The following is a 144,179-nucleotide window of genomic DNA, read 5'->3' on the forward strand; positions in this document are numbered from 1 at the left end:
TTGGTTGAAAGAATTATTTTGTGGCATAGGATTTGATGAATTTTGATACTACCCCTGAGATTGGGGAGTAGTGTTTCCTTGATTTGGATTACGCCATGACAGATTGGGATGATCTCTCCAACCAGGATTATATGTAGAAGAATATGGATTATAGGCTGGTCTAGATAATGCAACATTCATTTGCTCCTATGGGATCTCAGGTGAATGTCCCATCATAGGGCAAGCGTCAGCAAAATGGTTTAGATTAATACAGATGGAGCAAATTTCCTTGGGTACGGCAGTTTGTGGATTGGCAACAGGAGCAAAGCCAGATGATAAAATTTGATCGAACCTACGGTTCAAGGCTTCTATTTGAGCGGCTAACTCACTAAATTTATCTACCTCATAAAGTTTTTCAACCTTATGTATTTTAGGTGAAGACCTAGACCTAGAGGAAGAAGCGTGTTGTACTAAGTTCTCACTTAGGGTCTCAAACAGTTCCTAAGCGTCAGTCGGACTCTTTCGCAGAAAAGCTCCATTGCTAGAAGCATCAACCATATTTCTATAAAAATCAGTAAGACTATCATAGAAGATCTGTATTAAGTGCCATTTAGCAATATCATGGTGTGGACACTTTCTCAGAAGATCGTTATATATCTCCCATACATCATGGAGTTGTTCCCTCAGGATTTGGGAAAATGCCATGATTTCTCTTCTCATTTGCGTGGTTTTACCCACAGTGTAGTACTTCTTCAAGAACTCCTGTTGCAACATGTCCCATGTAGATATGGAATTTTTTGGAAGGGACTGCAACCAAGTTCTTGTTTTTTTCTTGAGGGAGAATTGGAAAAGTCGCATTCTAAATGAATCATTGGTAAGAGTATTCAACTTGGTAGTGGAACACAATTCCAATAACACATCCAGATGCTTATAGGGATCCTCTGTTGCATACCCATGGAAGGTAGGAAGCATTTGAATCATAGCAGAGGCTTGATCTCAAAATGGGTTGCATCAGCATCCGGAAAAACAAAGCATGAAGGAGAAGTGTATGTGGTAGGAATAAAATGGTCCCTCAATTGTGGTTGTGGAGGGACAGGTGGAACCTATTCTCCATACCCATTACCATTATTACCCGGCGCATTACGTTGTTCAGCCATATTATCAGAAGAACTTCCTATTGAATTTAGATGTTTTTTAAGCTTTCTTAATTGTCTAAGAGTTCTCTCTATTTCAAGATCATGCACTAAAGGTGTTGTCCAATTATGACAAGTTAACATGCTCTGGTTCCACTAATCCTAACAGTAGCAAAAATTAAATATTCCAAGCAATAGAAAACAATAAGAACTCACAAAAAGGTTAAATAAACCAAAGTTTTTTCTCCCTTAAGCGTCTTTGTCCTCATTGCTAACTTGTACCTGAAAAGAAAAAGAAGTAAGGTGAGATATCAGATAGTTCGAAGACTGGTAAACCAAAATAACTAATTAAAAACTAAAATAAAAACTAATCTCCTTGGCAACGATGCCAAAAATTGTTGTGTAACTTTACTCACAATAGAACGATTCTTTGCAGAATAGTGCTATAAAAATAGATGTCAAACCCAGAAGGAGAAGAGATTTATATTTCAGTTTTTAACTTTGTTCTATGGTTTACAGGTAACTTGCTTAGAAAGTTTATTGGTTGTCATGGTTTAACAAACTAGAATTAAAAGTAAAATATCAAATAAAAGCAAAGTAAATAAATTGAGTGATCAGAGAGAGAGGAATCTTAGGGCTCTGACTTTACCACAACCATATACTACAGTTAATTATACTAACTTTGGGAATTTAATAATGATATTTTCCAAAGGAATTAAACTTAATAACATTCATTCAATTTAGGTTTTAAAGAAAGATATTTTACAAAATTAGCTAATTATACCCTATCTGCGGTTAGCAGAGATTATCTGCCTACCTACTTTAACTACTTTAACTATGTTAACTATGTTGTAAACAATCCATCTTTCCTAAGCATAGACTATGAAAATATTCTTTTGCCAAACATGTTGGAATACCATTATATGACCTCTATTCTTATGTCCAGCAAGGCTCAGCCAGATACCGTACAATAAGGTAGGTTGAGAATAGAAAATAGACTATTACATCTAAGACAAGGTAGTAACAGTTTATAATCTATTAAAGCATGAAAACCACTTGAGTTGTCTCAAGTGCTCATAGTCATATAATCAATAAAATACATATATTAAAATTAATCCCAGAGTTAAAAACAATCAAACCATAGTATTTAGGTTGGGTTACATCAGTGCCCTAATAGAGGAATTAGTTACTCATGACAAGGTTGGATATCATCTATTTTGAGTTTATCTCCTTCGTCACGGACATCACTTCTCTTCCATTAAAACAATCAAACCATAGTATTTAGGTTAGGTTACCTTAGTGAAACCAAGATACAACAAGTCATGATGCATGATAAAAAGACAAAAGCCCCATGAAATAGGTGTCCAAATCATTAGAACACTAAGTAGAAATTAATTAACCTAATTAATTAATTTCCCTAGAAATCAAAGTTGTCCTATATGTGAATGTCCATTCCATGATGATAGCAAATATCACATCAATTTCACAAAGTGAGCAAGATATAATCATGTGGAATTTAATTAACATAAAAATAATTAAATTACTAATTGTCAATAGTTGTTCAAAAATTCTCAAAATAATGTATGCGGAAGTCCATTCCATAGTGATTGCAAATTCACATCAATTTCACATAATGAGCAAGATGTAATCAAGTGGAATTTAATTAATATAAAGTAATTAAATTACTAATTTTCAAAAATTGCTAAAAAACAATCAAACCATAGTATTTAGGTTAGGTTACATTAGTGAAACCAAGATACAACAAGTCATGATGCATGATAAAAAGGCAAAATCCCCATGAAATAGGTGTCCAAATCATTAAAACACTGAGTATAAATTAATTAACCTAATTAATTGAATTCACTATAAATCAAAGTTGTCCAAAAATTCTCAAAATAATATATGTGAATATCCATTCCATGGTGATTGCAAATATCACATCAATTTCACAAAGTGAACAAGATATAATCATGTGGAATTTAATTAACATAAAAATAATTAAATTACTAATTGTCAATAGTTGTTCAAAAATTCTCAAAATAATGTATGTGGAAGTCCATTCCATAGTGATTACAAATATCACATTAATTTCACAAAGTGAGCAAGATATAATCAAGTGGAATATAATTAATATAAAGTAATTAAATTACTAATTTCCAAAAATTGCTAAAAAAATCCCAAAATAATATATAGTAAGGGTTATACCAAGATCATCACATATTTCATGTCAAAATTAAGTTACATACAAGCTATAATATATTATTAATTTCTCAAATTAATAAATAAACATGCATATAACTTATATTTCACTACAAAAATGATTAAGCCACTTAGATAATAAACATAATACAACCCCTACCTTACTAGAGAAATGTATCTCTAGAATCCAAGCAAGCTCCAAATAATCTACGCTTCAAAGATAATGTAGAGGAGGTTGAGGGGATTCAAAAGCATTTCCCAAGGCAAGGCCAGATGTGAGTGGAAGGCCCTCAAAAATCAAAGTCAAGGCCTAAGCATGAAACTTCTCTAATGGTGACTAGGATTTGTGGTGAGGAAGATAATTAATGATATAATGTGATTAAGTGTGAGTGGAGGAAATAGGAATCCTCCACTCATTATGTGATCCTACACCATGGTCAATACACACATCTACGGTCAACTACATAAAAACCCCTCTTTAACGCCAAAATCCCAATGTGGCCTAAAAATATTTACATAAGGGTCCCTCCTCTAAATATCTTGCAAACTTAATTGCAAGATGGTCTTTAAGACAAAAATAATCACTTTAAGTAATTTCACAAAAACCCCCCAAAAGAAATAAAAATTCCAAAGAAGTGTGCATCCACACCCCTAAGGAAGAAGGTGCACTAATGGCATGCATTTCCAAGAAAGTTAAAATACACATGTCAGTGAAATCATATATTATGAGTGCATGCTAAAGTGGAAGCAAAACCGAACACGAAAAGTGAGGCTACGCGAAAGAAAACACTAACCGAAAAAGACATAATTAAATAAATAAATAAAATAATAATAATAAAAACAAAGTGTGGAAAAAGGTGAGGTGATGACACGGCCCTCACGAAACAACACAAGACATCCACAAGGAAGAGTGTCGGGATCATTTCCAAGCATTCAAAATGACACGAATGGCTAAAACCCGAATTTTGCAAAGAAACTTTAACGAAAAAAAAAAATATTCCGAAAAAGTGGAGAAAAGGAAAGGAAGTAAAATGACTGGGTCATTACATGGAATTTTAGTATATAAAGTTCTAAAATTGTTTTAGAGACTTGTGTATTTTGTATTTCATTTCAACCGTTTAGGTAGTTGAGGTGATCCCTTGGTTCACTTTGAAACATAGACGCTAGGTGGCATGAACTACTTTAGTTGTTTTCGCACTATAGATTACAAGTTTATAACTTTAAGAATCTGTACCTTGTTGCGTTGTATCGAATATTCTTATGTTGTTTGATTGCATAAATATTGTGGTTCATGCTAGAAATGCTTAAGATAGCTTTGGATGCTCCTTTAGTTTCATTTTTGACATAGACGCTTGGTGGCATGAACCACAAGGATAAATTTATATTAACTTGTAAATTTTTTTTTTTTTTAAAAAAAAAAAACTTAGTTTTTACGCATATCCATTTCCTACGAGTAATGTAAGTTACTCACCCCTACTGAATGCAATTTGTTTTAGGTAAGAAGACATTGTTTTAGGATGCATTACATCCCTAGAGCATTTTGGTTGCTTGGAATATTTTATAGTACTTCATTCATGCACTTGTTAGAATGAAATGCCTTACTTTTGGTTTTGTATGTCAAAACATATATACTTTGTTTTAGATATGTAATGTGCACATAAGTGCACCTTTTGGGATATATTTGACATGTATGTAATGAGGCTAAGGGCCAAGTTCATTTTATTTGTCTTCTAAGTACTTTTCTTTTCAAGTGATTTTATTGAAAAATGGAAAAAGTGGAAGCTTTAGCATGTCTTCTTTTGCATGGGGTGTGGGAAGTGTGCTAAAGCAAATTAATTAGGTCTCTTTAGTTATGCATGAAGTGTGGCCAATGGCCAAACTATAATGACCCGGTCATTTTCTTTCCTTTCCTTTTTTCTCAAATTTTTACGGATATTTTTTTGCCGTTGATCTTTTCCTTTCTGAGTTCAGTTCTTGTCACTTAGTGTCATCTCGGGTGCTCTGGAGTGCTTTTCGAGACTCTTTTCTTTGAATTGATAACTTCTTTTGAGGACCGCGTCATTTCCACATTTTCATTTTTTCGACACAATTCACTTTTCGTCCTTTTCCCTATTTTGTCTTTTCCCCGTTTGTCACTTTGTTAGTATAACCTCACTTTTTGTGTTCAGAGTTGGTTTTTAAATTCACGTATCTTTATTCTAAGAGGTTTCCATGAAATACGTATCTTTACTTTTGCAGTAAAGTACTCTGGTTGCTCCCGATGTCCAAAGGGGTATGGATGCATAGTTTTTCAGAATCTTTTTCCTTTCTTGGGGTGTTTTTCATAAATATCTTCTGAAGATATTTTATTTTAGAGATTTTTAAGAAAATATTTTTAAAAGATATTTTCATTCTGGATCATTAGTGCAGTTTTCACTTTTTGAAGGGGCCATTCTGCAATAAAGGAAAGTTATTGCAAAAATGACTCATTTTGAGACTGGATACTTGTACGGGATTCATTTTCACTTTTTGTCGAGTCATACACTCTTAGAATTACCTTCTGGTCGTTTTCCCCCAATTGCAGGGTTTTTGGCCCGATTGCCACTGAACTTGTTTGGAGCATATCTCTCTACTCGGGACTCGATTTTTGACACCGTTTATTTTGTTATTCATATTTTCTCATTTCAATTCTTCTTCATTCACAGAGTTTTCCATTTGAGTGCGTCTGCGTGAATTCCACTTTTACGGACCTGGCGAGGCCCTTTTAGGGCACTTTTAGGGTTTTACTATAAATAGAATGCTTTAAAATGAAAAATAATTTTTTCACCTTCTTCCTCCCTCTCTTTGCTAGATTCCATGGCAGCCAAGGGGCTGCCACCTTCTCTTTCTTCTTTTGAGCTTCTTCCCTTTGTTAAAAAGTCGAAGTGCCTTTGTGTTTTATGTTTGTCTTGACTATGCGCATCTTTTCCCCTTATTAAAATCCATTTTTGGCCATTTTTTGAGTTCAGGTTTGAGGTCAAGTTAGGATTTTGGTATGTCCTCTTTGGAGTTTATCGTTCACTGTGTTGTCCCTAAAAAAACCCCGAAGTTTCGTCGGATTCGGAGCGGTTTCATTTTGGTGGATTTTGAGATTTTCATCTCAAATTGAGGTAAGGGGTGTTATAGGTTATTATTTTTGTTGTCTTGCATGCTATTAATGCTTATACAACTTGTATACATGCTTTTGTTCATAATCTAGAATTTAATTTAATTATTTTCTATGTTTAAAATTTAATTATCATGATAATATTCAACTTATAATTAAATTATGGCATGCTAGTAAATTAGGCTTTGGTATGTTTTTTAACATATATTAAATTGTGATTATTTGAATAAAGATTGCATCTTCTATTTAATATTTTTTTTTTTGTGAAAGTTTAAATATTATGGTTGTACCTTGCATGGAATTAACTTGTGATAGGCTATTAAATTAAGTCTTGGCATACTTTTTAACATACTTTAATTTTGGAGTATTTGGATGAGTATTAAAATCTAGAGATTTTAATTAAAAGAATTAATTAAAATACATTTAAGGGTTCCATTGGCTTAATTGAGTCTTAAACTTGATATTTGAAATGACTAGGACTTGTTTACTAGCATATATATTAATTTGGGATCATTTGAAGTTGCTTTAGAAGTTAAAGATTTAATTATCATGATTTAATTAAATTCTACTTTATTGTTCGATTGACCTAATTAAGATTTTGAGTGGATGTATGTAATGACCATGCAATGGTGTTTAACATGTATTAATTAGGGGTCATTTGATTGAGATTTGAAACTTAAAGAAATTAATTAGTTTATTCAATTAATTTCCGTTTCTATAACGTTAACGATTTAATCATGTGTTTGACATTGGTTATATGTTTAAATCATAATTTTGGATTTGTATTAAATTCACGAATTTATGTTTATAATGTTGAAATATATTGCCATAGAGTATAACGAATCGCACACTGAAGATTCGATATGTGTCATGCAATTGTAGTTGTGGACTTAATGCATGTATTGTACGTGTTTCCAAATTTGATTGTGCGTGGTAGATAGTTGATTATCTTGTATATACATGTTGATATATATGTTGTTGCATAACTTGTTGATTTTTAATTATCTTGTATATACATGTTGATATATATGTTGTTTCATAACTTGTTGATTTTGGAAACTTGAGGATGTCGTTGTTTGACTATGATTAGGACATGGTTCTAGTACGGGGGATTGTCCCTCTATAGTCTAGTGCGCACATAGGGAGGTTACCCATAAGCTAGTAACCCTAAAGTAACTATAGTGTCGGTCTGATCCGACTTGATGTCCAAGTATCCACCTTGTTTGATTTCACTTTTCATTTCAAGTTGATAACTAGATGATATCGTAACTTGTTGTTCCTTAATTGATTTCTCATTTTGAGTTTCAATATGTTAACTTTGAGAAATCATGCTTTATGCGTTGTATTGGAAGTTCCAATGTTGGTTAAATTGCATCGATATTGTGATTTATGTTTTGATGTTCAGATGTAGCATAGGAACGATCCTATAGATTCATTTAGAACATAAATGTTACGTTGCATGATCCACTTTAGTTGTTTTCGTGTTTTAGATTTCAAGTTGAGGACTTTGAGAATCTATACCTTGTTGCTTTGTATAACATGCTTCCATGTTGTTAAATTGCATGAATTATGTGATTTATGCTTGAAATGATCTAAGGTAGCTTAGGATTCTCCCCGAGTCTCATTTTGACACAGACGTTAGGTGCCATGAGCCTCTTTGACTTGTTTCAACTTAAGGTGATAATTTTGTAAAATGCTAGGTCAATGCATGCTCATTTCCTACGAGTAGCTTTATGTTACTCACCCCGAAGTTACTGGGGATTTTTTTTTAGGTATGAAGACTTGGTTTATGATGCTCATCATACTTTGGATGACTTGTAGCTTTTAAGTTTCTATTTCATGCAAATGTCGGCATTAAATGTCATTTTGTAGTCTTATATGTCTAAACTTTTATCTTTGATTCCATATATATAATGTGCACATAAGTACACCTTTTACGATGTATTTGACTTGTGCGAGATGAGGCCGGAGGCCCATGACATTTATATTGCATCTTATGTAATTCTTGATTTCCATGAAATGTTATGAAAATATTGAAAAAATGACAAGTCATTGCTTCACCATGTTTGCATCGGGTGTGGGAATTCCATTTTTATTCTTTCATTGGGTATCATTAATCATGTTTGAAGTTTGGCCAAGGGTCAAACGGTAATTTGAAGTCATTTGTTAATTTTGGTTTTCAAATTTCCCATTTCTTGTTTATTTTTATCATTTTTGGCCGTCGGGGGGTCGGATTTTGAGTCGGGGCTTCTTGGGAGCCACGGACCATTCCTTCATGCTTAGAATCATTTATTACACTTGCGTGCATATTCGTTTCAACCTAGAAATGCATTAAGGATCAAATGCGTACTTGGTGTAAAGTTAAATTTTTTGAGTTTTTAAGCCCTTACTGATCTAGGGGCATTTTGGCCATTTAACAGTTTGTTTTTTCATTTTCTCCCATGTGCCTGGGTAGAAAATTTGATTTTAGGAGGGGTTTATTCTTTGTCTTTTTCCAAAAAAATTCATTTGATAGCCTGTTGATATCAGATGTGGATTGTCACTGTAGCAACTTTTTGGGCCCACTTGACCTCTTTTAATCTAGGGGCATTTTATATATTTCACAGTGAGTTTTTTTCATTTTCTTTCACTAGGTCGGGTAGAAAACTCAATTTTAGGGGCGGCTTCTTCTTTATATTTTTCTAGAAAAAGTCGTTTCGGACCTCGTTTCGGCTCTTAGTTCTGGCTGAGCCTTTTTTTCCCCCTAGAATATCAAGATGCTCGTGGGGTGCTCGTCTCGACGTCGTTACGTTGATTCTTGTTTTCGCTCGTTCTCCTTCGTCCGGACTCAAAATCGAGTGAAATTTTATTTGAATTTGCCTAATTTTTCATTGTCTTTTCAATGCTGTGCTCAGTTGTACCTTGATCTTCTTAGAAAATTACCATTTTACCCTTTTAGCCTTACGTGTTCGTTTTTCTTCGTCATGCCATTTCTCCTTCGTCCGAACTTCGAATCATGTGATTCTTTATTCCATGTTGATTAGTTTTTCGTTGTCTTTCCAGTAGCGTGCTTGGTGGCACTTGAATTCATATTTTTAGAATATTACTATTTTACCCCTGGGGGCTTATTTGTCATATTTTTGAACTTTTGCTTCCGCATCAGTTCTCATTGAGTTCCACGACCTCATGGAAGGTCACTTTGACTTCTTAGAGTCTTTTTTTCTGTTTTCACTTTCGCATTCGGATCCGTTATCGGATCAATCTTCAGTTCATCATAGGACGCACTGGCTTGAAAAACTAGGGCCATCATAGGTGGTATCAGAGCTCCTAGGTTTGAATACCTTGGATGACGGGTTTTGGGTGCATATCACATTTTTGTTGCTATGTTATACATGTGTATATGCTAATTGTTAACATATTTCGGTATTATAACATATTTATGTGTTTTTTGATAACACGTTTGGTATTATGACATGTCTCTATGCTTATATTCTTATGTGTATAAAATTATCCTTGTTTGACATGCACGCTTATTTGCTTAAGTGCTTAACTATTTTAAACAACTTTCTTTGATTGCTTTAGCATGACTGTATGTTGCATACCTTGTCTTACTTTGTGTTTGGTACATTCACAGTATGAGTTGCATTCGATCATAATAACTCGTGTTATTATTGATCTCATTTCCTTTCAACACATATAATGTCACAGTCTTAACTCGTAGAGAGTCTTCTTGTTAGGGCTCAGGTGAGCATAAGGTTGTAGTATCCGTCTGGCGAGATGAGATATAGGCTACGGAGGCACCGTTTCATCTCATTTTCTTTTTGACTTTTTCTGATGTGATCATGGTGGTGTTGAGGTGTCGATGTCATCTCTTAGGACTTTGTAGTGGTCTTGACATCATGATGTCATTGAGGTCTTAGTTTAGTGTCATGGGATGATGAGTCAGGACTGACTCGAATCCTTCCCTAGGGACTTTGGAAGTTACCTTGTGAGCCTCAGGGAGAGGTTCTCGTGTCTTGCCTTCTTTGGGCGATGGTTTTGAGATTTAGGTGGGTGTGTTGACCTAGGATCCTTCTTGTGTTACCTTGGTTAGCTCCTACAAGCTACGGTTGGGATGTGAGTGGTTTCGTGTAATTAATTGCGTTGGTGCAATTAATTACTCTCCCTTGTCATTGGAGACTTGGGGCATTATGTTAAAGTTCTGGTAAAATCCTATAGAGTTCCTATCGAACTTGTTGGCATCTTGGTTTGGGGATTTTCCTATTGATATCTTGTAACGGTTAGCCTTGGGGCTGTCTATTTCGTTGTTGCCTTGTTTCGTGTGGTGTTAGGATTCCATCAGGGTATGAACTGGTCTTGGGAAAGACTTGCTGACCCTTGTTTAATAGACCCTAGTGGTTGTTTGGGGGATGGTTTCTTTCCTCGTCATGGGAGATTGGACTCATCCAGGTTTTGTGTTACGTTTTCTACATGGTGTCTTTTGATAGGCATTCCATTCATTTCTTTAGATTTTACAAACTTGCCATTTGTATGATCTCTTTTACATATTTATGAGCCCCATTATTTTCAGGCAAGCCTTAGAAACATGTTTAGTATTTATGACTATGTAGTAGTTATATGAGGATGTATATGATACGTTGCTTATACAATATTTGCTTACCATGTTTATGCCATTGGTGGTGTATAGCGTGTCGCTATTTGTTTGACCCCTATGTGATAGGTGGTTTATTTGGTTTACCTTATGTGTACGGTGTGCTTAGAAGTAAGGTATTCTTTGGTTATATCATTTCATTTTGTGAGTGTACTATGTGAGTATTTGGATTATACTGTTTCATCTTTCCTGCACTTATGTTGAGTTTTGTGACCTTGGTTATCGAGATTGTCATGAGTGAGCTACATTATAAACTTGCATTTTAAGGTTTTAATTGTCCACTATAGGGATTTTGACCCAGCGTTTTGTCTTCTATATGTAGCCTTATGGTAGGTCTACTTTAGATTTGTGCTAGGGTTTTTGGTTTTGTGGGTCCAATCCATTGGCTTGAGGGCACAGACTTGTCAGGCTATGGGTTTGTGACTGGTGTTATTGTTGTAGCATTTTCAGATGTAGGGGTCATTATTAGTCCAGCATTAGGGATTTAAGGCCTTTAGTGTAACGGTACCAATGACATTGTTGTTAGAGTTTTGGGATTAGCTACTCCAACTCTCACAGATGCTTAGTTCCCGTAGTGCTTTTGGTAATGATTATTTTTGACATTTATGTCATTTGTATCAAAAAGCTTCTTTCTAGGTTGATCTATTGGGGGCATGTTATGAACTAGTAGTACCTTATACTGTCATGCTACTTTATTGACGAGTAAGTGTGGATGGGTTCTGGTCATTGTTCATACTGCCATATCATTCTTAGCCATCTATCATGATTTGACTTCTCGTTGTCTTGGGGATTGTCTCGGTGAATGACTTTGAGTTGATATGCTGATTCATTCGGGAAGTGTCACCCAGTTCTTAGTTTTTGGGTTCTTTTGGATGATCTTCAGGCTTTTAGAGTTATCTTTTAGCACCTTATGGTTTGTCCTTTAGTTTGATCTTGTACAGTTTTCTTTTGTCTGTTCCTGATTTCGGGGACGAAATCCCTTTAAGGAGGGTAGGTTGTAATGACCCGGTCATTTTTCTTCCTTTCTTTTTCCTCAAATTTTCACGAATATTTTTTTTTTGTTCATCTTTCCCTTTTTGAGTTCAATTCTCGTCACTTAGTGTCGTCTCGGGTGCTCTGGAATCATTTTCGAGACTCTTTTCTTTGGAATGACAACTTCCTTTGAGGATCGCGTCATTTCTACATTTTCATTTTTTTGACACTATTCATTTTTCTTCCTTTTTCCTATTTTGTCTTTTTCCCGTTTGTCACTTGGTTAGCATAACCTCACTTTTTGTGTTCGGAGTTGGTTTTTGACATCACATATCCTCATTCTAAGTGGTTTCTACGAAATACGTATCTTTACTTTTGCAGTAAAGTATTCTGGTTACTTCCGGTGTCCATAGGGGCATGGATGCATTGTTTTTTTAGAATCTTTTTCTTTTCTTAGGGTGTTTTTCATAAATATCTTTTGAAGATATTTTATTTCAACGGTTTTTAAGAAAATATTTTTGGAATATATTTTCATTCTGGATCATTAATGCAATTTTCACTTTTTGGAGGGGTATTGTGCAATTAAGGAAAGTTATTACAAAAATGCCTCATTTTGAGCCTGGATCCTTGTACAGGATTCATTTTCACTTTTCGTCGAGTTGTGTACTCTGAGAATTGCCTTCTAGTCGCATTTCTCCAGTTGTAGGGTTTTTGGCCCCGGTTGCCACCAAACTTGTTCAGGGCATATATCTCTGCTCGAGACTCGATTTTCGACGCCGTTTCTTCCATTGTTTATCTTTTCTCATTTTGGTTCTTTTTTGTTCATGGACTTTTGCATTTGAGTGCGTCTGCGCGAATTTTACTTTTCCAGACCCGGCAGGGCCCTTTCGAGGTACTTTTAGGGTTTTACTATAAATACAATGCCTTAAAGTGAAAAATCACTTTTTCACCTTCTCTCTCTTCTTTTGAGCTTCTTTCCTTTGTTAAACAGTTGAAGTGCCTTTGTGTTTTATATTTGTCTTGACTATGCACATCTTTCCCCCTTATTAAAATCCATTTTTGGCCATTTTTTGAGTTCGGGTTTGAGGTCAAGTTAGAATTTTGGTATATCCTCTTTGGAATTTATTGTTCACCGTGTTGTCCCCGACAAAACCCCGAAGTTTCGTCTGATTCGGAGCGGTTTCATTTTGGTTGCTTTTGAGATTTTCATCTCAAATTGAGGTAGGGGGTGTTATAGGTTATTATTATTTTTATCTTGCATGCTATTGATACTTATACAACTTATATGCAAGCTTTTGTTCATAATCTATAATTTAATTTAATTATTTTTTATGTTTAAAATTTAATTCTCATGATGATATTCAACTTAGAATTAAATTGTGGCATGCTAGTAAATTAGGCTTTGGTATGTTTGTTAACATATATTAAATTGGGATTATTTAAATAATGATTGCATCTTTTATTTAATAATTTTCTTTTGTGAAAGTTTAATTATTATGGTCGTACCTTGCATGGAATTAACTTGTGAAAGGCTATTAAATTAAGTCTTTGCATGCTCTTTAACATACTTTAATTTTGGAGTATTTGGATGAGTATTAAAATCTAGAGATTTTAATTGAAAGAATTAATTAAAATCGATTTAAGGGTTCCATTAGCTTAATTGAGTTTTAAACTTGATATTTGAAATGACTAGGACTTGTTTACTAGCATATATATTAATTTGGGACCATCTGAAGTTTCTTTAGAAGTTAAAGATTTAATTATCATGATTTAATTAAATTCTACTTTGTTGTTCCATTGACCTAATTAAGATTTTGAATGAATGTAAGTAATGACCATGCAATGTTGTTTAATATGTGTTAATTATGGATCATTTGATTGAGATTTGAAAGTTAAAGAAATTAATTAGTTTATTTAATTAATTTTCGTTTCTATAGCGTTAATGATTTAATCATATGTTTAACATTGGTTATATGTTTAAATAATGATTTTGAATTTGTATTAGATTCATGAGTTTATGTTTTCAATGTTGAAATACATTGTCATAGTAGTTGTGGACTTAGTGCATGTATTGTATGTGTTTCCAAATTCGATTGTGCATAGTAGATAGTTGATTATCTTATATATACATATTGATATATACGTTGTTGCATAATTTGTTGATTTTAGAAACTTAGGGATGTCGTTGTTTGACTACTGCTAGGACATGGTTCTAGTAGGGGGATTGTCCCTTTATAGTCTAGTGTGCATATAGGGAGGTTACCCATAGGCAAGTAACCCTAAAGTAACTATGGTGTCGGTCTGATCCGGCATGATGTCCAAGTATCCACTTTGTTTGATTTCACTTTTCATTTCAAGTTGATAAGTAGATGATATTGTAACTTGTTGTTCCTTAATTGATTTCCCATTTTGAGTTTCAAGATGTTAACTTTGAGAAATCATGCTTTATGCATTGTATTGGAAGTTCCATTGTTGGTTAAATTGCATCGATATTGTGATTTGTGTTTTGATGTTCAAATGTAACTTAGGAACGATCCTATAGATTCATTTAGAACATAGACGTTAGGTGGCATGATCCACTTTAGTTGTTTTCATGTTTTAGATTTCAAGTTGAGGAGTTTAAGAATTTATATCTTGTTGCTTGTATAACATGCTTCTATGTTGTTAAATTGCATGAATTATGTGTTTTATGCTAGAAATGATCTAAGGTAGCTTAGGATACTCCCTGAGTCTCATCTTGACATAGACGTTAGGTGGCATGAGCCCCTTTGACTTGTTTCACCTTAAGGTAATAATTTTGTAAAATGCTAGGTCAATGCATGCTCATTTCCTACGAGTAGCTTTATGTTACTCACCCCGAAGTTACTGGGGATTTTTTTTTAGGTATGAAGACTTGGTTTATGATGCTCATCATACTTTGGATGACTTGTAGCTTTTAAGTTTCTATTTCATGCAAATGTCGGCATTAAATGTCATTTTGTAGTCTTATATGTCTAAACTTTTATCTTTGATTCCATATATATAATGTGTACATAAGTACACCTTTTATGATGTATTTGACTTGTGTGAGATGAGGCCGGAGGCCAATGACATTTATATTGCATCTTATGTAATTCTTGATTTCTATGAAATGTTATGAAAATATTAAAAAAAGGACAAGTCATTACTTCACCATGTTTGCATCGGGTGTGGGAATTCTATTTTTATTCTTTCATTGGGTCTCATTAATCATGTTTGAAATGTGGCCAAGGGTCAAACGGTAATTTGAAATCATTTGTTAATTTTGGTTTTCAAATTTCTCATTTCTTGTTCATTTTTATCATTTTTAGCCGTCGGGGGGTCGAATTTTGAGTTGGGGCTTCTCGGGAGCCGCGGACCATTCCTGCATGCTTAGAATCATTTATTACACTTGCGTGCACATTTGTGTCAACCAAGAAATGCATTAAGGGTCAAATGCATACTTGGTGCAAAGTTGTAATTTTTCAGTTTTTAAGCCCTTACTGATCTAGGGACATTTTGTTCATTTCACAGTGTGTTTTTTTCGACACAGCCATGTAGATAATTTGATTTTGGGATGGGTTTCTTCTTCGTGTTTTTCCAGAAAAATTCGTTTGATTGCCCGTTTTTTATCTCAAATGTGGACAGTCACTGTATCATCTTTTTGGGCCCTATTGACCTCTTATAATCTAGGGGCATTTTAGGTATTCCACAGTGAGTTTTTTGTGTTTTCTTCCATGTAGTCGGGTAGAAAACTCAATTTTAGGGGGGGTTTTTTCTTTGTATTTTTCCAGAAAAAGTCATTCCGGACCTCGTTTCGGCTCTCAGTTCTGGCTGAGCCTTTTTTTTTCCCCTAGCATGTCAGGATGCTCGTGGGGTGCTCTTGGGATGCTCGTTTCGACGTCGTGACATCGATTCTTGTTTTCGCTTGTTCTCCTTAACTAATTTTTTTGAACTTGACTAATTTTTCATTATATTTCCAACAGTGTGCTCTGTTGCACCCGGATCCTCCTAGAAAATTACCAGTTTACCCTTTTAGCCTTAAGTGCTTATTTTTCTTTGTCATGTCATTTCTCCTTTGTCCGAACTCCGAATCATGTGATTCTTAAGTCCATTTTGATTATTTTTTCATTGTATTTCCAGCGATGTGCTCAGTGACACCTGAATTCATAATTTTAGAAAATTATCATTTTGCCCCTGGGGGCTTATTTGTCATATTTTTGAACTTTTGCTTCCGCATCAGTTCTCATTGAGTTCCATGACCTCATGGAAGGTCATTTTGACTTCTTAGAGTCTTTTTTTCTATTTTCGCTTCCGTATTCAGATTCTTTATTGGGTCAATCTTCGGTTCATCACAGGACGCACTGGCTTGAAAAACTAGGGCCGTCACACAAATAGTATTTTGAACCCATTTAATAATTTTTAGTTTCAAGTTTTCTTTTAGAGGTCCATTTTTAGGCAAATATGAGGTTTGGATAGGTCATATTTTGTATCAGGTGTATTTTGAGGTCGTGGACCATCCTAGCGCATCTTAATATTTGTATAACGTTTGTGTGCACGTTCATTTTGGCACACAACACCTCATTTCATGAAATGAGCATCATTTGGACTCATTTTCCATTTCTTTTGCAAAAATCTGATCTAAGGGAATTTTGGGGCTTTTACTTTGAAAAATAAATTTTGGTCTTGATATGGTCACATAGAAAATGTGATTTTAAGGGGGTTTTTTCTTTGTGTTTTTACAAAAAAAAAAAAAAAAAAAAAAAAAAAAAAAAAAAAATTCATTTTGATGCCGAAAATAGCTCACAGATCTTTAAAATCTGGTGCGCGCACTTTTTCAAGTTTTTTTAAAAAAAGTTCTGATCTAAGGGGCATTTTGGGTATTGAACTTGAAAAATAAAAACTTCTCTTGACATGGTCATGTTGAAAACATTTTTCCAAAAAATGTCATTTAAGCCTTCAAAATAGCATTTCAATTATGAAAACCTATGCAAACCCTGTGGCCTACCAGGGGTCTAATTTTATGAAACTTTGAAGTTTCATATCTTCTTCGTCCGGACTCCGAATCAAGTGTTTTTTGAGTCTAAGTTTATTAATTTTTACTTGTCTATCTAATGGTATACACGGTTGCATCCAATTCTATTTTAAAAGACCATTTTACCCCTTGTCAAGTACCCTTGCCGCACTCATTTGAAACCCAAAAGTCTAATTTTATGAAACTTTGGAGTTTCATATCTTTTTCATCCTAACTCTGAATCAAGCAATTTTTTTTTTGTCTAAGTTTATTATTTTTTCGCCGTTTATCCAATGGTATGCATGGTTTCATCCGAATTTGTTTGGAAAGACCATTATACCCTTGTCAAGTACCCTTGCCAATTGAAATCTTTCGCTTCCGCACTTTGTCTCTTTGAGTTCCGTAGCTTCATGGGAAGTTACTTTTGTGTCTTAGGGATGACGAACATCCCTAGAGTCCTTGGTTTTGTCTTTCGTTTCTGCATTCTTGGTGAAATGACTATTTTACCCTAGGACCCTTGTCTTGTAGGCCTTTGAAACCTTTGCTTCCATCTTGCTTTCGTTGAGTCTAGAGACTCCTCGAAAGGTCATTTTGTTGTCTTAGGGATGACATACATCTCAAAAGACCATGTTCTTTCTTTTATTTCTGCATTTTAGATCCGTTTCGGGTCAACTTACTAGTCATCATAGGACGCACCGGGTTTGAAAAACCAAGGCCATCACACATAGTGTTAGAGGTAGAAAGTTTAGAGAGAGAAAGAAGGAAGAGAAAGAAAGAGAAAAGGAACAAGGAGGTTTGGGTTTTAATCTAAAATCCTAAGGCAAGTTCTTTTCTAACTCTTTTTCTTTGATTCGTATTTGATACATGCTTAGATTAATTCAAGGATTTTTAAATTGGATTATTAAACCTTAAACCTGTTATACATATTGAAATCTAAACTTATAGTTCTTGTATATATGTAATGGGTTTGTATGATTTTTGCATGTTTTAATAACTTGATACATGGTTTGTGTTTTAAATTGATGAATGATTGTTTAAACACTTTAAAAACAATATGGTGACAGTTTGGGACATAGTTGGTAAGCTTTGAACCTTCAACAATGGAGGTTTGAAGAGCAAAGTTCGTTGGAGGCGAAAAAGATTAACAGCCGTAGGTACTGCCTAAATCGGTCGATCGAAATGGAGTTTCGGATGACCAAAGTGGCTCAGAAGCATAGGGCAAGCATGGTATTTCAGACAACTGGACTAGGTATTTCAGTCAAAAGAAATAGCTAAACCGTATGACCGGTTTGTTGTTCCGGATGACCGATTCAACACTGGGAATGGGTTCTTGGGAATTTGCATACTGGATGTGTTTTTATGCTTTGGAATCTATTATTACCTGATTTAAATGGTTAAAATAGATCCATGGAGGATTTTGAATGCATGATTTGAATTAATATGCTAGGGACTTGAACGATATGGAATGTTAAGTAACTTACATGTTGTTAATTGAGAATATAATTGCTTAATTTAATCTAGCAATATTAAGGATGTGTATATGATTTTAAATCATATGTTGTTAGTATCATATGATCATGTATATAACTGATTTTGATTATGCTTAAATTATGGACTGTTTTGATGTATGATTATTTGTATTACATCAATTATGGATTTGTATGGATTTATACACCATTTTTAGGATATGGGGGTATATTAGGGACGGATTAACTAAAAGAAATTAAGTCCTACCAATTTCGTGTCAGGCCATGGAACCAGTTGGATGACATGCCATTAAAATAATATGATTGGATAGTTTTCTTTTTATTAGATATGATAGACATTATATATGTGTAGATATGTGTCATAAGCTTGAGTCTCAAGATCATGGTTAGGGTGTGTATATTGCTTAGGATGGATAATTGGATATAATTGATAGATTTGTGCCCTGGTAGGTATAGGTACTCATGCCCACTTTTTGTGCAATTTGCATGTTGCCTACTATTCAGGTTGAGGTAGACCTATAGACCAATGAGCGTCCTATAGTGTGTATCGATATATATATGGACTATTAGTTATTGTTGAATTAACTAGGATGTATACATGTATCAAGTCTCTGTATAGGATGTAATAGTTTAGAACTTGTTTGTGAGCTGGACCCACCATTATTTTACAGGTGTTCCTCAGCTCTAGACTTAGAGATTGTTCGTGCTGAGCAAAGACAGTCTATTCACTATTCGATTACGTAGGATTTCTTCTTTATGTTTTAGTATTTGAATTTATTTTAGTTTCAGTTGGGTTTTGGATTAGGGGTCTACATGATGGATTCTTGAGTTATAATATAGATGTTTACTAGTATTAAAGGATTTTGATTATTGGAGGATTTATAATTGGATTAAGAAATAGAGGTCAATTATTTAGTTATCTTTTCATCTTCTTTATTTATTCTTATTTCTTTTTGTACTCAATGCTGGTTTATTACTTAATTTTTGATATTCCCTTGGGTTTAAGCTTGGGCCTGATCAACCCATGTCTCTGAGTCGATGGGTATCACAAATAATCACACATAAGATAAAATATAATCACATAGAGAATTAGTATAAAGAATTTAACAATAAAATCATAGGAAAACCCAAGATTCATTATATACACAAGACCGTAGCACTAATCACAAGATATAATTCCCCAAAAAGATGAAAGACAAAGGTTTAGATTACAAGCTTTGGGCTCATCCAAGCCCCAAGGGAAGTCTAGCCCATCATGGATAAGGTGGATGTGGTCATGGAACCCTTAAGGGCAATCTCCAAACATGGCTTCATCTTCTTCCTCTTCTTCTTTGTTGAATTCTAGAAAGAGTGTGTGTAGATCTAGAAGTGTTCTTCCTTGTTCCTTCACTCTCTTCTTTTCCCAAAACCCTAATCTCTAACTTTTCTAGAAATAGAACTAATGAAAATATAAAAGTTATAATGTAAAATGAAAAGCTACAATGAAAGCTACTTTACAAAATGGTTCATTCCCCCTTTTATATAAGACCTTTAGAGCCTAAAATAGGTCAGAAATAAGCCCCAAAATGATTCAATCCCATAGCCATTTGGTAGGTGAAGATCGAGCAAAACCGGGAATAAAATAGCTTGCAGCTAGCAATTTACGATCAATTGCAAGGATTTACGATCGATCATGAAATCCTACGATCAATCGTGCTAATGTAGCCTTTCTATCTTGACAATTGGCTACCTTATCCACTAAGCCGGCGCTGTGACGACCCTAGTTTTTAGGCCAGCGCGTCCTGTGATGAACCGAAGATTGACTCGATAACGGATCCGAATGCGGAAGCGAAAACAGAAAACAAGACTCTAAAAAGTCAAAGTGACCTTCCATGAGGTCGTGGAACTCAATGAGAATTGATGCGGAAGCAGTAGATCGAAAATATGACGAATAAGCCCCCAGGGGCAAAATGGTCTTTTTACATGGAAATGACGTCCCTAGAATGTATATCATTCCCAAAACACATCCGTGACTTCCCATGAAGTTACGGAACTCAAAAGAAAGTAGCGGAAGCGAATTATAAGAAAACCGGACAAAAATAGCCTCAAGGGCAAAATGGTCATTTCTGAAAATATGGATTCAGGTGCCACCGAGCACACCGCTGGAAAGACAATGAAAAATTAATTAAGATGGACTCAATAATTGCATGATTCGGAGTCCGGACGGAAGAGAAAAGTCAAAAGAAAGTTTTGACGTCGTCGAGGCTGTGAATAATAACCTGTGCAAAAATGCTGAAGTCGTGTGCCGTTTTGAGGTACTAATCGACGTTTTCTAGAAAAACACAAAGAAGAAATCCCCCTTAAAATAATTTTCCCAAGCTGACCATGTCAAAAGAAAATTTTATTTTTGACGTGAAATCCCCAAAATGCCCTTAAAATAGACTTTTTCAAATAGTGCCGGTGCGCACAGGAAATCAGATTTTACACGGGGTTTTCGGATCCGAAATGACATTTTCTAGAAAAATGTTGTGAAGAAACCCCCCCTAAAATCACGTTTTCTATGTGACCATGTCAAGACTGGAATTTTATTTTCAAAGAAAATTCCCGAAATGCCCCTAAATCAGAACTGGACAAGAGGGCAAAAGTTGCTACAGTGACTGTCCTGATCTGAGAGCAGAAATGGGCTAGAAGATGAATTTTTCTGGAAAAATATGAAAAAGAAACCCCTCCCGAAATCGAGATTTCTACAAGACTAGCAAGAGAATTCCAAAAAAACTCACTGTAAATTGCCCAAAATGCCCCTCCATGAAATTTGGTCATTGAAGGCCAAAAATCCGCTAAATGCAAAATTGAATGCTGAACTTTGCGATGGATTTTTGGTACCAAGACGACATAAAACACAAAGGTACTTCAACTCTTTAACAAAGGGAAGAAGTTTAATTGAGAGAAGAAGGGTGGCAGCCCCCTTGGGTAGCCATGGATGCTTCTGGTTGTGCTTGAAGAGAGGAGGAGATAGCTTTTTAATTTTATAACCTCCTATTTATATAAAATCTAAAAAAGTGCCCAGAAAAGGCCTCGCCCGGTCCGGAAAATTGGAATTTGAGAAAACGTGCTCAAACGACAAAACTTTATGAACAAAAAAGATTCAAAATGAGAAAATATGAAAAATGGAAGAAACGGCGTAACAAACCGAGTCCCGAGCAGAGAGATATGCCCCGAACAAGTTCGGCGGCAACCGAGTCCCGAGCAGAGAGATATGCCCCGAACAAGTTCGGCGGCAACCGAGTCCAGAAACTCTGAAACTGGAGAAAAATGACCAGAAATAAATTCTAAGAGTACACAACTCGACGAAATGTGAAAATGAATCTCGTAAGAGGATCCAGGCTCCAGACGAGGCATTTTGCAATAACTTTCATTAATTACACAATGGCCCCTACAAAAAAGGTTAACTGCGAAACTGCCCTAGAATGAAAATATCTTCCAAAAGATATTTTCTTAGATGCCCCTAAAATAAAATATCTTCAAAAGATATTTACGAACAACACCCCAAGAAAAGAAAAAGATTCTGAAGAATTGTGCATTCATGCTCTAATGGACACCGGGAGCAACCAGAGTACTTTCTTGCAAAAGTAAAAATACGTATTTCGAGCAAACCACTTAGGATGAAGGTACGTGAAGTCAAAAACTAACTCCGAGCACGAAAAGTGAGGTTGTGCCAAAAACTGACAAACGAAGATAAGACAGAATAGGGAAAAGGACGAAATAGTGCATAGTGTCCGAAAAGTGAAAATACGGAAATGACTCGGTCCTCAAAGGAAGTTCTCAATCCAATTGAAAGAGTCTCGGAAACCATTTTCGGGCACTCGAGATGACACTATGTGACAAGAAATAGAACTAAGAAAAGAAAATTTAAACGGAAAAAATTTATCCGTAAAATTTCAGAAAAAAGGGAAAGGAAGGAAAATGACCTGGTCGTTACAACCTACCCTCCTTAAAGGAATTTCGTCCCCGAAATTCAGAACACACCGGAAGAGAACAGAGCAAGGACCGAACAAAAGGTCAAACGAAGGACAGCTCATAAAGCAGTAAAGGACAACACCAAAAGTTTCCAGATCAACTGAAGAACGCGAAACATGAACTGAGACAACACCTCATAGGAATTGGCACGTTAACTCAATGTCAACCACCGAGAGAATCCCAGGACAACGAAATGTTGAAACACGATAAAAGGAAACAGTGACAAGGCAGTACGAACAGCGACCAGAACCCGCCAACACTTACTCGTCAGCACGGTAGTATGACAGTATAAGGCACTAGTTCATAACATGCCCCGAACTAGGTCAACTCTGAAAAACTTATCGATACGGATGACATTAATGTCGAAAATGATCATTACCTAAAGCACTACGGAAACCAGGCATCTGCGAGAGTTGGGGTAGGTAATCCCAAAACTTTGACAATAATGTCATAGGCACTGCTACGCTTAAGGCCTTAGATCTAGAAGCCATGAAGGAAAAGAAAATGAAACGGTGCCTCCCTGGCCCACGTCTCACTACTGCAGATAGGGACTGCGATTCTACACTCACATGAGCCTTACTCGCATCAACAAAACAAACAAGAAGGTCTCGAAACAGCCAACCAAGAAAATAGACAAGCAGGTTCCCGACATGGGTCCTTACAGAATGAATTTCTCCTATCCAATGAAAAAACTCATGAAACAAGAATGCATCCAAGGGATATGACAGATCCTAAGAGACAATGTCAAAACCAGACATAAAAGTAAACAGCTAGCATACATCATAGCAATGGACTATCTACTCAAGGTGCCACATAATCAAACAGATATGTTATCAAATCAAAACATGTTATCAAGAAACACGTAAGTACATGATACGATAACACATGCGAATGAAAAACGTAAGGTATGCTGACATATGTCGCATATAGTCATGCTGACACAAGCACGCAGACCTGATAGAAACCCATATCATGTTATTAAGAGCATATATACACATAAAGCATGCTTAACAAATAATAGATGTTTCAAAACACCTAAGCATGTGAACATGTTATCATACAAGAAATGTTATCAAGATACAAATGACATATCAAAGTAAAACAACATGAGCATAATATGCACCCAAAACCGTTCGTCCAAGGTATTCGAACCCAGACGCTCTGATACCACCTGTGACGACCATGGTTTTTAGGCCAGCGCGTCCTGTGATGAACCTAAGATTGACCCGATAACGGATCCGAATGCGGAAGCGAAAATAGAAAACAAGACTCTAAGAAGTCAAAGTGACCTTCCATGAGGTCGTAGAACTCAATGAGAACTGATGCGGAAGCAGCAGATCGAAAATATGACGAATAAGCCCCTAGGGGCAAAATGGTTTTTTTACATGGAAATGAAGTCCCTAGAATGTATATCATTCCCAAAACATATCCGTGACTTCCCATAAAGTCATGGAACACAAAAGAAAGTAGCGGAAGCGAATTATAAGAAAACCAGACAAAAATAGCCTCAAGGGCAAAATGGTCATTTCTAAAAATATGGATTCAGGTGCCACCGAGCACACCGCTGGAAATACAACGAAAAACTAATTAAGATGGACTCACGAATCACATGATTCGGAGTCCGAACGGAAGAGAAAAGTCAAAACAAAGTTTTGACGTCGCCGATGCCGTGAATAGTAGCCTGGGCAAAAATGCTGAAGTCGTGTGCCGTTTTGAGGTGCTAAACGACGTTTTCTGGAAAAACACAAAGACGAAATCCCCCTTAAAATAATTTTCCCAAGCTGACCATGTCAAAAGAAAATTTTATTTTTGACGTGAAATCCCCAAAAATGCCCTTACAATAGACTTTTTCAAATAGTGCCGGTGCGCACAGGAAATCAGATTTGACACGAGGTTTTCGGGTCCGAGATGACATTTTCTGGAAAAATGTTGTGAAGAAACCCCCCTTAAAATCACATTTTCTATGTGACCATGTCAAGACCGGAATTTATTTTTCAAAGAAAATTCCCGAAATGCCCCTAAATCAGAACTAGACAAGAGGGCAAAAGTTGCTACAGTGACTATCCTGATCTGAGAGCGGAAATGGGCTATAAGATGAATTTTTCTGGAAAAGCACGAAAAAGAAACCCCTCCTAAAATCGAGTTTTCTACATGACTCGCGAGAGAATTCCAAAAAAACTCACTATAAAATACTCAAAATGCACCTCCATGAAATCTGGTCATTGAAGGCCAAAAAGCTGCTAAATGCAAAATTGAATGCTGAACTTTGCGATGGATTTCTGGTACCAAGACAACATAAAACACAAAGGTACTTCAACTTTTTAACAAAGGGAAGAAGGTTTAATTGATAGAAGAAGGGTGGTAGCCCCCTTGGGCTGCCATGGATGCTTCTAGTTGTGCTTGAAGAGTGGAGGAGATAGCTTTTTAATTTTATAACCTTCTATTTATAGAAAATCTCAAAAAGTGCCCCGAAAGGGCCCCGTTGAGTCCGGAAAAGTGGAATTTGAGAAAACACGCTCAAATGGCAAAACTCAGTGAACAGAAAAGATTTAAAATGAGAAAATATGAACAACGGAAGAAACGGCGTAAAAAACCGAGTCCCGAGCAGAGAGATATGCCCCGAACAAGTTCGGCAGCAACCGGGTCCAAAAACTCTGAAACAGGAGAAAAATGACCAGAAAGAAATTCTAAGAGTACATGACTCGACAAAATGTGAAAATGAATCCTGTAAGAGGATACAGACTCCAAACGAAGCATTTTGCAATAACTTTCGTTAATTGCACAATGGCCCCTACAAAAAGGGTTAACTATGAAACTGCCCCAGAATGAAAATATCTTCCAAAAGATATTTTCTTAGATGCCCCTAAAATAAAATATCTTCAAAATATATTTACAAAAAACACCCCAAGAAAAGAAAAAGATTCTGAAGAATTGTGCATTCATGCTCCAATGGACACCGGGAGCAACCAGAGTACTTTCTTGCAAAAGTAAAGATACGTATTTCGAGCAAACCACTCAAGATGAAGGCACGTGAAGTCAAAAACTAACTTTGAGCATGAAAAGTGAGGTTGTGCCCAAAACTGACAAACGAAGATAAGACATAATAGGGAAAAGGATAAAATAGTGTATAGTATCCGAAAAGTGAAAATGCGGAAATGACTCGGTCCTCAAAGGAAGTTGTCAATCCAATTGAAAGAGTCTCGGAAACCATTTCTGGGCACTCAAAAGGACACTATGTGACAAGAAACAGAACTCAGAAAAGAAAATTTAAATAGAAAAAAATTTATCCGTCAAATTTCAGAAAAAAGGGAAAGGAACGAAAATGACCGGGTCGTTACAGGCGCTAACTAGGATTGCGATCGTTCATAAATTCCTTGTGATTGATCGAGATTATGACGTGGCAGTTGGATCGGTTGTCGAAAATTACGATTGAATGTAGGGAATTCACGATCGATCGTGAGCCCCTATACGGCAAATTTCTGAACTTTTTTTGGAATTTTCTGGATTTTTCTCGGTGCATTTGCTTGACTCCAAAAGGCTTTAATGAACTATTTTTAGCCCGTTTGAACATTATTGACCTGAAATTGACAAAAACGCAAATTAAAACTAAAACAGGAAAATAAAGATAGATGCAAGGTCTAAAATACCCTAGATTAGGGCTGAAATGTGCAATATTTCAGCACTTATCATGCTCCATATCCCACCAAAAGTTCTCCAACTCTTTGGCACTGCAGGTGCTTCTAAAAGACTTAGGTTCAGGAACTTTGATCTTCGAGGCCGATAGCTCACCAGAAACCTTCTGGTTGTGAAGTACTCTCTTCACAAAAGAAACTCTGTCCTCCACTTCGCTTAAATTCACCTTAAAGACTTCTATCAAAGACAGCACATCATCTAAAATTTTGGAGAGCTTTGAGTTTGCCTCAATCATGAAATCATTAAAGTCTACCCTGATCTACTTCATCTCTACAATGGTTCTCTCTGCCTTAATAGATAAAGCAACCACGCCATCTGATTGAGGAAGGCCGACGAATTCCTCTAATCCGGTGACTCTTTCCCTTAATAGTTCTGAAGTCGTACCTCCAGCCATGAACCCTCAACTGGGCTCTGATACCAATTTTCATAGGGGTTAATTTTTCACACCAAAATCCTCACCCTATGATGGCACTAAGCCATAAATAACACACCTTCAATTTCTGACTTAGTCAGCCACTTAACACATGCACAACATGCAAATATAAGGCACAAGGGACACACAGGATTTACAGAGGCTAAAGCCTCCAACCTTCACTATTATTTCACAAAATAGTACAAGGATCCTCAATGTCTGACACGAGCTCACTAAGTGTATGTCACTTTATCTTGTGACAGACCTCTTCATTACAATATATATAGACCCCTCTACAAAATTGCCTATAACTGTAATAAAGGTAGTGGAGACAGTTCTTCCACTATAGGATATAGCTAGCACACTCCAGCTCTACCACATTGCAAGGAAGTTACATAGGACGCTAAGATCTTCAACATATGTCCCGTATCTTAAGAAATAGGTGGAACTGCTCTCAACTTCTGTGTACTGGCAAGCCCAAACTTTGCCACGTTGCATAGGTGGTTGCAACCCACTTCTCCCACTAAATTATGTTCGCATAAGTAGTCGGAAGTGGCTAGCATCTAATATGAACCATGCCACGCCCATACACCATCTGAGTATTCCAACTGAGTTAGGGTTTGCCTTTATCAAGCCATGCTCACAAATCTGACGCCCCTTTATTTGTAATGCTAGCCTTAACCAAGCCTAGCCCGTGCCTTGGTCTATTGGGATATAGCACTGAGCCATACCCACACCTTGAGTCGGTCTTAGTCACAACCTTTCCCATAGGCAAGTTAAAGCTCGCTGCTTCAAGTACGTGTGTACTGGTGGGCGTGGCGCACAGTGCCCACAACATGCCCACAAGCATGCGTGTCATGCACACTTTGCCCATCCTTGGCATCCCTCATAACTGTGCGCACACACACCTTTAAGCACATGCACCATGCACAGTCTACCCTTAGCATCCCCCACAAGCGCGCGCGCGCACACCCTTAAGCACACTTGCCATACACCCTCTAGTAATGTTAAAGGGCATATTATAACTCTAATAATAGTCTACATGTCCTATATCGAGGAAGCATAATGGGTAAATTAAATTTTCTAAACCTCCATATTGTAATCCGTTTTCACCAGTAAACTTCGAAGACTTTAAAGAAGCTCCCATAATTTTCCCATGACCAAACTCTAAACTTCTTTTTTTTGACATATTTACACAGATGCCAGTGCCGCATGTAATGTACGCCTGACAGGCATTTGTGCCCTATGCAGGCTGTTAAGGGCTTGTCAGGATGCCTCCTGACTTAAGCCATGTGTGGGGCGAAGTCTCAACCCCGTAACAGTAGTCTACTTTAAGTTGTTTATCTCGTGGCGTTCTTGATTTCTACCTTGATATTTTGTACAATACATGTTGAATTGCGGATAAATGTCTAAGTGATGAGTATAGTCTTTGAAATTACACTGTTTAGCAACCATGTGATTTACATGCTGGATTTGTTCATTTGTGCAATCTTTATATATTAATTTCTCTATCTTTACTTGATAAGCATGTTACTTACTTCTGTACTTTCAATTCTCTATATTCCATATCAATGACTTGGATTACAAGTGTTAAATCTTTTGCAGATTATAGTTAAATACAAGACCACAGCTAATCGCTAGAGGATGCCCAACCCTTTTATCTCTAAGCAATCTTCTTTATTTTTCTCGTCGGCAGCTACTCCAGCTCCACCTCCCCATCCACATATCCCTACATATGGTATCATTCAGTATATGGTGGTTGAGAAGTATGCCATACTTTCGATGGAGCACAAGACTCGCTTTCATGAGCGTGACTTCTCCAGACACGGCACCACAGAATGGTCTTACAGCAAGATATACAGACAGAACTTGAGCCTAATCTTTGGTCTTGTGGCAAATTTGTTATACCCCCGTTTAGTCCGCATATTCTATCAGAACCTCCGGCCAAATCCAACTAACATAGCACAGATGATTACATCCACTGATGGGTACCCCATCCTTATCTCTGTTGAGACTCTTTCCCAGGCCTTCAGCTGCCCTCACCTACAGCCTCTGGGGATGGATTACCCCATTCTGGAGAGGCCTATCGATATTTACATGATTCAGGGTTTATGTGGAGGTTAATTTGGTGACATCAGATTCATCACTTGTGCCTCCCGCTGAGATTTGCCCCGCTAGATGTGGTTCTTTGATCATGTCCTTCACAGGAATGTCCACATGGCCAGGCACAAGATTGAGTAGCGAGGCAATTTTTTAGCAACTTTTTATGCCATCCACATGGGACAGTAGTTCTCAATGCCCACTATTATCTAGGGGGTGATGCACAAGTTGTGGGAGGAGTACATCTCCAAGGAGAATCCTTAGCGCCCCAAGAATCTGTCATATGCCCATTTAATTACACAGCTTCTTAGGGATCAGCGTTATCCCCTCAACCCTCCTAAGGAGATTAATAAGGGCTTCTACAACTATGAGTGGAAGGAATGGTCTAAATGTTATAAGGCGCTGCTTAAGACAGCCCCACCGGAGATTCCTACAGCTCATCCACCTCTTGCTTCTGTAGTTTATCCACCTCCAGCCCCTGCTACTCCGTATGAGCCTCAGTTTCAACATTATCCCCACTTGCCTGCACAGGATGAGCCCGTTATTCCAGATCTTGAGGCTCCATTTATTATGACTCAGGCTCATTACCAGTCCCTCCGAGATGACATTACCAGTTTCCGTACGGAGGTACGCAGTGATATTACTTCTATGCAAGAGGATATTACCAGTATCTTTACACGGGCAAGTAAGGATGTTACAGCTTTGGGCGTTGAGATAAGGGCGTTGATGTCTGATTTCCTCCGCCAGTTCCAAAATTCTCATCCCTCTCATCCATCATCTTTTGTACCGTGACACTGATGACCATTTCTCTCTCTTTTTATTTATGTTTCTTTATATCTCTCTTTATATATTAGTGGTTGATACATTCATTCTATATGTGGCCAGTCTATTGGCCTTATATTTGGTGGTGTAGTATGACTATTATCACTTTGTGGTTGTTAGATATTTTTCATTCATGTATATATTTAATGCTATCAATTATCAGGTACATTGTTGTTATTGCCTTTTGTGAGACATTTCTCTCTTATCTAAGGACTTTTTCTATCTCTATCTCTTTCTGATATGTCACTTGCATGCACCTCCCACCTCCTATTTACTATTTCTGATGCAGCATATACCAGTGGGATCTTTTCAGGACCATAGTTGATCCCAAGTTTAGGGGGGTACTTCTACTACCTTTTTGGATCCTTACGTTCCTGATTCTTCTTCGCCACTGCTATGCTAGTATACTCTTTCCTTCTCTTACGTTGTTCTCATTGCATATTAAGGACAATGTGCAATTTAATTTTGGGGGTAAGGTGACTTTATGGCATTCTTTGCAAACTCTGAATCTTAAGTATGCAAGTGAGATTTGAGATCAATTTTTGGCCATGCTTTTGATCTTTTGAAGCATAGTTGCCTTGAAATGGCTAGTTTTAAGAGTTTAATACTTCTTATATGCTTATTGATGTTATTTAGGGCTAAATTTTAAATTTTTGATATCATGCTTGCATTTGTGGTCTACATCATCTTATTTGTTAAAAATACTTTGATGATTGATTCTAGAGTGCTACATTTGCACAGGTGCAAACTAGCATTTAAATTGTGAGGTACATGCTTAGATGATTATTGTTTTGGTTATATCCCATTTGAGCTAGTAGACTTTGAAGAGTCATCATTCTTGACAAAATGACCTTGCATGCTAAATTACAATCCTTTTTCTAAGTAACCGGAATTCTTGCCTCATTAAGCATTGAATTCTTTCATCAAAAGGTGAAGGACCCAAAATATAATAATAATAATAATAATAATAATGATGAGCTCTCTCACCAAAAGAGGTGAAGAGTTGGGAAATGAGAAGTGAAAGTTATATTAATTTGTAGCCTAGTTGATTTGAGCTATTAAGTCCTTAGGGGTGTCTTAACAACTAATGCTCTAAAGTCATCTGGTTTAGGAGCCATTGACCCAATGTTCGTTACACAAGTCTTCTAGAGAGCTTAAGAGATCATTACATTGCACCATACTCTCCATCTTTGATCCCATAAAAACAAAACAAAAAAAAAAAAACTTTTTGAATAAAAGGTTCATTTATAGTCTTGATGATTGGTATTTGAAATGTGTGCTACTTTAAGGCCGGATTATGATCTTTACATTGACTATACTAAGATAGCAACATATTTTGATGATGGTTAAATAAAAAGGATGCTAGAATTAATTATAATTTGTATGATTGACTTGTTTGATGTGTGGGGACCATATTTGCTTGCATGATGTTGAAATATTGAGAAAATCTTAGAAATGGCTGAAAATTGCATACTTGAGGTAGTTTTCTCTCGATACTTGTTTGAAATGTGTTTTAATGCTTCTTAAGTGAGAAAGGGCCTTCGATGTTTGTGGGTATCATTTCTGGAAACCCTCACGAGACTTCATTCATCCTCTAGGGGTAACCTAGGGGTGTAAAAGGCTTGTTGCATATGCTAAATGCAACCATGATCCCTACGAAAATAATATTATCTTCTTCTTTTTTTATTGCTTTATTGATTCTAGTTGTATAGTCATTTCTTTTTATTTCATTCTTTCTCATTGCTAAGGGACTAGCAATATTTAAGTTTAGGGGTGTGATAAGTGCTGAAATATGCAGATTTCAGCTCTAATCTTAGGTATAATAGAACCTTATTCTATCTTTATTTTTCCACTTTAGTCTTATTTTGATTTTATTTCCATTTTCAGGTCCATAAGGTTGAAAAGCTAAATCTGATGTCTTAAAGCCTTGGGAAAGTCAACCAAAGTCTTGGGAGAAATCCGAAGCAAAAATAAAGCTGAGCTAAAAAAATTAAGATCTCTGGTCGATCGAGCAAGATCCTTGCTAAATCGAGCTCTAATCAATCGAGCCTTTGTCCTTATCCGAAATAAATATCTTCAGCAACCTCGTTCGATTGAGCTAAGGCTTCGATCGATTGAGCGGGATTGATAGCTACGAAAAATCAGAATTTAAGCCTTCATTCAAGGGGGCTTTTAGAGGCAAAAGAGAATTCTAGATCTACTTTCTCTCTCTAGGGTTTCTCTCAAGGAAGAAGAAGAAGAAAAGGATGAACCTAAGCTTGGAGGTGGATTATGAGACCACCATGATGACATCTACCTTCTCCATAAGTGGTTAGTTCTTCACTTAGGGCTTGGATAAGCCCTAAGCTTATGTAATTAAACCTTTTGTCTTTTAATGTTGGGGATTATAAATTGTAATTAGTGCTTGGTCTTGTGAATTTAAACTTGGTTGTACCAAGGTTTATACTGTTACTTCTTCCAATTGATTCTCTATTTTGATTACATGTTGTCTTATGTGTAATTAGTTAAGGGTTAATCTCTACATTAAGTACTCTTTGTAATTATGCTTAGTGATGGTCATACATGGTTTCTATTGGATACAATTGCTCTTAGTTTGATGAATTATACTTAGTCTTGTTGGGTTGTGACACACCTTAGAGTAATTGTATTTAGGTAGACAATTCATGCTTGATTTTGATAGTTCATGCTTATTCATTGCAATTTGTATTATCTTCTTGAATATCGACGTGTACTTGTAGCTATATTTCTATTACAATGTATTTTCCCATTAATTGAAGGCATTTGGTATGATTGTGTGAGTTTAGTGGTGTAATCCATGCCCTAAGCATCTCTCCTTATTACCTTAATCCAAATTTACTTTACCTTTATTTCATTTGCATGATCTACATAGTAAAATCATCATTAGTATAATCAAATCAATCACTATCTTGTCAATCTCACGCTCATTGATGTTAAGTTATACTCCAAGCCAATAATCCCAATGGACGATCCCTTCTCACTATACTAACGTATAGTTGTTTAATGATTTTATAAATGTAAAAATTGATGTCCCATTTGCCACATATAAACATCTATTAGAAGAGAAATACTAATAATAATAATATAGTAGTTAAAAAAAACTAAAAAAAAAAAAATCTAAATAAAGAATAAAATGTATAATTTAATTTAATAAATACATAAAAATAATTCTATATGAAAATATACCAATAAAATCCTAAACTAAAAATTCTATGTGCAAAATTATTTTTATAATGTTATTTGTTTCAATAAATAATATTTTTTTATATAATAAATAATAATACAAAATTATTCTTATGCGCATGTATTTTTTATCCTTTACAATTTTTTACTTTACAATTATCCACGTGTATAGGTTGTCAAACTCAGATTTGATGTGATATAGATTTAGGAAACTCCCTTTTTTTTAATAATTTAAATATATATTTATTGGGCGAAAAGAATAGATTTTCTTGACATTTGAGAGAAGAGAGGAGCTATTAAGACAATTTAATATTGATTTCATTTTCTGCTAAAACATTTTGTTGTTAATTTTCTACCTACTGCCAAGTAGATCCTAATATAATTTTCTTAACTTTCATCCTCACTCCAAGGAATAAATTTGGATTCCTCCCAAAGATGGTATATCCCTCCTTGTCCCATATTGAAATGAAAACTTTGCTTGGAGAGATTTATTTAAAAAGAGCACAGAGAATAGTCTACTTACAACATCATAATAATCTGACAACACTAGAGCACAAAATTAACAAAAACTAATACCAAATTCAAGCGATGCTACTGAGTAGTGTTTGTTTATTCCATTTTTTTCTGCTTCTGCTGCTGCTACTGCTGCTGATAAGGGAGTTGGGAGAAATTAGGACCTGTGAGAAGTTTCCTCGGGGAGGCGGCCTCAAGAAGAGGTTTTCCAGTTCCTATGAGTGAACTTCTTCTTACCCCATGGTTTGCAAACACCAAGCGAAAGGTCCAAGCTAGAACATTTGGTGCAAAGACCCTATAAAGTAGGAATACATCGTACCAACTCGGGAACTTCACATATGCATCTCCTCGGCAGGCGCCAGATACAATCAACCTTGCAAACTCCTCCACAGGAGCACTAAATGTTTGTACCTTAAACCACAAGGTTTAAGAAAGTATAAGCAAATTGAACGTGACTATGCAAAAACTAAAAATGGCTCTGTGCCATAAGAATTAAGCTAGTTACAATATGACAATTGTACCTTTAGAACATAGCTGGCTAGCTGCATGTGTCAGAATGCTTATTCATACGTTGAAATCATAGCAAAAAGTTACTATTTTATATATTTGAAAAGTGGTGTTCTAGAGATTCTAATCTAATTCACATGTGTTTGTATTTGTGCATGCATATATGCATGCGTATATTTATATGTGGATGAGTGTGTATTAAATAATACGTTTCATTTTTTAGTAAACCTAATTGGAAAGACTTTTCGGTGTTTATGACTGAGAACTAACATTTGTTGCATGATAAATTATTTGTTTAGACAGCATAACATATATCTAGTTTATAATTACGTGGAAGCATATGAGTAATCACAAGAACTTACTTCACTTTCTTCCTTCCACTGCATCTCTGAACCTTCTTCTAGCATGAATTTGCCCCTAATCATTTCACTTCCAATCCAACCATGTGTTGCAACTGTTATTGCAACCTCATCTTTCACTTCAAACCTTAGTGTCTCATAAAAGTTTATTAGAGCTGCCTTTGCTGCCTAGTCAGATCAAGTAAAGCCGGAAAAACCGTTACAAGTCTAGAGATAAAAGGCTTCAAAGAATTCAAGCCAAGCAATAATGAAAAGGAAGAAATAAGTGAACAATTACACGACGGAAGAACTATCATCATGACGAATCTTGTTGTTTCAATGCTAATGCAAAGTAAGAAAGATTAGCCTTAGATGAACATAAGAAAATTCAAGTGAAAGAGATAACTGAATAGAAAAGCTTAGAAAGGAAAAATATATTATTATTTAGGATCACTTGAAATGCAAACAATTTCTCCACCCATATGGTTCACAATTACTACAATCAAAACATGTAATTTCAAATGTACTAAAATCATTCTTATATAGTTATTAATTAATTAATTTGTTAAAGAAATGTATTGATTTGTGTCTTGAACTTCAAGGTTACTCACCCCTTATATGGCAAGCTTGCCAGAACCCCTCAAGCCTTGGGGAGGCAAATCCTAGGTTGTTATGTTAGTTGCATCATTCCCACAGGATCATAACTTTAGTCACAGACAATATAATAGGCAATTGGAATGCAATTTGGAGGAATAACGACAAAATTGATGCAAATAAATGGATTCAATGGTTAGATGGGTTCAATAGACCTTTTACAAATTTCTAGACAAAATAAATAGATAAAAGTACTAACTACAATTATTATTATTTTTTTAAAAAAAAATTTTGAAATGGTTTCCTGCTATACTGGTTCCAGAACTAGAATATCCATGTACTTGTAGCCAAACAGGCCAAATTTGGTGTCTTTTATATATAAAGACTGCAACTTCCCTAAACACAAACCAAAGCTTAGTGTCACGTCCAACACTGAGAGGTTATGCCACGCGGCCACATAGACAAATGAAGCCGTGACCTGAGTCAGATTTTGTTATTATATATATATATATATATATATATATATATAAAACTTAATTACAGTACTTAATTTAGATCTATTATGACCCACCACCATCCTCTTTCTTAACGATGTAGGACATCACAATCACCATATTTTGGGACTTAGCATCTTCGCTGACTTGATCCTCATGGACTTATGTGCCATTGACTCTGGTATCATCTCCCTCCTGTATATATATTATCTGCTTTGTACACTCGTCATACTTGCAATTTTCAAGCATGATTAGAACAAAATTTTCCTATGTGGCAAGTTGTTATTGGCGTTGTATCTTCTGAGAAGATTTGTGCTCTTGGATAAGGGTACATGGGACATGTTAAATCCTCTCTCTCCAAACCCCTCTTCTTTTACCTATTGACATGGTATGGGTAATTTATTCTTTTATTAATTAATTCTTTCTCTATATCTATATTTTTATATTGTTAAAATTAAATTAATGCCATGTTTATTATGTCTTTTGGGTTTTCTCATATATCTATCAATGTATATATATCAAGTATGTGCATGTATGTCAAGTGTGTGGCTGAGAATTTCCTTGGAAATATTTTTATATTTTGGGAAGTCCAATGGTTTTCGGGAGAATAGAATAATTTAGTCAAATAGTGTTGGTCCTAGTTAGTACCAATTGGTGTTTGCCTATTTAATGTCAAAACCTGATGTAACAGAGTTGTCAAGGGCTTATATAATCACCATTGTTGTGCAAAGTGGCTAATATCATCACACAGGGGTAGTATAGTCTTTTACCATCTTGTGACACAATTTCACAATGGTTTAAGATATTATATTGTATTTATTCAGCATCTTCAGGCTATTTTGTGTTAACTGAGGTTTAATATATAAAAATTAGCTATAGGGTTTTTTTAGGGGTACTATAGTCTTTTCACAGTTACATTATATGTTTATACAAATGTTCAGATAGCTGCATTGCATTGAACAACTGTGATTTAGCCTGAATTATGATTTATACAGTCTCAGTAACTGTTTGAAGCTGAGAATGACAAGTGGCTATTACAAAGGCATTTTGGTCTTTCTACTTAAAGCTCAGGTATGTGACACGTTGCTATGGTCCTAAAGTGAGAGTGTATACATTACATTGCATTTCTTAATCAGTAAGTCTTTGATAAGAATGCTATTACAACCTTTACATTGTGAGCTGTAATTTCTAGCACTACTAAAGGACAAAACAACAGAGTTGGTAAGGGTATAATGGTCTATTCACATGAAGAATGTTAGAACATTCTCTGGCCAATGATTGGCTACAGGTGCCATATGTATATCCTTCTTGTAGTAGGACTTGAATTGTATATTTGAGTATATATATACTATTATAGCATTTTAGCTGAATTAAACCTTTTCAGAAACCCTAATATTGACCTGTATTGAACCTTACTTGAGAGCTTCACATGAACCAACATTTCTAAGGTCCTTAATGATGATCTGAACCTCAAATCTTCATAGAAATGTCACTGAATTGATCCTTATTGTTGTGTTCATCATAGAGTGCATTTGCTATCAAGTTTTGATAGTGCAAGGACTGGTTTGAAGGTTCACTTTGAGCTTGAGGTTGCTGTGGTGCTAAGTCAAGGTTAAGATAGGTATATTTGAGCTATTTACATTTGTTGGGTACTTTTTCTTGAGCTACACTTTGCTGCAAATGATTTTCACCTCTCAGACATGTGATTTTAGTTGTTTTATGGTTTAGCTTTGTAATTCATATATAGATTTGTTATAACTTGCTATATAATGTCTAATCTACATGCTAGAAAGTTTATATTGATGAATTAAGGCTGTTGAAGTTGGTTTTTGGACATACATTTGGTCACCTTTGGTTTTGACCTACCAAAACCCTAGTTCTTCATTTTGTAACTGTTGTTAAGGCCTTATTGAGGATATATTGTGATACACATGTTGTACTTATCTTGTTTATCATCTAAGCATGGTTGTAATGGTGATATAAGGCTGTGGGATTGATCTCATTATTTTTAGGACACGAAATTCTAGATTTACCCCTCAAACCTTAGATTCTACATAAAGGGTTATAGAGGCTACATATTGGTATTTTGAGCTGCACAACCACTCTTATCTTTTGTGTATGCTTGAATATTGTTAATAGTCATTCTTTTATATGTATCTGGTGAGCTATAAGAGCTTATAGGGTCCAAGCAAAGGTACTTAGGATAGGGGTGGTGCCTATGTCATTGTGTTGAGCTAGTGTGTGTGCAGAGCCTATGAAAACTAGTGTTTCAACTTGTATAAGGGTGTGTGAAGAGTGTGAGACAGCTGAGTGTGTAACTACTTGCATAGAATGAGTTTATATTGCCTGAGGCCAAGAACCAAGGTTTTTCCCTATTGGGATGGTTCTCCTTGTATACCTTGTGTTCATTGTATTTTCTTATCAACATTGATCTTGCTGAGCTAAGAAAGGTTTTAAAATTGACCAATTCACCCCTCCCCCCCCCCCCCCCCCCACCTCTTGGTCCAACAATTGGTATCAAAGCTTTGGTATGCATTATAAGGTTCTAACAAGCTTGTAGTTGATCTTTGCAATGGAAGAAGGTCAAGTCACCAACAAGGCACCAGGTTTTGATGGTTCCAACTATGATTCTTGGAAAACTAGGATGGAAGCCTTTCTAATGTCTCAATCCTATGATGTTGGGAATGCCATTGTATTTGGCATTAGTGTTCTCAATCCAATTAATCCTTCTGTAGATGACAGAGTTGTATTGGCCAATGATGGAAGGGCAAAACATATACTGTTTTGTGCTCTCAAGCAACAAGAGTTCACAAGGATTAAAAATTATAAGACAACTAAAGAAATGTGGGATTCTCTTAAGGCTGCTCAAGAAGGGAAAAATATAATCAAAGAGAACAAGATACAACTTCTAAAGGTTCAATATGAATGCTGTAAGATGGAGGAAAGGGAAGCTATAACAGATTACTTATTCAGAATTAATGAGATAGTCAACAACATAAAGGCTCTTGGTGAAGACATCAAAGATTCTGAAGTGTGTAATAAGATTCTAAGGTCTTGAACCTCTAGATTCAATGCTAAAGTCACCATTCTTGAAGATAAAGATTTTTCACTGATGAAGATTGATGATCTTCAAGCCTTTCTCACAGCCTATGAGATAAGAATTGGTGTCCCTACTCAACATAGAAGAGAAGATACTCTTAAGGCCAAAGAAATGATTGAAGAAGCTGAACCAAAGAAGCTGAACCAAAGTCTGAAGAAGATGGAGTAGCTTACTTAGCTAAGAAGTTCTGAAAATTTAGGTTCAAAAAGAGGACACAACCACAAAAACCTAACCTGTTATGGTTATGGTAAATCTGGCCACTATGTAGCCAACTGTCCTAATTCAAATGGGTAAAATCAGAAGAAGAATGAAGGATTCAACAACAAGGGAAGATTTGGAAGAAAAGCTCTTATCTATGATTAGGATGTTGCTCCTGAAGAAGATAAACCATAAAAAGGCCAAGAAGATGAATGTTTGTTCATGGCCATTCTTGAAACCTCTCAAGTTCAAGGTGAAGTGGAAAAAGATAATGATTCTAAAGTTGAGGAAATTCTTGAAGAATGTGGAAGACTTGCTGTGAAGTGTGATAAGCAAAAGTCTCACATCAAGAAGCTTAACTCAGAGCTGTTGAGGTCTAAACAATTGCTTACAAAGCATTTCAGGCTAAAACTGTTAACATTGTATTTAATCTCTTTGACTATGTTTAGTCTTTTGAAGCCTAAATCTAACAAGGTGTGGACCACCAAAAGGTATAGAGAGGAGATTTCACAGGCTCTTGAAGAGAGATCACTAAAAATGATAGATATTTGGAAGTATACCACAAAGCAAATTGGCAAAATAGGCATTGGATGCATCTGTGATACTGCAGCCAAGACAAAACAAACTCACTCTATGTTTGTAAAGGCCAAAACTGGTTAAGTGTATGCAAAGTCCTCCATTATCAAACCAACAAGGTCTAAGTATGACATACTTGACAATGTATATCACACTATAAGGTTCAACAAAAGTGACTTTATTACTACAACCATGAGAAACTTCAAGATTACTAATATACATGAAGAAAGCAGCCTTACTTCAAGCTCAGAAAGTCAAAAACAAAGGTTCCTTTGTGAAGACTAAGATGATGTGGTTACCTAAGAAGTTGAATTCAACGAGTATGTTGGTTAACACACCATTTAAGTCTTATAATGCTAATGATAGATGGTATGTTGATAGTGGTTGTTCAAGGCACATGACTGGTGATGGCTCAAAGTTTCTGTCTCTGAAGAAATTTGATAGTGGTAATGTAGTCTTTGGAAACACTCAAAAGGCTAAGATTGTAGGCATTGGCACTGTGAGCAAGTCTGGAGAACTACCTGAGATCACTGAAGTTTTATTTATTTAATGACTCAAACACAATCTACTTAGTGTGAGTCAATTATGTGACAGTGGAAAGAAGGTGTGTTTTGATAAGGATAAATGTAATATGGTTGACCTTAATTCAGATAATATTCTTTTCTTAGCCCTAAGATCCTCTGGAAATGTCTATACAATCACCGAAGAAGCTTAAACACTCAATGCAACTTGACAACCTTTGATGAAGATATTATGTGGCACAAGAGATTAAGGCATGTTCATTCAAGAAACGTCTCAAAGATTTGATTCATATGAATCTTTGTGGCCCTATAAGAGCTACAAGTATTAGTGGAAGCAAGTATTTCATGATTCTCATTGATGATTTTAGTAGAATGGCATGGATTTACTTCTTGAAAGAGTTACTTCTTGAAAGAGAAATCCGAGGCTATTACACACTTCATCAAGTTTGTGAATCTTGTTAAAAATGAAAGAGGATGCATTGTAAGAGACTTAGGTCATGAGTTTACTGTGAAGGATTTTGAAAGCTATTGTGATGTCAAGGGTATCAAGAAAGAATTCTCAGTTGTGGCTACACCTCAACAAAATAGTGTTGTGGAAAGAAAAAATAGAATAGTTCAAGAAATGGGGAGAACAATGCTATTTGAAAAAGGACTTGCAAAGGGTTTTTGGGCTAAAACTATGAACACATCTATCTACATTATCAATAGGGTCCTTCTTAGACCTAATTTAACCAAAGTTCCTTTTGAACTTTGGTGTAGAAGACCTGCAACAGTCAATTACTTCAAAGTATTTGGTAATAAGTGTTACATTCTAAATCACATTGATAACCTTGGAAAGTTTGATTCAAAGGCAGATGAAGCTATCTTTTTAGGATATTCAACTAAGAATAAGGCTTACAGGTGCTATAATCTAAGATCCTCAAAGGTGGTTGAGTCAATCCATGCGATGAAACTCCTTAAGCTAATACCTTTAAAAAAGCTTGTTATATACCAGGATCAAGTGAAGTAGTTCCTCACTTTTAGAGTTTGTTATTCAGAAAGAAACCATTTATCCAACTCTGCAAAAGCAAGTTCAAGTTGAAAAAATCATTGGCTCACCAAAAAAACTGGGGTTCAAACAAGGGCTAAGAAGAAGCGGAGTGAGTTGCAGGCTGAAGATACTAAAGAAAAATGCCATTTTATAATGTTGTCTTCTATTGACTAAATCCTACTCTAAAGCCAAGAATAATAAAGACTGGATAGTAGCCATGCAGGAAGAGCTTGATCAAATCCACAAAAATGACACTTGGAAGCTTGTTGCAAGACCTGCAAACAAAAATGTTAATAGTTTTAAGTGGATTTTCATAAACAAGATGAATGAAAAGGGCTCTATTATAAAAAACAAGGCAAGGTTAGTGTGCAAAGGGTATGTCAACAAACTGGTATTGACTTATGATGAGACATTTGCTCCTGTGGCAAGAATGAAATCCATCAGAATGCTCATATCCTTTATTTATCACAAACAAGTCAAAGTTTATCAAATGGATGTGAAGTCTGCCTTCTTGAATGGTGAACTTAATGAAAAAGTTTACTTAGAACAACTTGAAGGTTTTGAAGATCCACAACTCTCCTCTCATGTGTTCAAACTATGCAAGGCCTTGTATGGTTTTAAACAAGCCCCTAGAACTTGGTTTGAAAAACTACAAAGCTTTTTGGTTATACAAGGCTTTCATAGAGGCAAGGTGGATAATACTTTATATGTCAAAACTCATCAAGATCAATTCCTCATTCTTCAAATTTATGTTGATGATATCATGTTCTATGGCTCAAACACATCATTAACCTCAAAATTTGCCAATCTTATGAAGATAAGGTTTGAAATGTCTCTTTTAGCGACTCACAGATACTTCTTAGGGCTTCAAATTCATCAAACATCCACATGAATCTTCATTTCTCAAGAGAAATATGCTACTGAGCTACTCAAGAAATTCCACATGGCTGAAAGTAAGGTTGTTTCTACACCTTTGTGCCCTAATACCAACATCACCCTTGAGTGTACAATAGAAGTTGTCCCTTCAACATTTGAAGCTGATATTATGTATTCTAGAAGTATGCTACTTAGCTACTCATGATGATTAATTTTCTAGGAATGACCAAACAAATAAAACATCTTCTTGGTATGAGATTAAACCTGAAAATGAATTAAAATCTATGATGCAAAGTCTAGCTAAAGGAGTCAAAGACTTGACCAAAATATTCAATGCTTTTGCACTCATGTCCATAAATGCACAATGCAATGCGTGTTTTAGTTTATCTCATCCTACTAAAGCATGTCATGTCTATTTTACCTCTGAACCTTTAGATACTTAAGTGTATGCCTTTAATACCTATAGGAGACCGACGACTAATACCTTTAGCCAAACTTACCATCCTGATACTAGAAACCATCCTAACTTTTTATAACAACAAAATTTGCCTCCACAAAACGTAGGTGGCCAACCCGATTTCCAAGGTAATTCTAATAGGAAACCTTAATCTCAAGGTTTGCTCGTTCCTCAAGGTCAGTTCCCACTGAACAACCAGTTGAGTAACAATCATGATCTAGTGCTTAATCCCATTAGCAATTATGTTCCTCCTGTCCCACAAAACCAACATATTTCCAACTATGAGGATACTCTAATGATGTTTGCCCTTAATCTCAACCAATCAAATAAGTAATCCAATCAGAGAACTCAAAAGCTAGAAAGTCATTTTGACCTTTTGAATCAGAGCCAACTGCAATTCTAACAATCAATGCAAAATTAGTTGAGTCAACTTACTTCTATTATGTCTGAAAGACAAAGAGGTACCTTGCCTAGCCAACCTGAAATCAACCCTAAATCCAAAGGGGTTTATCACATAAAAACTTCCTCTTCCACTAACTAATCAAATGGCCATGTGAACTCTATCATCATGTTTAGGTCAGGGAAATAACTAATAATAAGGTTGAGCTACCCACCTAACATGAGCCTGGACCATCAGAGTCTCGTCCATCCATCCCTCCAAAAGTAAAAAAGGATAAAGGTCCTCAAATTGATGATACAACTCATCAGTCCTATGTTCCACCTGCACCTTTCCCTTCCCGACTAGTCAACAATAAACAGGATTCGTAATACAATGATATATCAAAAAAATTTCAAAATCTTCAAATTAATATTCCATTTATCAATGCCATTAAGAAAATTCCTTCTTATGAGAAGTTTATCAAAGACTTAGTCAAGAGGAAAACCAACATCCTTGAGGAAGCCTTCATAGCCCAACATTGTTACTCATTCCTACAAAATCAAGCTGTGGTCAAACATAAAGACCTTGGTAGTCCGACTATCACTTATACGTTTGGCAAAAAAATTGCTGACCAAGCATTATTGGATTTAAGTGCTAGTGTGAAGATGTTACCTCATTCTGTGTACCGAGAGTTAGGATTGAACAATTTGAGGAAAACCAATGTTAGAATCCAATTAGCTGATCGATCAGTTATGATTCAAAGGGGTATCATTGAGGATGTAATTGTCAAAGTGGCCAATTTTTATTATTCAGTCGACTTCATTGTTCTAGACACCCAACCTACTCAAGGTAAACAGATTCCCATCATTTTACGTCAACCATTCTTAGCTACCACCAATGCATTGATCAACTACAGAAATGGGAACATGACCTTAACCAGTAGAAATATGAAAGTGGAAGTTAATTTGTTTAGTTTGATGAAACAACCCCCCAACTCAGATTCTATTGAAGAAGTTTATCTCGTTGAGTCGTTGACCGCTAAAACCTTTGAGCAATCCTACCCTGAGGATCCACTTCAATAGTGTTTAACACATTTTGGTGCTGATTTTGATGAGGACAATTATATTGGTGAGGTCAATTCCTTATTAGATTCCACTCCAATCTTTGACACAGCCAAGTATCAACACAACATTAAATCATTATCTTCACCAAATGACCCTAAATATGAAAAAGCGAAAGAGCCCCTTAAGGTCAAATTAAAGCCTCTACCTGACACTTTAAAATACCCTTACCTAGGTGAATCTGATACTTTTCTTATGGTCATAGCATCTGACCTAGCCAACCACCAAGAGACCCAGCTGCTTGAGGTTCTTAGGGTAAATAAAGAAGCCATAGGTTGGTCTATTGATGATATCAAACACATTAGTCCTTTAGTGGTACAACATTGTATTCATTTAGAAAGCGATGTTAAAACCTATAGGTAACCCTAGAGGAGACTAAATCCTAACTTAAAGGAAGTTGTCCATACTGAAGTTATAAAACTCCTTGATGCTAGTATCATATATCCAATCTTTAATAGCCAGTGGGTAAGTCTAATTCAAGTAGTCTATAAGGCCTTATTTGGTTTGTGTTTTGTAGTGTTTTGTTTTGTTCCCAAAGTGCTACAGTAGCACTATTGAGGCCCAAAACATGTTTGGCATAGGCTAAAAGTAGGAACACTTTGGGACTAAGGCCTTTTGTATTGCTTTCAACAGTGTTAGAACACTTTTAAAATATGGGCCAAAAGTAAGAACAGAAAAATGGTGTTCTGGCTTGTTCCAAAACTTGACCGGCCCAATTTTTACTATAGCGGGGGCAACATGTTTTACATTGTAGGGGGACAAAATTTTTTTTTAGGGTAAATCATTTCAGCTTCCCAATCGCCTCCATCTCTATTTCCGAAAATACAACTCTAAACTTGCCCTAATTTCCAAAAATACAACTCTAAACTTGCCCACTCTCTCTCTCTACAGCTGTAAACTACAAAATTGACAAGTATCAGAAGTTCAAAACCTGCCTCCATCTCTATTCTCGTTCTCAACTTTGAACTTACCCACTCTCTCTCTCTCTACAACTGCAAACTACAAAATCTATAAGAATCAGAAGTTTAAAATATTAGCCCCAATCTCTATTCTCGTTCTCAATTCTGAAATTGCCTCCTCTCTTTTTGTAACTACAAACTACAAAATCTACAAAAATCTGAAGTTCAAAACCTATATATTTCAGATCTATGAAGTTGAAAACTGATATTGGCATATCATTTTAGATTGTTCAAAATATCATAACCCATATCTTTCAGTTTCCATCGCCCGCTATTCCAGTTCGCCGTTCGCAAGCTTCAGCCACTATCTCTCAACACTCAAGCTTGCCCCCCTTTTTCTGCAACTGCTAACTTGTGTGTATGGGTTTTTTTTTAATTTTTTTTTTTTAAAATTAACTAATCAAGCTCTATAATTCTTGTTTTGCAAACTAAATCGTATTTGGCCTCTCTCGCTCTCTCTGCAACTGGAAACTACAAAATCTACAAGAATCAGAAGTTCAAAACCCATATATTTCAGCTTATATATCAAAACCCATATGGGCATATCATTTTAGATTGTTCAAAAAATTAAAACCCATATCTTTAAAATTAGGGTTATTTTCAGAAGGTAAAAAATGCTACCAAACATGTTCTACCATATTTTTGTTCCAAATGTTCAAAAATTCTCACCCCAAATTTTCGTCGCCAAACATGTTTTGTTCTCATTTTAGAACACCATATTACAAAATATTTATTCTATTCTAGACTAAAACAAAACACAACGCATTCCAAACGGGCTCTAAGAAGTCCAGCATCACTGTTGTTCCCAATGATCGCAATGAGTTAGTTCCTACACGTGTCCAAACAAGATGGCGAGTTTGCATTGACTATTGAAAGCTCAATAATGTCACTAAGAAGGATCATTTTCCTCTACCATTTATTGACCAAATGTTAGAGACATTAGCTGGTCAATCATTCTATTGCTTCTTAGATGGTTACTCTAGCTATAATCAAATCCCTGTCCACCCTTATGACCAACACAAGACCACTTTCACCTGCTCATTTGGTACATTTGTTTATCGTTGTATGCCATTTGGCTTATGCAATGCACCCACTACATTCAAGTGGTGCATGATGAGTATGTTTAGTGACATAATTGATAAGTTTCTAGAAATTTTCATGGATGACTTCTCTGTCTTTGGCTCATCATTTGAGCAATGTTTGCACCATCTTATTCTCGTGCTTTAGCGTTGTTGTAATACTAACCTAGTTCTTAATTTGGAAAAAATGTTATTTCATGGTCCTAAAAAGAATTGTCCTAGGTTATACCATCTCTAGTGCTGGAATCGAGGTTGATAAAGCAAAAGTTGATCTCATCTCCAATTTTCCCATTTCCAAAATTGTCCACAACATTAAAGCTTTCCTAGGTCATGTTGGTTTCTATAGGCACTTCATCAAAGACTTCAGTAAGATAGCATGACCTTTAACCCATCTTCTAGCTAAGAATGCCCATTTGGGTTTACAAATGCTTATCACTCGGCTTTTAAGCAATTAAAGTCCTCCGTCATTACTACACCCATAATCTGACCACCTAATTGGAACCTACCTTTCGATATCATGTGTAATGCGTCATATTATGCAGTCGAGGCTGTTTTAGAGCAAAGAGTTGATAAAGCACTCCATGTCATTTACTATGCTAGTAAGACCCTGAATGATGCCTAACTCAACTACTCGACCACTGAGAAAGAATTGTTCATGGTAGTGTTCTCCTTTAACAAATTTTACTCTTATTTGACAGGATCTAAGGTCATCATTTATACCAATCATGCTGCGTTGAGGCATCTTCTCTCCAAGAAAGATGCCAAACCTAGGTTGATATGCAGGATCTTACTCCTTTAGGAATTTGACCTTCAGATCCGTGATAAGAAAGGCTCTGTGAATGTAGTCACTGATCATTTGTCTCATCTTGTTGTTGATTTGATTAGCAACTCTCTTCCCATTTCTGATTCTTCCCCTAATGAGCGACTTTTTACGGTATCTCATGCACCATAGTATGCCGATATTGTCAATTACATTGTCACAAATCAAACCCCTTCTACTTGGTCAAAGCAAGAGAGAGACAAATTCCTAGCTAAGGTTAAGGAATATTTTTGGGAGGACCCCTACCTATTTAAGTATTGTCAAGATCAAATCATCTGTAGGTGTATCCCCGAGGTAGACAAGAGTCCATCATTTCATTCTATTATGATCAGGCCTTTGGTGGCTATTTTAGCTCTAAACGGACCGCTGTAAAAATCTTACAATCAGGCTTTTATTGGCCAACCTTTTTTAAGGATACCCATACCAACTGTATAGCATGTCCTAGATGCCAACTCTTAGGTAAGATTACCAAAAGGAATGAGTGGCCCCAACAATCCATACTAATGGTTGAAATTTTTGATGTTTAGGGTATTGACTTCATGGGACCCTTTCCCTCTTCATATAGGTATACCTACATCCTTCTAGCAGTTGATTTATGTGTCCAAATGGGTAGAAACCTTAGCCACCAAGACAGCAAACCATAGGGTTGTGGTGAAATTCTTGAAAGACTTAATTTTGTCTCGCTTCAGTACACCTAGAGCCATAATCAGTGATAATGGTTCACATTTCTGCAACAAAGTCTTTGCTAACCTAATGTCAAAATACGGGATCATCCATAAGGTTGCCCTACCTTACCATCCACAAACCAATGGTCAGGCTGAGATATCAAATAAGGAGATTAAGCATATCTTAGAGAAAACGCTTAAACCCACAAGAAAAGATTGGAGTCTTCGCCTCTATGATGCTTTTTGGGCATATCGTACTGCTTATAAGACCCCTATAGGAATGTATCCATACAGATTGGTCTATGGAAAAGCCTATCACTTTCCTGTTGAACTTCAACTTCATACTTATTAGGCCATCAAGACCATGAACTTTGACTATGATACAACCGGTAAGCGTAGGACACTTCAACGTAATGAGTTGGAAGAAATCAGAAATGATGCCTATAAGAGTTCGAGGATTTATAAAGCTAAGTCTAAATTGGAACATGATAAACAAATTTTAAGAAATGAGTTTTTCCAAGGACAAAAGGTTGTTTTATTTAACTCCCATCTTGTATTGTTTCCTAGGAAGTTGAGGTCACAATGGCCTGGTCCATATTATGTACACCATGTTGCTAGTCATGGTGCTATTGAGGTACAATATCCAAAAACTGGAAAGCTGTTTAAATTCAATGCTCATTGTTTAAAGCCTTTTCTTGAGCTTGAGGCTTACGTAATTGAGGACATTTTCCTCGTCGATCCGATCTATTCGGATTAATCTCTTTTAGGGGCACTTCCCTCATTGCGTCTAGCTAAAGACGTTAAACTTAGCGCTCCTAGGAGGCAACCTAGCCGGTTGTGTCTATTCAGTTACTTTGGATTAATTTTCGAGTCTTAGTCATTATATCTTACTCCTACTCATTAGCTCCGTAACTGTTTCGTATTTGACTATGGTTATATTTTGTTTGGGGGTATAATATTTGTTTGATATGGTTTTCGATTGTTTTCCATAATATCTTTGCAGAAATTGTACTTCCACACCAAAACAATTAAAGTAATATGTTCCAATGATTCCCTATATGTCTCCACCTATACTTGTCCATTTAGTTTCCTTATTCTTTGGTGCCAACACTGGGGACAGTGTTGTCTTTTGTTTGGGGGTGGGGGAAATGATTTTGTTTCCATGGAAATTATAAATTGAATTACATGTCATGTCAAATTTGGGTGAATTATTGTTCACGTATGATTGGGAATTGGTATTTTTGGGTAGTTTGAATCTTTAATCCATGTTTTGATATATGTGGTCCACATCATTATCCAATTTGACTGTTGTTAGTGATTATTAGTCTCTAGTTTACTTCATTTCTCACATATGCACACTAGTATCTTTTTGTGGGGTATAGGCCTAACCTTATGTTATATTTAACATGTGTTGGATATAAGTTAGTAAACCTTCAAAAGTGGATGTCCTTGGCATGATGATAGGGAAATATGCATGATTAGTTAATGCCTTTCACGAAGTAACTGGGCCTCTTGCCTAAGTAAGAAGTGTTCACGTCAAAAAGTGGATGGTTAGGAAAAAATGAATGTGTTGGTAATGCTAGTTTAGGTTCAAAGCCTAGTTGACTCAAGTTAATAAGCTCTTTGGGGTGTCTTTAAACCTAATACCCTAAAACCGTCTGGTTGGGAGTTATTAGCCTAAAGCTCGCTACATGGGTCATCTAGAAAGCTTAAGAGACTTAAACATTGCACAGCTTGCCATCTTTGGGGGAAAAAAATGATGAAAAATTCGCATGCATAAGTGTAGTCGTGAATTCATGCCTTGGGTACTCTAACTCGGAAGGGAATATTAATTAGTTGAACCTATTGTGATGTATAATATAAGGATAAAAGGGTAAAACGTATAATTGGATGCTAGTTCACTTTAAAAGGAAGCTAGGGATTGATTGCTATTAGGAATATATTGAATTGAACTTTGTGTGGGGACCATAGTATTAGTTCATGTAATTGGAGGTTTGGGATTGCTTGGGAATATTAATCTTTCTTATACTAGATATAATAGCTAACTTGTTGATAATGCGTATGCAATCATTTCTGATTCCATAGAAATAATTGAGCTAAGTGCAATGATTGCACAATTTTGGATGTTTGTGGGTATCATCTCTGGAAACCCTTACGAGGCTATAGCTCATCCACTAAGGTAACCCAGGGGTTTAAGGCCTTATTACATATGGTAAATGCAATCGAAAGTTGCCTACGAAAGTGACATCTCTTTAGTTAAGAGTCAGTTTAAGTAGCAATTTTGTAAACTTATCTCTTTTTGCCTTTAATTGCTAAAGGACTAGCAAAAGCTTGTTTGGGGGTAATTTGATAAGTGCACAAAACATGCTATTTTATACTCAATTATAAATGATTAATTAATATTTTTTATTAGATAAATGTTCTTATCCATGCTTTTCATGTTTTATAGAGGCTAATTTCGGAATGAGAAGAAAAGAGGCAAAAATGAAAAAAATGTGAACACCAGAAGCCTTGTAGTCAAATTCAAAATTCAAAATTGGCGTTCCATCAAATAAGCAAATATCAAGCCAAATTGGAAAGCATAGCAAGTCATAAATATCAAGTCAAGAAGTAGCAAGATTTTAGGATTTTTATATATTTTTTATTTTATTTTATTTTCACTCCAGTAATTAGAACCATTCTAAACTCTATAAATAGAGACTCTCGAAAGGGAAGAAGAGGTACAGAGTTAATGAGAGAGAGAATAGACTTAGAGTTTTATTGTTTTGTATATTTCTTGTAATTCTTTCTTTTATTCAATGAAAAACTTTTTTATTTCTCTGTTTTGTTTTCTTATTAGTATGTTAGCTTAAACACCCCTTTATCAAGGGAGTGATGAAGCCACTATGGCTAAAATATATGCAAACTTAGTTTATTTCTTGTATGAAATTTTCTCTTGAGAACATTGATTTTTTTCTTTTATTCAATTTAGAGGGAGGATTCTTCGTGTTTGCTAAGTAATGGTAATACGAAGAATGCCTACTTCTATTTGCAATTTCTTTTAGCAAAGCTAAAACAGATTAAATAAAAAAAAATGTTCTCTCATATAAACAACCGTTATTTAATATCATATTTTTCTTCATCTTTCCAAGTTGTAATTGGACTGGTGAAGTGATTGTTAACACTAAAATTGGCGAGCTTCGCCGATTTAGAAATTTGTGTATACGGGCGTACCAGAACCAATAGCGTGGTTCGAGTGTAAAAAGATTAGGTCAAACTGAGTATCTTTTGCAAGAAAGTTATGGATCAAACAATTGTATAAGAGAGAGAACATTAAACTCTCAAGTAGGTTCAAACTACCTTGATAAACAAGACTTTCAATGGGAAAGTGAGTTGCAATGATCATAAAAACAGAATAAGAAAAGAAAGAGAAAGAAAGAAGAGAAATAGAAACTGATAATAGAAAGATTGTTAAAGAGAGAAAGTTGAATGAGATAAGAAGAGCTTAGGAAAGCATAATTATATTAAGCTAGGATTTTGAGGGTGCTGGACCCTTTACAAAGAATGCTTCTACAATTATTTATGGAAAAATAAAGAGTCCTAAAATGAATTACTTCCAAAATATAAGCTACTAGATTACAATTGATTACCAAATTTATTCCATGTATAAGCTTTCTTCTCTACAAATTCACCGTAGTTGAAAAATATAATGATATATCTCCTCTTTTATCTCCCATAAGATAAGGATAATTAAGGATAATAACATTTCTACTTGATGCAAAACTCTTCTCTCTCCATACAATAAATCCTTAATTATTCCCTTTAACAATTCCAAGTATCCCTTCATAACCCAAATAATGTATGGTTTGAGCACAATACAATTACCTTATCATATCATCACTTATGTAGCTGCCACATCATCATTCAAGTACATGCCACCTCACTGCCACATAATTTGCCAAAATGGGTGTCAACAATGCCCCCCGATTTTAAATGTCTTATTGGCTGTTGGCCACCCAAGCTGAAAAATATTTGAAATTTAAAATATATCGGAAAAAAATTTGAACAATGGCTGAGCTAATCACTTGGAATAAAATGTCAAAATAATGAGCTCCAAAACTTTGTTTATTCTGGATCACCCCAAAAATGATCTTTATTTCATACCGGCCAGATCTGCCAATCTTTGTTCTTCTTAGCTTCTCATAAAGTCAGCTGATATCGGCTGCCTATAAACCCATGAAGGACTTGCCCCCCCCCCCCCCCCCATGTGTTTTCTAACTCCACTAGCAATGTGTGATCACGATCGATTGGAATTAAGTTATTATGAAGCGTCATTTTAGCCGACCTGCATTAGTTGTACTAGATGAGTGAAATTATGCCAAGAAGGAGTTTTCATAGCTGATTTCCTTTCAGCTAATTTTACCTCAGCCAATTTTCTCAACTAAGCTCTAAATAACCTTTTCAAATTAACATCAGCTAATCTTTTTTTCCTTTTCTTGAAATTGGGCTAAAGACAAAGAGCTAAAACAATTCTTTCAGCTGATGATTGTCTTTGCCGATTATTAGATGTCACAATCGGCGAAGAATTCTAGTACATAGGCCACTTCATTTTCTCTTTGTCGATTTGTACCTTTCAATTCAAGGCAGCAACCATGTTGAAATAAACTAAGTTTGGTTTTCCTCAGCTACTCTATCTTTTCACCTTGATTGGATGACGGTATACTTTTAATGACCTTTGGCTATTTCTTTGCACTACCAAGATCAAAAAAATTTCTAGGAAGAAGGTTGATCACATTTTTGTTTGTTTTCATTTTTGGCTATTTTTTAGGAAACTTTAAAGCGCTATCATCGACAAACCTCTTATTAGTATCAGCCGCTCTCTTTTCAGCCGATACGGGAGATGGCTAATTGTCACCTGTGATTGATTTTGGTTTTATAGAACAAAATCAAGCGTGAAACATTTTTTCCATTTGTCCCCAGGCATAGATAGAATTTGGAGGTAGATTAGCAAACCATGAGTAGGCTAACCCAGCTAAGGAGGATGGAAACAACATTAATTTCCACCAGGGATCGGCACTGGCCTCCCCACACTGAATTGTAAAATGATCAATGTGCTCAACAGTTGATTTGTTTCCTTTACCACTATAAGTGGTAATAAAGTTTAGGACTTTCTATCTTCGAGGGAATTCTTCCGAGTTGATATACTTGTTGAATTAATTGACCATTGGAGGCTTATTTTCTGCTAATTCCCACTCATTAAATTGGCAAGGCTGGTTGATTTCTATATGTGGCTGATTTACTGCCGAGCGCGATTGATGATAATCATGTAAGCCATATATCTGATTAGTCATTGGTTGCCCCCCATGTATCAAAAGTGGCTGATATACAGGAGCAACCAGCTAATTTACCACCTGTTGATAATCGGCTGTTAGAACTTGTCGATAATTGGCAGTTGGTGATTGATAAAATTTTGGCAAACTTTGCTGCCGATTTTTGGGTAAAATTTCATCCCGATATCGGGAAGGCTGGCCAATTTCAGTACTAGGCTAATAGCTTGTCCAACTTTGTTGTTGACAAGTCATCTGTTGTGACTGATTTACCACCTACCGATAATCGGCTGCTGGAACTTGCTGATAATCTGATACTGGTGGTTTTGCTGGTGACCAATAATAATCATGCCAATCATACGACTGATATTCTCTGTTGTTGAGAGTCGCAAAATCAATGTATCTTGTATGGTAATCCTGCAAGTTAGTCACTTTAGTACGTGACTTCCCATATATTGGTTGATTAAGCATTTCATAGAGTACATCTCCCATTGTTATAAATGGCACACCAAAAGCTGGTTCATCTTCATCTTCAAAATCATTTTCTACTGGCGGCTGATCTATGGCCGTTAGCGGTTGGTAATATTCTGCCTAATTGTCTTGTTGATTGGCCATCGGCTGCCTCCCTAGTGCCGGAGATTGTGATACAGGGGTGACATGCTGATTTACCACCTGCCAAAAATCGGTTGCTTGTGACTGGTTTGCCACTTGCTAATAATCGACTGCTGGTCGCTGATAATTGTCTGGCCAACCATATGCTAATCAGAATACTGGTACATTGGCTGAGAAGCCGATCACAGATTATTAAAATCATCATTCATCCTGTTGAATCATTGTAATTCATCTCGACTTGGGGTCCACCGGGCGTGGTAAGAATGTTGACCCTAAAATCGGCAAGCTTTGCCGATTCAGAAATTTGGTCCCGCTAGGCATGCCAAAAAACCAGCAATGTGGTTCAAAAGGGTATAGTCAACCTTAGTCTCTTTGAAAAATTTAATTATCAGGCGATTGAAGAAGAAAAAGAACATTAAACTCCTCTATAAGTTCAATTTGCCTTAGTAAAAGGACTTTAGTAATGAATGAATTGTAACAAATATGAGAATAGAATAAGAAAGGATGGAAAGAGAGATGTAGAATAGAGAAATATAGGGAGAAAGAAGAGAAAGAGAGACTGAGAATAAAAAGATTGCTAAAGAGAGAAAGTTGAATGAGATGAGAAGGGCTTAAGAAGACATAATTATATTAATCTAGGATTCTGAGAGTGCTGGACCCTTTACAAAGAATGATTTTATAATTATTTATAAAAAAATAAAGAGTCCTAAAATGAATTACTTCCTAAATATAGGCTACTGGATTACAATTTATTACCAAATTTATTCCATAAATAAGCTTTCTTTTCCATAAATTCACCGTAGTTGAAAAATATGATGATATATCTCCTCCTTTATCTCCCATAAGATAAGAATAATTGAGGATAATAACACTTCTACTTGATCCAAAAATCTTATCTCTTCACATAATAAATCCTTAATTATCCCCTTGAACAATTCCAATTATCCCTTCATAACCAAATCACGTATGCTTTAAGCACAATACAATTATCCTATAATATCATCACTTATGTAGCTGCCACATCATCATTCAACTACATGCCCCCTCACTGCCATGTAATTTGCCAAAATCGGTGTTGATTTGCTTGAGAAAAAAAAAATCATATAAGAAATATAAACGTTTATTTATATTGATTCATGGTGGTGGATTCTTTCCCTTGAGATTTTTTTTTTCATTATTTGATTACAACCCTTCAATTCTAGTGTAAGTTTCATTATTCAAAATCAAATTTTTTTCAAAAATTCTTTCTCCATTCCTTTTAATTGATGTTTTGAATTTATGTTTGGAATCTAAAATAAGAGTGGTTCGACCCTGCTTATTACTATATCATTTTTAGTTTAGTCTTTGCAGGTTATATTATTTTTGTACAAAGTGTAGAAGAACAACGACAATATCCACAATTCTACATTTGTCATCTAAACTCATGGAGGTTGTAAATCAAATGAAAACATATAGAAAAAATATTTCTTATTGAAGAATTGTTGAAAATTTTCAAATTAATTTACTAGGAAAATATAACCCCATGGTTGCTATAATTGAAGAAACTAAAGCACTTGCCAACTTGAGTATTGGAAGAATTGATGGGTAAATGTAAAAACATTTGAGCAAAGGTTAAATAGGCACTCCGAAAAATCAATAGAAAGTGCCTTTCTATTCAAACTCAATGATAGTTCCAAAAATCAAGAAAAATACTCATCAAGTTTGATTAATCCAAAGGTGAATCTTCAAGAGGTGGAAGACATGGAAGAGGAAAAAGAAGAAATTCAAGAGAAAAAAGAGGAAATAGTTTTGAGAGAGGTGGAAATATAGAGTCCACTCAACAAAAATGTCGAATTTGTAAAAGAAATAGTCATGTTGACAAAGATATTGATTTTGAGGAAAACCACAATGTTTCAATTGCTAGAAATTTGGGTGTCGAAAGAGAAAGAATATATGAAAACATATATATTATTGAGTCAATAATAAAATAATACATTGGGATTTATATAGGGGAAGCTACAAGAGTAGGTGAGTGCAGAATAAGTAAATTATATATATGATAATGCTATATATGGTAATGAGTGTGACAAATAATAATACACGTGTGACACATGTGAGTGTGACAACTAATAATATATAAAAATTTAGTAAACCCTAAAATACAATGTAAGCTAATTGTACACGTGTGAGTGTGACAGCTAATAATACACATGTGACAACTCATACTATACTGCACAACACTTCTCCTCAAGCTGGAGAGTAAATGTCAATAACTCCCACCTTGCTACATATGAAATCAATAGAGTGCTTGGGAAGTGCTTTATTAAAGAAGATGTCTGCCAGTTGCTGACTACCAGAAGGAACTAAAGGTGTAACAATCTTATTCAAGTCAACTTTAGATCAAAGCAATCTGCTTTAATATGTTTAGTCCTCTCACGATCGACTAGATTGCTAGCAATATGAATAACTGCCTGATTGTCACAATGAAGAGGAATTGGGTACTGGGCTGATATCCTAAGTTCCTGTAAAAGAGTCATTAACCAAGTAAATTCACAGGTAGTGTGCACCACGGCACGTTACTCTGCTTTAGCACTGGAACGAGCCACAACTGACTATTTATTGCTCCTCCAAGTCACTAGATTTCCTCCTATAAAGGTGCATTAACACGTGGTGGATTGTCGATCAGAAGGAGAACCGGTCTGTAGAAAGATCTAGGCTGAATTGTTATGAAATTAGTTAGGGAGGATTTTTAGGAATTATTCATAGTTAGATAGGTGACTTTTTAAATTTTACATAAGTAGTTCCTATATTATTGGAATTATGACCTGTATAGATCTTTTCCTTGGATAGAATTTGTAATACACTTCTATATATATAGGCCTGTAAACTAATATTTGATATGAAAAGAGAATATCAGGATTTATTCTTTTTCACCTCTGTGTTCATGGTATCAAAGTCGCCCTCACCAGGATGGTAAATTAATCCATTGTTCTGCTGATTACCCAATAAAATTAGCAAACATTTCGTTTATACCAGAATTATAAAAGACTTGTTCTTCTATTTCTCTTTATCGTTTCTGGATGAATTCTTTGTTAAATCCGTGATGTTTGGAATCTCCATTGGGGAATTTTCGGTTGATTCTTCAAATACTCAGAAATCCCAGATCACTTCATCCTGTTCAGGTGACAACCTAATCCTCCAAATTACCACTCATCGGCTTAATGGACATAGTTTTCTACAGTAGTCTCAATCCATAAAGTTGTTCGTCTGAGGGTGGGGGAAGATTGGTTAGTTAATTGGTGCAAAGCAAGCCCCAAAGGAAGATGATTCAGCATATGCCGTTTGGGATGCAAAAATCCATGATTATGTCATGGCTAGTGAACTCCATGGAATCAGAGATTGGGCGGACATTTATATATCTCTCCATTGCCAAAGAATTATGGGATGCATTGAGTGAGACATACGCAAACTTAGGCAATTCTGCAACAGTCTATGAAATTAAAACAAGGATCCAAGAAACAAGACAAGGAGATTAGACTGTTACAAATTATTATGACATATTACAAGGTTTGTGGCAAGAAATTGACCTTTTTTATGATTTTGAATGGAAATGTGCAGGTGATAATGCCCAGTTCAAGAAAATAGTTAAGGAGGACCGTGTATTTGAATTTGTGGTTGGACTCAATGCTGAGTTAATGTGATAGGACGTATTATAGGAAAAAAGCCACAGGTTGGTGATGATAGGAAAGAAAACCTCTAGCACTCATAGTGAGAACTCTGCACTCAATGTAACAGCCACTACAATGGTAGCAGCTGCAGTTAATCCAAAACCAATAAATCACCCACAACTGAAGACTGAAGAGAAAACCAATATCTGGTGTGATTTCTGTAACAAACCAAGGCACACACAAGAATGCAGGCTACTACTAAAACCGAGACATCTCCATTCAATAAGGAGCAACTTGATTATCTCTCCAAACTGCTAAACCAAACTAAGGTTTCAAGTGTCTCCTCGGGTCTCTTGCCCAAAAAAGTAGCTCTTTAAGTTCTCTTAGTAGTTCTTTAAATTCGGCACCTTGGATCATTGATTTTGGTGCATCTGATCATATGACTAGCTTATTACATTTGTTTAGTACATATTTTCCATGTTTTGGTCACTTAAAAATTCATATTGCCAATGGTAGTTTGTCTCTAGTTGCAGGAAAAGGTTCTATAGTTGTCTCATAAAACCTTGTTTTAAAATCTATTCTCCATGTGCCTAACCTTTCATGTAATCTTTTATCAGTTAGTAAATTCATACCAAGGATTCTAACTGTGTTGTCAAATTTCTTGATTCTCACTATAAATTTCAAGATCTATATTCGGGGAAGATGATTGGTAGTGCTAGGATGGTTGATGGACTCTATTATTTTGATAATGAAATCTTCAAGAGTGGACAAGCTCAAGCTGCAAGTAGTAGTGATATTTACATTTCTGTTAAAAGTTAAATAATGTTATGGCACTATATGTTAGGTCATTACAGCTTTTTTTACTTAAAACATTTGTTTCCATCCTTGTTCAAAAATTTAAATCCTTTGTTATTTCAATGTGAATCGTGTTAATTATCAAAGCATCATCGTGTTTCTTATCCTTCTCATTTACATCAAGCATTTAAACCATTTTATTTAATTCATAGTGATGTGTAGGGGCCTTCTTGAGTTACTAATGTGACTAGAACTAGGTGGTTCATCACTTTGATTGATGACCATACTAAAGTGTGTTGGGTTATCTTTTGAGAGAAAAATCTGAGGCTGCGAGAGTGTTTAAAGAGTTCTATGCCATGATTGAAAACCAGTTTTAAACCCGAATTCAAATATTTAGAACCGACAATGGAAAAGAATTCTTTAACTCTATTCTTGGTGATTTCTTTTAAAGAAAAGGGTATTTTCCATCAGTCCACTTACTTTGATACCCCACAACAAAATAGGATAGATGAGAGAAAAAACCGCCATTTACTTGAGGTTGCTAAGGCAATAATGTTCACTATGGGGATTCCTAAATATCTATGGGCTAAGGTTGTTCTTACAACTTAATACTTGATCAACAGAATACCAACTAGGGTATTGAAATTTGAAACGCCCCTAAATAACTTGTTGTCAGTTTTTCCCCATATTAAGATCTTTACCTCATTACCTCTTAAAATGTTTGGATGCACTGCTTTTGAACATGTTCATACACAGGACCATTCAAAACTTGATCATAGGGCTGAAAAGTGTGTGTTTGTTGGGTATCCTCCTAAACAGATATAAATGTTATAACCTCACCTCTAAAAAATTATTTGTGAGTATGGATATGACCTTTTTTTAGACTCAACCCTATTTCACCAAAAATACTCTTCAGGGGAAGAGTAATGAGAGGGAAGACCATTTTTGGGAAGTGTTGGGCTCTTTACCATTGCCGAGTGTTTCACCAAACTATACCTTACCTACTGAACCCACAATTTTAACCTCTCTGAAGCCTATTGAGTCAAACATTATATACTATACTTCAGGGGGAGAACCACTTCAAATCCAACCTCAATCTAAGCTCCGTGTTTACTTTCGAAGAAGGAAGGATCAAAATAAAGAGCATCAACCTATTACATGCCAAGAAAAATCTCCGGATAAAGGCAACTTGAATGAAATAGGTATTTCTGTCTCTAATCAATCTTTAATTCCTGAAACCAGTAATGAAGAGAGCCTTTCTCATGACCTTGATTTTCTTGTTGCACTTAGGAAGGGTACTCACTCTTGTACCATGCATCCTATTGCTATTTATGTGTCCTACCATAGATTGTCTCCAAATTATAGAGCTTTTACCACTAATCTCTCTAGTGTTTCAATTCTTAGAACTATATAGGAGGCCTTGAATTATACTGAGTGGAAGGCAGCAATTATAGAAGAGATGAGGGCTCTTGATAAGAAAAAACTTGGGATATTGTTGAGTTGCCAAGGGAGAAGAAGACCGTTGGCTGCAAATGGGTATTCATGGTCAAATATAAGGCAGATGGTAAAATTGAGAGATATAATGCGAGACTCGTAGCTAAAGGAAACATATGGAATAGATTACCAGGAAACCTTTGCTCGGTGGCAAAGGTAAATTCCATATGGGTGTGTTGTCTCTTGCTGTAAGCTTGAGTTGGCCATTGCAGCAGTTAGATGTAAAGAATGTGTTGTTAAAAGGAGAGCTAGAGGAAGAAGTGTTTATGAATCTACCACTAGGAATTGAAAATGATTGTGGAGTTGGAAAGGTGTGTAAATTGAAGAAATTGCTATACGGTTTGAAACAATCACATAGAGTATGGTTTAATCGATTCACTAAAGCTATTAAGGGTCTTGTGTAATAACCCGGTCATTTTCTTCCTTTCCTTTTTCCTCAAATTTTGCGGATAAATTTTTTTCGTTGTCTTTTCTATTCTGTGTTTGGTTTTTCATCACTTGGTGTCGTCTCGAGTGCTCAGAAATAGTTTCTGAGACTCTTTCATTTGGATTGACAACTTCCTTTAAGGACCGAGTCATTTCCATATTTTTCGTTTTTCAATACTATTCACTTTTCGTCCTTTTCCCTATTTTGTCTTCTCCCCGTTTGTCACTTTTTGGCATAACCTCACTTTTGGTGCTCGAAGTTGGTTTTTAACTTCACATATCTTCATTCTAAGTGGTGTCCACGAAATACGTATCTTTACTTTTACAGTAAAGTACTCTGGTTGCTCCTGGTGTCCATAGAGGCATGGATGCATAGTTTTTTAGAATCTTTTTCTTTTCTTCGAGTGTTTTTTGTAAATACCTTTTGAAGATATTTTATTTCAGGAATATTTAACAAAATATTTTTGGAAGATATTTTCATTCTGGGTTATTAGTGTAATTTTCACTTTTTGGATGGGCCATTGTGCAATTAATGAAAGTTATTGCAAAAATGCCTCGTTTTGAGCCTGGATCCTCGTATGGGATTTATTTTCACTTTCCATCGAATCGTGTACTCTTAGAATTGTCTTTTGGTCATTTTTCCCCAGTTTCAAGGTTTTTGGCCCAAGTTGTCGCCGAACTTATTTGGGGCACATCTCTCTGCTCAGGTCTCAGTTTTCGACGCCATTGCTTCCATTGTTCATATTTTCTCATTTTGGATGTTTTTTGTTCAATGAGTTTTGCCGTTTGAGCGCGTCTGCTTAAATTTCACTTTTCCGAACCCGTCGAGGCCCTTCCGGAGTACTTTTAGGGTTTTCCTATAAATAGGAGGTTATAAAATTAAAAATTAATCTTTCCCTGCCTTCATGCACGACCAGCTGCTGCCATGGTAACCCAAGGGGGATTGCCACCCTTCTTCTCTAAATTAAGCCTCCTTCCCTTTATTAAAAAGTCGTAGTGCCTTCGTGTTTTATACTTGTCTTGACTACGCACATCTTCCCCCCTTATTAGAATCCATTTTTGGCCATTTTTTGAGTTCGGGTTTTAGGTCAACTTTGGATTTTGGTATGTCCTCTTTGGAGTTTAATGTTCACTGTGTTGTCCCCGACATAACCTAGGAGTATCGTCAGATTCAGAGCACTTTTCTTTCGGTGGGGATTTGAGATTTTCATCTCAAATGGAGGTAAGGGGTGTTATAGTTTCATATATTTGTTGTCTTGCATGCTATTGATGCTTATACAACTTGTATGCATGGTTTTCTTCATAATCTAGAATTTAATTTAATTATTTTCTTTGAGTAAGATTTAATTCTTATAATGATATTCAACTTAGAATTAAATTATAACATGCTAGAAATTTAGGCCTTGGTATGGTGGTTGATATATATTAAATTGGGATTATTTAAATAAGAATTGCAACTTTTATTTAATATTTATCTTCTGTGAAAGTTTAATTTACATAGTTGTATCAAGTATGAAATAAACTTGTAATATGATATTAAAGTAGGCCTTGGTGAGTTCTCGAACATATGTTAATTTGAGAGCATTTGGAGTTGTTTAAAAATCTAGAGGAAATTAATTAATTAGCTTAATTAATTTTATTTTAAGTGTTTTAATCACTTAATTAGTTATTTGATGTTATATATGTGATGACCATGATATGTTCTTCAACATATATAAATTTGAGGTTATTTGGAATTAATTTGGAATCTAGATAATTTAATTATTTTTATTTAATTAAATTCTATCCAATTGCTCCATCGATTTAATTGTGTTTTGGAAGTTGTTTTTATGTATAAATCATGGACTTGGACTTGTTGTATATTCACTTGATTACATTTTGAGCATTGGATAACATAGTTGTTATATTTATATTCATAAGAATATGTTTTCCTTATTGAATATATCATTGTCTTGGGTAATAAGTTGCACATTTTGTATTTGACATCTTTTATGCCATAATAGTTATGGACTTAGAACATATATTGTATGTGTTTCCAATTTTGGTTGTGCGTGGTAGATAGTTGATTATCTTGTATATACATGTTGATATATACGTTGTTGCACAACTTGTCGATTTTAGAAACTTAGGGATGTCGTTGTTTGATTAAGGATAGGACATGGTTCTAGTATGGGGGATTGTCCCTCTACTAGTCTAGTGCACACATAAGGAGGTTACCCGTGGGCTAGTATCCCTAAAGTAACTATAGTGTTGGTCTGATCTGGCATGACGTCCAAGTATCCACCTAGTTTGATTTAGCATTTCATTTCAAGTTGATAACTAGATGATATTGTAACTTATTGTTCCTTATTTGATTTTCTATTTTGAGTTTCAAGATGTTAACTTGAGATATCATGTTTTATACGTGGTATTGGAAGTTCCAATGTTGGTTAAATTGCATCGATATCGTGACTTGTGTTTTATTGTTCTAATGTAGGTTAGGATGATTCTTTAGACTCATTTGGAACATAAACACTAGGTGGCATGACCCACTTTAATTGTTTTCGTATCTTAGATTGCAAATTGATACTATTGAGAACCTATATCTTGTCGCGTTGTATAGCATGCTTCTATATGGTTAAATTGCATGAATGATGTGATTTATGCTAGAAATGATCTAAGGTAGCTTAGGATGATCCCTGAGTCTCATTTTGACATAAAAGTTAGGTGGCATGTGCCCCTTGACATGTTTCACCTTAAGGTGATAATTTTATAAAATGCTAGGTCGATGCATGCTCATTTCCTATTAGTAGCTTTATGCTACTCACCCTGAAATTACTGGGGATTTGTTTCAGGTATGAAGGCTTACTTCGTGATGCTCGTCATTCCTTGGATGACTTATAGCTTTTAAGTTTCCATTTCATGCAAATGTTAGTATGAAATGTCATTTTGTAGCCTTATATGTTAAAACTTGTATCCTTGATTCCAAATATGTAATGTGTACCTAAGTACACTTTTTGGATGCTTATTTTGTATGTATGACATGAGGCCAAGGACCATTAATTCTAAGGTTTAAAAATATGTTTTTTTAAAAAACTTAAGATTTTAGTACTTGGTACTATTCATTGTCTTTTTTTTGAAAAATGTGTCGACCGATCCAAAAATTTCGAGGGTTTTGTGGGTGTATTTTAAGATTGTACTTCAATTTAGACAATTAAAAAACCTCCCAAAGCCCCATTTCCTTTCCTTTGGCAACAGCTTGGAAAGATTTTAAACTTCTTGACCCGATTTTCTTGGGGGTATTTTGGACATTTTATAGTGCATTTTCTTTGTTTCTGTTCACGTTTTCGGGTAGCAAACTTGATTTTGGGGTGGGTTTCTTCTTCGTGTTTTTCCAGAAAAATTCATTTGATGGCCCGTTTTTGCTCTCAGTCGCGGACAGATCCTATTGAAGCTTTTTGACCCTCTTGACCTCTTCTGATCTAGGGACAATTTGGGTATTTCACAGTGAGTTTTTTGTGTTTTCATCCACGTTGTTGGGTAAGAAACTTTATTTTGGGGGGGGGGGGGGGAGAAGGGGGGGCTTCTTCTTCGTGTTTTTTCTAAAAAATTCATTTTGGACCTCGTTTCGGCTCTCAGTTCTAGCTGGAACTTTTCTTCCCCTAGCATGTCATGGTGCTTGTCGGGGTGCTCGTCTCGACGTCGTGACATCGACTTTTATTTTCGCTCGTTCTCTTTCGTCCGGACTCCAAATCGAGTGAACTTTTTTTTGAACTTGATTAATTTTACACTGTCTTTCTAACGGTGTACTTGGTTGTACCTAAATCTTCCTAGATAATTACCAGTTTACCCTTTTAGCCTTAAGGGCTCATTTTTTTTGATTATGCCATATCTCCTTCATCTTCTCATTGAGTTCCAGACCTCATGGAAGGTCATCAAAGTGTCATAGAGGCAAGTTGTGCCTTGGGAGACCGTTGTCTTGTTTCTTGCTTCCGCATCTGGATCTGCTATCAGGTCAATCTCCGATTCGTCATAAGATGCACTGACTTGAAAAACCAGGGTCGTCACATCATGGATATCATTAAAGTTAGGCTGATCACACACTGTTCTACAAACAGTCAAGTGATGGTAAGATAGCCATACTTATTATTTAGGTATATAACATAATCTTGACCGGAGATAATAAAAGAGAATTAGAGAATTTAAAGTCTTTTCTTGCAAAGGAATTTAAGATAAAAGATCTTGGAGCTTTGAAATACTTCCTAGGAATGGAATTGATCCAAGAGAGGGATATTCGTCTTTCAAAAGAAGTATGTGTTGGATTTACTTATGGAGACATGTTTACTTGGTTGTAAACCAGTGGAAACACCTATGGAGCCCAATTTAAAGTTGTAGGCAGCAAGTGCAGAAAAAGTGGTAAACCGAGAGCAATTCCAAAGGCTAGTTGGAAAACTCATTTATCTTTCACACACTCGGCTAGATATTGTCTTTGTTATGCACTCACCTGGAGAAGAACACTTTGAGGCAGTCTATCAGATTCTCAAATACCTAAAGGGATCACCTGTAATAGGTTTGTTTGTTGAAAACCACGACCATCTAAGGATTGAAGACTATACCGATGCTAATTGGGTAGGTAGTGTGACGGATAGAAGGTCTACTTTAGGTTACTGTACTTATGTTGGAGGAAACTTGGTTACTTGGAGAGTAAGAAGCAAACAGTTGTAGCAAGGAGTAGTGCAGAAGCTAAGTTCAGAGTAGTTGCTCATAGAAATTGTGAACTTTTGTGGCTAAAAAGATTACTTGAAGATCTTAAAAGCTCAAGTCCGATGCCTATAAAGTTTTACTATGATAATAAAGTTGCAATCAACATAGCTCATAATCCTGTCCAACATTATAGGACTAAGCATGTGGAAGTTGATCAACATTTTATTAAGGAAAAATTGGAAAAAACAGTGATAGGTATGCCCTATATTCCTACAGGAGAACAAGTAGTAAATATCCTCACTAAAGGATTACCGAAGGGGAAATTTGACTATCTGACATGCAAGCTGGGAATGCAAGATATATTTTGAGCCAGCTTGAGTGGGAGTGTGGAAGGATTACGGCTGAATTGTTAGGAAATTAGTTAGGGAGAATTTTTAGGAATTAGTTAGATAGTTGACTTTTTAAAATTTTACATAAGTAGTTCCTATAATATAGGAATTATGATCTGTATATATCTTTTTCTTAGATAGAACTTATAATACACTTCTATATATATAGGCCTGTAAACTAACATAAGTGATATGAAAAGAGAATATAAATATTTATTCTTTTTCACCTTTGTGTTCATAGTCCAATCTGCATTTGTGTATCCCTCAATCCGAAAATGTCCAAAAGATCAATAAAGTATACCATGTCTGAAATGACCTGGTCATTTTTCTTCCTTTTCTTTTTCTTAGATTTTAACGGATATTTTTTTTTCCGTTGTCTTTTCCTTTTTGGGTTCGGTTTTTCATTACTTGATGTCATCTCGAGTGCTCTGGAATGATTTCCGAGACTCTTTTCCTTGGATTGACAACTTCCTTTGGGGATTATGTCATTTCCATATTTTATTTTTTCGAACACTATTCACATTTTGTCTTTTTCTCATTTATCCTTTTTCCTTGCACAACCTCACTTTTTGTGCTTGGATTTGATTCCGGTTTTACATGCACTCATGATATATGGTTTCCATGATAGTGGTGTTTTTACTTTTCTAGAAAAGCATGTTGATTGCTTACTTCTTTCATAAAGGGGCATTAATGCATACTTTAGTGTAATTATTCTTAACTTGTTGGGCTTTAGTGTAATTAAATAAAGTAATTATTTTTCATCTTGGGGACCATTTTGTAATTAAATTTGGAAGATATTTTCAAAAAGGACCTTTTTGTAATTTTTGAAAAGTGTGACAAGTGTCACACTCTCATTGGTCCACTTGTTGACATTTGTGTGGAAACACTTTAATGCATTGGATGATGACATTTGGAGAGTGAGGATTCACCCACTTGTTGGCCTAGGATTGGTGCAATTGTTGGCTTGGATAATTGACAAGTGTAGGTGTGGGATTAAGCCTAGGAAGGAGCCATGGATTGGTGACAAGTGTGGTTCACAATTTAGTCTTGCAAATATCTTTGGGCCACTTTGGAATTATGGTTTTAAAGGAGGGTTTTTGTGCAATTGACCATAGATGTGTGTGTTGACCATGGTGTAAGAGCACATAGTGAGTGGAGGATTTCTATTTCCTCCACTCACACTTAACCACATTATTTCATTCTCTTCCTTATAAGAAAACCCTAGCCTCCATGGATGGAGCTTGAAGCCTTAGGCATTGACCTTGATCTTTGAGGCCCTTCCACTTACTTTAGACCATAAAGCTTGGAATACTTTTTGTTCCCCTCATCCTCCTCTTCAAAACCCTTGAAGTATCTAGCCTAACTCCTAGTTTTGCTTTGGTATCTTGAGATTCAATTCTCTAGTGAGGTATTGATCTATTGTTTTGAAGTATTTTTATGTCATTATTAAGTGTTTTACATGCATGGAAGAGAAGGATTTGTATTTTGCCCTTAAACTATTTTAACTTAAAATTAATCTTGTCAAATTAAATATATAATATGAAAATATACTCAATTAGCTTTCATTTAGTTTTGGTTTCATGTAATTTGGATTTAAAATGAATTAGTCATGAATTTTTGAAGTTGCAAGCTAGTTGCTGGAAATTTGAAGCTTTTCCTTTTCGGTCCAGAAATAAATTTTTATATGGAGCTATGATGCTTCAATTGCCTTGAAATTTTTACTGGAACTTCCCCCATGGGTTTTACACTACTCAGAATTTTTTCACAATTTTAGAGCATTTTTAAAATTTTTTAAAAATCCGAAACTATCTGCTGTCCATGTTTTTATTGCAGCTGGAAAACATATTTTTAGATGATTTATTTCACTAACCTTTTGACATTGGATCATGGCTTAAATTTCCAGTTTTACACTATCATATGTTTACTTGCAAAATAAATTAGGTTTGCCCAATTTGGATTTCAAATGAATTTTTCATGAATTTTCAAAGTTGGAAGCTACAGGCTGAAAATGTGTTTTCTAGACAGAATTTGTTTCAAAGTTGTGGGTCAAAACTGTTTCAAGTGGGAAAATATTTTGTTAAACTAAATTAATATTATCAAATTAAAGTGTTTAAGCTTTCATTGGGCTTTGGATTCATTCAATTTGGGTTAGAATTGAATTTTTTATGAATTTTACAAGTTGAAGGTAGCAAGCTGAAAAATCTGTTTTGCGGACCGAAAATTTGGGGCGATTTCATTTCAGTGGTAATTAGGATTTTCATTCCAATTGAGGTAGGGAATGTTTTATGATTATTTGTGTGTTGTATTGTGTGTTTGCCATGATTATACAACATATATGCATACCTTGTATCAAATCTAGAAAGTTAGTAATTTTTATTTCTTTGTATAAGATTTAAAATTTTTGATAATGTAGAACTTTGATTTGAATTGTAACATGCTAAGAAATTATACTCAGATATGTTGGTTAACATATATTAAATTTGGATCATTTGATTAAGAATTACAACTTTTATTTAATATTTATATTTAGTGAAAGTTTAATTCACATGGTTGTATCAAGCATTAAATCAAGTTGTAATGTGGTATTTAAATAGGCCTTGGCATGTTCCTAACATAGATTAAATTGAGGGCATTTGGAATTGTTTAACAATCTAGAGGAAATTAATTAATTAGCTTGATTAATTTTGTTTTAAGTATTTTAATCACTTAACTTGTCATTTGATGTTATATATATGATGACCATGACATGTCTTTCAATATATATTAAATTGAGATTATTTAGATTAACTTGGAATTTAGAGAATTTAACTATTTATGTTTAATTAAATTCTACTTTATTACTCCATGGATTTAATTCCATTTTGTAGTTGTTTCTATATTTAAATCATGGATTTAGATTTGATGTATGTTCACTTGATTACTTTTGAGCATTGGATAACATAGTTGTTACTTTTATATTCATGAGAATATGTTTTTCCTTATTGAATATATTGTTGCTATGTGTAAAGAATTGCACACTTTGTATTTGATATCTTACATGTCATAGTAGTTGTGAATTTTGAGCATATATTGTATAAGTTTCTAAAATTTGGATTGTGCTTGGTAAATGGTTGATATCTTGTATATACATGTTGATATATATACGTTGTTGCACAAGTTGTTGATTTTGGAAACTTGGGGATGTCGTTGTTTGGCTACGGTTAGGACTTGGTTCTAGTACGGGGGATTGTCGCTCTATATAGTCTAGTGCGCACATAGGGAGGTTACCCATGGGTTAGTAACCCTAAAGTAACTATGTTGTCGGTCTGATCCGGCGTGACGTCCGAGTATCCACTTTGTTTGATTTCGTATTTCATTTCAAGTTGATAACTAGATGATATCGTAACTTGTTGTTCCTTATTTGATTTCCTATTTTGAGCTTAAGATGTAGTTTTGTGAAAGCATGCTTCATGCATTGTATTGGAAGTTCTATTGTTGGCTAAATTGCATCGATATTATAATTTATGTTTTAATGTTCAAATGTAGTTTAGGAATGACCTTATAGATTCATTTTGAATATAGACATTAGGTGGCATGACCCACACTTGTTGTTTTCGTATTTTGGATTTCACGTTGAAGACTTTGAGAATCTATATCTTGTTGCCTTGTATAACATGTTTCCATGTTGTTTGAATTGCATGAACAATGTGATTATGATAGAAATGATCTAGGTAGCTTAGGATGCTCCCTGGGTCTCATCTTGACATAGACGTTAGGTGGCATGAGCCCCTTTAACATGTTTCACCATAAGGTGATAAAATTGTAAAATGCTAGGTCGATGCATGCTCATCTCCTACGAGTAGCTTTATATTACTCACCCCTACGATACTGGGGCATATTTTAGGTACAGGACTCAGGATTTGAAGATTCCATTGCTCCTTGGATGGCTTACAGTTTCTAAGTTTCTATTTTATGCAAGTGTTAGCATAAGATGCCTCTTTATAGCCCTATTTGTTTAAACTTGTATTCGTTGATTCGTATATGTAAAGTATACGTAAGTGCACTCTTTTCAATGTATTTAACATGTATGAGATGAGGCCAGAGGCCAATGACATGTATCTCGTTTTCTATGCACTTTTGTTTTCAAAGTTTATTATGAAAATACTGGAAAATGTCAAGTTATTGCTTCATAACTTTCGCATCGGGTGTTGGAATTTCATATCTTTTCTACCCGGACTCAGAATCAGACGATTCTTGAGTCTAATTTTGTTCATTTTTCGTTGTCCTTCCAATGGTGTGCACGGTGGCACCCTTTTCAGTGAGAAATGACCATTTTGCCCTTAGTTCATCTCTTTTCGGGTTAGGTATTCTTGCTTCATTTGCTTGGCTCATTTGAGTTCCGTGGCTTAATGGAGAGTCATTTTGGGGCCTTAGGGATGACGTACATCTCTTGAGGTCATTTGGCTTCTTTCGCTTCCGTATTTCGAGTCCGTTATCAGTTCAACTTCCGGTTCATCACTAACGCACTGGGTTGAGAAATTCCGGGTCGTTATAATGTATCGAAGCACCCTTGAGATATTTCAAGCTGCGTATAACTACATCCATGTGCGGTACCTAAGGACTAGTTATGAACTGGCTCAAAATACTGACTATATAAGAGATTTATGAACGAGTGATTGTGAGGTAAATAAGTTTACCTATAAGTCTCCAATACATCTCAGGATTATCGAGTGGGTCACCATCATCCACCTTAAGTTTTGCATTAGTCTTAATGGGTGTAGATAGATGTTTAAAACCAAGAAATCTAGTATCTTGTAAGAGATCAAGAGTATATTTCCACTAAGAGAGACTAATAACTCGCTTTAACCGAGCCACCTCAATTCTAAGAAAATACCCAAGTTTGCCTAAATCCTTAGTAAAGACGCTAGAACTTAAATGACAGATTAAAACTTGTATTCCATATCTATCATTGTTGGTAATAATGATGTCATCTACATACACCACAAGAATCATAATACCACATTTAATTTTCTTTAAAAAAAAAATGAATAAAATAGTGATCAACCTGGCCTCTGGTAATACCATGAGCTACCACTACTTTAATGAATTTATCAAGCCATGTATGAGGGGACTATTTAAGGCCATAGATACATCTATATACACTTTCTCAATAAGATCACTATGTAGAAAGGAATTTTTAACATCAAGTTGATGAAGTGGCTAGTCTAGATTAGATACATTAGAGATTATCACATGAACAAAAATTAGTTTGGCTATAAGAGAGAACATCTCAATATAATCAAGGCTACAAGTCATGAGTGTAGCCTTTAGTAATAAGGAGATCTTTAAGATGGTCAACAATACCATATTGCAACATATCAGTTTTAAAAATGGAAGTGGTCATTCAATCTCTATTTTCCTTAATCCTTGATGTGATGGATAAACTATTGATTAGAGATTTGGTCATGTATTGGCTACGAGTATTCCTTTCCTTAGGCATTCTACTCTGGATTGTATGATGTTGAATGGTAGCTGGAATTTGCTATTGTTTCAGGAGGTTGTGATGATCCAGTTTAGATAATTTGTTGTGAATATCCCTATCCAACCCAGTGAGAATAATTTTTTGTGGGATGGTGGTACCTTTTCTTTTAAAAGGGCATGGCAGGGTTGTAGGCTTGTTTGTGACGAGGTAGAATGGTATCCTATGGGAAAGGCCAAACCTAGTTGGTCTGTGACTTTAGTTTTTGTGATGCATGATAGATTACCTTCTGTGGTCAATTTGTAGAGCAGCAATGTTAACTTGGTTGATAGATGTTCACATTGTCTTAAGAAGGTTCTTTTGCTCAAGCCTTTTGGACATGGATTGTTGAAGTTCTTCATTAGGATTCTGAGCAATTTTCTAGAGTGAATGATATTTGGGACCTATTCAATTGGTTTAGACAACTGCATCAGAATACAAAGGTTTTAAAGAGCCACTTTGTTGCTAGTCTTTGGGGGTATTCAGCAGGAAAGAAACTCCAGGCTGCATGGCAGCTCCAAGAAAGCTCCTGATACTATGCTTTCGAAAATTCTTGATGTCCAAAATGCTTCACTTTAAGACATTCTCATATAGATATTCCTTTCTATTTTTTGTTTTATACTGGAAGTAGATCTTTTCATTAATTTTATGTAATTTCTTTGTTGGTCACTTCCATATCTTAGGGTATGCCCTCTATGCACCTGTACTTTCAGTTCTCTATCTTTAATACAGCCTTATTTATATAAAATATAAATAAATACCATCGAGCTTCTATTTAACAGTGAAAACCCCACAACAACCTGAGTATTAGCAGGCTTAGGAACAAGGTCCCAAATATAATTCAATTTTAAAGCATTTACTTCTTCTTCCATAGCTTTCCTCCACCGTGGATGAGAAAGTGCCTTCCTATATGACTTATGAAGAGAAATAGAGGATAACAACAAATAAAATCTTGAAAAAAGGACAACAATTTATTATATGATGCAAAATTGAGGATAGGCTGATTTGGTTCAAGACCTTTTACCTTTCTAAACAATAATAGGTTGATCAAGATCAAAATCCGGAGAGAAGGAATATTAGGTTGATAAAGATTAAAATCCGGACAGAGTCCTCCAAATGACTGCCTTATTCGAAATAATAAGGAACATCCTTAAAAAAGTTATATCTACACACACAAATTGTTTACGAAGAGTTGGACTATAACATTTATATCCTTTCTGAGTGCGAGAATAACCTAAGAAAATACATTTATGGGCATGCAAACCAAGTTTGTTTCGTCCCAGACTCATATTATGAACAAAGCAAACACACCCAAACACCTTTGGAGAAATGGAAAAAGGGTCTTTATTAGGAAACAACATTTGGAAGGCTGATTTTCCTTAAAAGACCCTAGAAGACATGCGCTTTAAAAGATAAGCAACAACCAGAACCACATTTGCCCAAAAATATTTTGGAACATGCATTTGAATTGTTAAGGCGTGACTAATAGCTAGGAATGGTCCATTATTCCTTTTAGCAATTTCATTTTGTTGGTGGGTATCAACACAAGATGTTTAATGGATAATGCCCCTCGACTCAAGAAAGTTTTGAAAAATATTAAGTTTATATGCAAGGGCATTGTCAGTTCTAAGAACAAGTAATTTTGCATCAAACTGTTTTTGAATTTCAGCATAAAAGGATTGAAAAGCAGAGAACACTTGAGATCTATCTTTAAGGAAATAAACGTGAATACTCACCAATAAATGACACAAAATAATGAGCACTAAATAAACAAGTAGTATGAGTTGTCCCCAAACATATGAATGTACTAAATTATCAAAACGAGACTTAAAAGTAGCCTAACGATGTTTATTGAGTTCACAAGTACTACAATTAAGCTTAGAAAAATCAACTAATGTAGGGACCAAGACTCAAAAACTATTTGAAGAGGGATGTCCTAGTCGGAAATGCCATTGATAAATTGAATAAGAGGTGGAATGTAGAGTTGCTAGAGCAGTTCGGCTAGGAGTAGTAAAGACCATCCTTCTTAACACCCCACCCCCCAACGAATCGTCTTCTTCACCTTGAGATCTTGAAAGACATAGTGGGAAAGAGAAAAAATAACTGAGGAATTTAAATCTGATATGATTTTGCAAAATGACAATAAATTAAATGAAAACTTCGGGATATATATAAAACTGATGAAAAAGTGAGACCCAAAGTGCGGAAGGTACCAATTATATGAACAGGCGATTCGGCACCATTCGCTATAATAACCAATGGTGAGAAAACTTGAGAAATATCATAAAGAAGAGATTGGTTGCTGTCATGTGATTGGATGCCCCTGAATCAATGATCCAAGATGCAAAAGATAAAGCCTGGAAATAGGTATTACCTAAAGTAACAATAGTAGTGGTGGAGGAAGAGGGTTGATTTGCACGCTCATGATTTACGAGAGAATCATACTTAGATTTGGAGAGAACTATATGTTCATTCGCAGGAGTGGGAGTAGTCTCCTCCTGAACCAAAGCTTGATTAGCCCAAGTTGGCTTGCCATGAAGTGCCCAACAAAAGTCAACAGAGTGATTATTTTGGCCACAATAAGTACACTTCTTGGTGCTGTGACCCCTCTGCCACCCCAAGTACCATGACTTGGGTTTGAAGGATCTCTACCCCCTCGTCCTCCACGGAAAGTATTATGTGGCTTAGTAGGAACAATAAAAGCAGAGTGGTTTTCCTTCTCAATCACAGGGGAATCAATTGATGCTCTTTGAACTCGAGCAAAAGTCTGACTGGTTGTGGGTATCTCCTTGTTAGGCAAAATCTGTGAAATGATCAGAGCAAGTTCGGGTTTAAAGTCTAGTTAAAATTCTCGCCACCCGAAACTTTTTCGTATATCGTTTTTGCTGCTCTATGTTTGTAGGCAATAGTTGGTAAACATTCAATTTTTCCCACATACCCTTCAGTTTTGAGTAATAATCTTTAACATAACAATCTCCCTAGAGATTAAAGATATCCTGGTACAACTAATAAATACGAGAAATATTCTTTGCTGAAGAATACATATTCCTGAGATTTTCCTATATATCTATGGCAGATTTTAAGAATGACACGTTGAAGATCTGAGGTTCCAAGCTATTCCGTAACCAAGTCATAATCTGAGCATCTTTTTTCTTCCAAGCCTCAATAATCTTTTCATCAATGGTGGGTTTAGTTGATTGAAGACATGACAGTTTTCACCAAGCCCATAAGAACAACTCTATGGCTTGAGACCATTGAAGGTAGTTCGAGCCTTTCAGGTTGGTATTGACCTAAGAAGATGAGAGTCCTTGGTATCCAAAATGGGGGCTGTCGAATAAGTGACGGATAATAGCGAGAGGGAGCCAAGATGAGAAAACCAAGATCAAGCCAAGATGAACTCGAGAGAAAATTGCCGAGGAGAGAGCCAATGAGGGATTCAAGAAAGGTTTCCAAGACGAGAACCGAGATCACTGAGGAGAGATAAAGAGATTGCTGAGAGAAAGCCGAGATGGAATTGAGATCGGAGTCTAAATAAGATTGTAAATATATATATATATATATATATATATATATATATATATATATATTTAAAGAGGGATCGAATTTTGCTTTGATATCATGTTGAAAAAGAGAATATATGAAAACGTATATGTTATTGAGTCAATAATACAATAATATAATGGGGTTTATATAGGGAAAGCTACAAGAGTGGAGAACAAGTAAATCCTATGTATGGTAATGCTAAACCCTATATATGGTAATGCTTTACATGGTAATGAGAGTAGGTGAAGGCAGCTACAAAATACATAAAACTTTAGTAAACCCTAAAATATAATGTAAGTTAATTATACACGTCTGAGTATGACAACTAAAATAATACACGTTTGATAGCTCATACTATATTGTACAACACATGTTCAAAATGATTATCGAGTTAAAACAAATCAGTAAGCTAATTTTTCCAAAAAACAATAAGTTAAAGTGAGCAAATTTTATGTATGTCACACACCATCCGAAAAAAAGGATGATGTTTGGTTTCTTGATAGTGGGTGTAGTAACCACATTACCGGAGCTAAAAGCATATTTTTGGAGATTGATACTTCATCAAATTCCCAAAAAATTATAGGAAATTATGTCTTGGTCCAAGCAAAAGGAAAAGGAAATATTGCCATAGAGACAAAGAAGGGAAAAAAAAAAAAAAACATATTTGGGATATGTTACTAGTTCCAAATTTGGAGCAAAATTTGTTGAGTGTTGGACAGCTTGTTGAGCATGGTCACTCCATTCACTTTGATGAGGTCTCTTGAAAATCATATTGGGGCAAAAAAAATTATGGGGAAAAAAGGACATTTTCCTATTTTTTCATATTCAAAAATTGTAGCCTTGAAGATGGATGATGTTGATGAGTCATGGCTTTGGCATCAAAGACTCAGGCACTCAAATTTCTGAAGCTTAAAGAATTTACAACAAAATAACATGGTGTATAGGTTGCCAACAATACAAGAAATGAAAGAAGTTTGTGAAGGTTGTGCTCTTGGTAAGCATCACTAAGAGTCATTCCCAAAAAAGAAGGCATGGAGGGCTAAACCACCATTGGAGCTTGTTTATAGTGATGTATGTGGGCTGATGACGACACCAACTCACGCGGGTAACAAGTATTTTTTTTATTTTTGTTAATAATTTTTCAAGAATGATATGGATTTATTTCATGAGACAAAAATCAGATTTGTTTTTTATTTTTAAAAATTTTTTCAAAAGCTTGTTGAAATGCAAAGTGGATAACTTATCAAAGTGTTGAGAAGTAATAGAGGTGGAGAGTATAGCTCAAATGAATTTTACAAATTTTGTGAAGATATCAGCTTAGAGAGACAATTAACGGTTGGGCAAACTCCATAATAAAATGAAGTGGCGGAAAGGAAAATGGAATAATTGTTGAGATGGAAAAATCAATGTTCATAAGAAGGGGTTGCCTACATGTTTCTTGGCTGAAGCCATGACTACTGCTGTTTATTTGATAAATAGAAGTCCAACAAAAGTGGTGGAAAATAAAACTCCATTTGAAGCATGGAGTGGAAGGAAGCCATCCATGAATCACTCAAAGGTATTTGGGTGTATTTGTTTTGCTTATGTTCCAAGAGACGTAAGGCACAAGCTTGATAAAGCTAGTGAAAAATGCATCTTTGTGGGTTATAGCTCAAAATCAAAGGGCTATAGAGTCTTTAATTTGAAGAAGAATAAGTCGATTATTCGTATAGATGTTCTCTTTAATGAGAAGGCTTCTTGAGATTAGAAAGAGAAGAAAAATAAAGATCAGATCATTTCTTTTAATTATGAATCAAAAAATCAAGAAAATGAAGGTGAAGATGTTCTTGAAGTTCCACAAGAAATGTCTCCAGTAGCTAGCTATAACGGGTGGGCGCTTGCCCATTTACCCAAAAGCTCAAGCGATAGGGTATTGCTGCATACCCACCCATTTTACCCAATCATTTTCTCATCCAGATCTGATGTGGGACAAATGACCCTTGTTACATTCTCCCCCACCCAAACTCACAACGCCTTCGTTGCAGTCGGGCCACCCTCCCTACCTAGGTAAGTTACACAGATGCTTTCCAGGCCGGGCGCTTGGCGTGGCATCAGATCAAAGACTGGGTCTGGCTCTAATACCCACTGTAATAGATGGGCGGTTGCCCATTTACCCAAAGCTTAAGCTATTAAGTAGTGCTGCATACCCACCCATTTATACCCAATCACTTTCCCATTTGGATGTGGGACAAATGACCCTTATTACACTAGCTCACAATAAACCCCAACTTTTCCATCAAGCTCAAATTCCTCATCTCCAAGTTCAAACCCTTAGTGATGTTTGTGCAAGTTGTAATTTTTGTTTTGTTAAACTAGAGAGCTTTTAAGATGTAATTAAAGAAGAGGCATGAAAGAAAGCTATGGAAGAATAAATTAATGTGATTGAGAAGAATAAGACTTGGGAGTTGGTAGAGAAGCCAAAAGACAAAGAAGTGATTAGCGAGAAGCAAGGGGAAGTTATTATAATTTTATACAATAACAAACCCGCTATTGCTATGACAAAGGATCCCGTCCTCCATAGACGCACAAGGCATATTGAACAAGTATCACTTTATTAGAGAGGTTGTGGAAGAGGAGGAGATTCAACTCAAGTACTGCAAGACCAAAAACCAAGTTGCAGATATCTTCACCAAAGCACTTCTAAGAGATAAGTTTGAATATTTTAGAGAATTGTGGTATATCACAACATGGCATTAAGGGGAAGTATTAAAATTAAATTAATGCCATGTTTGTTATGTCTTTTAGGTTTTCCCATGTATCTATTAGTGTAAATGTGATGAGTGCTAAATATTGCATATTCGAGCCCCTAAATATATGTATGTTAAGCCCTAAGTGATAATTCTATCCATTATTAGACTGATTTATGTTTAATGTGTGTTTATAGGTACTCTTCCAGAGAAATGGTTAAAACCGGGATTTTAGGATGATAGCAAAGCTTATAGAGTCGTTGTCGGTCATTCAGAGCAAGCCGAGAGCTTAAATGGTGAAGTTTGGAAGAATTCAGGATCCAAAGCTTGAGCCTAAGTCTGGAGGCTCGAGCCTTGCAAGTCAAAAGAAGAAAAATCAACAAGGCATTTAAAGCTCGAGCCATGTACCTCCAAAACTCGAGCCCTAACTAAGGGTGCTCGAGCCTAACCAACAGTGCTCGAGCCTTAACCCTCAAGCTCAAGCACAAGGCAATGAAATTTGAAACGTTGATGCTCCCAGGGCCTGGTGCCAAATCTCAAGGATCGAGCACCTTTACCCAAAGCTTAAGCCTTGAGTACTTAAAGCTCGAGCCTGGTACCTAGTGCTCGAGCCCATGAAGCTTGGATCGAGTAATGTTAAAAGAGATGAAGTCCAAGAATATTCTAAGTGTTGAAGAAAAAGACGCTTCGGAAAATAGTTGAAGAAATTTGGCTAAGTGTCGGGGTGAAGATCGAGCATTATTCCTTGAACCTCGAGCACCAATCCAAAAAGCTCGAGCCTTGTTTCTAAAGCTTGAGCCTGAACCTCAAAGCTCGAGCTCTTGTACCTAAAGCTCGAGCCTTCCATGACATGTCAGATTTAAGTTACGGGATTGTTCTCTTTACAAGTCGTATCTCATTCCAAATGGGCCAGAAGACCTAAAAGCCCACCAAACCTTTATTTTGTTCTATAAAAGAAGGCATAGGCCTTGATAGGAGGAGTCACTTTTTCTCGTATTATTTTTTAAGGCTGATACTGTGGTGGCGGCTTTTAGGGTTTCCATAACCTTAGAAATTGAAGATCCTGAGAAGAGAAGTGTTGTTCATGATGATGGAGACAACTACAACACAGATGATATTCGGCATCGTCATGAGTAGCTAATTCCTCTTTTAGGGCACTGATGTAACCCAATCTAGTACTATGGTTTGATTGTTCTTAACTCTGGGATATTTTAATATATATTATGTTTTTGATTATATGACTATGAACAATTGAGACAACTCAATTGGATTTAATGTTTTAAATAATTTTCAAATTGTTATTACCTTGTCTTAGATATAACTTTTTGCTTTCTATTCTCAACCTATTCTTGTTGGACGGTATCTGGCGGAGCCTTGCCGGACATAAGAATAGAGGTCATATAATGGTGTTTCAACATTTTTTGTAAAAGAATGTTTTTATAGTCTATGCTTAGGAAAGATGGATTATTTGCAAAGTAGTTAAAGTAGTTAGAGTAGGTAGGTGGATAGTCCATGCTAACTGCAGATAGGTTATAGTTAACTGAATTTTATAGAACATCTTTCTTTAAAACCCGAATTGAACGAATGTTATTGAGTTCAATTCATTTAAAACATAATTTGTTAAATTCCCAGAGTTAAAATAATTAACCATAGTATGAAGGTTGTGGTGAAGTCAAAGCCCTAACACCTTTCTCTCTCTGATTACTTAGTTTAATCTCAGTTTAATTTTAGTTTGTTTTTAATCGTGACAACCAATCAAACAATTTCACCAGTTACCTGTAAACCATAGAGATTAATTAAAGACCAAATATAAATACTCATCTCTCTATGGGTTCGACCCTCTCTATATAGTGCTATCCTATAAGGATTCATCCTATTGCGAGTGGTTATTTTAATAAATTGATAACACGACACACCACCTATCAAATTTTTGGCGCCATTGCAAGGGAGATTGGTTATTTAGTTTAGTTTTTAATTAGTTTATTTTTGGTTTACCAGTCTTCGGACTTTCTGATATTTTACCTTAATTCTTTTTCTTTTTAAGTATAGGAAATTAACAGTGAGGATAAAGACGTTTAAAGGATAAAAAGCTTCGGTTTATTAAACCTTCTGTGAGTTTTTGATGTTTCCTTTTACTTGGGAAATTTTATTTTTGTCACTTTTAGGATTAGTGGAATGAATGCATGTTAACTCGTCAAACTCGGTCAAAACCTTTAGTGCATGATCCTGAAATAGAGAGAACTCTTAGTCAATTAAGAAAACTTAAAAAACATTTGAATACTATAGGAAGTTCCTCTAATAACATGGCTGATAATCGTGATGCACAGGGTAATGGCAATGGTAATGGAGAACCCGTCCTCCACAACCGCAATTGAGGGATCATTTCATTCCTACCACATATACTTCGCATTTGTGCTTTGTATTTCCGGATGCTGATGCAACCCATTTTGAGATCAAGCCTGCTATGATCTAAATGCTTCCTACCTTTCATGGGTATGCAACAGAGGATCCTTATGCACACTTGGATGTATTTTTAGAATTGTGTTCAACTACCAAGTTGACCACTCTTACCAGTGATTCATTCAGGATGCGACTTTTCCAATTCTCTCTCAAGGACAAAGCAAGAACTTGGTTGCATTCTCTTCCTCCAAATTCCAAATCTACATGGGAGATGTTGCAACAAGAGTTCTTGAAAAAGTACTACAGAGTGGGTAAAACCTGTCAAATGAGAAGAAAAATTATGGCATTTTCCCAAATCCCAGGAGAACAGTTCTATGATGCATGGGAAAGATATAATGATCTTCTAAGAAAGTGTTCACACCATAATATTGCTCAATGGCACTTAATACAAATTTTCTATGATAGTCTCTCTGATTCTTATAGAAACATGGTTGATGCATCTAGTAATGGAGCCTTTCTGCATACAAGTCTAGTTGACGCTTCGGAACTGTTTAAGGCCTTAAGTGAAAATTCAACGCAACATGCGTCTTCCTCTAGGTCTAGGTCTAGGTCTTCACCTGGAATGCACAAAGTTGAAAAACTCTATGAGGTAGACAAATCTAGTGAGTTAGCCGCTTAAATAGAAGCCTTGAACCATAGGTTTGATCAAATCTTATCATCTGGCTTTACTCCTATTGCTAATCCACAAACTGCCTTGCCAAAGGAAGTTTGTTCAATCTATGCTAATCCTTCCCATTTTGTTAACACTTGCCTTGATGGGACAATCATCTAAGATCCCACAGGAGCAAATGAAGGCTACATTCTCTAGACCAGCTTACAATCCATATGCTTCTACATATAACTCTAGCTGGAGAGGTCATCCCAATTTATCATAGCGTAATCAAAGCTAGGGAACCACTATTCCTCAATCACAGGGATAGTATCAAAATGCATCCAATCCTATGCCACAAAATAATTCTTTTAATCAATCTGGTATCTATCGTCCACCTCAGTTTAGGAATCAACTCACTCAAACTCCTAATCTTCCACCTCCTCTTAGAAATTCTACTTTTGAGGATCAAGTACTCAATGCTCTTGTTGATCTTAAAGCCAATACTTAACTTCTTAACTCTCATTCACAAGCCATAGTAAAGCTAGAGGCACAAGTTGGGTAAATAGCGAGTACTCTATCTCGAAGAGATGATGGAAAGTTGCCTAGTCAGCCAGTAGCCAACCCGAATAGGCAAACTTACATGATTGATCAAAACAATTCCTTAGGTATTCATCATGAGAAAGTTCAGGCTATTACCACATTAAGGAGTGGTAGAGTGGTTGATAATCAAGTTGAAAAAGGACAGGAAGAAAAAGAGAGGCTTAGGGTTCCCATTGTTCCTATCATCCATAATTCACATTCTTAGGATGTTCCTTCAAGTTTTATTCCACAATCCACCATAGGAGTTGAAGGTGGAGTCACTTCTTCATCTGCTCTTAACCCTGAGATTGCTTATGAGCCAAGAATGCCTTATCCTGAACGTCTCAAGGAACCCTCCCACTTTGGTAAACAAGGGGAGAAAATTCAAGATATAATGGAGGTCTTTAAACAAGTCAAAATCAATCTTCCTCTACTTGATACTATAAAGCAAATTCCAGCCTACTCCAAATTTTTAAAGGACTTGTGCACTCTCACGAAAAAATCTAAAAGCCAAGTTCCTAAGAAAATTTGTCTCACCGAGCAAGTCAGTGCTATTCTTAAGTATAACACTCCTCTAAAGGTTAAAGATCCTAGTGCTCTTACAATTTCTTGCATCATTGGAAACAATGTGATAGAGTGAGCACTTCTTGGTTTTGGAGCAAGTGTTAATCTTGTTTCTTACTCGGTGTGTGAGAAGCTAGGTTTGGGAGAGTTAAAACCTATATCGGTTGTTCTATAGCTTGTTAACCATTCTGTTAGATAATTACGAGGTATTGTTGAAGATGTACTCATAAAAGTAGACAAGTTCTTCTTTCCGGTTAATTTCTTAGTTCTTAATACAGAACCAGTCCATGATTCCAAAAAGTATATTCTAGTTATTCTTGGGCGTCCTTTTCTAGCCACAATGAATGCTTGCATTAATTGTAGGACTAGAGCCATGGATTTATCTTTTGAAAATATAAAAGTCAAGCTAAACATCTTCAATACTATTCATCATCCCCACGATGATAGTGAATGTTTTTTCCTTGATGTTATTGATGAGTTGGTTGAGGAATCACTCCCGACTATTTTATCTAAGGATCCTTTAGAAGCTTGTCTAAATCACTTCAATTATGAAGACTTCGATATCGAATCTTCGATAGCTGAAGTAAATTATTTCCTCAATTCCACTCCTATCACAGATTTTCCTCCATGAAAATCTAGACTTGAGCCTCTTCTTCCACTTTCTAGCACTCCGCCTATTCCTTCTTTAGAATCTCTACCTAAGCTTAAGCTTAAGCCACTACCGAACAAGCTCAAGTATGCTTTTTTGGGTATAAATGACACCCTCCCAGTGATCATTGCTTCCAATCTTACAAGTTCCCAAGAAAGTAGTCTCTTAAAAGTTCATGAGCAAAATAAAGAGGTTATTGGGTGAAGTGTGGCTGATTTGAAAGGAATTAGTCCCACAATTTGTATGTATCAGATTCATTTGGAGGAGGATTCCCAAACATCTTGGGAACTCCAAAAAAGATTGAATCCTAGCATGAAAGAGGTGGTTTTGAAGGAAGTTGTAAAGTTGCTAGATGCGGGAATAATCTACCCCATCTCAAATAGCAAGTAGGTGAGTCCTACTCAGGTAGTACCTAAAAAGACAGGTATTACAGTAGTTGAGAATTCCAAGGGAGAATTAGTTCTACAATGTACCACCACTGGATGACGTATATGTATTGATTACCGGAAACTCAACTCCGCTACTAGAAAAGATCATTTTCTATTACCATTCATTATTCAGATTCTAGAGCAATTGGCTGGCCAGAGCTATTATTACTTTTTAGACGGATATTCTAGCTCTAATAAGGTAGCCATTGATCCTAAGGATCAAGAGAAAACTACTTTCACTTGTCCATTCAGTACATTTGCATATAGGCGGATGCCTTTCAAATTGTGTAATGCGCTAGCAACATTCTAGAGGTGTATGATGCCTTTCTTTTCAGACATGGTTGAAAAGTTTCTCGAGGTCTTTATGGATGAATTCTCTATTTTTGGATCTACATTCGAAAACTATCTCTAAAATCTATCCCTAGTGCTTCAGCATTATAGGGAGACCAATCTTATTCTTAGTTGGGAGAAGAGCCATTTATGGTTCAAGAGAGGATCGTTTTAGGATATATCATTTCAGAGAGAGGTATTAAAGTTGATAGAGCCAAAGTAGATTTGATCTCTAAATTGCCTCCCCCTACCTCCGTAAGGGGAGTGCGATCATTTCTTGGGCACGCCGGGTTCTATCGACATTTTATTAAAGATTTCAGCAAAATTTATCGTCCTTTGTGTAATCTATTTTCAAAGGACGCTCCTTTTGTCTTTGATGAATCATGTTTAGAAGCTTTTCATAAGCTTTGCTCTCTTCTTTCTTTAGCTCCTATCATGAATCCTCCAAACTGGGCTCTTCCATTTGAGATCATGTGTGACGCATCTGATTATGCTATGGGTGATGTCTTATGATAACGAGTAGATAAGCTTCCTCATGTTATCTACTATGCGAGCAAAACTCTTTCAGAAGTATAATTGAATTATACCACTACTGAAAAAGAGTTGCTTGCAGTTGTCTTTGCTTTAGACAAATTCAAATTTTATTTGTTGGGTTCTAAAGTAGTGGTATATTCTGATCATTCTGCTTTGAGACATCTTCTCTACAAAAAGGAAACCAAACCCCATTTGATTCGATGGATCCTCTTGTTTCAAGAGTTTGATTATAAGATCCGGGATAAAAAAGGGTTAGAGAATGTGGTACCTGACCATCTTTCTAGAATTCTGATTAAGGATACCATAACTTCACTTCCAGTTTGTGATTCCTTTTCAGATGAACAACTGTTTGGGCTTTCTCATATGGATTTGCCTTGGTTTGCTGATATTGTGAATTACCTCGCAATAGGAAAAATTCCTTTGTCTTGGTCAAAGTAAGAAAAAAATCAATTATTCTCTCAAATTAAGATGTACTATTGGGAAGATCCCCAGCTTTTCAAATATTGTGCTGATCAAATCATTCGTAGATGTGTTCTTGAGAATGAATTTCATAGTATTCTGACCTTCTGTTACAGTTTAACTTATGGAAGTCATTTCAGTACAAAGAAAACTGCAGCTAAAATCCTTCAATGTGGTTTCTTTTGGCCTTTACTCTTTCGGGATGCATACTTGTCCTGTAGGTCATGCCTTCGATGTCAGCAATTAGGATCAATTTCTAGATGAAACATGATGCCCTTAACTCCGATCTTAGTCATTGAGGTTTTTGATGTACAAGGTATCGATTTCATAGGTCCTTTTGTTCAGTCAAATCATAATGAATATATTCTTGTGGCTATAGATTATGTGTCTAAATGGGTTGAAGCAGTGACTACTAAAACCGCCGATCATACAGTCATTGTTGAGTTCATTCAAATGAACATTTTTAGTCAGTTTGGTATGTCACGAGCTATTATTAGTGATGGAGGTGCTCACTTCTGTAATAGGCTTCTATAATAGGTATTTCAGTGCTTTAGTACAAAGATACTCCATCACTCATAATGTTGCTACTCTTTATCATCCCCAAATATGTGGCCAAGTTAAATTATCCAATCGTGAAATTATGAGAATTCTTGAAAACACGGTTAAGCTAAATCGTAAAGATTGATTATTAAGACTAAATGATGCTTTGTAGGCTTACCGAACAGCTTTTAAGACTCCGATTGGTATGTCATCTTACTGTCTCGTCTATGGTAAAGGGTGCCATCTTCTATAGAATTAGAACACAGAGCTTTCTAGGCTATAAAAAAAGCTTAATTTTGATATACACTCTGCTGACTCTAATAGGAAGCTTCAACTAATAGAGCTCAAAGAATTGCGTAATGATGCTTATGAGAGTGCTAAGGCTTACAAATCAAAGACTAAGGCATTTCATGACAAGCATATCTTACGTAAGACTTTTGAGTATGGGAAGAAGGTTTGGTTATTTAACACACGGCTAAAACTTTTTCCTGGTAAACTGAAGTCACGTTGGGAAGGTTCATACATGGTTATTTCTGTTACACCTTATGGTGTTGAGATACAAGATTGCAAGACTGGACAACTGCCCAAAGTTAATGGATAGAGACTCAAACCCTACATAGAGGGTAGTGTGCAGAGAGGCACAGTGGAGACAGTAGAACTTCATGATCCTATTTAGTTGGACTAGAGAGGTTAGTTTTCGTCGAGCTATCGACGTTAAACTTAGCATGCTGTTGAGCTATCGACATTAAACTTAGTATTTGTATGTTTTACCATAGTTTTGTTTTTATTTTTATTTTTATTTTTTATTTTTTATTTTTGATTGTGTTATAATTATTCATTTTTTTTTTTAAAGGTTTTCGTTCATTTTTATGTGTATTTTATTTTTAGTTTAGTTTAGGTTTAGATTAAATAAGAAAAGGAAAATAAAAATTGAAAAATACAAAAATATAAAAATCCAAAAAATTTATCTTAATGCTCAAGCCTGAACTTTAAAGCTCGAGCATCAGCTACTAAAGGCTCGAGCCTACATACGCTAAGCTCGAGCCCTCCATCATCGTTAAGTTTAGGGTTTTCAACAACCATGCTCGAGCCTTTATACTTTAAAATATAAGGAAACCCTCGAGCCAAGCTTGAAACCCTTGTGGCTTTGCGTATTCTTGCCTCCATTCTCTCTCAAAACTCTTCCAACTTCATTGAATCATCATCCCTACAATCTTAGGCGTCAATGTACATTAAAAAGGTAAGATTTTCACTCAATCTCCCTTTGATTTTTATATATATATATATATATATATATATATGTATGTATATATGTATATATTTTCATATATATCTTAATATATTACCCCAAAACTGTAATATCCTCGACTGGTGCGAGCATTCTACCGCACCTTGCAACTACATGCAGGCGATGATGCCTAAAATGGAGAGGACTGCTTTACAGCTACTGTTGAGGGAGTACAGCTGATAGTGGACTGTGAGGCCATTGCACGGGCTATGGGTTGCCACCATAGATGCCCTTTTGCTTTACTGGGCAAGTTTTTACCATTCCCCCCTAACCTTTCTAGAGAGACGATGGTCTGAGCACTCGGCTAGAGGAGGCACTTCACCACTTGGGAAACGATCCGGAAGTCATAGCTTCTGAGATATTTTTGGTTTTTGGATATGGTCTTTATGGCCAACGCTCGCCTCATCGGATATAAGGTAGGGTGATACATAGAGATGGTGGATGCACACTATGCATTCTACGCCGCTACTGGGTGTCAATTCCCCAGTTAGTGTTTATGCAGCTGCGCCGGCTCTACGATGAGATGGGGAGGCCTGATGCCCTCCTACACACCATATACATTTTCCTAGGCTTATTACTCACCTGATAGAGATATCAGGAGTTCCCATACTCCAGAATGAGGCTACCGTGACAGTCTTCTCCCAGTACCATTTCACTCAGTGGAACAATGTCTTTGGCCATATGCCTAAGACAAGGAAGGGTGAGTAGGGGGTTAACGATGAGATCCAAGAGGATCGACTACACTTGAATGCCGAGGCACGGGGTATACTATATGTGCTGCACATACCACTATACCCACCTCCACCTACTATTCTTTCAGCCGACCATGCCGATGCAGCGGTGGCTAAGGAGACTGAGGATGAGGATGATGACGATGAGGCTATAGAGGATGAGATGGATCTCTCTGATAGCCAAGCCCCACCTAGGAAAAGGCCTGTTCCTGTAACCTAGCTTGAGAGTTCTTCTCAGGCTAAGATTCGAGAGCTATAGGTCAGGGTGACCGAGTTGCAAGATGGACAGACAGTGCTACAGCAGATGCTGACTGCACAGTAGAGCATATTAGAGGAGTTACTACGTCGTACTCCATCCACTCCATCCACTTCTACAGATACTCCTCCACCTCAGATAGATTAGCTATCTAGGGCTTTTCTATATTTTCTTTTGTTAGTTAGGCACTTTTGTTAACTAGGGTAGTCTTTTGGATATATTTATTCCTTTATGCTATATATCTGCCCTAAGTCTGTTATTTTAAAAGCATTCTACTGATCTTTATCATTTATATAGATGTTTTTTGCCTATACTATCCTTGTGTTCATAGTTACACTGCTTATGATATTTCTCCGTCATTACTCCATATGCTTGCTACTCTGATGTGTGTTGGAGTTTGTTGATTTTACTAGATACTGTAGATTAAGTTTGGGGGTGATTTCTCCATTTTACCTTTCTGTGCTTCATTTTGGTCTATCTTTGCTGGTCTGCTTGTATGATAATATTTTTCTAACTCTCTTTTGTTTTTACATTGAGGTTAATGTGCACAATAAGTTTGGGGGTAAGGTAAATTGGGAGAAATTTAAAATTTTGCTAACACAACGACATGATTTGATAGTTGATGTTATAAGCATGAGTTTAAGTCTGTTGATTGTCGTATATTTTATTGCAGTCTGATGTTAGTTTAAAATGGTTTGTATGTTGAATTTTATGAAAAGGGATTCTTGCATAATTTTTTAAATCAGTTGGTGGCCTATGGTCCACTCTTTTAGGATGATCCATGTTTAATGAAATTAATCTCTGGGATGCTACACTTTGCACATATTCACACTTGCATGAATTTTGTGGGGTAAAAACTAGAAATCTTATTTTGTTTTGAGTTAGACTGAGATAAGTAGGTGGATTTGATAATTTTGATAACCAAGGCATAAAAAAAATGAGAGAAGAGAAAAAAAAAAAAAAAAATAGAAAAGTTGGTATGTATGCAATATAATGAAAGAAAAATTTTCTTCACCAATGTGAATGAATGAAAAATAAATAAATAAATAAGTAAAATAAAATAACAAGTGAAGAAAAGAAGTAGAAAAAGTATCAAGTTCAGGTATGTACCTAGATTGCTTAAGCAATTAAGTCCTTAGAGGTGTATTCTGACACCAAATGCACTAAGACCATTTGGTCTGGGAGTAGTTGGCAGAAAGCTTGCTACATAAGGGGTTTAGGTTGCCTAGATTACTTGAACAATTAGATCCAGAGGGGTGCTTTATCACTTAATGCCCTAAGACTGTCTGGTCTGGGAGTCATTGGCTGAAAGTTCGTTACATGGGTGATCTAGAAAGCTTAATAGACCTGAATATTGCATAGTTTTCTTTCTGAGAAAAATGTATACCTTGAAAAGAAAATAATAATAAATGCCTTGGGAGTTGGAATTTGAAAATTTTGCCTGTGAATTGAGGAATAACTAGGAATGAATGCAAGTATGGATAGTAAGCTACATGTTTAATTGTAAATTCACTTCTAAAAAGTGTTTTGGAGATTGAGATTGTTGAATGAATGGTTAAACTGATATGTGGGGACTATGATTGCTAAATTGAAATTAGAAGTTGAAAGTTTTTTTGATTACATGATTGGCTATACTTGCTGTATTTGACTGATTAATGAACTGCATGGATAATATGATTTGAAAACAAGCTTAAATAAGGTTATCGTGCAATTAAGGCACTGATTTGAAAAGTTTGTGGGTATCTTCACTAGAAACCCTCACGAGACTACAACTTTTTTGGGTATCTTCACTAGAAACCCTCAAATTAATATATATCAAGTACCAATTCAAGGGTAGAGAAATCAGTTTTTGTTGTTTGCTTGAAACGTTGCTCCACGTTTCATGGATAAGTGAACCAGAATGGCAAGATGACGCCCCCACTAACTAGCCAGAGGAGAGCGGACCCACCCTCCATCAGAAAATTAGTGATTGATAATGCAGGAAACTCTAGTTGCCAGGAAACCTAATTTTTTCCCAGAGGGCTAAGCATCTTTAGTTTTTGGTTATTTATATACATATCTAATATTTCATTTAGTTTTTGCTTATTTATATACAACTATCATATTGCAAAAACAAAGAGCTAGTGTTCTGTTGATGTTTAGGAGCTTGTACGATAAGTTGCATTTCTTTTACAAATTACAGTTTTATGATCTTAAGGTTCAAATCCTTACCAGGTAGTAAAGGACGTCTTTGGTTCAAGTCTTTTTCCAGCAGGGTCACCCATATCCTTATGCTAATTTTCAACGGAGGATGAATGTGTGTTACAAGCGTACTTGAACTCATCCAAAAAAATACATCTCATAGATGTACTAACTGTGGGCTAAAAATTGGAAAATCATTAAGCTTGTGATTTGTTATTGGGGCAGTACTGAAGCTACCTTTAACTAGCTCAGCCCAGCCTGATTTTCGGGCAGACTCACAACCTGAGTATAAATGCCCTAATCTTCAGAAGTCTCTTAAATGCTTTGGTACCAATTTGTCACCACTTAGGTGATAATTGAGCAGTGAGCATTCTACAGCGTACAAGTGCACATATTTGATTCCAAAAGGATGTTAAAAAATAGCATAATAAGTTAGTTCACATTTACTCACAGAATACAGGCTCATCCTCGGCAATGGTAACCAGTTCTCCACTGATGCATTAACTACAATTCGACCATGGTGTTGTCTTAGGTAAGGAAGAGCAAAGTATGTAGGATAAACATTTCCCCAAAAGTTTATGTCCTGAAAGCAAACAAATTAAAAGCTACTCAATAATTGATTGGCATAAAGTGCCTTCAATTCAAACGTCTTAATGGACAACAAATATTGTAAGAAGAACAATTAATTTTCAATATTTCAAGACATTTCTATGTTTCACAAATGCTAGTTTTAATCCTTACATACCATCAAAATGGGGAACACAGATGTATCAGCAGCTTCCTCAAAGTAGAAGGTATGCCCCAAACTTGTCGTATTCACAAGATGATCCACTGCAGAAAGAATCCAAGAAATGACATTAATGGAAGTTTTTGTTATTTCTGTTTGACAAAAAGTGCACATGATATGGATTATGTGAAAGCAAAATACAAGTTAACCAGAAGCATACTAGCCATTTTCTGTCCAGTAAATTCAAACATCTTCTGGAGTCCACTGTTGGATGTCCCTCCGGATCCAATTTTTATTTTAGATTATACAATTTTACTATGTTCAAGCACACACACACACATATAAAAATAGACATTTATATAACACAATACCTACTAACTGTCCAAGTTCTAAGTGTTAGCTATTTCTCTGATACCACTTTCTGACTTTGCTCTGATACCACTTTGTTGGCTTTTGCTCTCAAATACCACTTTCTGGTTTTGCTCTGATACCACTTTGTTGTAAATAGTGGCCTAGATACACACAATACTCAATAATGTTTTGGAAGAAAATGATATCGAGGAATACTTGAATAATTATTTTATTCCACTTCTAATTCATATTCTAAAATGACTAAAGTACATGATTATATAGGCATCACATATGTATGCATAACCATTACATTTAAAGGCCTAATTACACCCATTATTCCCACTAACATAATCATTAGTAGTATAACTCCCACTAACATAGTATTTAGGAGACTTAATTCCCATACCTCTTAGTCTTACAGAACCTTCTTCATCAAGACCATTTACTACCCCACTAACATGAAATGCACACATGCATCATGTATACCAAATACTTGAAAATACAAATTACAACTAAAATTCTAAAATCAAGTTTATTTTCAACACTCGAGTCAATCAGTCTCAGTCACAGTGGATGGAAAATGCTGATAATGTGGAAGCTGTAATCTATAATAAACTTAAAAATACCTATATGTTGCATCCTTAATGAGTAAATAAAAATTTTGGTCTACGCATTTTTGTAGTAAAGAAACCATAGGGCTTATACTAACCAAAATAAAAAGAAAGGTGGGTGTTTAATACAACAAATAACATATAGTTTCTAGTAATTTCCATTCTTTAAACATGATGAGGGGACACTTCGGACTTACCACGCCCGTAGAAGTTCATGGTCTCGTTGATGAATCTCCGACAATCATCTTCCTTCACAACATCTGCAGCCATTATCATGACATGCTTTGCGCCCAGATGTTTTGAATTCTCACCGATACCTCGGAGTCTGTGCTCTCTTCGTGCGATCAATACAAGATTGGCCCTCTTCTTTGCATATTCATATGCAATTTGCTGAGCCGAAAAATAACAATTATATTACATGATCAGTAAAAAATGCATGCAGTTACATGTGATTGCTAGCGTGCTAACATAAGTGAAGGTCCAAGTATCCATATGCAAGGACATCAATGAAAATGTGAAAATTAGTTTGCACATCTTTTTATCATCCATGGCTACCCTTTCTCAATACAAAATTTCTCATTAATTAAGATGGTTGCAGTCGACTTGATCAACGGTTTGGATACTCAGAGTTCATAAATGTAATTTAAGAAAAAAAAAAAAAACAAAAACAAAAAAAACAAAACTAGATGTTCTATTAACATAATAAAATATCTAAAATACCTGGATTGAATTCCCCATGGCTAATTGGTTTTGGTCAGGTCGAAAAGCTATATCTAAGATTCAGGTCTTGCCCACTTCTCTTGTGATTACAATAGTTGTCTCAGTGAAAAGTTTTCAGATCAGACATAATGGTCATATAAGAAAGAGTTACTCTCATACCAAAATGACTTGTTAGACAAAGCAACGTGTTAGTTAGCTTAGTGAGATAGTAGAATAGCTAGATTTCCTTCAACTGCTCTTCTGTTTTGTGTGTCGTTCGCTAGACTATGCTCATCACTGTAAAGAACACAGAACACCAGAGACTCAAATGCCTATATATTCTATGTTTGTTCTTGGTAGCAGAAAAGCATGGCATGTCTAATTCACTCCCTATAAGAGCTAATGAGGCCGGTTTCAAGTTAGAAATTGCAACAGTAATGCACTTTCATCAATTTAAATCCAATTAAATTTGTGATCCCATTTACTGCTCGCATTTGGTCTTTTCTTCAAACACCTAATTAGAGACTCTCAGGGAGGGACCTTGCTAGCAAGTTTTGTTTGATTAAATTAATAAGAAAAAGAAAAAAGTAAAAGAAAAGAAGTAAAATACAAATAATAAACAATAGTAGCCAACAAAATTATTAATTTAACCAAATTTAAAGGAATTAATTGACAGTAATATATACCAAAAAAAAAAAAAAAGGAAAAAGAATTGACAGTTGACCCATTTAACCCAGCAAGATTGTGAGTAGAAATGTTTGAAATTGCATAAAAGCAATTATATATATGATGAGTATGAGCAAACATAAATAAATATATATATGTATAGTGGGGTTTGGGTGATTAAGTAGGATTGTTACCTCCCCAATCCCAGAAGAAGCTCCAGTGATGATGACCACCTTATCTTCCATATTCTCACTATAAAAAGTGTTGAAAAGCCATTCGAATGCATTGATGAAAGACAAGGCCGGCCATGCAAACGCTAGCATCACCAGGCTTGCCGGTGGCACCACCAAATTCAGCAGAGAGTTCATCAGATCCATTGAGAGAGAGAGAGAGAGAGAGAGAGAGAAAGGTTGATGTTGATGTTGATGTTGATCTATGTGTAGTAGGTGAAACAAATATATGAGAAAGAAAGAAAGAAAGAAGCTACAAATTAAAGAGATAAGAACTGAGGAGAGAGGTAGACTCGATAGAGGGGGTTGGCTTGACATTTAGTAGTGCTTAACGATCAACACCATGACTTCGCTTACAACACGTGTTGCCTCTCCACACCTAATACTATTTGGACGTTCTGCATGACAAATAACTGCCAACCATGCTAATAATTCCAATACATAGCCACTCAGTCTCTCTCTTCACAAAAATTTCACATGATAAGGCACCTGGGCACTCTAGAGCTAGGCAACACCCACTACAAATCTAAAGGTCCCCAATCCACTATTCTTTGGATTAGACGAGTCTCCGAGTCTCACCCAATTCACGACGTTGGTTTCATTTCAAGTTTTCTTCTTAAACGTCCACCAAACAAATTGAAAATGCATAACATTACTCATGTTTACAGGCAGAACAATTATACTAATGTTTGCTTACAAACGATAGGGTCCCAGCTTGGAAGAATTGAAACAGGAATAGACACGGTATTAAATACAATTAATACTAAGTGTATTTCTGTAAAAACTCCTCCTCCAGAAGCTTCCTTATCCAAAGCATTGGTGAAACCTGCAATTGAAGTTCAAGGCTTCAATCTGACACATCCTAAGAAGAATGAAGAATTTCTTACTCTTCTTACTCAGAAAATTCAAGGACTCAAAATTCAGACTTTATCCCATGATGAATCTGAAATTGGTTCTGATTCTGAGAATGTGTTACCTCATATTGAGGTATTCCAGAATGATTTTACTCAGATGCCTGAGTTCAACAGAATTGTCTATGATAAGAATATCCACTCTAATACAGCCCCTGCTCCGAGTCGATATTATTATCCCAGACCCACACCTCAAGATATCTTGTATGAAGAAGATTATTTTCATACACAGAAATCTTTTCATGGCAAGACCATTTATGAATGGAACATAGATGGCAAATCTGATTATCAGATTTACGAGGTTATTCATCAAATATTGATGTATAGCCAAGTTTGTAAAATCAACAACAATACTGACCCAACCATTGCTAAGTTTGTCGTTGCTGGTTTGACAGGAATCCTTAAAGGATGGTGGGATAATGTTCTCACTGACATTCAGAAAGCTGAAATCTTTTCTGCTACCAAGATTGTTAAAGATGAAGCTACTCAACAATCAGGCCCTGCTCCTGATGCGGTTTACACACTCATTACCACTATTATCCAACATTTTGTTGGCCCTGAAGGTGCTAATAGTGAACGGAGTCGTGAACTTCTACAAAATCTAAGATGTCCATCTTTAACTCATTTCCGGTGGTATAAAGATGTATTCTTGGCAAAGGTTCTCCAGCTCAATGATGCAAATCATGAGCACTGGAAAGCCAAATTTGTAGATGGTTTACCAACCTTCTTTGTTGAAAGAATCAGGAAAAAGCTTAGAGATATGAATAATGGTATCTCTATCCCTTACAGAAACTATACCTATGGTGGATTAGTCAACATTGTAATCCAGGAAGGTCTAGCTCTCTGTAATGATCTGAAGTTACAATCCCAGTTAAAGTCCCAAAGATTAACTGGTCGAAAGGAAGTAGGTGAATTTTGTGATCAATTTGCCTACCAGACTCCCTTATCTTATCCTAAACCTAGGAAAAGAAATAAGGTTGAAAAACCTTATAAAAGGAAGTATTCCAAACGAAAGAATTATTCAAAGGAAAAGGATAATTCTAGACAGTATACTAAGCCTAAAAGGAAATATACTCCTAAAGCAAAGGGTAAAGGAAAGCCCAAAGCTGAAGCTAAATGTTTCAAATGTGGACGTATTGGCCACTATGCAAACAAATGCAGAACTAAGGAAAAGCTCAGTAGTCTTCACATAGAAGAGGAACTGAGACTTCAATTAAGTAAATTGTTACTTAATACTAGTTCTTCTGAAACAGAATCATCAAGTGATTACGGAGATGTTGTCATGGAATTACAATCTTCTTCTTCCTCTGAAGCAGAGATTGAAAACCCTAAATGTTCCTGTAATCCTTCGCATGATGATTATTATAAGGCAATTGTTGAGATGAATGGGTTAAGCTTAAATGTTTTGACTTCGACTCAACAATCCTTATTGGATCTTATAGATCATATCCAGGATCCTCAAATCAAGATGAAAGTCTTTGAAATAGGTTCTGCTCTGGCAAGATCTAATGAGGATACGGATAATCCAGATTTTCTGCGGGCAGAAAATCACTACAGCATGAAAGAAGTTCTAAGCAGATTAGAACACCAAGGACAAAATTCTCGTCCTGCTAATCTCCCTGATCTTCGAATGGAGATTAATCTTTTAAAAGAAGAAATTCGTCAATTAAAGTCTCGTCAGACTAAGATGGATTTGGAAATTACTCTTTTAAAAGCAAAATCTGCAATTCCATCTTCATCATCTAATGATGAAGTTACTCAATCAGAAGGTACTAATTATCTTCAACTCTTGAATCAAGTTACTTACCAAAAATGGTATATATCTATCAATTTGGTGATTAATCAGGAGTACACAATCACTAATGCAATTGCCTTAGTTGATAGTGGTGCAGACATGAACTGCATACAGGAAGGAATGGTTCCTACTCAATATTTTGAGAAAACCACTCAAGGTCTTACCAGTGCAAGTGGAGGAAAGATGCAGATTAAATATAAACTTAATCATGTTTTCATTTGTAAAGAAGGTATTTGCCTACCATCTACTTTCTTACTCATCAGAAACATGGCACAACAAGCTATTTTGGGCACTCCCTTTTTAGCTTTGATTATGCCAATTGGGAAAATTGATTCTCATGGAATATGCTCTACTTTACATGGCCAGTCAATTACTTTCCAGTTCTTGACCCCACCAGTAAATAAGCATATCAATGCTCTTAAAGATAACATTATCTTTAAGGAAAAACAACTGAATTATTTGCAAAAGGAGGTATCCTCCTTAGCAATTAATCAAAGATTGGTACAACCCACTAAGCAACAGAAAATTGAGTCACTAAGGCAACACTTTCTAAAGGAAATCTGTAGTGAGATTCCTAATGCTTTTTGGGCCAGAAAGAAGCATATTGTTTCTTTACCCTATGAAAAGGGGTTTACCGATAGCATGATTCCTTCTAAAGCTAGTCCTAGCCACATGAAAGCTGACTACCTGGAATTATGTAAAACTGAAATCAGCTCTTTAATGGTTAAGAAGCTTGTCACTACTAGCTACTCCCCCTGAAGTTGCAGAGCTTTTTATGTCAATAAAAATGCTGAAAAAGAACGAGGAATTCCTCGATTGGTTATTGATTATCGGCCACTTAATCTTACTTTAAGTTGGATCCGATACCCAATTCCCAACATCAAAGATCTTTTAGATAGGTTACAATCTGCTGTGATCTTTTCTAAATTTGATCTTAAATCTGGATATTACCAAGTACAAATTACAGAAGAGGACAGGTACAAAACAGCTTTTTGCGTACCTTTCGGACAGTATGAATGGACAGTGATGCCATTTGGGTTAAAAAAATGCCCCTTCAGAATTTCAACATATTTTGAATGACATATTTAATCCTTTTACTGAATTTTCTATTGTTTATATTGATGATATTCTCATATTCTCAAAATCAATAGATCAGCATTATAAACACTTGAAAATTTTCAAAGATGTCATTTACCGAAGTGGTTTAGTAGTTTCTGCTCCTAAACTAAAATTGTTTTTAACTAAGGTCCGATTTCTTGGTCATGAAATTTGTGATGGAAAAATTAGACCTATTAACCGCAGTATTGAGTTTGCTTCTAAATTTCCAGATGAAATCAAGGATAAAACTCAACTTCAAAGATTTCTGGGTAGCTTGAATTATATTCGAAGTCACTACAAAAATCTTGCACAGGACACAGCAATTTTGTACACCAGGTTAAGGAAATCTCCTTCCCCATGGACTTTGGATCACACCAAGGCAGTCCAGAAGATTAAACTCAGAGCCAAACAAATTCCTTGCTTAGCTCTAGCTAATTCTTCATGGTTCAAAATTGTGGAAACAGATGCCTCCAATATTGGATACGGTGGTATTCTTAAACAGAAAAATCCAAATACAGGAACAGAGGAGCTTGTTCGCTTCACTTCAGGAACTTGGAAAAATGCACAATTAAATTATTCAACCATCAAAAAGGAAATTCTTTCTTTGGTTAAATGCATTTATAAATTCCAAGATGATTTAATCAATCAGAAATTCTTGTTATGCATTGATTGTAGTGCTGCTAAACAAGTACTGGAAAAAGATGTCAAAAATTTAGTTTCCAAACAGATATTTGCTGGTTGGCAAGCTGATTTATCTGCTTTTGATTTTTCTATTAAATATATTAAAGGCAGTTCTAATTCTTTACCTGATTTTCTAACTCGTGAATTTTTGCAGGGTTCATGAATCAGCCCCCCCATGGGCAGGGCCGGGGTAATACTCCAAAGGCTCGTGGCAAAAACAAGGCTAAGGCCAAAGTGGTTATACCACTCACTGATGATCAGTTTCCATATTTGGAGCATGTTGCTGATCTACTCAAAACTCCTTCTAAAGGAAGCAGTAGTTCCCAGCAACAACAACAGAAACCAACCATGAAAGAGGTTCTTGAACAAGAAACTCCATGGATACCTAATCAAAGGTATATTCAAACAGTATTGGTACTGGATTCTCAAGATGAGCAATGGATGCCAGATCCTTGGGAAGTAAAATCCAGATATTTCCAAACTCAACAATATGCTGCACCAGATGGTCGCCATAGATATATCTATGAAGCCATTCTTACTGAAACTTCCTCTGTGGAGATCAACCACACGAAGCAATTTTCGAATTCCAAAGATAGTCCTCTTACTTATAGTAAAGCTATCTTTAAGAGGCTTATACGGCCTAGTGACTGGGGATTAAATCCAAATTTACCAAGGAAAATATCCTATGGTCATAGTTACAATTATTGGGATTATATCTCAGCTTGGACATATTCGTTCTTTTATCAAAATCCGAAGCATAAGCATTCTTGGTTCCTCAAGATATGCCCTCAATCAGTTAAGACTGATTTCCCAAACTGGGTTATACCCTGGTGGGCTATATTTGGCCCTGATCTGGATATGTTGCCAGAATCAATCAGTCAATTATATTTGCCATGGCAACAATTTCATCCTCAATTACGAGGACAGGATAATATTCCTGTAGGGAAATCCACCCTATTGTTCTTTACTGAATTTGGAATCCCTTGGATTTGGAAATGGGATTTTCAATGTGGTTATACCACTGACAAGTTACTGGTCCTCCAGAGGATCTTTTATTACCGATGGTGGTCAGGCATGACTCCAGAACCTATCCAGGCCCTCCTCCATCAGATCAGAAAGAAAACAATGGAATATATGGATAAGATTCCAAAGTTAACTATTCCAGAACCCGAAATCTTTAACCCATTTGAACTTGTTAAAGATATGATCAGAAAACAACAACCATTAATTACCGAAGCTGATTTAATGGTTAAATGCATGGATTTTATGAGAAATAAATTTGTTAAATCTTTTGAATCCTCTACCCCTACAGTACGAGATGATGCATCCATGGTATCAGTCTCTAGCCAAACCAGTCAAGACGGAAATCAGTTTTCTTGTCTAGCAGGTTATGTTTAAGATCCCAATGAAGATCTTAATTCTGAAGAAGAGATTACAATAGCAGACTATTGGGACTCTCTCACAGGTCATTTGAAGGACAGGATGAATCCACCCAAAAAGTAAAGATTCCTCTTATCCTGCCGACAGAAGAAGACAAAGAACTTTTCCCAAAGTCTTTGATTCAACAGTATTTCCTTCATCCGATGGCGACTTTCCATCAGAAAAGGAGACAGCACTTAGTGGTGGGCCAACCGACTGCATTATTCTAGCACACGATCCCATGCACTATGCGGACTTCAAAATGATAATTTCAAGTCCATTTTATGTATAAATAGAGGGCAATGTTTCCCTTCAATGTATCTTTCAATTTTCTTTTCTCTCTTTTGTAATATCTTTCTGTAATAGCTTGGACGCTTAAATAAAGAAAGTTTTCTGTAAGTCTGTTCAAACATAAGGTCAAGTTTGGTAAGGTTTCCAATTTTGATTTTTAGTTTTCGTTTTTATTTTTTAAAACAACAAAAATAAAATGCATTTGGTAACTCTATTTTGATTTTTCATATTTAAAAACTCCTCATATTTCCTTCGCAATTCTTAACTCTACAAATGTGAGTTTGGTTTTCAATTATGATTTTAAAATACTGTTATTTTATTATTTTTTAAAATGAAAATTAGAGAAATGTTATTTTATTATTTTTCACAATTAGAAAAATATTATTTTATTATGTTATATGATATTAGGGATAGGGTTTACCAATGTACAACAGTCGCATTACCTACTTATAGTTTCCATGTATAAGTTTACTTAGACAACACTCACACACCTACCATCAACTATATATACCCCTTATACTCTTGTATTATGCATCTTATATCAATACAATATATTATATATTCCTCTCTCTATACTTCTAACATGGTATCAGAGTTAGGTTTTTTTTTTCTTCTTCTTCATTATTTATTGTTTTTTAATTTCTTGTTGATCTTCCATTAAACCATTCAAGAACACATTCTGTTTGGTGTCTGAATCTGGTCATCCACGAGTCATTTTGCAATTCTGATCATATTAGGAGAAAGTTTAGATTTAGACCATCCCAACACCACTAACAGCCGCCGGAAGCGAGCCAAAACGCACCCCCACGCGCCATCCAACTGCTTCTATAACTTATTCTAGTCATTCACACGCTTTCACGCGCCGACAATAGTCTTCACGTGCATCCACACGCTGGCAACAATCTTCACGCACAGGCACTCAACATTCACGCTCTCTCCTTCGCTCACGCGCCCATACACGCCCGGTCAATGTAATGACCCAGTCATTTTCTTTCATTTCCTTTTCTCAGATTTTACAGATATTTTTTTTTTCCGTTGTTTTTCCTTTTCTGAGTTCGGTTTTTCATCTCTTGGTGTCATCTCAAGTGCTTAGGAATGGTTTCCAAGACTCTTTCCTTTGGATTGACAACTTTCATATGAGAACCGAGTCATTTCCTCATTTTCATTTTTCAGCACTATTCACCTTTCGTCTTTTTCTCGGTTGTCACTTTGCTGACATAACCCCACTTTTCGTGTTCGGATTTGATTCCAGTTTTGCATGCATCCGCGATATTTAAATTCCATGCTATGTGTATTTTCACTTTTGTAGAAAAACATGCTAAGTGTTTACTTTTCTTGTAAAGGGTATAGGTACATAACCTTTTTATAATTTTTTAAACTTTTGGGGTTTTTGTGTAATTACTGTAAAGTAATTATTTTTCGTCTTAGGGACCATTTTTCAATTTAATTTAGAAGATATTTTCAAAAAGGACCTTTTTGCAATTTTCGGAAAGTGTGACAAGTGTCACACTCTCATTGGTCCACTTGTTGACATTTGTGTGGGGACACTTTAAGGCTTTGGATGTGGATATGTGGAGGGTGGAGATTCACCCACTTGTTGGCCTAGGATTGGTGCACTTAATGGCTTGGATGGTTGACAAGTGTAGGCTTGAGATTAAGCTTAGGATGGAGCCTTGGATTTGTGACAAGTGTATGCTCCAAATTAAGTCTTGAAATTGTTTTTGGGCCACTTAGGGATTATGGTTTTAAAGAAGGGTTTTTGTGCAATTAATCATAGATGTGTGTGTTGACCATGGTATAAGAGCACATAGTGAGTGGAGGATTTCTATTTCCTCCACTCACACATTTTCTCATTATTTTATTCCTTCCTCACCAAAAACCCTAGCCTCCATGGATGGAACTTGAAACCTTTGGCCTTGACCTTGATTTTTGATGGCCTTCCACTCACCTTAGACCATGAGGCTTGGAACACTTTTTGTTCCTCTCATCCTCCTCTACATACCCTTGAAGTGTTTGCCATTTTGTGTTGATTTGCCTTAGATTCTAGAGAGACACTTCTCTAATGAGGTAGGGGATGTTAAAGGGTTATATTTTTGTTTCTTGCATGCTATTGATGCTTATATAAGTTGTATGCATGTCTCTTGCTAATTTGAGAAATTAGTGATTTATCATATCTTGCATATAAATCATTTTAGACTTGGTAAATGGCATAGCCTTGAGTTGATCCTTTATATATATAATTTTGGTATGATTTAGATGAGTTTTCAAATCTAGAGATTAAATGGATTTAATTTGATTTAAATTCTAGTAAATTGTATTTTACTTATATTCCATTTTAGACTTGAGATATGGTATAACCATGATTTGGTACTTGATATATATTAATTTGAGGTTAGTAGAGATTGGTTTCAAATCTAGAGACTTTTCATGTTAGGTTGAAAATCCCTTGAAATGTAGTGAAATTAATTACCTTGTGAGCATATTACTAATTAGATGTAGAATTAGTACTTGTGGTCTCTTGAAATGGTAATTGGACTTAGCATGATATAGAATATCATTGACTAGTATAACTTGTTTATATATATCTTGTGTAGGTATATAACTTGTTAGAATATTACAATTGATTTCCTTGAAAGCTTGATACTAAATTGAAGCTTATTTAGTACTTGTGGCTTAAGATGGTAATGTGGGTCAATTGTTGTAAAATATTCTTACTTTGTGTATAAATTGCATATTGAGGATATGACTTGTCATATGCTATTTAGACTTGAATTCTAGGACATGGTTTGTGTGGATTCAACCTTACTTGTGCATGGAAGATAGGTTTTATGCATTATTGGATTTGATATAAGTTTGGCCTAACTTATTGATTTTGGTATAAGTTTTGAACTTATTGATTTTGGAAAGCTTGTAAGGACATATTTCATGTGATAGCTAGGGTTTAGCTCTAGTACGGAGACAAGAGTCTTCTAAGTTATAAGTGCGCACTAGGTAGTACTTTGTGGGTCGTAATTACCCGGAATAACTTATACATGTGCGCACTAGGTAGTGCCTTGTGGGTCGTAATTACCCGAAAACACTTGCTTGGTCTAGTGACCGCATGTCCTAGTCTTTTCACTCTTGATTTCGCATTCCGTTCCAAGTTGTTAATCATGGATTACTTGTAGCTTGTGGATTAGTGCTTGCCTTGTGTATTTGGATCTCATTTAGTATACTTGAGACTGTATACTTGCTTCATGTATTTTGATCTCATGTAGTATACTTGGAACTGTATACTTATTTCGTGTATTTTGACCTTATTTAGTATACTTGGACTAGTGTACTTGTTTGTGTATTCGAGCCTCTTTTAGTGTACTTGAGCTAGTATACTTATTCCGTGTGCGTAGGTTTCATTTAGTATACTTGTGCTATGTATACTTGTTTTATGTACAACTCATCTTGTTTAGTCTGCTTGCGTTTGTATACTTGATTCATGAGCTTTCCGTATTAATTGTATACTTATGTAGGTATGTTTAGACATTGCATGAGTTGTTTTAATAGGGTTTAGTATACTTGGAGATGTTTGCTTGATATTGCTTACCTTGTTTAGCATGACCTAATGTACTTGTAATTGTATGCTTATATGTTGTATAACATGTTTTAACTTTGCTTAGTATACTTGAGCATATATACATGTATGCCGTTGTTCATTTCAATTGCATGAGTAGCTTAGGATGATCCCTGAGTCTCATCTTGACATAGACGTTAGGTGGCATGAGCCCCTTTAACATGTTTCACCTTAAGGTGATATAATTGTAAAATGCTAGGTCGATGCATGTTCATTTCCTACGAGTAGCTTTATGTTACTCACCTACGTAGTGGGGACATTTTTCAGGTACAAGAATCAAGGTTCGAGATTCTCATTATGCTTGGATGATTCTAGACTTGAAGGTTTTTAACTCTTGTAAAGGTTGGCTTGGAATGCCACTTATAGTCTTTTATGTCAAAATGTATATATTTGATTCCATATATGTAATGTGTACATAAGTACACTCTTTACAATGTATTTGACATGTATGAGATGAGGCCGGAGGCCAATAACATGTAATTCACGTACTATGTAATTTTTTACTTTATGAAATATTATGAAAATATTGAAAATTATTGAGTTTTTGTTTCACCATGTTTGCATTGGGTGTGAAAATTCCATTTTGATTCTTCAATAGGATCTCATTAGTCATGTATGAAGTGTGGCTAAGGGCCAAACGGTCATTTGAAGTCATTTGTTGATTTTAGTTTTCAAAGTTTCCATTTTAGGTTCATTTTCGGCTTTTTGGCTTTTGGGGGGTCGGATTTTGACTCGGCCATTTCCGGGAGCCATGGACCATTCCCACATGCTTAAAATTGCCTATTACGTGTGCGTGCATATTCGTTTCAGCTTAGAAGTGCATTTGGGGTCAAATGTATGCTTGGTGCAAAGTTGCATTTTCACTGTTTTGAGCATAAACTGATTTAAGGGCAATTTGAGGATTTTATTTGGGAAATAAATTCCGTTCTTAACTCCGTCACATAAAAAATGTGATTTTAGGGGGAGTTTCCTTTTTGTCTTTTTCTGAAAAATGTCATCTTGATCTCATAAATCGCGCTCCACACTCAAAAATCTGCTAAGAACACTGTTCCTGCAATTTTTGAGGTCCCAGACCACCCCTTTGCCTCATTTGGCGGGCCCCCGCAGTGTTCTGGCGGGTGCCCGCGAGAATCTGCCCTGTTTGGAGGGCCCCCGCTGGTCTTGGGCGGATGCCCACGAACACTGTTCCTGCTCCAGACACTTTTTTTCAACGGGCCATATCTCACTCGTTTTGACTCCGAATTAGGTGATTCTTGAGTCTAACTTCATTAATTTTTTGTTGTCTTTCCAATGATACCAGTTTCAGTTTCAAAATTTTCTCATAGCTCAAGATATCCTTGTTTTAGTGAGAGGGTGTCGGATTTGGTTTGAACCGGGATAGGGTTCAACTGGGATTTCACTTCTTTTGGCCTTGGTACTTCATGTGAAGTTACCAAAGGATGTTTTAGGATGTTTTAGATCTAATTTGACTTGTTGAAAGTTAAATTCCTTCCTCTTGGGGTAAAATGACCATTTTACCCCTGGCTCTTCTCTTGTAGGGTTTTGATGCCCTTCTCATCATTTTGTTTTCGTTGAGTCTTGAAACTCTTTCAGAGTCCATTATTGTGCCCTAGGGATGACGTACATCTCTAAGGACTTGTCTTTGTCTTGCTTCCGCACTTTATTCATTTGAATTCCGTGGCTTCATAGGGAGTCATCATGGTGCCTAGGGATAGTGTACATCTCTTGAGGTCATTTTGTTTCTTTTCCTTCCGCATCTTGGATCTTGTTCGGGTCATCATAAGACACACTGGGTTGAAAAATCTAGGGTCGTTACAGTCAACCTTATAAACCAACTGTCCATTCAGCTGTTGCCACGTTAGCTTCTCAGCCACGTTAGTGCATACGGCCCATTTTGCCACATCATCAAACTACCACATCGACAGCCACATCAGCAAGCACATCATCAAACTGCCACATCGACAGCCACGTTAGCAAGCACATCATCAATCTACCTAGCCACTTGTCTTGCCATGTCAATAATCTGTCACACCAACTACCACGTCAGCAAACACATATTTTTTTTTTTTAACACGCCTATCCAGCCCAATTTTTTGCAGTGATTCCAAATTTGGAGTCCATTTTTGTATTTGAGATTTCTAAATTGCACAAAATGAAATTATTCCTCTTATTTAAACTGTTCTGAAAGAGCTTGACCAAAGAAGGACATGTTTGTAGACTCCCACAAGTATTGTTACGACATCCTCTACTAACTATACAATGGTTTTTCAGTCGACATCCTCTCGTCACAATGGATGACACAGCCGCTATGATCACTCTCTTTACTGCACTTTTTGTCGGATTTGAGGGCATTCTTTTCAAAAGTGCCACATTCATGATAAACTAACTTCATCTACTCTTATTATGGATACCTTTCATACTGTACCATTACAGTCATGAGCTCCAACTCCAGTACCAGCGTCTAGCACTCTTAGCAAGTCTTTATCTTTCTCATCTACATTATTTGCAACTGACCTTGAGGCAATTATCAATCAGGTTTTGACTAGAATACAAGGTCCATTTTCCTCTTCTTTATCTACCACATACATGTTCGTATTTTGATTCTGCTTGCTGTAATCATGTGAAGACCTTGTCTTCTTTTTCCTCTTTTGTTTTTCGACATTCATTTTTTATTTTATTTTATTTATTTAATTGTTTAATTCTTTTTTGCGTTGCCTTAGGGTTTTGGTGAACCTGAGGTAGGGTTCGGTATGCGAAACTGATTTCCGACACCACATGCATTGCATTATTTAATCTTTTACTATCAATGCATGATTTAATATTTCATAGAAAAGCATGCTCGTTTAATTATTTTTTGGGGGTATGGATGCATAGTTTCTTCAAAAAAAAATTTATTTTTTGGGGTTATTTGCGTAATTATTTTTTGAGATATTTATCTTAGGGACCTTTTTGCAAATATTCTTTGAAATATTTAGAAGAGGGACTAACTTGCAATTTTGAGAAAGTGTGAGTCACACTTTCATTGGTCCATTTGTTGACTTTCCATTGGATCACTTGTTAGCCTAGGATTTTGACAAGTGTAAGGCTTAGATTTAGCCTTATGAGGAGGCCTAGGATGGTGACAAGTAGAGGATGGATATGTGTGTGTGAAAGAGAGGTGGTGTTGGTATTGTTTTTTTTTACTAATATTACACATTTAGGTTAGCGGATTTTCTAGTAATGTTGGTTTTCTTCTTCATTTCTCATACTTAAACTCTATTAAAGACATAGAAACCTAGACCTTGTAAATCATTTTCAAACCTCTTCCCTTTGGCTTTGAGTCTTCCACCTTAAATACAAAAGCTTCCTAACATCCATCTCTGCCACACCTTTGTTTGGCTTCCCATTTTACATCCATTTCCTTGAGGTTTCTAGAGATATAATTCTATAGTGAGGTAGGGGTTGCCTTATGTTTATATTCTTTGTGTATCTTGTGTTCTTTGAGGTTGATATAAAGTCATGTCTTATATTCTTATGTTCTTTAAGGCTGATATAAAGTCATGTCTATCTTGTGTTCTTTGCCTTATGTTTATATTCTTTGTGTATCTTGTGTTCTTTGAGGTTTATTCAATTATCTAGTGCAAATGCTACTAATAATAAAGTCATGTTTGGTAACGTTTTCAATTTCGATTTTTATTTTTCGTTTTCAATTTTGGGTTTTTGTTTTTGTTTTCATTTTTTCAAAAAACAATAACAAAATGCTTTTGGTAACTCTATTTTGATTTTTCATATTTGAAATTTTTTGAAAACTCTTCTCATATTTCCTTCACAATTCTCAACTCTACAGATGTGAGTTTTGGTTTTCAATTTTGATTTTAAAATACTGTTATTTTATTATTTTTTAAAATGAAAATTAGAGAAATGTTATTTTATTATTTTATTATTTTTCACAATTAGAAAAATATTATTTTACTATGTTATATGATATTAGGGATAGGGTTTACCCATGTACAGTAGCCGCATTACCTACTCATAGTTTCCATTTATAGGTTTACTTGGAAAACACTCACACACCTACCCTCAGCTGTATATACCCCTTATGGTCTTGTATTATGCATTCTAAATCAATACAATACATTATATTTTCCTCTCTCTATACTTCTAACATGGTATCAGAGCCAGATTCTCTTTCTCTGATAAGTGCTCAAATGTTGCACATTTGAGCACCTAAGTTAGGGTATATTAGTCCCTTCATCTATCTTACATTCCCGTTTTAGTTATAATTCATGTTTTTGTCTATTTCAGGTCAATAAGGTTCAAACGGGTGAAAAACAGTCTATTAAAGACTTTTTGGGGTTAAGTAGAAAATTCAAAAAAAAAATTAGAAAATTGCCCTAGAGCATTCACGATCGATCACAAGCCACATCGTCGTTCGCAGCCACGTTAGCATTGGATAAGGCTACCACATCATTGTTCGTTCAATTCACGATCGATTGCAGACAAAGTGCAATCGTTCGTAGTGCCACATTAGCGCTAGCTTAGCAAATAAGACAGCCAGTTGTTAAGAAGAGACTGCCACGTTAAATACGATCAATCGCAGATATTCACAACTGATCACAGAATCCCATGATCGATTGTGATTAGCCTAGTAGTGAGCTATTTTATTCTCGGATTCGCCCAAACTTCACCTACCAAATGGTTGCGAGATTGAATGATTTGGAGGCTCAATTTCTAACTTGTTTTGCACTCTAAAGAGCTGGTATATAAGGCAAAATTAACTATTTTGTAAAGGGTTTTTCATTTTTATATTTTATTTTGTTGTAGATAGCTTTAATTTTCTCTCTAGAAAGTTAGAGATTAGGTTTTTGGAAAAAGAGGAGAGTGGAGACACAACCAAGAACATATCTCAATATCTACACATTATTTCTCTCTAGAATTCAACAAAGAAGAAGAAGAAGAAGATGGAGCTATGTTTGGAGATAGCCCTTAAGGGTTCCATGACCACATCCACCTCCTCCATGATTGGCTAGACTTCTCCTTGGGGCTAGGATGAGCCCCAAGTTTGTAATCTAAACCCTTCTTTTTAACTTTTTGGGGATTTATTTATTGTGATTAGTGTTATAGTCTTGTGTATAAAATGAATCTTGGATTCTCCTTTGATCTCTATGGTTTAATTCTTCTTATTAATTCTCTATGTGATTACATGTTGTCTTATGTGTGATTATTTGGGAATTGATCTCTACACTAGATACTCTATGTTGGTTGCATGTCTATGTGTGATTAATTGAGGATTTAGTGATGGCTATACATAGTTTTCATTGAATAGATTTGTCAATTAATTTAATGGATTATGCTTAGACTAGATAAGTTATGCTACACATTAGTTTATTTGTTGTTAGGTAGACAATCTATGCTTGATTTTGATATTCCATAGCTTATGATTGCAAATTCCATGATTCGCTAGATTGATATGTGCTATAATTATTACTAATTTGTTGGGTCATGTTTAAACTTGATGGGTTGTGCTACGCTTAGTTTACTTGTTGGTTAGGTAGACAATTCATGCTTGAATTTGATGGTTCATTCTTAATATTGCAATTGGTAGTCGTATTTTGATTACAAGAATGTTTCCCCCAATTAGTTAAAAGCATGCGGGTTAGTGAATGAGCTTGGTGGTGACTCCAATGCCCTAAGACCTCTCTTCCTATCATTCAAACCCTAGCTCACTTTAGTTTAATTTAATTGCATTTTCATTTAATTGAACTTAGCGTAATGAATCGACTAAACTCTCTCTATTTTGCAATCTTGCGATCCACTAGAGTCGAAGTTAAATTCCAACTACGTGTTTAATCCCTGTTGACGATCCCTACTTGCTATACTATATAGTAATAGTGGTTTTATAAATATAAATTTGACTCAAAAAAGGCTTCCTAAGCCATATTTATAATTTGACCTTGTGAAGCGACCTCTCACTTGAGACTTGTCATTCTCCATCTTTATTATTTTTTATTTTTTAATTTCTTGTTGGTCTTCCATTAAACCATTTAGGAACACACTCTGTTTGGTGTCCGAATCTAGTCCTCCACGAGCCTTTTTGCAATTTTGATTATATTAGGAGAAAGTTCAGACTCAAACCATCCCAATATCACCAATAGTCGCCAAAAGCGAGCCAGAACGCACCACCATGCACCGCCAATTGCTTCTATAACTTATTCCGGTCATTCACATGTTTTCATGTTCTGGCAACAGTTTTCACGCGCATCCAGGCACTGGCAACAATCTTCACGTGTAGGCACTCGCCACTCATGCTCTCTCCCTCGCTCACGCGCCCACACATACCCGGTCAACCTTATAAGCTAGTCGTCCATTTATCAGCTGCCAAGTTAGCTTTCGGCCATATTAACACATATGTCCCATTTTCCAACGTCATCAAACTGCCACGTCAATAACCACGTCAGCAAACTCATCATCAGTCTACCTAGCCCCCTGTCTTGCCACGTCAATAATCTGCCACATGATTAGCAAATAGATAAATTTTTTTTGAACACACATATCCAGCCCAGTTTTTCGCAGTGATTCCAAATTTGCAGTCCATTTTTGCATTTGAGATTTCTAAATTACATGAAATAGGATTATTCCTCTTATTTAAGTTGTTCTAAAAGAGCTTGACCAAAGAAGGACATGCTTACAAACTCTCACAAGTATTGTTTTGACATCCTCTACTACCTATACAATGGTTTTTCAGTCGACATCCTCTCATCACAATGGACGGCACAACCACTCTGATCACTCTCTTTAGTGCACTTTTTTGTCAGATTTGAGGGTATTCTTTTCAAGAGTGTCGAATTCATGCTAGACTAACTGATACGAGTAATTTGTTTACTAATTAAAATCGCCACTTGCAATAGCACATACCATTGTAGAATAATGCTATTATAAAGGGTTTGTCGAACCATAAGGAATGTTAGTTTATAACAACTAAGGTTGTAAAATTAATTTAAGTTTAATAAAAGAGATGATTGCTTGATTTGTTTGTCACTTAAAACTATGAATTTAAATTGCATAAAAATAGTGAATAAAATGAATTTAAATGAATTAAACTTATAGAGATAAAGGCTAGGAAATTGACTTCACCAAAACCTCATAATCATGCTAACTTGCATTCAACTTGGGGATAAACAACTATGTATATAAAATGATGTGTAGAAGTACAAAACCACAACATCTTCCAAAAATTCATATATTTCATAACTAAGCATAACCCATCTTTGGTTGGAATGGTTCATCCACCTAATCTAAGTTGTGGTATGAACCATCCTCCCTAGGCATGGCCTGTCAAGGTCTTTCAATTGTCAATTCAAGCACATGAAATTCAATTATCTATCATAAATTATCTTTAGTTGGTATGGACCATCTACTAACATAAATTAACCTAAAGGTGTAACATGGTCTATCTTCCTTAAGTATAATTTATATAAATTCTCAATTAACATGCCAATATAACCATTTCATAAATTCATTCCCATTGTCACTATAGGAAAACAAAATGTATAATTATGCCAATATAAATTCTAAAACAAGGTCTACATAGTAACATAATTATATATGCAAATGAAGATCACATACATTAATTCAATGTAAAAATATATCAATTCAATGTAAACAACTTCTAATTTATGAAATCACACATATACAAGATGAATCCCCAAATTGAAAAGATAATTCTAACATGTTTACTTGGTCTAGGTTACATCAACTCCTAGGAAGGGAGTTAGTTCTTCATGGACATGGCAGTAGCTTCAAGGATTGAAGAAGAAGAAGATGAATTCCACTCCAGCCCCATGGATGTAAAACTCAGCATGAACCCTAAAAATCCCCTTTCTCTTTGTAATATAATTCACTAATAGTTCAATGATATCCAATCCAAGCCTTTTCCCCTCTTTTAATCCCAACATGGGCTGCCAAACATCTCCCCCCGTAATATTTTTAAGTTCCCTAATAAAAGGGAACTAACTTTTACCAAGAGAGAGTGGGACAGCATTGCTGTCCGCAAGTTGGCGTTCGGACGCACAGTTTGGCATCCGGAAGCGGAGTACCAAAGTGCTTGCTTGCGCGCGCGTGAGGAGTGTCCTTGTGCGGCTATGGCTCCCGGCATTCGGACGCGGAGTCTTGCCTCCGGACGTGAAATCAATTTAGCTACTGGAATGAATTAATTTCAAAACTCGCAACTTGGGGCCTTTGTTTCTTCTTGGTGTCCGGACGCAGGAATTGCCCTTGGAGTTAGCGTCCGGACGCAGTGCAATCTTTTGGCTCAAAATGCAACTTCATTGTTTTGCTTTTGAACTTGGCCCAATTAATCCATCTTAGAATGTGTCCATGGGATAATTAGGCCAACTTTTCTTAGAGATCACATGATGCCAAGGCCGGGTATGATAAATTCTTCAAAACCCCTTAAAACTAAATAACGGACTTAAATAATGCAATTAAAGGCGCTTGAATATGCAATATTCGGCGCTTATCACACCCCCAAACTTGCATTTTGCTAGTCCTTTAGCAAAACAAAACCAAAATAAAATGACAATATTTCTCCTCTTTCGTGGGAATGATTGTTGCATTTAACATATGCAACAAGCCTCTTAAACCCCTAGGCATCCCTAGAGGATGAGTGTAGACTCATGAGGGTTTAACATAAAATTACCCATAAACATCAAAATTATGCATAAAGATGCATGAAGCTTATTTATTTCCTTGGATAATAGAGAACATCGGAGAATGAACCATTATGTAGACTATCTTATGTATATGAAACATTGATAGAACAAAATAACTATTCAACTTTCACTTTTTATGCATCATCATCATAGTCTATAAATATACTTCAAATGTCATATCTATAATAGAAATCATCTCTAGCTTCATTTAAATTGAATCGAATTCTCATTATGTGGCTTTACCCTTTTTTTCAATTTCAAGACTCAAGTTTTTAAATCATTGATTTTTCCATTTAAATGGAGTTTCTAAGGCATGAATTTATTCATTTGACAAATTTTTTTTTTAATGGTTGGGCAAGGTCTAATCTCTTAAGCTTTCTAACTAACCTATGTAGCAATTTTTTGGCTAACAACTCCCAAGCCAGATGGTCTTAAGGTGCTAAGTGTCATGACACTCCGAAAAGGGCTTAATAACTCAAGTTAGCAAGGCTACGAACCCAAACAAACCATTTTCTTTCCTATTGACCATGCAATGTCTAAGTCCCTTAAGCTTTCTAACTAACCCATGTAGCAGGCGTTAGGCCAGCAACTCCCAAACCAAATGGTCTTAGAGTGTTAATTGTCAAGACACTCCAAAGGACTTAATAACTCGAGTTAGCAAGGCTACGAACTTAAACAGGTCAAATCTTTTATTCTATTTGATTTAAATTTTTTTTTTTCAATGCCAAAGATATCCATTCATTAGGATCATCAACTCAAATCGACTTATACATCTTGTAATGTAAATTGGGTTGCATACCTCACAAATAAGTTTCCGGTGTGCATATGTGAAGTGTGAAGCATATTAGAGAATGATACTCAAAGATAGTCCATTTGAAACAATATAAAAACCATTTTGAATCCACATGTACATTTTAGCTCTTCATCATTTCATAACCATCCTTTACAAATATACAGAAAATATTAAACACATGCTTCAATCTCCAACAAGTTCCAAAGAGACAAAATCATTACTTCCATTTTTTTTAGAATTTTTTTTTTTTTTTTTTATCTTTTTTTTCAGAATTTTAAGCAATGTAAGCTTCTTTTTTTATAGTTTATATTTTTTTGTTTTTTCAGAATTTTAAGCAATGTAAAAACAAACACAAATATACCCCCAAACTTAAATAACACAGTGTCTTCAATGTGTGAAGACAAGTAAAACAAAATAAGAGTATAGAGGGCATAGAGCAATAGTACCAAGTAGTGAAGGGACGACAATGGCGGTCATGATTACACGCGTCTATGTGAAGTCCAAAAAAATTCATCCCCCAAACTTGGGTATGAGAACCTATCAAACACACTGATATACACATGGCAGCATAGGTCTCATCAGAAAATCACAAGAAATATCAACAAACAAGCATGAATTTATTAAAACAAAAGTCGATGAAAACATCAAAGCATGCCCAAAAGAACAATTCTGCACAACAAAAAGTGTAATCAAAGTCTAAAAACATAATCCCAAATTCTGCCAAACACGACCCAAAATAGTATCAAAATGCAGGACTGAAAAGCAAATAACTATAGCAAATAAAAAGTCACTCCACCATCAGAGTAGAAGATGAAGCACCGGCTCCTTCGGGTGCACAGTTAATCAAAGACTGCAACACTGCCTGTAAGACCTGCTGTCCCTCCCTAGTTTCCTTATGAAAATCCGTAAGGATGCCATCGATGTGGCCAACTCGCAGCTGAAGGATGTCAAGATGAGTGCTAAGAGAGTCGTACTCTGCTCGTATCACGGCAGATGGTGGTAGAGCAACAGGTGTAGGGGCAGCTGTCTCAGCATCAATAAGAACATCCGCATCCCCCCAATTAAGTACATCACCAATTCGCAACTGGCGACCTCGTTTCAATTATGAGGTGTTCTTCTTCCACTCGGTAAGGTCATATAAAGACATATATTTCTCCCTTTTTTCATTATAGTTTGGTTTGTGGTGATTGATAATGTTTACTAATAATAATCAACACTTGCAATAGTACAAATCATTATAAAATAGGTCTAGCGTAAGGGTAAGTCGAACCACAAGGATTGCTAGTTTATGGCAACCAAGGTTGAAAAATCACTTTGTTTGATAAAAGAGGTGTATAATGGTTTGATTTATTTGTCACTTAGAACTAGGAATTGAATTTGCATAAAAACAGTAAATGGAATGAATTTAAGGTTGATTAAACTCAAGTAGAAAAGGCTAGGGAATTGAATCCACCACACACCTCATAAATATGCTTACTTGCAATTAACTTGGGAAACTACTTATGTATATAACCATGATATGTAGAAATGCATGATAACTACACTATCTTCAAGAAGTTTATACATTCAATAATTAAGTTTAATCCATCAAAAGTTGGCATAAATCACCTACCTAAACTAGGGTGTAGCATGATAACATCTTTCCTAAGCTATGGACTATCAAAGTTCTCAATATGTATGATAAGTGCATATGAAGTCAAAAACTAAGCTATAGTCCATCAAAGGTTTCCCTAAGCCATGAACTATCAAAATTTCCATACAACATGCGAATAAAACCATTGCATAATCTCATCTTCATTCTCACTATAAAGATATAAATAGTATAACGATGAAGAATTGAATTCTAAGACAAGATAGACAATTCAACACAATCATATATTTGAATGGAAATCAATTACAACAAATGCAATCACTAGATTATGCAACTATTATATACATATATCATTCCCCAAATTAAAATACAACTAGAGCATAGTTACAGGGAAGGGTTTCATCAACTCCCTAGGAAGGGAGTTAGTTACCCATGGTAGCAAGGTAAGAAGAGGTTAAAGAACTCAGCCCCTCCATTCCCGCAGCCTTGCAGAAAAATAGAACAAACCTCCCAAAACTTAATATTTCTCTCTCTTATTTATTCTATCAAATATTCAATAATATTTACAATGATGCAATCTCACCTAAATAGACAAAATATGTTACAAAACCACTCAATTTTGTGGTCAATGCTCCCTAACAGAAGAAAGGCACATCCCTTCAATTAAATTGGGCCAAACAAAGAAGATAACTCAACATCTTGGCAGAATTAGCATGTGATGCCTCTATATTTTCGACCCACCAATTATCCAAATTAGACTTTCCTCTTAACATATCAAATATAGTGCTATGAGTCAGCTTTCTAAATCATTAAACCATTTAGCAATTGGATTAATAACTAGAGAGATTTGGTCCAAATACCACAGGGGTGCAAAGTTGAGTTCTGCCAGCTTGGCAGCATATTGGTGTCCTCTTGCTCTCTATTTTTGACATCTGAAACATGGGAATTAGACTTTTATTAAACATAAAAAACATAAAGCTCTGAGTTATCTTTCCACTGAAGCAAATGGTTTGTCATTTGGAGTTTGGAGTAGAGAGTTATGACCTTTTTACCGAAGGTGCACAGAGTTGTTGACATGCGCACGCATGCAAGACAAGGCCATGGCAACCCGCGGGCGCCCACAAGAACCCACGGGCGCCTGCCAAATTGGGCAGGGGTTGGAATTTTAAAAGTGCCAAATGGAGGCTAGGATAAGCCCAAAAAATTATGTAATTAGAAATTTAAGCTCCATAAGGCCCTAGACACCCAGAATGATCATCGTAACGGCATACAGAACCTTCCCGTGAAAGCGCTATTTTTATGGTCCGAAATTAATGGTCTTTATTACATTTTATTGCATTTTGAGGCTAAGCACCTGAAAATAAGAAAAACATAAAAACACATATAAGGTATACAACATTAATACAAAAATGGACTAAGATATGCAATTTAGGGCGCTTGAATTTGAAACATTCGGCTTTTATCACTTTGTAACCCTTTTTTTTTAGCATTTTAGTAATCAAATAAAGGAAGGGAAATTTCCATGTCATGGCATTACCTGACTGTTGAACAATTAGATCATTGTAAAGCTTAAGAATCTGGTCCCATATGAGCTGTGGAACACAAAACTAATGCCCTTTTTGTGATGACCTTGGATTTTCAAACCTAGTGCGTCTTGTACTGACCCATTAATGGATCCAACCTGTAGAGGCAAATAATAAGACAATAGTCTCCCAAGTCACAACACACCTCTAAGACATTTTCAAGACCTTCTATGAGGTCATGGAACTTAATGAGAATTGACGCGAAAGCAAAAGATCGAAAAATAACAATTGAGCCCCCAGCGACAAAATAGTCATTTCTAAAAGTATGGATTTTGGTGCCACCAAGCACACCATTGGGAAGACAATGAAAAACTAATCAAGATGGACTGAAGAATCGCATGATTTGGAGTCCGGACGAAAAAGAAACGGCAAGACTAAGAAAAACGAGCACTTAATGCTAAAATGGTAAACTGGTAATTATCCAAGAAGATCCGGGTGCAACCAAGCACACTATTGGAAAGACAGTGAAAAATTAGTCAAGTTCAAAAAAAAGTTCACTCAATTTGGAGTCCGGACGAAGGAGAATAAGAGAAAACAAAAATTGACGTCGAGACGAGCACCCCGACAAGCACCATGACATGCTAGGGGAAGAAAAGTTCCAGCCAAAACTGAGAGCCGAAACGAAGTCCGAAACGACTTTTCCTGGATACAAACAAAGAAAAAGCCCCCCCTAAAATTGAGTTTTCTACCCGACAGCATGGAGGAAAATGAAAAAAACTCACTGTGAAATACCCAAAATGCCTCTAGATCAGAAGAGGTCAAGAGAGTCAAAAAGCTGCTACAGGATTTGTCCGCAATTGAGAGCAAAAACGGGCCATCAAACAAATTTTTCTGGAAAAATATGAAGAAGAGACCCCACCCAAAATCAAGTTTTCTACTTGACAACGTAGACAAAAACAAAGAAAATGCATTGTAAAATGCCCAGAATACCCCCAAGAAAATCAGGTCAAGAAGTTTAAAATCTTTCCGAGCTGCAACTAAAGGAAAGGAAATGGGGCTTCGAGAGGTTTTTAAATTACCTAAATTGAAAATGCAATCTTAAAATACACCCACAAGACCCCTGGAAGTTTTGGATCGGTTGACACATTTTTCAAAAAAAAAGTCGATGAATAGTACCAAGTACTAAAATCTCAAGTTTTAAAAACATATTTGTAAACTTTAGAATTAATGGCCCTTGGCCTCATGTCATACATACAAAATAAGCATAGAAAAACTGTACTTAGGTACACATTACATATTTGGAATCAAGGATACAAGTTTTGATATATAAAACAACAAAATGATATTTCATGCTAACATTTGCATGAAATGTAAACTTAAAAGCAACAAGTCATCCAAGGAATGATACGCACCTCAAACCAAGGTATCCGTACCTGAAAAGAACCCGATAACCTCAGGGTAAGTAAACAAGTTTACTCGTAGCGAATGAGCATGCATCGACTTAACTTTTTACAAAGTTATTACTTTGACGTAAAGCAATTCAAAGGATCATGATACTTAACGTCTATGTCATAAGTGAGACTCAGGGATCATCCTGAGCTACTCATGCAATTGAATTGAACCAAGGCATACAAGTATACATGCTCAAGTATGCAAGTCAATATTAAAACATGATATACGTTATACAAGCATACATGTTCAAGTACCCTTAAATCGTGTTAAGCAAGACAAGCAATATCAACATACATACACAGGTGTTCGATATATGCAGAGTACTCATAAATCAAGTATACAAGCACAAGTATAATATGCTAAATGAAATATGCATAAGACAAGTATACATGGCACAAGTATACTAAATGGAATTTAAACTCATGGAGCAAATATACAAGTTCAAGTATACTAAATAGTATTCAAATACCCAAGGTAAGCATCAATTCCCAAGTTACAAGTAATTTATGATTAAAAACTTGAAATTAAATGCGAAATCAAAAAGTGAAAAGACTAGGACACGTGGTCACAGACCAAACAAGTATTTTCGGGTAATTACGACCCACAAGGTACCACCTAGTGCGCACTTATAACTTAAAGGGCACTTGTCCATGTACTAGAGCCAAACACTAGCCATCACATAAATTATGTCCTCACAAGCTTTCCAAAATCAATAAGTTCAAAACTTATATAAAATCAAATACAAGTTACTACATTTCATGCACGAGTAAGGTTGAATCCATACAAACCATGTCCTAGAATTCAAGTCTATATAGCACATGACAAGTCATGTCCTCAATATGCAATTTATACCTAAATTAAGAATATTTTACAGCAATTGAGCCAAATTACCATCCTAAGCCACAAGTACTAAATAAGTTACAATTTAGTAACTAGCTTCCAAGGTAAACAATTATAATATTCTAACAAACTATATACCTACACAAGATATATTTAAACAAGTCATGCAAGACAATGATATCTTATATTATGCTAAGTCCAATTTCTTGATTTAAATATAGAAAAAATTTCAAAGACTTAGTTAAATCCATGGAACAAGTAGATAGAATTTAATTAACTAAAATAATTAAATTCTCTAGATTTGAAATCAATCCCAAATAATCTCAAATTAATATATATTAAGGGACATAGCATAGTCTTCACATATATCACATCAAATATCGAATCAAGGGATTAAAATACTTAAAATAAAAATAATTAAACTCATTAATTAATTTTCTCTAGATTTCTGAATAACTCCAAATGTTCTCAATTTTACATAGGTTGAAGAACATACCAAGGCCTATTTTAATATCACATTACAAGTTGATTGCATGGTTGTTACAACTATGTGAATTAATCTTTCACAAAAGATAAATATTAAATAAAATTTGCATTTCTTATTCAAATACTCCCAAATTAATATATGTTGATATACATACCAAGGCCTAATTTACTAGCATGCCATAATTTAATTCTAAGGTACACACTGAGAATTATATCTTAAACATAGAAAATAATTAAATTAAATTCTAAAACTTGAACAAAGGCATGCTTACAAGTTGTATATGCTAATATAATAATCAATACAACATTAATATAAACCTAAGACATCCCCTACCTCAATTTGAGATGAAAATCTCAAAAGCCACCAAAATGAAATCGCTCCAAATCTGACGATACTTCGGGGTTTTGTCGGGGACAACACAGTGAACATTTGTAATGACCCGGTTATTTTCTTCCTTTTCCCTTTTTCCTCAAATTTTGCGGATAAATTTTTTCCGTTGTCTTCTCTTTTCTGTGGATGGTTTTTCGTCGCTTAGTGTCATCTCGAGTACTCAGAATTGGTTTCTGAGACTCTTTCATGTGAATTGACAACTTCCTTTGAGGACCGAGTCATTTTCGTATTTTTCATTTTTGGACACTATGCGCTATTTCGTCTTTTCCCTATTCTGTCATTTTCACTATTTCGTCTTATCTCCGTTTGTCAGTTTTTGGCACAACCTCACTTCTTGTGCTCGAAGTTGGTTTTTGACTTCACGTATCCTTATCGTGAGTGGTTTTCACAAAATACGTATATTTACTTTTGCAAGAAAGTACTCTGGTTGCTCCCGGTGCCCATAGGGGCATGGATGCATAAATCTTTGGAATTAATTTTATTTCTTGGGGTGTTTTTCATAAATATCTTTTGAAGATATTTTATTTCAGGGCCATCTAAGAAAATATCTTTTGAAAGATATCTTTTGAAAGATATTTTCATTCTGGGGCAGTTTAGTAGTTAACCCTTTTTATAGGGGTCATTGTGCAATTAACGAAAGTTATTGCAAAATGTCTTGTCTGGAGCTTGGATCCTCGTACGGGATTCATTTTCACTTTTTGTTGACTTGTAAATTCATAGAATTCCGTTCTGGTCGTTTTTCTCCAGTTTGATAGTTTCTAGACCCGGTTGCCGCCGAACTTGTTTGGGGCATAACTTTCTGCTCGGGACTCGGTTTTCAACGCCATTTTTTTATTGTTCATATTTTCTCATTTTGAATCTTTTTCATTCATGGAGTTTTGCCGTTTGAGCGCGTTTGCTCAAAATCCACTTTTCCGGACCCGGCGGGGCCCTTTCGGGGCACTTTTTGTGATTTACTATAAATAGGTGCCTTAAAGAAGAAAAATCAGATTTTCTTCCTCTTCCTCCTCTCCTTGCATGACCAAAGGCAGCCATGGATGCCCATGGAGCTGCTATCTTCTCTCTCCTCCTTTATCCTACTTTTCCTAAGTGAAAATCCTTTGGCCTTTGCATTTGTTGCTCGCCTCGTCGTGCTCTACCATTACCCCTTATTAGAAACCATTTCTGACCAAATTTTGAGTTTAGGAATTAGTCCAAGTTTGGATTTTCATGGGGCTTCTTGGAGATTCATATAGATCGTGTTGTCCCCGACAAAACCTAGGAGTTTCGTTGGATTCAAAGCCGTTTCGTTTTGATGGCTTTTGAGATTTTCATCACAAATTGAGGTAGGGGGTGTCTTAGGATTATATTTGTGTTGTATTGATGATTATATATGCTTATACCACTTGTATGCATGTTTTGTATAAATCTTGGAATTTAATTTTAATTAATTTCTTTGTAAAGGATTTAATGCTCAAGGATATGTATGACTTGGAATTGAATTGTAACATGCTAGGAAATTATGCTTAGATATGTTAGTTAACTTACATTAAATTTGGCTCATTTGATTAAGAATTACAACTTTTATTTAATATTTATCTTTAGTGAAAGTTTAATTCAAATGGTTGTATCAAGTATGAAATCAAGTTGTAATGTGGTATTTAAATAGGCCTTGGCATGTTCTCTAATATAGATTAAATTGAGGGCATTTGGAATTATTTAAAAATCTAGAGGAAATTAATTAATTAGCTTGATTAATTTTGTTTAAGTGCTTTAATCACTTAAATTGTCATTTGATTTTATATATGTGATGACCATGACATGTCCTTCAATATATATTAAATTAAGGTTATTTGAGATTAACTTAGAATTTAGAGAATTTAACTATTTATGTCTAATTAAATTCTATTTTATTACTCCATGGATTTAGTTGCATTTTAGAAGTTATTTTTATATTTAAATCATAGATTTGGATTTGGTGTATGTTCACTTGATTACTTTTGAGTATTGGATAACATAGTTGTTACTTTTATATTCATGAGAATATGTTTTTCCTTATTGAATATATTGTTGCTATGTGTAAGGAATTGCACACTTGTATTTGACATCTTTCATGCCATAGTAGTTGTAGACTTTGAGCATGTATTGTATATGTTTCCAAATTTTGGGTTGTGCTTAGTAAATGGTTGATATCTTGTATATACATGTTGATATATATACGTTGTTGCACAATTTGTTGATTTTGGAAACTTGGGGATGTCGTTGTTGGCTATGGCTAGGACTTGGTTCTAGTACGGGGGATTATCCCTCTATATAGTTTAGTGCGCACATAGGGAGGTTACCCATGGGCTAGTAACCCTAAAGTAACTATGTTGTCGGTCTGATCCGGCGTGACGTCCGAGTATCCACTTTGTTTGATTTCGTATTTCATTTCAAGTTGATAACTAGATGATATCGTAACTTGTGGTTCCTTGTTTGATTTCCTATTTTGAGCTTAAGATGTAACTTTGTGAAAGCATGATTTGTGCGTTGTATTGGAAGTTCCAATGTCGGTTAAATTGCATTGATATCATAAATTGTATTTTGATGTTCAAATGTAGTTTAGGAATGATCCTATAGATTCATTTTGAACATAGACGTTAGGTGGCATGACCCACTCTTGTTGTTTTCGTATTTTGGATTTCAAGTTGAAGACTTTGAGAATCTATATCTAGTTGCTTTTTATAACATGTTTCTATGTTGTTTGAATTGCATAAACAATGTGACTATGCTAGAAATGATCTAGGTAGCTTAGGATGATCCCTGAGTCTCACTTAACATAGACGTTAGGTGGCATGAGCCCCGTTAACATGTTTCACCCTAAGGTGATAAAACTGTAAAACGCTAGGTCGATGCATGCTCATCTCCTACGAGTAGCTTTATGTTACGCACCCCTACGTTACTGGAGTATATTTCAGGTACAGGACTCAAAACTTGAAGATTTTATTGCCTTGGATCGTTTGGTAGCTTTATGTATTAAACTTGTATTCTTTGATTCTACGTATGTAAAGTGCACATAAGTACACTCCTTTTAATGCATTTGAAATGTAGGACAGGAGGCCAAGGGCCAAGCAAGTTTATATTTGCACTTGTATTCAATTGGTGCCATATTTTGCTTGAAAATGTATTTTTATCAACTATGGATGCTTTGTATGCTAAAACTTGTTAATGGAATGTAAAGAGGCTTTAGGCCATGTTGGTACATCTGTTTTCTCATATTGCATGCACTTGCATACCCACTTTGGCAAACAACACCATCCTTGATGAAATAAAAACTCTAAGTAGCATTTTTAGGGAATTTTACCCTATTCTTTTTCAGGGGCATTTTGGGTATTTCATAATGCATTTTTTTTCATTTTTCCTGATGAGTCACGTAGAAAACTTAATTTTAAGGGGGGTTTCTTCTTTGTGTTTTTCCATAAAATTCCATCTTGGCCCTCAAAAATCCATATTTGTCCGAAAAATCCTTGCTGCCCGGTTTTGCAGATTTTTAGTGCAAATGTACTTGGTACTGTTCATCAACTTTTTTTTTGAAAAGTGTGACGACCGATCCAAAACTTTCGGGGGTCTTGTGGGTGTATTTTAAGATTGTATTTTCAATTTAGGCAATTTAAAAACCTCCCAAAGCCCTATTTCCTTTCTTTGGGCAACAGCTCAGAGAAATTTTTACCCCCTTGACCAGATTTTCTTGGGGGCATTCTGGGCATTTTACAATGTTTTTTTTTTGTTTCCGTCCATAATTGGGGTAGGAAACTTGATTTTAGGGGGGGTTTCTTCTTTAAGTTTTTCCAGAAAAGTCCATTTAGATGCCCGTTTTTACTCTCAGTTGCAGCAGTAGTAGGTTGACGGCACTGTAGCTATCACGGCCTTCGTCAGGCCGCCGCGACGTTGATTTTGTTTTTGACCTTTCTCCCTCATCCGGACTCCAAATCAAGTGAATTTTTTTTTTTACAATTGATTAATTTTTCATTATCTATCCAACGGTGTACTCAGTTGCACCCATATATTTCTGGACAATTACCAGTTTACCCGTTTTAGCTTTATTGCTCGTTTTTCTTTGTTTTGTCGTTTCTCCTTCGTCCGGAATCCGAATAATAAAATTCTTGAGTCCATCATGATTAGTTTTTCATTGTCTTCCCAGTGGTGTGCTCGATAGCATTTGAATCCACTCTTTTGTAAAATGACCATTTTGCACCTAGGTTCTTTTTTGTCCGTTTTTGAAACGACACTTCCGCATTTGTTTTCATTTTGGTTCCATGACCTCATAGAGGGTCACATTGGTGTCTTAGAGATGCATTGTATCTCTAAAGACCGTTGTTTCACCTTTCGCTTCCACATTTCGAATCCGTTATCGGGTCATCTTTTGGTCATCACTGACGCACCGGGTTTACAAAACTTGGGCTGTCACAACATTAAACTCCAAAGAGGACCCACCAAAATCCTAACTTGACCTCAAATCCGAACTCAAAATTTGGCCAAAAACGGGTTCTAATAAGGGGAAAGATGAGCGTCATCAAGACAAATACAAAACGCAAAGGCACTATGACTTTTTAACAAAAGGAATGAGGTTTAATTGAGAGAAAAAGGGTGGCAGCCACCCTTGGGCCGCCATGGTAGCTGATGGTTGTTCATGAAGAGAGGAGAAAGTAAAAAGTGAAATGTCTCACCCCCCTTTTATAGGAAAGCCCTAAAAGTGCCCCGAAAGGGCCCCTCCGGGTTTGAAAAAGTGAAATTTGAGCAGACGCGCTCAAATGACAAAACTCTGTTAATGAAAAAGAACCAAAATGAGAAAATATGAAAAAATAGAGGAAATGGCGTCAAAAACTGAGTCCCGAGCAGAGAGATATGCCCCGAACAAGTTCAGCGGCAATTGGGGCCAGAAACCCTAAAACTAGGGGAAAATGACCAAAAGGCAATTCTAAGAGTACACGACTTGATGAAAAGTGAAAATGAATCATGTACGAGGATCCAGGCTCAAAACGAGGCATTTTTGCAATAACTTTCATTAATTGCACAATGGGCCCTCCAAAAAGTAAAAACTGCACTAATGACCTAGAATAAAAATTTCTTCCAAAAATATTTTCTTAAAAACTCCTGAAATAAAATATCACCAAAAGATATTTACGAAAAACAACCCAAAAAACAAAAATGTTTCTGAAGAACTTTGCATCCATGCCCTTATGGACACCGGGAGCAGCCAGAGTACTTTCTTACAAAAGTAAAGATACGTTTTTCATGGAACCACTTGGAATGATGATACATGAAGTCAAAAACAAACTCCAAACACAAAAACTGAGGTTATGCCAACAAAGTGACAAATGGGGAAAAGACAAAATAGGGAAAATGACAAAAAGTAAATAGTATCGAAAAACGAAAAATGTAGAAATGACTCGGTTCTTAAAGAAAGTTGTCAATCTAAAGGAAAGAGTCTCAGCAACCATTTTTGAGCACTCGAGATGACACTAAGTGACGAGAAACCGAGCTAAGAAAAGAAATTTCAATGAAAAAAAATTCATCCGTAAAATTTTAAGGAAAAAGGAAATGAAGGAAATGACCGGGTCATCACAACCTACCCTCCTTAAAGAGATTTCATCCCCGAAATTAGGAACACTCCTAGAAGAACCGAACAAGAACCGTACATATGGTCACACAAAACAACAGATTATAAAGTACCCAAAGACAACTCCAAAGGTCTCAAGATCAACAAAGAGACACGAAACCGTGAATAGTGAGACACATTTCCAAATGAATTGACATACTAACCCAATGTCAACCACCCAAAAAAGACCAAGGTGACTACACATTGAAACAAAGAACACGACCAGAAGCAACATAGTAGCACGAATAGTGACTAAAACCGGCCCACAATGTACCCAAGGTGTGGTAGCATCCACAGTGTCAAGTGCCCGCCCACACTCACATTACTAGCTAGGTAATGCAAGGTAGCATTGACGGTAACTAACACTTGCCCACACACAACCTGTACGGTAGCATGACAGTATAAAGCCCTAATTCGTCATCTACCCCCAACAAGCTTACCCGTGAAACCTATCTATACAAATGACATCAATGTCAAACAATCATTACCAAAAGCACCACGGGAACCAGGCATTCTGTGAGAGTTGTGAAATGGTCCAAAATGTCCGACCAAATAATTTTGGCCAACCCAAAACTATAACAATAATGTCATAGGCACCGCTACGCTTAAGGCCTTAAATCTTCAATATTGGAAAAATTGACAACCCCAAGTCTCAAAACACCATTATCAACCACATTAGTCACGAATCTAAAGCCTAACAAGTTTATGCCCTCAAGCCAATGAATCGGACTTTACAAAATCAAACAATATCATCATCGCCCAAGCCATAACGACTCCCAACAAGACAACGCACCCAAAATCCTCCATGTCATCCTAAAGCTATCCTACTATAAGGCTACGCCTAAGATCAAGACATTGGATAAAGCCCACACACACAATCCCGACAACCAAGGTCACACAACCCCAAATACAGTGCGGAATGATAAAAAGGAATAAACTAATAAAGCAATTAGTCATGAAACATATATATACATATGCAAGTATACATTCACAAGTATACTAAGAAATAGCGAAATGAAAATATAATATATGTGTACAAGTATACATCTACAGGTATACTAAGTAGTACTAAATTCATAGTAGATAAGTATACAGACTCAGGTATACTAAACCAAAATGAACTGAAATAAACAACGTGCAAGCACACTTGGTACAAGTATACTAAATGTAAATAAAAGTTTATGCACCATACAACTAAATACATAGTGTACAAGGGCAACCAAATATGCTACATGTAATGACCCAGTCATTTTCCTTCTTTTTTCTTTTCTCAGATTTTCACGGATATTTTTTTTCCATTGATCTTTCCTTTCTAAGTTCGGTTTCTTGTAACTTAGTGTCATCTTGAGTACATGGGGATGGTTTTTGAGACTCTTTCCCTTGGGTTGACAACTTCCTTTGAGGACTGAGTCATTTTCACATTTTCACTTTTGTGACACTATTCACTTTTCATTTTTTTCTCGGTTGTCACTTTGTTGGCACAACCTCACTTTTCGTGTTTGGATTTGATTCCGGTTTTACTTGCATCCGTGATATTTAAATTCCATGCTATGTGTATTTTTACTTTTGTAGAAAAGCATGCAAGTTATGTACTTTCTTCCTTAGGAGTGTGGATGCACACTTCTTTGGAATTTTTCTTTCTTTTGGGGTCATTTGTGTAATTACTATAAAGTAATTATTTTTCATCTGAGGGACGATTTTGCAATTTAATTTGGAAGATATTTTCAAAAAGGACCTTTTTGCAATTTCTGAAAAGTGTGACAAGTGTCACACTCTCATTGATCCACTTGTTGACATTTATGTGAGGACACTTTGATGCCTTGGATCATGACATGTGGAGGGTGGAGATTGAACCACTTGTTGATCTAGGATAGGTGCACTTGTTGGCTTAGATGGTTGACAAGTGTAGGCTTAGGATTAAGCCTACAATGGATGCTTGGATGAGTGATGAGTGTATGCTCCAAATTAAGTCTTGCAATTATTTTTGGGCCACTTTGGGATTATGGTTTTAAAGAGGGGTTTTTTGTGCAATTGACCAAGACTTGTGTGTGTTGACCTTGGTGTAAGACCACATAGTGAGTGGAGGATTTCTATTTCCTCCACTCACATTTTATCGCACTTAATTTCTATCTCCTCCTTCTCATATAAAGCAAACCCTAGCCTCCATGGATGGAGCTTGAAGCCTTAAGCTTTGACCTTGATTTTGAGGGCCTTCCATTGATTTCCAAGCTTGACCTTGGGAATACTTTTTGTTCCCCTCATCTTCCTCTTTATAAACCTAGAAGGGTTTACCATTTTGTGCTTGCTAGCCATGGATTCAAGAGGAACAATCCTCTTGTGAGGTAGGGGGTGTTATAATTTACTTTTCCAAGTGATTTTACTTGCTTTTGTATGAAATAGAAGTTGTATGCATGTTTAATATCAATTTGAGAAATTAATGATGTATCATAGGTTGCTTATAACTCATTTTAGACTTGATATATGGCATGGCCATGACTTGATCTTTGGTATATTTTAATTTGGGAAGATTTAGATGAGTTTTCAAATCTCGAGATTAAATGAATTTAATTTGATTTAAATTCTAGAAAATTGTGTTTTACTTGTATTCCATTTTAGACTTGAGATATGGTGTGACCATGACTTATTGCTTGATAAAGATTAATTTGGGGTCATTTGAATGACTTTTGAAAATTAGAGATTTAATTAATTTAAATTAATTAAATTCTATATGATGATGTCTTGCTCATTTTGCTCTTTTGATTTGATATATGTAATGAGCATGATATGTTGTTCAACATATAAAAATTTGAGGTTATTTGATATTGATTTGAAATCTAGAGGGAATTAGTTGATTAATTTAGTTAATTTTCATTATTATGTTCTTATAATTTAAATCAAGTTTTGAAGTGATTTATGTTATGACTATGATAGGTACTACAACATATATTAAATTGAGCATGTTTAGATGAGAAATGAAATCTAGAGAAATTTGTTGTCTTATTAAATTAATTTCTATCCTTGTTGTGTTAATGAGTTGAGTATGAATTTCATGTTGATTACATGTCTAAGTCTTGATTTTTAAACTTGTGTAATACTTGTGAGGTTATGTCCCTATTATTGAATAGTATTATTATGAAGTATGATAAGTTGCATAATGATTATTCAATAATTTACATGCCATTGTAGTTGTGAACTAGAACATGTATTGTGTTTCCAAATTCGATTGTGCATGGCAGATAGTTGATTATCTTGTATATACATGTTGATATATATATATATATATATATATACGTTGTTGCATAACTTGTTGATTTTGGAAACTTGGGGATGCCGTTGTTTAACTACGGCTAGGGGTTGGTTCTAGTACGGGGGATTGTCCCTCTACAGTCTAGTGCGCACATAGGGAGGTTACCCATGAGCTAGTAACCCTAAAGTAACCATAGTGTCTGCCTAATCCGGTGTGACGTCCAAGTATCCACCTTGTTTGATTTTGCATTTCATTTCAAGTTGATAACTAGATGATGTTGTAACTTGTTGTTCCTTATTGAATCTCCTATTTTAAGTTACAAGATGTTAACTTTGAGAATTCGTGCTTTATGCGTTGTATTGGAAGTTCCAATGTTAGTTAAATTGCATCGGTATGGTGAATTATGTTTTATTGTTCTAATGTAGCCTAGGATGATTCCTTAGACTCACTTGAAACATAGATGCTAGCTGGCATGAACCGCTTTAGTTGATTTCGTGTCTTGGATATCAAGTTAATGATTTGGAGAATCTGTATCTTGTTGCCATGTATAACATGTTTCTATGTTATTTGAATTGCATGAATGATGTGAATTATGCTAGAAATGATCTAAGGTTGCTTAGGATGTTTCCTGAGTCTCACCTTTGACACAGACGTTAAGTGGCATGATCCTTTGAATTGTTTCAAGTTAATGTAAAAATCTCTAAAGAAATCGAGTCTATGCATGTTCATTCTCTACGAGTAAACTTGTTTACTCACCCCGAAGTTACTGGGGGATTTGTTTAGGTACAAAGATTTGGTGCATGATGTTCATCATTGCTTAGATGATTGTGGACTTAAAGGCTTTAATTTTTGTAAAGGTTGGCTTGAAATGCCACTTGTAGCCTTATATGTCAAAACTTGTATATTTTGTTTAAACTATGTAATGTGAACTTAAGTACACCTTTTGACACTCCTTGGATGTATATGTAATGAGGCCAATGGCCAAAGACATCTATAAGACATGTATGTTGGTTCAACTTCATAGTTGTTTATGGAATATATGAAATTTTAAGGATTGAACACAATTTGTAAAAGACATGCCATGAGACCTTAAGGCCATCCTTTGCTTAATCTTTTCTTTGTTGATTAAAATCACTCTTAAGTAGGTTGCACACACTTAAAAATGAAGTATCAGGTTCATCCATGTTTCCCTTTAGTTAGTTTTTGCATTTTGAGGGTTCTAGCACCCATTTTGGTGAGCAATTGGTGGGCCCCCGTGGTTTTAAGAGGCTACTGCCGCATTTGGCAGGCCCCCATAGCTTTTGGGTGGGCGCCCGTGGGGATCTATTCCTGCTCCAAACATCTTCCTTCAAAGGGCCATATCTCACTCGTTTCAACTCCGAATTAGTCCGTTCTTTAGTCTAAACTAACCGTGTTGAAATAAGCATTCAAATGGTATCAATTAGAGCTTTAGATTCCATTTTTAACTTATGTTATTCATGTTTTAGTGAGTTATGTTAGGATTTGGTTTGAACCGGAATGGGGTTTTCTTTCCTTAACTTCAAGACTTGATATTTTTTCCGTCTGTACTCTGAATCAGGTGATTCTTAAGTCCATTTTAATTAATTTTTCATTATATTTGTAATGGTATAAATTTGAGCTTTAGATTCCTCTCATAGCTTGAGATATCCTTGTTTTAGTGAGAGGGTGCCAGTTTTGGTTCGAGTCGGGATAAGGTTCATTTGGGATTTCACTTCCTTTGGCCTTGGTACTTCATGTGAAGTTACCAAAGAATTTTTTGGATGTTTTTTATCTCATTTGACTTGTTAGAAGTCAAATTCCTTCCACTTAGGGTAAAATGACCATTTTACCCTTGGTCCTTCTTTTGGTTGGGTTTTGATACCCTTGTCTTCGTTTTGCTTGTGCTGAGTCTCGATTTTTCTCAAAGGGCCATTCTTGTGTCTTAGGGATGACGTACATCTCCAAGAATTTTTTTTTGTTTAGCTTCCGCATTTTGGATCTGCTTTGGGTCATCACATGACACACTGGGTTGAAAAATCCAGGGTCGTCACAGGTGGTATCAGAGCTCCTAGGTTCGAAAACCTTAGGACGATGGGTTTTGGGTGCATATCATGTTTGTGTTGCCATGCTCTATGTGTTTATATGCTTCATGATAACATGTTTTGGTCTGATAACATGTTTATGTGCTTACTTGCTATATATGGTATGTTATCTATTTAGTCTGTTTTGATTCTATGGTAAAGAGCATGACATATGATGTATGCTAGATTTGATTTGTGCATGCAGGATTGTTTTGCATATTTGACGGGACTTGGGATTAGTCATGGGATGTTTGAGTCGAGGTTTAGTTGTTTAGTGAGTTTACACTTAGTGCAATGTTTGGTATTTTTTTGTTTTGTTTAGGCACTCTTCTTAGATGCTGTTAGCATTTGTCTGTTTGGTTTCGTAGTAGCATAGGTTGTGCTGACCTAGCATTTTTTTGAGGTAGGTGGTGAGAAACCTTTTGTTTAGGCTCTTGTGAGGTGAGTCATTTGGCATTGCCGTAGTGCTGGATTTGTTGGTTATGGACCTCTTAGGATCCTTGGTTGTTTGGGATGGTTCCTCTGAGATTGTAATTTTCGTGGGCGGGTGCATGGTACTGTCATGCTACTGTGCTGGCTAGCTACAAGCGCAGTTCGGATGGAATCAGCATTGGTTTTTGTTTCGATAGGCGTAGTCCTTTTGGTTAGCGGTGATGTGAGTTTTGTTTTGAGCATCTAGTGTTGAGACGGTGATTAATGGTCGTTTTGGGGACGATTTTGGAGATCGATTTGATTATTCGATTGTAGCCATTTTGTTTGAGTTCTCCTTACGTGATGATGCTTTTGGGATCGAGTCAATTGATCGATGTTTTGGGTTGGTGAGAGCATTGCATTGTTAGTGTCACTTGTATTACCACCTTTAGAGTCGGAGATGGATTGTTAGAGTCTCACCATTGTGGTGAGGGCTCACATTTGTATTGAGACTGGTTGTGGTCACATTGGTTTTTGGAGTCAGTTTATAGCTAGGACTTGCCTTCCTTTTTCCTAGACATTCTAGGACATGATGATGTCCATAGGGTTCATTGTTGCTTCATTCTATCTTTTACAGTTTCGTTTACTACCATGTTAGTAGTATGATTTATGTTATTGTGATGCATAAGTAGGTGGAGGTGTCCACATTTATCTTCTTATTGTGTGACTTTAGCATGCCTTACATATATACTTAGAGATGTCATGTGGTTACTGTGCTTTAGTGACATGCTTTTGTGTTTACGTGGAGACATGCTGCATGTACCCTTGATTTTATCCATGTGAGTAGATTTACTTACTTGGTAGTTGCATTCCTTGTTATATGCATGACTTCCATGTTTGGTTTTCCCTTTTTGTTTCCCTCGACCGCACGTAGTTGTATGTTGGTTTCTGCAATGGTCTCATTGTGAAATTCCTTGTAGAGGAGGAGTTGTCACATTTGTTTTGTCTTGAGCTGTCTACTTCCCTAAGGTGGGAAGAATGCTCCATTTTCATGCTTGTCGTGTTGACACTTGTGGGAGAATAGGGTTTCGCTTCGTTTTCTTGGTTCGTGTTAGGGACTTCACAAAGAGTGAGTCTTTTCTCTTCGTTGCCTTGTGTACGGTTTTGGGGTTGGTTGGTCCATAAGGATCACCATTGTTGTCTTGAGTCCTTGGTGAGAATTTGGTTGATTTTGGTCAACTTACTTCCATGTAGGGGGTCAAGTCTTTGACCTTGTTATCTTTCATTTTTGAGGCAGAATGGTGGTGTTGTCCTTCTTAGAACTGGTAGCTTCCTATCTTTCGTGTCTTCCCTTGGGGAGTTTTGCCATGGTTATTGACGGAGTTTGCTGTGCTCAGAGTGAGTTGATTAGTGTGAGATCATTTTACGGAGACTTGTGTCCATTTGATTGAGGATTTGGTTAACTCGTTGTGTGAGTTTGACGCTGTTTAGGGATGTCTTTTGGAGACTTCTTTCATTTTTGGAGACCTTGATGTGGTTAACTCTTAGGAGGAGTTTTTGGAGGATCGCCGTTGGATTTGGCTTATTTGTGGATCAAAGGAAATTGAGAAATTTTGATTTAGCTTGGTGATGCCAAGCACGGTTTTGAGAGACTTGTTTTGTGACCTTAGTTGTCAGGATTTTGATGTGTGTGCTACGTGGTGGACTTGTTTTTCAAGGAACTAGTTATCAAGGATAGGGATGTGAATCTGATGTTTGATTATAGTGATTGGTCTTATAGTTGATCTGTTTTAGGGAGATATGTGGGACTTTCGATGAAATGTCGTGTAGTGAAGTTTGTTTTGATTCCTGGTGGTTTTGATTTGCTTTTTAGGCTTTTGATTTTTTATTGATGTTGTTAATAGGTGTTTGGAAACACTGAAGTTGTTGGTTTTGTTGTATTGAGGATTGAGACCTTAAGCTAGAAGGTACCTGTAACATTGCCGTCAGGATTTTGAGAGTGGCCGGGATGTCGACGTCTTTGGACCATGTCTTAACTATTACGGAATGCCTAGTTACCGGATTATTTTGGTAATGATGATTCACGACATTGATGTCATTTATATCGAGAGGTTTTATGGGTAGACCTAGTGGGGGGCAGGTTATGAACTAGTGCCTTATACTGTTATGCTACTATATAAGTTGTGTGTTATAGGCGAGTGCTAGTTGTCGTCGATGCTACCTTACTGACGAGTAAGTGTGGACGGGCACTAGGCACTATCATTGCTACCACACATTTGAGTACGTCGTGGGCAAGTCCTAGTCACTATTTGTACTGCCACATTGTCTTTGTTCTGTACCCTGATTTCATACGTGGTTATCTTGAAGTTCTTTTGGTGGTTGTTTTTGGATCGGTATGATGGTTCATCAGGAGGAATGCTTACGGTTGTTGTCTTTCATTCCTTTGTCTGGCCTTAGGTTCTGTGTGTGACTTTGACTTGTCATGTGGCCGTGAGGTCACTTTTCTTTTGAGAGGTTTTCCTATCGTGAGCACGTGGGTGCGAATGACATTGGTTTGTACGTCCTCTTTCAGTTTTGAGATTGCTTCCGTAGCATGTTGTGTGGGATACTCGGAGATGTACTTCGTAGTTGTCTTCGTTTCGCCTTTTGTTTTGTTGGGACTGGATTTCGGGGACGAAATCCCTTTAAGGTGGGAAGGTTGTAATGACCTGGTTATTTTCCTTTTTTTTTCTTTTCTCAGATTTTTACGGATATTTTTTTTCCGTTGATCTTTCCTTTCTGAATTCGGTTTCTTGTCACTTAGTGTCATCTTGAGTGCTCAGGAATGGTTTCCGAGACTTTTTCCCTTTGGTTGACGACTTCCTTTGACGACCGAGTCATTTTCACATTTTCACTTTTGTGACACTATTCACTTTTCGTTTTTTTCTCGGTTGTCACTTTGTTGGCACAACCTCACTTTTTGTGTTCGGATTTGATTCTGATTTTGCATACATCCACAATATTTAAATTCCATGCTATGTGTATTTTTACTTTTGTAGAAAAGCATGCAAGTTATGTACTTTCTTCCTTAGGAGTGTGGATGCATACTTCTTTGGAATTTTTCTTTCTTTTGGGGTCATTTGTGTAATTACTGTAAAGTAATTATTTTTCATCTTAGGGACCACTTTGTAATTTAATTTAGAAGATATTTTCAAAAAGGACCTTTTTGCAATTTTCAAAAAAGTGTGACAAGTGTCACACTCTCATTGGTCCACTTGTTGACATTTATGGGGGACACTTTGATGCCTTGGATCATCACATGTGGAGGGTGGAGATTGAACCACTTGTTGACCTAGGATAGGTGCACTTATTGGCTTGGATGGTTGATAAGTGTAGGCTTAGGATTAAGCCTACAATGGATGAGTGACAAGTGTATGCTCCAAATTAAGTCTTGCAATTATTTTTGGGCCACTTTGGGATTATGGTTTTAAAAAGGGGTTTTTTGTGCAATTAACCAAGACTTGTGTGTGTTGACCTTGGTGTAAGACCACATAGTGAATGGAGGATTTCTATTTCCTCCACCCACATTCTATCACACTTAATTTCTATCTCCTCCCTCTCTTATAAAGAAAACCCTAGCCTCCATGGATGGAGCTTGAAGCCTTAAGCTTTGACCTTGATTTTGAAGGCCTTCCATTGATTTCCAAGCTTGACCTTGGGAATACTTTTTGTTCCCCTCATCTTCATCCTCATAAACTTAGAAGGGTTTACCATTTTGTGCTTGCTAGCCATGGATTCAAGAGGAACAATCCTCTTGTGAGGTAGGAGTGTTATAATTTACTTTTCCAAGTGATTTTACTTGCTTTTGTATGAAATACAAGTTTTAGGCATGTTTAACATCAATTTGAGAAATTAATGATGTATAACTCATTTTAGACTTGATATATGGCATGTCCATGACTTGATCTTTGGTATATATTAATTTGGGATAAGTTAGAAGAGTTTTCAAACCTAGAGATTAAATGAATTTAATTTGATTTAAATTCTAGTAAATTGTGCTTTACTTGTATTCCATTTTAGACTTGAGATAAGGTGTGACCATGACTTAGTGTTTGATACAGAATAATTTGGGGTTTGAATGACTTTTGAAAATTAGAGATTTAATTAATTTAAATTAATTAAATTCTATATGATGATGTCTCACTCATTTTGTACTTTTGATTTGAAATATGTAATGAGCATGATAAGTTGTTTAACATATAAAAATTTGAAGTTATTTGATATTAATTTAAATCTAGAGGGAATTAGTTGATTAATTTAGTTAGTTTTCATTATTATGTTCTTATGATTTAAATCAAGTTTTAAAGTGATTTATGTTATAACCATGATAAGTACTACAACATATATTAAATTGAGCATGTTTAGATGAGAAATGAAATCTAGAGAAATTTGTTGTCTTATTAAATTAATTTCTATCCTTGTTGTGTTAATGAATTGAGTATAAATTTCATATTGATTACATGTCTTAGTCTTGATTTTTAAACTTGTGTAATACTTGTGAGGTTATGTCCCTATTATTGAATAGTATTGTTATGAAGTATGATAAGTTGCATAATGATTATTCAACAATTTGTATGCCATTGTAGTTGTGAACTAGAGCATGTATTGTGTTTCCAAATTCGGTTGTGCATGGTAGATAGTTGATTATCTTGTATATCATGTTGATATATATATACGTTGTTGCATAACTTGTTGATTTTGGAAACTTGGGGATGTCGTTGTTTGACTATGGCTAGGGGTTGGTTCTAGTACGGGGGATTGTCCCTCTACAGTCTAGTGCGCACATAGGGAGATTACCCATGGGCTAGTAACCATGGTGTCGGCCTGATCTGGCATGACGTCCAAGTATCCACCGTGTTTGATTTCGCATTTCATTTCAAGTTGATAACTAGATGATGTTGTAACTTGTTGTTCCTTATTTAATTTCCTATTTTAAGTTACAAGATGTTAACTTTGAGAATTCGTGCTTTATGCATTGTATTGGAAGTTCCAATGTTGGTTAAATTGCATCGGTATGGTGAATTATGTTTTGTTGTTCTAATGTAGCCTAGGACAATTCCTTAGACTCACTTGGAACATAGATGCTAGGTGGCATGAACCGCTTTAGTTGATTTTGTATCTTGGTGCGTGATATTCATCATTGCTTAGATGATTGTGGACTTGAAGGCTTTAATTTTTGTAAAGGTTGGCTTGAAATGCCACTTGTAGCCTTATATGTCAAAACTTGTATTTGTTGTTTAAACTATGTAATGTGAACTTAAGTATACCTTTTGACACTCCTTGGATGTATATGTAATGAGGCCAAGGGCCAAAGACATCTATATGACATGTATGTTGGTTCAACTTCATAGTTGTTTATGGAATATATGAAATTTCAAGGATTGAACACAATTTGTAAATGACGTGCCATGAGGCCTTAAGGCCATCCTTTGCTTAATCTTTTCTTTGTTGATTAAAATCACTCTTAAGTAGGTTGCAAACACTTAAAAATGAAGTATCAGGTTCATCTATGTTTCCTCTTAGTTAGCTTTCGCATTTTAGGGGTTCTAACACCCATTTTGGTGAGCAACTGGAGGGCCCCCGCAGCAATTGGCGGGCCCCCACGGTTTTAAGAAGCTACTGCCACATTTGGCGGGCCCCCGCAGTTTTTGGGCTGGCACCCATGGGGTTCTATTTCTACTCTAAATCTCTTCCTTTAGAGGGCCATATCTTACTCGTTTCAACTCCAAATTGGTCCGTTCTTAGGTCTAAACTGACCGTGTCGAAATAAGTTTTTCAATGGTACCAATTAAACCTTCAGATTCCATTTGTAACTTAAGTTATTCATGTTTTATTGAGATAGTGTTAGGATTTGGTTTAAACCGAAATGGGGTTTTCTTTCCTTAACTTCAAGACTTAATATCTTTTCCGTCCGTACTCCGAATCAGGTGATTCTTAAGTCCATTTTAATTAATTTTTTGCTGTCTTTGTAATGGTATAAATTTCAATTTCGGATTCTTCTCATAGCTTGAGATATCCTTGTTTTAGTGAGTGGTGCCAGTTTTGGTTCAAGTCGGGATAAGGTTCATTTAGGATTTCACTTCCTTTAGCCTTGGTACTTCATGTGAGGTTACCAAAGAATGTTTTTAAATGCTTTTGATCTCATTTGACTTGTTGGAAGTCAAATGCCTTCCACTTAGGGTAAAATGACCATTTTACCCTTGGTCCTTCTTTTGGTTGGGTTTTGATACCCTTGTCTTTGTTTTGCTTTCGCTGAGTCTCGATTTTCCTCGAAGGGCCATTCTTATGTCATAGGGATGACGTACATCTCCAAGAACTTGTTTTTATTTAGCTTCCGCATTTTAGATCCGCTTCGGGTCATCACATGACACACTGGGTTGAAAAATCCAGGGTCGTCACCTACCTATCACATAGGGGTCAAGCATCAGAGACACGCTACACATCATATGACGTTAGCATGACAAGAAGATATAGTAAATGGAAGACACATCATCCATATCATTACATAACTACCAAATAGTCATATCTCCCATCACGTTTCTAAGGCATGCTCAAAACAACAAGGCATATAAACATGTAGGAATCACTATGCAAATAACAATCCTGCAAAATCACAAGCAAAAAAGGATGAAATGCCTCTCATAAGGACAAACTCACCGAAAGTGAATCCCAAGAACCCGGATGAGTCTAATCCTTCATCGCAAGGAAGTGAATCATCTCCTAAAATGAACACTAAGGTCCCTGAAATAAAGAGTCTACAAGTCTTTTCCAAGACTGGCTCAAACACAAGGTGGAATCCTAACGCCACACAAAAAAACAAACAACGATGTAATGGATAGTCCTAATACTAACCATTACGAGACACTAATAAGAGAACTAAACTCAAGACACCAATGAGTTCGATGGGAATTCTACGGGATCCTATCAGAACCCTAAATGCAACCCCAAGTCTTCTATGACTAGGGAGAGTAATTAACTGCACTAAGGCAATTAATTACCCAGAAACACACACACACCCCAACCTTAGCTCATAAGAGCTTTCCAAGGCGAGACAAAAAGAATCCCAGGTCAATGCACCTATCAAATCCCTAACCATCACTCTAAGAAGAAAAGACGCGAGGACTTCACCATTAGAGGCTCACGAAAATAAATCTCCAAATCCCCAAGGAAGGACTCCAGTCAATCCAACCTATCGTCGTATGACGCTAAAAAGAAGACCCCAATGACGTCATCACATCAAGGTCACCACGAAACTCCAAGAGATAATGCCCTAGCATCAATCTCAACCAACCAAGCTAGGACAACCTGCAATGCCTAAACAAGACACAAAATAAACAGTTAACGCGTAACATAGCAATGAATTACATACTTACACAAGTAGTAAGGAATCACATAAGGCATGTCAATGTTGTATCATACTATCATGCTAAGAATAACAAGCATATATAATACGCTAAAGCAAATAAGCATAACCCACATGCTAAGCAGACAAGCGTAAATCAACATGCTAAAATAGATAAGTATATACAATGTACTAAAGTAAACAAGCACGTATATCATGCTGAGACAGTTAAGTAAACTTCTAAACATACGCTCACATAAATACGTAAACATGTTATCAAGAAGCAATTAAACACATAGAGCATGGAAACACAAGCATGATATACACCCAAAACCCGTCGTCCTAAGGTTTTCGAACCTAGGAGCTCTGATTCCACCTACGACGGCCCTGGATTTTCAAAATAGTGCGTCCTGTACTGACCCATTAACGGATCCGAAATGCGGAAGCAAATAATATGACAACGGTCTCCCAAGGCACAACATACCTCTAAGACACTTTAAAGACCTTCCATGAAATCGTGGAACTCAATGAGAACTGACGCAAAAACAAATGATCAGAAAATAACAATTAAGCCCCCAAGGGCAAAATAGTCACTTCTAAAAGTATGGATTCCGGTGTCATCGAGAACACCATTGGGAAGACAACAAAAAACTAATCAAGATGGACTCAAGAATCGTATGATTCGGAGTCCGGACGAAAGAGAAACGGCAAAACGAAGAAACACGAGCACTTAAGGCTAACAGGGTAAACTAGTAATTAGCCAGGAAGATTCAGGTGCAACCGAGCACACCGTTGGAAAGACAGCAAAAAATTGGTCAAGTTCAAAAAAAAGTTCACTCGATTTGGAGTCCGGACGAAGGAGACCGAGTGAAAACAAAAATCAACGTCACGACGTGGAGAAAAGCACCATGACATGCTAGGGGAAGAAAAGTTCCAGCCAGAACTAAGAGCCAAAACGAGGTCCGAAACGAATTTTTCTGCAAAAACACAAAGAAGAAACCCATCCTAAAATTGAGTTTTCTACTTGACTGGGCAAAGGAAAATGAAAAAAACTCACTATGAAATACCCAAAATGACCCTAGATCAGAAAAGGTCAAGAGGGTCAAAAAGCTGCTACACGATCTGTCGGTAACTGAGAGCAAAAACGGGCCATCAAACGAATTTTTCTGGAAAAACACAAAGAAGAAACCCCCCTTCCCCCCCCCCCCCCCCCCCCGAAAATCAAGTTTTCTACCTAACATCGGGGATGAAAACAATGAAAATGCACTGTAAAATGCCCAGAATACCCCCAAGAAAATCAGGTCAAGAAGTTTAAAATCTTTCCGAGCTATTGCCAAAGGAAAGGGAATGGGGCTTCAGGAGGTTTTTAAATTACCTAAATTGAAACACCCACAAGACCCCCGTAACTTTCAGATAGGTCGACATATTTTTCAAAAAAAAGTTGATGAATAGTACCAAGTACTAAAATCTCAAGTTTTAAAAACATATTTGTAAACTTTAGAATTAATGGCCCTTGGCCTCATGTCATACATACAAAATAAGCATCCAAAAATTGTACTTAGGTACACATTACATATTTGGAATCAAGGATACAAGTTTTGATATATAAAACTACAAAATGACATTTTATGCTAACATTTACATGAAATATAAACTTTTAAGCAACAAGTCATCCAAGGAATGATACGCAACTCAAACCAATGTTTCCGTACTTGAAAATAACCTGGTAACCTCGGGGTGAGTAAACAAGTATACTCGTAGGGAATGAGCAAGCATCGACCTAACTTTTTACAAAGTTATTACTTTGACATGAAGTAATTCAAAGGATCATGCTACTTAACATATATGTCATAAGTGAGACTCAAGGATCATCCTAAGCTACTCATGTAATCAAATTGAACCACGGCATACAAGTATACATGCTCAAATATGCAAGTTAATATTTAAACATGATATACGATATACAAGCATAAATGTTCCAGTACCCTTAAATCATGTTAAACAAGATAAGCAATATTAACATACATACACAAGTATTCGATATATGTAGAGTACTCATAAATCAAGTATACAAGCACAAGTGTACTATGCTAAATGAAATATGCGTACAATAAGTATACATGGCACAAGTATACTAAATGGAATTTAAGCTCATGAAGCAAATATACAAGTTCAAGTATACTAAATAGTATTCAAATACCCAAGGTATGCATCAATTCTCAAGCTACAACTAATCCATAATTAACAACTTGAAATTAAATGCAAAATCAAATAGTGGAAAGACTAGGACACGTGGTCACAGACCAAACAAGTATTTTCGGGCAATTACGACCCAAAAGGTACCACCTAATGCACACTTATGACTTCGATGACACTTGTCCATGTACTAGAGCCAAACCCTAGCCATCACATAAATTATGTCCTCACAAGCTTTCCAAAATCAATAAGTTCAAAACTTATACAAAATCAAATACAAGTTACCACATTCCATGCACAAGTAAGGTTGAATCCATACAAACCATGTCCTAGAATTTAAGTCTATATAGCATATGACATGTCATGTCCTCAATATACAATTTATACCCAAAGCAAAAATATTTTACAACAATTGAACCAAATTACCATCCTAAGCCACAAGTACTAAATAAGCTACAATTTAGTAACTAGTTTTCAAAGTAAACAATTGTAATATTCTAACAAACTATATATCTACACAAGATATATTTAAATAAGTCATGCAAGACAATGATATCATATATCATGCTAAGTCCAATTCCTTGATTTAAACATAGAAACAATTTCAAAGACATAGTTAAATCCATGGAACAAGTAGATAGAATTTAATTAACTAAAATAATTAAATTCTCTAGATTTCAAATCAATCCCAAATAATCTCAAATTAATATTTGTTAAGGGACATAGCATAGTCTTCACATATATCACATCAAATATCGAATCAAGGAATTAAAACACTTAAAATAAAATTAATTAAACTCATTAATTAATTTTCTCTAGATTTCCAAATAACTCCAAATGTCCTCAATTTTACATAGGTTGAAGAACATACCAAGGCTTATTTTAATATCACATTACAAGTTGATTTCATATTTATTACAACTATGTGAATTAATCTTTCATAAAAGATAAATATTAAATAAAATTTGCATTTCTTATTCAAATGCTCCCAATTTAATATATGTTGATATACATACCAAGGCCTAATTTACTAGCATGCCACCATTTAATTCTAAGGTACACACTTTCATGAGAATTAAATCTTAAATATAGAAAATAATTAAATTAAATTCTAAAACTTGAACAAATGCATGCTTACAAGTTGTATATGGTTATATAACAATCAATACAACATTAATATAAACCTAAGATATCCCTTATCTCAATTTGAGATGAAAATCTCAAAAGCCACCAAAATGAAACCGCTCTGAATCCGACGATACTTCGGGGAATGGTTTCCCAGACTCTTTCCCTTGGATTGAAAACTTCCTTTAAGGATCGCGTCATTTCCACCTTTTCATTTTTTCGACACTATTCACTTTTCGTCCTTTTCCTTATTTTGTCTTTTTCCCATTTGTCACTTTTTGGTACAACCTCACTTTTTGTGTTTGGAGTTGGTTTTTGACTTCACGTATCCTCATTCTAAGTGGTTTCCACAAAATACGTATCTTTACTTTTACAGAAAAGTACTCTAGTTGCTCCCGGTGTCCATAGGGGCATGGATGCATAGTTTTTCAGAAATATTTTCTTTTCTTGGGGTGTTTTTCATAAATATCTTTTGAAGATATTTTATTTTAGGGATTTCTAAGAAAATATTTTTGGAAGATATTTTCATTCTGAGTTATTAGTGCAGTTAACCCTTTTTGTAGTGGCTATTGTGCAATTAATAAAAGTTATTGCAAAGATGCCTCGTTTCGAGCCTGAATCCTCATACGGGATTCATTTTCACATTTCATCGAGTTGCGTACTCTTAGAATTTCTTTCTAGTCATTTTTCTCCAGTTTCAGGATTTCTAGCCCCTACTGCCGCCGAACTTGTTCGGGGCATATCTTTCTGCTCGTGACTTGATTTTCGATGACGTTTCTTCCCTTATTCATATTTTCTCATTTTGGTTCTTTTTTGTTCATGGAGTTTCACCGTTTGAGCGTGTCTGCTCAAATTTCACTTTTCCAGACTCTACAGGGCCCTTTCTGGGCATTTTTAGGGTTTTACTATAAATAGAATGTCTTAAAGTGAAAAATCACTTTTTCCATATTCTTCCTCCCTCTTGGCTGGGAGCTATGCCCATAGGTCTGCCACCTTGTGACGGCCCAAGTTTTGTAAACTCAGTGCGTCAGTGATGACCAAAAGATGACCCGATAACAGATCCGAAATGTGGAAGTGAAAGGTGGAACAATGGTCTCTAGAGATATAATGCATTTTTAAGACACCAATGTGACCCTCAATAAGGTCATAGAACCCAAAGGAAAATAAATGCGGAAGTGTCGTTTCAAAAATGGACAAAAAGTAACCTAAGGGCAAAGTGGTCATTTTAGAAAAATAAATGGATTCAAGTGCTATCAAGCACACCACTGGGAAGACAACGAAAAACTAATCGAGATGGACTCAAGAATCGCATGATTCGGAGTCCGGACGAAGGAGAAACGACAAAACAAAGAAAGGGTAAACTGGTAATTGTCTAGAAATACCCGGGTGTAACCGAGCACACCGTTGGATAAACAATGAAAAATTAATCAGTTTCAAAAAAAAATTCACTTGATTTGGAGTCCAGATGAGGGAGAAAGGTCAAAAATAAAATCGACGTCGTGGCGGCCCGACGAAGGCCGTGACAGCTACAGTGCCGTCAACCCATTAGTGCTGCAACTGAGAGTAAAAACGGGTATCTAAACGGACTTTTTTGGAAAAACTCAAAGAAGAAACCCCCCCTAAAATCAAGTTTTCTACCTAATATGTGTACGGAAACCAAAAAAATGCATTGTAAAATGTCTAAAATACCCTCAAGAAAATCAGGTCTAGAGGTCAAAAATTGTTCCAAGCTACTGCCCAAAGAAAGGAAATGGGGCTTCGGAAGGTTTTCAAATTGCCAAAATTGAAAATGCAATCTTAAAATACACCCACAAGACCCCTGGAAGTTTCGGATCGGTTGTCACACTTTTAAAAAAAAGTCGATGAATAGTACCAAGTACATTTGCACTAAAGTCGGCAAAAACCTGGCAACAATGATTTTTCGGAAAAAAATAGATTTTTGAGGGTCAAGATGGCATGTTCTAGAAAAACGCAAGGAAGAAACCCCCCTCAAAATTGAGTTTTCTGCATGACTCATGAGGAAAAATGAAACAAATGCATTTTGAAATACCCGAAATGCCCCTGAAACAGAATAGGGTAAAACTCCCTAAAAATGCTACTTAGAGTCTTTGTTTCATCAAGAATGGTGTTGTTTGCCAAAGTGAGCATGCAAGCGTATGTAATGTGATAAAATAGATGTGTTACAATGGCCTATGGCCTCATAGCATGTCATATGCAAAATAAAACCCTTCAATGCATTAATCCACATATCTTTCATAGGCAACAATGAAGTTCAAAGTTAGCATACATTTTATATAAGTGTCTTTGGCCCTTGGCCTTATTACAACCACATTCTAAGAGTATCAAAAGGTGCACTTAAGTGCACATTACATAACTTAGACAATAAGTACAAGTTTTATCAAAGTAAGCAAAAGTAAGACAAGATATGCTAACATATGCACATTCTATGTCATCAAAAATACTTCAAGAACTCTAGTAAGTCTAAGAATGTTGTGCATCCCACACTAAGGCTTCTTTACCTGCAAAACACCCATTAACTTAGGGGTGAGTAAACAAGTTTACTCATAGGGAATGCATGGGTTTATCTTTGTACCAAGTTACAATCCAATACCATTTAATTCATGCTATCAAGTGACAATAGAACTTTCAACATGATACAATGAGATGTAATTTCATAAAGTTAACAACTTGGAATTTAAATGCGAAATCAAACCAAAGTGGATACTTGGACGTCACGCCGGATCAAACCGACAATGTGGTTACTTTAGGGTTACTAGCCCATGGGCAACCTCCCTATGTATGCACTAGACTATATAGAGGGACAATCCCCCGTACTAGAACCAAGTCCTAGCGATAGCCAAACAACGACATTCCCAAGTTTCCAAAATCAACAAATTGTGCAACAATGTATATATATCAACATATATATACAAATCAACTATTTACCAAGCACAATCCAATTTTGGAAACTTATACAATACATGCTCAAAGTCTACAACTACTATGGCATGAAAGATGTCAAATACAAAGTGTGCAATTCCTTACACATAGCAACAATATATTCAATAAGGAAAAACATATTCTCATGAATATAAAAGTAACAACTATGTTATCCAATGCTCAAAAGTAATCAAGTGAACATACACCAAATCCAAATCCATGATTTAAATATAAAAACAACTTCCAAAATGCAATTAAATCCATGGAGTAATAAAATTGTAACGACCCGGTCATTTGCCTTCCTTTCCTTTTTCCTGAAATTTTACGAATGAATTTTTTTCGTTTAATTTTCTTTTCTAAGCTCTGTTTCGTGTCACTTAGTGTCATCTCGAGTGCTCGGAATTGGTTCCTGAGACTCTTTTCCGTGGATTGACAACTTCCTTTAAGGACCGAGTCATTTTCACATTTTTCCTTTTTCGAACACTATGCACTATTTCGTCTTTTCCCTATTCTGTCATTTTCCCTATTTCGTCTTATCTCCGTTTGTCAGTTTTTGGCACAACCTCACTTTTCATGCTCGGAGTTAGTTTTTGACTTCACGTGTCTTCATCTTGAGTGATTTCCTCGAAATACGTATCTTCACTTTTGCAAGAAAGTACTCTGGTTGCTTTTGGTGTCCATAGGGGCATGGATGTACAATTCTTTAGAATCTTTTTCATTTCTTGGGGTGTTTTTTGTAAATATCTTTTGAAGATATTTTATTTCAGGGGCATCTAAGAAAATACCTTTTGGAAGATATTTTCATTCTGGAACAATTTCGCAGTTAACCCTTTTTGTAGGGGCCATTATGCAATTAACGAAAGTTATTGCAAAATGTCTCGTCCGGAGCCTGGATCCTCATACGGGATTCATTTTCACTTTTTGTCAACTTGTAAATTCATAGAGTTCCGTTCTGGTCATTTTTCTCCAGTTTTAGAGTTTCTGGACCCGGTTGCCGCCGAACTTGTTTCAGGGCATAACTTTATGCTCGAAACTTGGTTTTTGACGTCATTTCTTCCATTGTTCATATTTTCTTATTTTGAATCTTTTTTGTTCATGGAGTTTTTCCGTTTGAGCACGTTTGCTCAAAATCCACTTTTCCGGACCCGGCGGGGCCCTTTCGAGGCACTTTTTGAGATTTCTATAAATAGGTTGCCCTAATTTTTAAAATCAGATTTTCAGACCTTCTTCCTCCTCTTGGCTGGCAGCCGTGGGAGCCCAAGGGGCTGCCTTCACTCTTTCTTCTCCTCCACTTGATTTCCTTGGTAGAAATCCTTCGACCTTAGCATTTATTGCTTCCCTCGACATGCTCTACCTTTTGCCCTTATTAGAATCCATTTCCGATGATTTTTCAAGTTCGGGTTTGGAGTCAAGTTGAGATTTTCATGGGGCTTCTTGCGGATTCTTGTTCATGGTGTTGTCCCTGACAAAACCTCTCGGTTTTGTTGAATTCAGAGCACTTTTATTTTGGTGGGCCTTTGGGATTTTCATCTCAAATTGAGGTAGGAGATGTTCTAGGTTTAAATTCTTGTTATATAGCATGCTTGTGATGCTTATACTACTTGTTTGCATGATTAAATATAAAATTTAGAGATTTTATTATTTATTTTTCTTGTACGGGATCTAATTTTTCCGGTTGCTCATGACTTGGTTTAAACAAGTAGCATGATTTTATATTACCCCTTGATATGCTCATTGTCGTGTATTAAAATTGGAACATTTGAATAAGTATTAAAGATTTTATTTAATATTTATCTTTGGTGAAAGATTAATTCACATAGTCTTAACTAGCTTGAAATCGACATGTGTTAACATATTAAATTAGGCCTTAGCATGCTCTCTAACATAGTTGAATTTGAAAGCAATTGGAGGTGTTTTGAAAATTAGTAATTATTAATTAATTTGCCCCGAGTGTACTATTGACTCTATTTGAATTCCAACTTGATATTCTTGATTTACATGCCATATCGCTTCCCATATATTTGATTTAGAATATTCGGTTAGGTTTTGAAACCTTTTATTTAATTAAATTCCATGTTTAAGATTTAATCCTCATGGTGATATACAACTTGGAATTGTATTGTGGCATGCTAGAAAATTAAGTTTTGGTATGGTTGTTCACATGTATTAAATTAGGATTAATTGCATGAGAATTGCAACTTCTAATTTATATTTAACTTTAGTGAAAGTTTAATTCACATGGTCATAAATTGAATGAAATAAACTTGTAATGTGATATTACATTAGTCCTTGGCATCTTCTCTAAGATATGTTAAATTGAGAGCATTTGGTTAAGTTTGAAAATCTAGAGATTTTAATTAAAAGAATTAATTAAAATCTATTTTGTGGTCGCATTAGCTTAATTAAGATTTTAACTTGATATTTGTATTGGCCATGACTTGTTTACTAGTATATATTAATTGTGGACCATTTGAAGTTGCTTTAGAACCTTGGTAATTAAATTAGCACGATTTAATTAGAGTTCTACTAGTTGTTCCAATAACCTAATTGAGTTTTAGAATGGATATAGGTGATGACCATGCCATGTTCCTTAATATGTATTAATTTGAGGTTATTTGGAATTGAATTAGAATC

General features: G+C 35.8%; 1 protein-coding gene and 1 non-coding gene across 2 annotated transcripts; both read right to left on the reverse strand.

Annotated features, from left to right (window-relative positions):
- Nucleotides 1-33,193: 33,193 nt before the first annotated feature.
- Nucleotides 33,194-91,259, reverse strand: LOC132272357 (11-beta-hydroxysteroid dehydrogenase B). The gene is made up of 6 exons (XM_059773522.1): nucleotides 90,944-91,259; nucleotides 89,582-89,774; nucleotides 88,441-88,526; nucleotides 88,147-88,278; nucleotides 34,142-34,306; nucleotides 33,194-33,683 (listed from the first exon to the last, which is right to left on the reverse strand). The coding sequence occupies exons 1-6, from the start codon at nucleotides 91,124-91,126 to the stop codon at nucleotides 33,399-33,401; spliced, it is 1,044 nt and encodes a 347-aa protein (XP_059629505.1). The 5' UTR covers nucleotides 91,127-91,259; the 3' UTR covers nucleotides 33,194-33,398.
- On the reverse strand, nucleotides 78,828-78,933 carry LOC132275797 (small nucleolar RNA R71). The gene has a single exon (XR_009470744.1). It is a non-coding gene; the product is annotated as a small nucleolar RNA R71 (small nucleolar RNA).
- Nucleotides 91,260-144,179: the final 52,920 nt, after the last annotated feature.

Source organism: Cornus florida, unplaced genomic scaffold, assembly GCF_030987335.1.
Source record: "Cornus florida cultivar Cherokee Brave unplaced genomic scaffold, ASM3098733v1 CherokeeBrave_3.0.0_Hap2_Chr09, whole genome shotgun sequence".
NCBI classification, from domain to species: Eukaryota; Viridiplantae; Streptophyta; class Magnoliopsida; order Cornales; family Cornaceae; genus Cornus; species Cornus florida.

Coding starts and splice junctions, on each gene's coding strand:
- LOC132272357 (XM_059773522.1), bottom strand. CDS start 91,126: ATGGATCTGATGAACTCTCTGCTGAATTTGGTGGTGCCACCGGCAAGC. Junction 88,527..89,581: donor CATGAACTTCTACGGGCGTG/GTAAGTCCGAAG, acceptor TTCTTTCTGCAG/TGGATCATCTTGTGAATACG. Junction 88,279..88,440: donor CTGTGTTCCCCATTTTGATG/GTATGTAAGGAT, acceptor GTTTGCTTTCAG/GACATAAACTTTTGGGGAAA.